A 144,179-nucleotide genomic window follows, 5' to 3' on the forward strand; every position below is an offset into this window, starting at 1 on the left:
ATCTTCAATAAAAGTTATCTTATGTAAAAATGATGTTTCATTCGACCTCATACCCGAGCCAAGGAAGAACCCACCCTGCCCTCATGTTGTTAAGAGGGAAAAGTTAATTTATTTAATATTTTCACCCTGACAGAATGCTTTAGAATGCTCATCCTGACAATTGACTTGCATCAAAAGAGAAAACCCAGTTACATTTAGTGACAGAAGTGTCACATTTAGTAACACAACTGTTACACAGTTTACGTTATTTGTAATTGTAATCCCTAAGTATTTAGTTGAATTTACCGCCCTCAGATTTGTGTGACTTATCGCGTAATCAAAATTTAGTTGATTTCTTTTAGTACTTTTTATTCAAGGTCAATTGCCACTTTTCACACCATACAGATATCTTATCTAAATCATTTTGCAAATCGTTTTGATCGTCTGATGACTTTACAAGACAGTAAATGACAGCATCATCTGCAAACAATCTAACATGGCTACTCAGATTGTCTCCTATGTCGTCAATATAGACCAGGAACAACAGAGGGCCTATAACACTTCCTTGGGGAACGCCGGATAATACTTCTGTTTTACTCGATGACTTTCCGTCCACTACTACGAACTGTGACCTATCTGACAGAAAATCACGAATCCAGTCGCACAACTGAGGCGATATTCCGTAGGCACGCAGTTTGGTTAGAAGACGCTTGTGTGGTATTCCATTATTTTTCTTTCCCACAAAACAGTCTTGGCCATGCATTCAGGATGACTTTGACCGTACTGAAAGGGGAAGGAAGGTTAATGTTAAACTTGCAGCTACGAGATCATTACAGATGGGGAACATCGGACTGCGGAAGAATGGAAAAGGACACTGACCGTTGTATTTCAAATCACAGTACCCTTGTTTAATACGTCGACTACGGTAGTTTAGTTGACACGTAAGTCATGTATAGATCACTGTATTTAGGGCTGAAATTCCCACAAAAATATTCAGCAACATTGTTTGATGTACACATTGTACCTGTCATTTCTACGTCTACGTCTACATCTACGTACATTCTCCGTAAGCCACAGATCGGTGGAGGGCACGACTACCACTACTAGCCATTTCTTTTTCCGGTCCACTTGCAACAAGAGAGAGGGAAAAATATATCTCCGTACGGGCCCTAATTTCTCTCATTTTATCCTTGTGGTCCGTGCGCGAAATGTACGTTAGTGGTAGTAGAATCGCTATGCAGTCGGCCTCAAATGCCGGTTCTCTAAATTTCCACAACAGTGCCTTGCGAAAAGAGCGCCGTCTGCCCTTCATGGAATCCCATTTGATTTTACGAAGAATCTCTGTAATATTTGCGTCCTGATGGACCTTACCGGTAAAATATCTAGCAGCGCGTCTGTGAATTGCTCCGATGTCTTCCTTGAAGAGGGTCTGGGAAGGTTGGTAGTCAACATCTTAAGTAGTGTAAAATTTACTCACATGAAAGGTACTTTTTATCAGAAATTGTTGGGAATAAAAATTTATAAAAGAAATGTGGCTTGTAGGTTACACATTTCTAACCACTTTAACAGCGGTATTTCTAAAAATAGTGATTAATTTTAAGATTTTAATTATTTTTGTGAAATGTATATTCATTTTTCTTTGTACGTGAGGCTCTAACTTATCTGAGATTAACAAAACAGTAATGCCCCTGTGTCAAAATATGCGCAATACTCAGATTGGTGTATCCTGTAATTCCGAACAAATTCTGGCGAGAAGAAGCTGAGAAACAGTAAACTTTATTATTAAAAAATAGAGGTTAAGGGAAAGAGTAAAGTTGTCAGTGCATTCCAGCTCCATAAGATGGGTTGTCATCATCCTCTTCCACGTAATTTATAATGTCCTTTTTCCTGCTCTCTGCGTTGTTTTGCCCTTGTTTCAAGGTCGCTAATAGCTCTCTCTGATGCAGTAACTTTATCTAAATTTAACATTTGTTTCACTGTAAAATGACCAACAGTTAGTAGCTGTCTTTCCAGGACTTCAAACCTTGCAACATTTCCTTCACTCGACGTTGTCATTGCATCAAACACACCAAAATGCAAAGTACTTATTGACATAAACACTGTCTTGGTGATTCTGACCCAGATTACGCTGTTGATGGACTCGTTGGGATTCTGGTTGCGGCTATGAACACATTTCTTCAATAGTGTTACATACGACAAAGCTCTGAAACGCTTTGGCGAAAGGTATAAAAGCTGGTCTGTGAATAAATTTCTCGCCATTTTGCTGTGCTCTGATGTATATCCATCATGAATACTTCCTGGTGGGGACAGGCAACTAGTGGGTTTGTCGTCTGTTGTAAGGAGATGGAACAAAACTACCCAAACAGCTTTTCTCGTATCTTCTACGCCACTAACGTTTGCCTGATGGCCATGCCATGATAATTTTGGATTTTATCTATGATAGATCCTGTGAGTCTCATCTTACCATATAATCCTCTGTCATCTTCCAATTTCTTTCCCTTGTTTGCACTTTTCAGTCGTTGCAGCCTCATACCCATTCGCTTTTGTATATGATCTACGCACTCCAGTTTAATGATAGTTATATCTTTTCTGTATGGCTTCTCTTCCTCAACTGCTTTTAAAGCTTTTGAATCCCCATATCCTAAATAACTGACGAATCTAACCTTCTTCAACTATTCAGGTTCTTGGAAAGTGGTCATATCCACACAGTGTTTGTTTTAATATACTGGGGGATCAAAAAGTCAGTATAAATTTGAAAACTGAATAAATCACGGAATAATGTAGATAGAGAGGTACAAATTGACACACATGCTTGGAATGACATGGGGTTTTATTAGAACCGAAAAAATACAAACGTTCGCCGGCCGGAGTGGCCGTGCGGTTCTAGGCGCTCCAGTCCGGAGCCGCGCTGCTGCTACGGTCGCAGGTTCGAATCCTGCCTCGGGCATGGGTGTATGTGATGTCCTTAGGTTAGTTAGGTTTAAGTAGTTCTAAGTTCTAGGGGACTGATGACCACAGCAGTTGAGTCCCATAGTGCTCAGAGCCATACAAACGTTCAAAAAATGTCCGACAGATGGCGTTTCATCTGATGGGAATAGCAGTAATTAGCATAACAAAGTAAGACAAAGCGAAGATGATGTTCTTTACAGGAAATGCTCAATACGTCCACCATCATTCCTCAACAATACCTGTTGTCGAGGAATAATGTTGTGAACAGCACTCTAAAGCATGTCCGCAATTATGGTGAGGCATTGGCGTCGAATGCTGTCTTTCAGCATCCCTAGAGATGTCGGTCGATCACGATACACTTGCGACTTCAGTAACCCCAAAGCCAATAATCGCACGGACTGAGGTCAGGGGACCTGGGAGGCCAAGCATGACGAATGTGGCGGCTGAGCACACGATCATCACCAAACGATGTGCGCAAGAGATCTTTCACGGGCCTAGCAATACTGTTTTTTTGTTTTTTGTTGTAATAAAACCCCATGTCATTCCAAGCATGTGTGTCAATTTTTACCTCTCTGTCTACATTATTCCGTCGTTTATTAAGTTTTAAAATTTATACTGACTTTTTGATCACCCGGTATATATTTTGATCACCCGGTATATACATACATACATATATATATATATATATATATATATATATATATATATATATATATATATATATATATATATATACCGGGTGGGGCCCATGAATGTACCTATTTGGAAACATTCTAAAACGAAAGCATATGTGTTTTTTAACACAAACTTATGTTTTTTTAAATGGACTTCCTATATTTTTTCTTCAGCAATCCGTAGCATGACAAAGCACATACACAATGGCGTTGATTGCATCGAAATATTCCCATTACATCCCGAGATATTGAGACGCGAAGTTGACGCTTGAAACACCCGACATGCGCTGCTAGCGCACGTCCTGAGGCTCAGGCGTGAACCCCATGCTGCAGGATGGCAGCAGACCGTATTATTCGTTTCCGACCTCTTGATAAGTATGGAAGTGTGATTACGCATGTCAATCACATCGCGATTACGGGCAGCATGGGGTTCACGCCTGAGCCTCAGGACGTGCGCTAGCAGCGCATGTCGGGTGTTTCAAGCGTCAACTTCGCGTCTTAATATCTCGGGATGTAATGGGAATATTGCGATGCAATCAACGCCATTGTGTATGTGCTTTGTCATGCTATGGATTGCTGAAGAAAAAATATAGGAGGTCCATTTAAAAAAACATAAGTTTGTGTTAAAAAACACATATGCTTTCGTTTTAGAATGTTTCCAAATATGTACATTCATGGGCCCCAGCCCTACATTGATACAGTTGAAAGTCGTTTTCCAATAGCTGTTATTGTTCCAGAGATATTTTGGGTGGACAAGATAGCTGGGACACCCTATATACTCGTCTATTTAATTCCAACTGGTACAGAGACCCTAAATCCAACCTAGCGCGGATCCCAAAAAATAGGGCAGTACTCAAGAATGGGTTGCACTAGAGTTCTGTACGCCGTCTCTTTTATACATGAGCTACACTTTCCCAAGATTCTCTCAATAAAACGAAGATAGCATTCGCCTTCCCAAACAGCAACCTGATGTGCTCATTGCATTTCATTTCGCTTTGCAACGTTATTCCCAGGTACTTAATCGATGTGATTCTGGCAGGCAGAACATTACTAGTGGTGTATTCGAATGTTACTGAATTGTTTTTCGTGCTCATCCGCGTTAACTTACGTTTTTCTACATTTAGAGCTAGCTGTCATACATTACACCAACTAGAAATTTTTTCTACATCATCTTGTACCCTCTTACAGTCACTCAGTGACGACACTTTCCCATACAAAACAGCGTCATCGGAAACAGCCGTGAATCGCTGTTCACCTTTCCCCCCCCCCCCAGATTATTTATGTATATTGAAAATAACAGCTGTTACGTTACACTTGCCTCGGGCCCTCCCGACCATACCTTTGTCTCCTATGCACACTCGCCGATGAGGACAACTTACTGGTTTCTGTTACTTAAATAGTCATCGAGCCTGTCACACTTCTGGGATCCTAACCCGTGCTCGGACCTTCGTCAACACTCTGCAATGGGGCACCGATTCAAACGCTTCCCGGGGATCCAAGAATATTTATTGGCTCTGCCTGTTGCGCTCTATCCATTTATTTGTAGGATATCATGCTGATTAGTAGAAATTAATTATACCTCATGGAAATTTATTATATTCAAACTCTGCACATCAAGAACTCTACAGAAAAACGATGTTAAGGATATTGGTCTCTAATTTTGCGGGTCTTTTGTTTTGACTTTCTTACATACAGAAGTCACCTACGCTCTTTCTCCGGTCGCTTGGGACTTTTGTGTTTGAAATGGCATAGTCTACCCTGAAGCATAAGAACACATGTAAAATACCAAGGATTATAAAATCAGCTGTACTGTTCTGATTACATTTGCATGTATTTTATTACGGTCTTTTATTTATTCGTTTACAATACATGAAGTACAAGTAAACGATTGAGAAAAGCTTGCAGCAGTCTTCAAGAACTTAAAATTAACTACGAAACTAAATGAAACAATAGTGACCAAATGTGATGGTTAAAGTCACACGTTATCTCTACTTGCCTGTTTAACTCATCTTCAGAGAACTAAAAAACGTACATGGAATGAATCACGCAAAACTTGCATCGCAAATACCGCGGAAAAGGAAAGTGGTATTGATGTGTGAATTTCCCTGAATGGGTTGGTAATCAGGGGCTCGTATTGTTAGCCAGTCGCTGGCTGCTGTGACCGAGCGGTTCTAAGCCCTTCAGTCCGGAACCGCGCTGCTGCTACGGTCGTAGGTTCGAATCCTGCCTCGGGCATGGATGTGTGTTGTCCTTAGGTTAGTTAGTTTTAAGTATTTCTAAGTCTGGGGGATTCATGACCTCAGATGTTAAGTCCCAAAGTGCTTAGAGCCATTTGAACCATTTTTGTTAGCCAGTCAACAGATTGTAATAACACTTAGAAAGTGTATTTTTTGCGCAAACATACAACTCTTTTAAATGGAACAATTCCGTGACATTAGTAAGCCAGAAGTATGGTCAATTAGAAATTCAGCGGTGTTCGTTGCAGGATTTTAGTGTGTGTCGCTCACGAGATATCGCGTTTTAAAAAAATGCCACACCAACACTGTGGTAGCTAACAGTAAAGAACAACACAAATGCATACACAACTTATGTGGAGTCTGTCCAGTAAAAAGACAACTGATCGTCACAGGTTGTGTTCGAAATGACTACCGGCAGCGCCAGTACACGCTTCCAGGCTGGTATGGAACGACTGCTGCACACGTGTAGCGTTTCGCCGGAGATGTCTGAGCATGCTGCGGTAATACCTCGTTGCATATCATCAGGTGAAGTTGGGGTGTCCATGTAGATAGTGTCTTTCAGCTTTCCCCACAGAAGAATATCTACAGGCGTCAAATCTGGGGAACAGGCCGTCCAAGGTGCAGGTCCTCTGCGTCCAGTCTAACGATTTGGAGACAATTCGTGAAGACTTGCTGTAGTACTTCGTGCACTTTGGGCTGGACAGCCATCAAGTTGGTACCACGGGTTCCTCCTAGTCTGCAGAGGAACATCTTCTAACATCCGTGGAAGATGGTCTGTTTGGAGGCTGCGATACTTGTGTGCATTCAATGTTTCGTGTCACTTTTCTTTTTTATTTATTCCCGAGCTAGTTTCAGCGACAATATCGTCATCATCAATGGGTTCTTTAATTCCAAGACCTACAAAATATAATATACTTACAAATATTGTAAAACATTATTACATGTGCACCGTTTGGCTCCAAAGTATTATGTTCTGTGAATCGTTTCATAATACCTTAATTACTTTACGTCACACCATGGTTTTTACGTTTGTTGCTGCCCTTTGCGGCATGTTTTCTGCGTTTTCATTGCAGTTTCTTCGGCATACACAATGTCACCTGCAACTGTATGAATGGCTGTTAGCCTCAGAATGTGTCCTGTCAGCCGATTTCTTCTTCTGGTCAGGCTATGCCACAAAATTCTTGTCTCGCTAATTCTATTCAGTTCTTCCTCATTAGTTACGTGATCTACACTTCCATACGTGGCTACGCTCCAGACAAATACTTCAGAGAACACTTCCTAACACTTAAATCTATATTCGATGTTAACAGATTTCTCTTCTTCAGAAATGCTTTTCTTGCCATTGCCAGTCTACATTTTATATCCCCTCTACTTCGGCCATTACACTGTTCGATATGGGTTCTATTTCTGATATTAAAGTTTGTGCTTCTAGACCATTTTACCATGGGAAATTCAAATATGTAAACAAAATATCGTTGTCAGGGATACTTTTTATGTAATATGTATATATATGTATATTCACAATTTAAGGCATACACAGAGACGTTGTAGAGAAATACGGGTATGTTGCCGTATCCAATAGTGATAGAACGTGATAATTTCTTGTGCAACAGCAGGTGGGAAGAATCAGACATCATTAGGTTATCCCCCGCCACACCTATGTCATTAAGATCACCTGAAACTTCTCTTTAACTCGAACGGCGACAGCCGGTCGCTGCCTCGGCAGTAAAGCTTCACGCCTCCTAGGGGCAGGTGCATCGAGTTTACAACAGTGGTGTTAGCCGCAATTTGTGTCAGTCTTAACGAGTGGGTGTTTTGGCTGACAAGTAACTGTGTGTCATATTTCCAAGCACTGTTGAATCTTTTAGTTCCTGTGTGTAAACTGATTGAGCCAGGTGCTGAAGGTAAAACGACTGCTTGTTTTTACACATCAGCGTTCCTCTAGTTCCCTACTATTAATTTAATACAGGTGTATTACCAGAGTGGTATTTTTAAATTTGCACAAATGCCACGTCGTCGTGGATGTTGATATAAGCCGGACAACTTCTGCTACATCTGTGGGAAGTTCACTTTTGCCAGAAATAGGAAGAAAATTTCTTCAGTCATACAAACATTACTTGGGAGTAGAGGTAGGAGACCAAGATAAAGAATGGGCACCACATTTCTGTTGTGCTACATGTTACTGCAAACTAATTCAGTGGTGGAAAGGTAAAGAGAATGTGGCGTTGTTTGCTGTTCCCAAGGTGTGGAGGGAGCCTAAGGACCATGTTACTGATTGTTATTTCTGTCTAACAAAAATTCAGGGTTTTACAAACAAAAAGTCGAAGAGGCACATTGTTTACCCAGATCTGCCTTCAGCGAGAATACCAGTGCTGCATTCCGACAACCTTCCAGTACCTTCAAGAGCCCGAGGTCAAATTCCGAGTGACAGTGAAATAAGTAGTACTGAAGAAATCACAGATGATGATTCTTTATATCACTGCACAAGTGAGTCATCGCCACATTTGTTAACACAGTCAGATTTAAATGATTTAGTACGTGATCTAGGACTAAGTAAACAAAAGGCGCAGCTGCTTGGTTCAAGATTACAAGAGTATAATCTACTGCACCAAAGTACCAAAATCAGTGTGTTCAGGCACAGAGAACATGTCTTTATTTCTTATTTTTCAACTGACGAAGCACTGACATTTTGCAAAGACGTTGCTGGCCTGATGAAAGTGCTGAACTTCACTTATATTTCACAGGAGTGGAGACTTTTCATAGATGCACCGAAAACAAGTCTGAAGGGTGTTTTGCTCCACAACGGAAATAAAATACCCTCTGTTCCAGTAGCTTACGCTAGTTTGACAAAAGATAATTACGAATTCGTACAAAGGAGCTAAATTCATTAAAATACAATGAACACAAATGGAAAATATGTGCAGATTTCAAGGTAATTGCTATGGTACTGGGAATGCAACAAGGCTACACAAAGTATGCCTGTTTTCTTTGCGAGTGAGATAGTCGAGACCGACATTCTGACTACGTGAAAACGAAATGGCCTAGGCGAAGATGGAAAGTTGGCGAAAAGAATGTACAACGTGAAAGTCTGGTAGCTCCTGAATATATACTACTTCCACCACTTCACATCAAACTTCGCCTGATGAAACAATTCGTGAAGGCCATGGATCCAACAGGCTGTGGGTTTGCATATCTAGCTACCAAATTCCTCCATCTTTCAGCTGCAAAAATAAAGGAAGATGAATGTGTGGGCCCGCAAATCAGGGAGCTGCAGAAAGACGCAAATTTTGAAGCATGTTTAACTGATAAAGAAAAAACCGTATGGGACTGTTTCAAGATGGTGTCGGAAAACTTCCTTGGAAGAAGAAGAGCTACTAACTACAAAGCAATGGTGAAGAATATGATCAAAGCATATCAGGATTTGGGGTGCAATATGTCTTTGAAGGTGCATATGATGGACTCTCATCTGGACTACTTCACAGAGAGTTGTAGTGACGTATCGGATGAACATGGGGAAAAGATTCCATAAAGACATTTCTACCATAGAAAGGCGCTATGAAGGGAGGTGGGTACCTTCTACGTTAGCAGATTATTTCTGGAATATCATTCGAGAGAAGAAAGATTCACAATACAAGAGAAAAAAGTGATGTGCATTACAATGCAGTGGCTCATTTTTTGTCAATTTTCTGTAATTTCTCATGTCAAATAAATGCTTTAATGTGTATACACAAAATAGCAAAACTTATCTACTAGTTTAAGTGTCTCGTTGCTGATATGATTCCAGCGAAGGTGAATACATGACAAGCTGCGTAACAACCTGGTACACGCAAAACTGTATCGACAACACTGCCACAATCCTAATAGTACAACGCTGACATACATAAGTTCACTTTTTCATATTTGTTCACTAACAGCCATTCATACAGTTGCAGGTGACATGCTGTATGCCGAAGAAATGGCAACAAAAAACACAAAAACTACGCCGGAAACATCGACAACAAACGTAAACAGCATGCTGTGGCGTAATGTAAACAAGGTATTATGAGACGATTCACAGAACACAGTACTTTGGAACCAAACAGTGCACATGTAATAATGTTTTACAATATTTATAAGTTTGCTACTTCTTGCATGTTTTAGAATTAAAGAATTCACTGATGATGGCGATATTGTTGATATAACTAGTTTGGGAATAAATAAAAAACAAAAGTGTTTTGCATCAAGGCAGACCCGCAATCCCATATTGTTGTTTTTAAGCAAACACGGAAAAATGGATAACTTCCAGTATAAAATGATTGCCCCCACACCATACATTTACATTCCATGACGATGTGAACGGGGATTGTCAACAGACCAATAGTGCATGTTTCGGCGAATTATCTGACAATGAATGGTAAATGTGGCTGTATCACTAAACACGACAGATGATACATCTGGAATACCCATCTTAATGCTCATGTGCGGAAGTTAACAGGACTCTCATAATCGTTTCCATCCAGCTCTTGATGGAGAGAGATGTGACAGGGTTGTAACCTGGAGATAGAGAGTGCGTAGGACACTTGCCTCACTCATGCCACTTCCTCGTGCGATCGCCCAGGAGCTAACGTGTGGATCAACTGTCACAATTACAAGAACATTAATAAATCCCGTCGTCCACCCACGACCTACTGCTTGGACTGCCACACGTTAACTGACTTATCAAGTGTTAGTGCAATCAAGGAACACGCAAGTACACAGTAAGCAAGCATAACATCGTGCCTAGAAACTACGCACGTTAATAGTACAAACGAGTGTCGATGTGGAAACTTTTCTAAATACGATATCTCGTAAGGAACTCGTGCTAGAATCCTGCTACAAACATTTCTGACATTCTAATTTACCACAGTTTTAGTTTGTTAATGTCAATAGTCACTGTTCCGTTTAAAAAAGTGTATGTTTGTACAAAACTATGTTTTCTGAGTATAGTTAGAACCTGTTTATTGGCCAACAATACGACCCTCTGACTACCAACCCATTCTGTGAAAACCGCATATCAAAAGAGCTTTCCATTTCTGCAATACCTGCGGTGCAAGTTTTAAGTTGGGGTTGGGTTGTTTGTGGTAGGAGACCAGAGAGGGAGGTCATCGGTCTCATCGGATTAGGGAAGGACAGGAAGGAAGTCGGCCGGGCCCTTTCAAAGGAACCATCCCGGCATTTGCCTAGAGCGAAATGCGGGATTGAACCGTCGTCCTCCCGAATGCGAGTCCAGTGTGCTAGCCACTGCGCCACCTCGCTCGGTCAAGTTTTAGGTGAGTCACCCTTTATACGTCAAGAATTTAAACTCATATCGTTAAGCAGCAGAACTCATCCTTAATTCGTTCAAATTAAAACAATGCAGCTCATTGTTACTTGATATATTCGACAGGGAATATGAGATATTAATGTGATTTACGCTACTTAATACATCAAAATTCTTGCTGCTGCATTTATCAATCCGGCGCGAATTTTATAAAATTTCGCTCCCTCCTGACTTAGAAAACAACAGCCAAAAGCAGAACACTATGCCATCACTTCACTGCCAACTTCAGAATGTACATAAGACGTGATACATATTTCTTGGACACATAGCAGGAGGGGCCAATATGGCTTGGTGTCAAGTCACGCGACTACAACCAATCACGAACTATGGAATGCGGAAAGCGGAAGGGGAAGAGGATGACCATACTTTCTCTGTGCACAGCTTAAGCGCTTCAGTGGAACTGTTAGCTGCCCTACTGCACATTTACTTAATTTTTTTTTATTTTCTGGCTCGATTGTGACTGAGGAAAGACTTTCATTCATTCATAGTGTTGTACAGGTCCCGTGAGCAACGAGAAACGTGAGGAACATGGAAGGTCCTTCTTGTTGTTCCTCTTGTTGTGATCTTCAGTCCGAAGTTTGGTTTGATGCAACTGTCCATGCTCTCTATCCTGTGCAAGCCACTTCATCTCAAAACAACAACTGCAACCTCATTCTGCTTACTGAATTCATCTATTAGTCTCTACAATATTTACCCCCCAAACATCCCTCAAATCCTAAATTGGTGATCCCTTGATGTCTCAGAATGTGTCCTGTCAGCCGATTTCTTCTTCTGGTCAGGTTGTGCCACAAAATTCTTGTCTCGCCAATTCTATTCAGTACTTCCTCATTAGTTACGTGATCGACACTTCCATACGTGGCTACGCTCCAGACAAATACTTCAGAGAACACTTCCTAACACTTAAATTTATATTCGATGTTAACAGATTTCTCTTCTTCAGAAATGCTTTTCTTGCCATTGCCAGTCTACATTTTATATCCTCTCTACTTCGGCCATTATCAGTTATTTTGCTGGATAAATAGCAAAACTTATCTACTAGTTTAAGTGTCTCGTTGCTGATCTGATTCACTTAGCACCACTTGATTTAATTCGACTACGTTCCATTATCCTTGTTTTGCTATTGTTGATGTTCACCTTATATCCTTCTTCCAAAACATTGTTCATTCCGTTCAACTGCTCTTCTAAGTCCTTTTTGTCTCTCACAGAATTGCAACATCGTCGGCAAACATCAATGTTTTAATTTCTTTCCCTGAACTTTAATTTCTGCTCTAAATTGTTCTTTGGTTTCCCTTACTGCCTGTTCAATGTACAGATTGATAACATCAGGAATAGGCTACAGCCCTGTCTCACTCCCTTTTATACATTAACAAAAGACAAGCAAATTATAGAAACTTATCTGCACATTATAATAACCATGAAAGACCACTAACAGTGTAGCCTACTAAACTAGAAGGAAGACCGCTACTTTAAAAAAAACTGTTCTTTTACTATACATCTGCAGTTTATCTTCTATTGGTACGGTCCAGTCACGTTAATGTGAACAACTGTCAAAAGCCTGAATAACTGCTTTTTGCAGCAAGAGAGTGAATGAGGTTCTGGAAGGTACCGACACGGACGTAGAGCCATGCCGACTTCATCCCGTAGTCAGCTGCGATAGGTTTCTCGTTTAAGGATTCATGGTTTGAACTGCCAGGTCGAGGTCGTTCCGAAAATTCTCTATTGGATCTGAATCCGGTGAGTTTGTTGGCCAGGGGAGTGCTGTAAACTCACCCTGGTGGTGTTCGAACCACGCACGTACACTGCCAGCTGTATGACACGTTGCATTGCCCTGCTGGTAGATGCCATCTTTCTGAGGGAAAAGCAAACTGCGTGTAGGGGTGGATATGGTCCGCAAGGATAGATGCATACTTGCGATGATCCATTGTGGCTACGAGAATGACAGATTCCCCCGGGGAATTCCATTAAAATATTTCCCAATCAATATCACTCCTTCCTCCGACCTGTATCCTCCTGACGACTGTTGCAGGGCCGTACACGCCGACGGCCGTCTGTCCGATTGAGCATAAGACGTGATTCATATGAAAAGGCTACCTGCCTCCGAATAGTGGAGGTCCAGTAGCGGTACTGACGTGCAAATTCTAGTAATAATCGTCGACGAACAGCAGTCAGCATGGATGCATGAATCATGCGCCTCTTGCGGAGCCCCAACGCGGCAGCCATCGCTGAACGGTCGTCGAGGGGACAGTGTTGGTAGCCCCTTGGTTGCTCAGTTGCTCAACAGTTGCGCGTCTATTCGCTCATATAAATCTCCGCAGCCGTCGTTCACCCCTGTCATCTATGGCCGCGGTGCATCACAGTTGGCTAGGCGCCGGTTTCGCACTGCACTATTTTGCCGTGCTCGGTATACTTTAACCAAGGCGGCACCCAAAAAGTTCAGAAAATTAACCGTCTCGGAACGTTTCCATTCTTGTCTCCAAAGCCAATGGCCATGCCCTTTTGGATATAAGAGAAATTACTACGTTTTCGCATTACGACAACGTCTGCACTGTTTTCCGCGCCCCCAATTCCTCCCCCCTCCCCCGACACTATTTATATACCCTCCGCTACTAGTGCTGCTATCTACTGTTTGCGAGTGGTTATTACACGTTGACGTCGAACACAGGCGGTGATCACATTAATGTTGCTGGACCGTGTATTTACTTCACCAAAATGACATTTTTCATAGACAGTATATATCGATATCTCGAGCAAGAGATGCCTGTTTACCATACACTTGACCGGGGCGATGATTCGTTGTTAATCGAAAGCGCGATATAGCCTTTACCTTTAACCAAGCAACGACCTGCTCCGGGTTTCACCTGGGTGCATCTCCGCGCTCTGCTGCGCTGACTTAACGACGGCCCACATCAGCTCGCCCCAGTCGCAGGCCAACGATATCGGGAGCACGGCCGTCCAACGAAAGTGCTGGAAGTTACGTGGGACCCGGTCGCCATAAGTAACTGCCGGAGTTACATATCACTTTGAGAGAGTGTGTGTTGCCAATCTGTTAATTAATACGGTTGTAAATCTACCGCAGGCTACCATAAGTAAGTGTAGCCTGTGGTAGTTTCCCTCGTAGCTTTGGTAAGTTGAGAGCATATCCGCGTTACCTACACGATAGGCGTGTTGCATACCTATCGGCCTTTACCTCACCTGGATCGCTTTATTTGCGTTGCTCAGTGCTTTACTACGAGGGCTATTCCGAAAGTAAGGTCCGATCGGTCACGAAATGGAAACGACTATGAAAATCCGATAAAGCTTTGCACAGATGTGTTGGGTAGTGTCTCTAGTATAACCCCAGTTAGCATCACGTCGCTCTTCTCATTTCTGAGCTCGCAGTGAGTGCGTAAATATGTCTAGAAAATAGTGTCTGCCGCCAAGTACGGGGGCCTGGTGAGAAATTTCCCCTGAAGCTATGCAGCTAACATTACATAACTGTCGTGCTGTTTCGTCTTCAAGACAATTCTCAGCCGCATTCTGCAGGGGCAATGAAGATGCTCCTGCATCGTTTTCAAATGGAAATGTGAGATTACCCACAATACAGCCCGTAATTGTCTCCCTCTGAGTTTCAGCTCAGGTCACATGATCCGCTGGTTATGAAGACAACATTTCGGCACAAGACAACGAGCCGTAGGCCAGCGTAGAGAATTAGCGGAGAGCACTGGCGGCTGCCTTCTATAGCGAGGGTATGGGAAAGTTGGTACAACGCTACGATACACGTCTAAGTCGGGTCGGCGACTATGGAGATAAGTAGCTGCAAGGTGTATCTAACTGTTGCAAACAAAACATTTTTGATTTTTACCGTGGTTTCCATTTCGCGACCTATCGGACCTTACTTTCGGAATAGCCCTCGTAGATTCTACTAGAAGCCAGAAGTGGAGAACCGCCTAGAAACTGAGGAAATATAAAGAGCTGTACAACCTACGGATCATTTTTATTCTTCATAGTTATCCTAGTGTCTGTTACTTAAAAGCAAACAATACTTATAGCGAAAATGAAACTGCCAACGATTAATTCACTGTTTATTCGAAAAATTTTGTTGATTTCTAACGTGAAAAAGGTAGATGTTGCAGTAAAAATAAAAACAAACAATACACATGTGTCATACAGCGCTAGAAGATACAATTTTCTCCAAAAATAAATAAATAAGAAAATAAAATTAACGAAAAACTGGAAAGAAAAACGAATCAAACATAACTTCAACTCTTTGTCGAGCTTATATAAGACATAAAAAACTTTCACACTTCAGTAATAACGGGAAACTCTTGCCTTTGATCATGACGAAGAATGTCGCATTGAGTACAGAAGAACAACAATAATTCTGTCGATTTTTTATGTTTGCGCATGTAAACTGTACTTTCATTTACAGTATTTGCTTTGGGTACATAAAAGTGCAGAAGTTACGCGACCAACTAAATTTTTTACTTATAAAATGCAATTTTTATGTTGTAAGGATGCAAAATGCACAACGGACAAACGCATCATCATCATCAGTGTTCTGCCTAAAGGCAGCTTTTCACATGGTAGTTCTCCAGGCTGTCCGGTCTTCTGCTATCCTCTTCAGGTCTGCATAATTTCCTCTTCCCTTTATGTCGTCTATCACCTTGTATCTCCTTCTTCCTCTCAGTCTTCTCCCACAAACCGATCCTTCCAAAGCATCTACTAGCAAGCACTCCCTTCTCAGTGAATGTCCCAACCAGTGCTTTTTCCTTTCTCTTACAACCCTCAGTAGACATCTTCTCTCACCAACCCTTTCCAATACTCTTTCATTACCCACTCTTTCCATCCAGCTTATTCTCTCCATTCTCCTCCACATCCACATCTCAAATGCTTCTAACCTTTTTTCATCCTCTCGTCTCAGTGCCCCATATAGTGCCACACTCCAGACAAAACATTTGCCAAGCCTTTTCCTTAGTCCTTTATCTAATTTGCCACATTAGAGTCTCAAGTCTTCAGTTATTGTGCTTCCGAGATATTTAAATTCACTTCCTTGGCTAATGGTAGATTGTCCTATTTTAATATTGGACAGTCTGCGTCTTGTACTGATGACCATACTCTTTGGTTTTGTTGTGTTTATTTGCATCCCATATTCCACACAAGCTTCATTCAGATCTTTGAGCATGTTATTCACTGCCCGCTCACTTTCTGCCACTAATACTATGTCATCAGCAAATCTTATACATTCTATTCTCTTTCCACCAATACATATTCCACTTTTCGCAGCTAAACTTTTCGCAATAATCTCTTCAAGGTATACATTAAACAACAGTGGGGAAAGGCAACAACCTTGTCTAACACCTCGTCCAGTGCTGCTTCCTTCTGAAATTTCATTTCCAATCCTCATCCTTACTTTCTGGTGTAAATATAGATTCTGTATCAGTCGTCTCTCTTTCCAATCTACTCCTTTCCTCTTCAAGATATCCATCAGCTTGTTCCACTGAACTCTGTCAAAAGCCTTTTCTAAATCTATAAAAACAGCAAAGATTTTATACAGGCACATTTCCATGCCGTGTGTGAGTTTCCTCGGAAACGCGAAATCTTAATTAAATAATTAATCTCTTACAAATAAATAAAGCCTATGGCACAGAACTGCAGCGCTATGCCGCTGATAAAACAAAATACAATTACGACACTCTTATGTTTCATTAAGAAGAGGTAGGTCATGTACAATAAGTGGTGCGGGAAGCACGTATATTTTATTAACTGGCACACCGCCACATTTGATGTTATATAAGACCACTGCGAGTTGCAATATCATTAGGCACTCGACCCTGTAAAGATTCTATATTTATGAAAGTAAGTTGAATTATTTAACTGTAGGCTTATCGTTGAATATAAGGGTTTTACTAACTGTGTAAACTTTTTTATGTTTAGTAGACGGTCACCTCTGTACGACGTATTGACATGGCTGGCAAATTATTCTAATATTGAGATTTTGAGTCCGTAACTACCGCAGCAGTCTTTGGAAACGATTTAAATACGAAGTCCGATTATTTGAGTCTTATTTCACGGTCAACTACGAATAACATTGCATTTACGAAAAAGCCATTGTCAAGCGTCTGATACCAAATAATTAAACGTCCACGTTCCAGATAAGCAAATATTAATTACAACCAATCACTATCATACATATACTATAACCAATACGTTATTTTATTTATTTATTTATTTTATAATTTCTCTACCCTTTTCCACAACAAACAAATGCAGAACGGTTTTAATTATGTCTAAAACTTTTTTATGTTTAGTAGACGGTCACCTCTGTACGACGTATTGACATGGCTGGAACGTCCACGTTCCAGATAAGCAAATATTAATTACAACCAATCACTATCATACATATACTATAACCAATACGTTATTTTATTTATTTATTTATTTTATAATTTCTCTACCCTTTTCCACAACAAACAAATGCAGAACGGTTTTAATTATGTCTAAAACAAACAAATACACAAAAATAAAGAACAATCGTCGGCTCCCATTTTGTCTCTTACATATTCATTTATGTCTCCTTCCCTACAAACGCTACTAATACTACCGGTAAGCCTAGCATTTACTACGTCATAGAATCGTAGTTTTTGTGGAGCGCAACTGTCAGTTTATACGCTTCAGAAACAAGTGGCTTGGTTTTTGAGTAATACGGTGTAGTTCTACTGTTTGGTATCTACAGAAATTATGCGCAAAGTGGAATGATTGAGCCATATGGACTTGTCTGGTGAGGCTTTAATGTGTAGAATTTACCAGCTGCTCCTCGGAGCTGTCCACTATATCGTAGGGCCTTTTTATACCGAGTTAAACCCGGTGTTATATAAAAGAGAGGGTACAGGTGGCACTAACTTACGTTGGTAAGTATTTTTATTATGTAAATTGAAGGAGGAAGGGCCCGCATCTCGTGGTCGTGCGGTAGCGTTCTCGCTTCCCACGCCCGGGTTCCCGGGTTCGATTCCCGGCGGGGTCAGGGATTTTCTCTGCCTCGTGATGGCTGGGTGTTGTGTGATGTCCTTAGGTTAGTTAGGTTTAAGTAGTTCTAAGTTCTAGGGGACTGATGACCATAGATGTTTAGTCCCATAGTGCTCAGAGCCATTTTTGAAGGAGGAAGGGCGAGAAAGAAAAGGGACTATTGATATGAGCGGCATCAGCGGCGACGAGTGAAAATGTGTGCCAGGCTGGGATTCGATCCCAGGATCTCCAGCTTATTAGGTAGTTCCGTTAACCACTGCGTCACCCGGACATGCCCTCCATGCTCGCTATTTTGAGAATCCAGCAGGAGGTCGTACTTAAATGTGCATCCGCATTGAATGTGGTGGATCTAGAAGAATCAGTTATATGAATGTATGGTGTCTTCTCTCTTTGACATGTCCGAAAGAACAGACACCACGCCTTGAAATCAACATTTGTACGTCATTGTTATTTCTGTCTATTGGGTTTTACCACCGCTAATAATAAATGAGCATCGTTTGAGTTGTTTCTGTAACCTATTGTGCAGTCAGCATAAAGGCAAATTCAGTTTTCTTGTCTTGTTTGAAGCAATGTGGACTTTCTTGTCAAAAATTGAATTAGCCTCTTAATCTAAACTTAATGTCAATCTATTTACATTGCTTAAGCTTTAATGTTTGTAAATGTAAAAATATTACTGTTTATCAGGTGTGAGTCAGGTTGGTAATTTGAGGATTGTTTGTATTGGCTTTGGTTTTCAGGGTTAAACTTACTACTTGTTGTTGAAGCTAGCCGGGCATTGTTCTTTAAAATTCATTTATGCATTTTTATCGTTGCCGATTTTGTTTCGAAGTGTTTTTTATAATAGTTCATTGTATTCTCTGCTCTAATAACCTAATATATAATCGTCGTGATTTATTATTGTGTAACACTCATTAACTGAAATGTGTTTCTCTTTGTTTTACTTCATACTGTGCTTCTTCCAATGTATGTTGAAACAAAACCATAGGAGTGTTTGATATCTCAGCATAAATTATTCGATGTATAATTCTAAAATTGTATTGTTCATTTCCATTCATTTGAGACTTAACGTGTTACAGAAATATGTAACAATTATATGGAGCACTCTTTAAAAAATAAAATCGTTTTTCTGGTTCAGATGTCATGTTTTTGTGACGTGTCACCTCACAACTCCTGGATTGCTATATTTTTTCAACACCACAATTGCCATTCAGTTTTAATATACGCACTGCTACTTGCCATGTAGCTAACTGGAATTTTCGATCAATTTCTTATAGTCTTTGTCAGTTCACTTTTATAAAATTGCTGCGTACGCAGTCGTGTGGTACACAGTGACAGCCTCTGAAAGCGCCACTATCCAAGCAATTTCCACGCCTGACGCTACACATTTCCAATCTGTCGCCACGCAGATGACATTCAGAAAATGGAACAAATTTATGCTCACGTCACGTGACCTTCAAATAGTTCTCTCCATCCGCCTGTAGTTATGCCAGCTGCCACAGAGGTTACTGATACGTGGAACGATTTTGCTCTTTCGCAAAATAGAGCGCACACTGACGTCATTTTACCTGTCACGGATAACTGGAGAAGCATTGCCACACTCAACTGGAACCTAACGGTTCCAGTTCCCATAGTTCGCCAACAACCAGATGCCTTCAGTTCCACCCGACGCATATCAGCAGATGCTCCCGTTATATCCAGCTGCTATAAATCAGTGATCGTCGGGCTGTGAACGCAGAGTGTCTAAGTGGTTTTGAATACTCAGAGCCAGAACTCTGAACTTCTAGATATAGCAGTCCAGGCTGAACTTCTATAGAGTCTACAGCTCTCTTTCAAGGCCTTTGGTTAGATTTGCGTGTAGGATTTTGACTACAAAGCCATGCATCATTCATCACTCGAAGATGAATGTGTCATTTACTTTTGTTAATAAATGTTATTTCCTTGTTTCAGTTTGTGTTACGATATTAGTTTACATACCCGGTGATCAAAAAGTCAGTACAAATTTGAAAACTTAATAAAACACGGAATAATGTAGATAGATAGGTAAAAATTGACACATATGCTTGGAATGACATGGAGTTTTATTAGAACAAAAAAAAAAGTGTTGCTAGACGCGTGAAAGATCTCTTGCGCGCGTCCTTTGGTGATGATAGTGTGCTCAGCCGCCACTTTCGTAATGCTTGGCCTCCCAGGTCCCCAGACTTCAGTCCGTGCGATTATTGGCTTTGGGGTTACCTGAAGTCGCAAGTGTATCGTGATCGACCGCATCTCTAGGGATGCTGAAAGACAGCATCCGACGCCAATGCCTCACCATAACTCCGGACATGCTTTACAGCGCTGTTCACAACATCATTCCTCGACTACAGCTATTGTTGAGGAATGATGGTGGACATATTGAGCATTTCCTGTAAAGAACGTCATCTTTGCTTTGTCTTACTTTGTTATCGTAATTATTGCTATTCTGATCAGATGAAGCGCCTTCTGTCGGACATTTTTAGAACGTTTGTATTTTTATGGTTCTAATAAAACCTCATGTCATTCCAAGCATGTGTGTCAATTTGTACCTCTCTATCGACATTATTCCGTGATTTATTCAGTTTTTACATTTATACTGACGTTTTGATCACCCATTACATCACCCAGTGATCATGCCTCTTGCTAGAGTGAAATCCAAATACCTTATACAGCGACTAGTTTTCTGTAGAAGGGCGTTCGTTTCCTGTTAACTTGGAATGTGGACGTGAGATTTTTTGTCAGATACAAAAAATCTAAACATACACTGATGAACCAAAACGTTATGACCACTGTCCAGTGCAAGGCTGAATGCCTGCTGATGGTGTTGCGAGCACGTGTTACAGTAAGGAAAGATTGTAAGCGGAGGAGAGACGAATGAGCAGTCATTATAGCGAAGATACAGGCAGAAAATGCGGAAATCCACTCATACAAGCGGTTTTGACGAAGGGCACATTGTTGTGGCGTTTCGTCTGGAAACGAGAATCTCTGAAACAGCGTAGCTGATCGCCTGTTGGCGTACTACTGTCGTGAGCACTTACGGAAAGTGGTTAAAGATGGTGAAATAACAAGTAGGCCACACTGGACGTCCAAATCTCATCAACGTAGAGGTCGGAGGACTCCCCACTGAGATCTGTGGCAGCTCTGACGACAGAGTACAATGCTGGAGCAGGCACAAGTGTCTCGGAGCACATGGTTCAATGGCCATTGTTGAACACATAGCTCCACATCTCCCGACTCCTACGTGTCACCTGCATGTTGACCCAACGACATCGTCAGTTATGATTGCAGTGGGCACAGCATCTCGAAATTTTCACAGTGGACCAATAGAAACGTGTCACCTGTCGAATGAATCGCATTTCTTGTCATACCAGGTCGATGGTTGGATCCTTACACGCCGTCATCCAGGAGAATGGCGTGGAACATGCACCGCGTTACGGATTCAGGCTGGTGGGGACAGAATTATGCTATGGGGTACACAAGGGTCGGGATTATACGGGATCTGTGGTGGCAACTGACAGCATCATGACAGTAGTGAACTACGTTAACATTATTGTGGACCATCTATATGCTTCATGCTTGAAGTCTCTCCCTACGAGGATGACATTTTCCAGCAGGATAACAGTCCGTGTTGCAGGGTCAGAATCGTGCTACAGTGGTTTGAGAGGCACTGTAGTGAACTCACGTTGACGTCTTGGCCAACCTGATCTGTACCCACTGACACACATATCGGGACCAAGCTGCAAGCTCGTAGAACACCATCCTGTAATTGCCGGGAACTGCTTGACCTGTGGGTAGACATCTGGTGCCATGTGCTTCGGGAATCCTGTCAAGGACTTGCAGAATCCATGCCAAGCAGAATCTCTGCTGTACTGTGTTTGAAAAGTGGGACAACATGCTTTAAACAATTGGTCATAATGTTTTGGCCCCTCGGTGCACGTGTTTATATTGATGTACACCAATATAAAGCAAAATTTTAGGTAATGAAATGATTTGATACGTTACAACATGCCATTTTTAAATAAATACAGGTAAGTATATATAATTACTTTGTTGTATTCAGGACTTCACACTTCTTCGGAAAAAAACATCAAAACAGACATTGTTCGAAATCTTTCTTTCAGTGCCGAAGGGGTAAGAACATACGGCAAATGACATATGAGTTAGGAATACATGGATATATTTTGATTATGTTTGCAATTTACGTCGACAGTGTCGTATACTGAAGAGGCTACCACAGTTAGGCAGCGTGTCTGCTACAGTTCACTCAGGTGCTTCTGTTTGACCGGCATCACCATCATCTCCTGCACCTGAAACGTAATGGTTGTCTTTCACAGATGAACAAACAATTTCAGGACATCAATCACAGTATGATATTTCATAATCTTGAACCAGACAGAAACTTATATTCTCAGTCAAAGCAAAATATTAAATAATCTGAGGCTCCCTGGGGTCGGGGAGGGGTGGTGAGGGAGATGGGAAATCACTTTTTGGAGCGCCAAGTGGCAAAGTGTTGGTCGAAGTAGTGATAAAAGTACTCTATGTTCAGATAGTTGTAAAGTTGCGTCTGCAATATAATTAGCAGTTTCATAGCAGTAGCGCAAGAGATGTTAGTATCTAGCTAATGGGTGGTAATTGCGTCATTAAATGAATGACTATCACGAAGCTGCTCAATTTACCAGCAAGATAATGTTTGTTAGAATAATTCTTTTTTTTATGTCAGTACAGTTAATTACATGTCAAACTGATGCGTCATTTACCCTTTCGTGTTGTGGAACGTGTGGTTTGTAACATCTGATAGGAAGCGTTTTATTTGCAGGGCTGAGAACCAGAGTAGGCAAAATGCCACTTCCTTGAAACTGAGAAAAACTGACCTAAAGTTTAGTACATCACACAATTTATTGAATGCATATTACTTGAAACTATTAAATTATTTCAAAGTAGACATTGATTAAATCTTACTTGCAACATGAAACCGAAAAACAAATATCTTATCCTAAAAATAGTAGTACGTATTTCAGACTCTTGGAGATGGCCCATTACGGCTCTAAGGTTTTTATAGTCAAACTAGTAAAAGCTTTTGTGGGCCATCTCCAAACACCCTCTTGCTGCTTAGTTTTCCATATTTAAATTCTCGAAAAACTGATGTGAAACTGGTGGAATATAAAGTAACAAACACACCAGGTCTTCATATTAAGTTTCAGTTGTTTTAATGGCTCCTTTATAAGATCGTGGCAGATACCATGTGGAAGGAACGGCAGGTGTAACATTCACAGTGTTTCTGCTCCTTTCTACTGGCGTATTTTCAATTATTTTCCAGGTTTATTTCATTTAATGAACAGTGGAATTTAATTTTCACACTTCCATCCATTTCACAGTTCATCCATCAACTCGTAATTTTTAACCATTGCCCTATAGTTTCCTAGCGCCTTGAAAATTTGCTTTTTGTATTATCTTTGATATCCAAAGAGTGTGACATTTATATCTTCCACTGTGAAAGGGTTCTTTCTCCTGCAGTGTTTTATGAGTTCCACATAATCATCTTCTGAAAATAGAGATGTGGCTTTGCATGTATAAGATGCAATACTTCTGAGGTTCCTGTCATTTTGGAGGAAAGAATGACCTGCTTCTAGAAATTTTTGATCTATAATCTTTAATTGAGTGTGGTGGACAAAACAGGTCCACAGCGAAGCTATGGACTGCTTCCTGTTTTATCCTCCACACATGTGAGGATATGTTCGTAAATGGTTAGCTTATGTATTTACTGATTTGAGGTAAGACAATAGACATGTTCCCACTTCATTAGCACCCTTTTGAGCAGTGTGTTCCCCGCAAAAATACATGTGTCCTGAATCATGTTCACAATCATGAATTCCTACATTGTACATTCAGATTTTTTTGTATAAAAATAAACATTTATACTGAGAAGGAGTAGAGATATTGTTTGCTCCATGGCAAAAGTTATACTATGCACAACATCACTGTTTTTATAGTTCGTAATGTCTGCTCTCATCTCATTTTGTGCTTTCTCGGCACGCCGCTTATGCAACTCCAATTTAAACTTTTGAGAAGTTTCTCCCTCCTGACTTGCACTCACTCTCATTCGAGAACCAACAGAGCATGTAACATTTTCTGGATTTTTTAAAAAATAAATTGAACTTGTTACCGAACGAACTTCTGTAACAGCATTCTTTAACAATTATTTATTTCCTTGTACAAATTATAATAAAGTTCTTAGATTCGCTCAGTTATAGTTTTTGCGATAAATACTGACATTTAACGTAATATACACTGCTGTAATGACTTGTCTCGGTAGGAAGACTTTTAATTCGTGATAACCTCCCATAACTAATGCCATGCAAATTGAGAAATGTGATTTTGCTTGGTCTGACTGTACTGTCACCGTAGAAGAAACAAAACGCCATTGTAACTAAATAATATACTATTAACACTGTGTAATATAATCACGAATGAATTATGTCTATGAACCAGTGCCTGTCTTCTTAAATTCAATGAGATGTTACATACTCGCAATTTGATGTAATAAACATGTGAACGTTCATGACTGTCTTCTGATTTAGTATCCTCACGACGTCCCTTGATATTATTACATGAACCATCCGTGAAAGATATACCTTTTGCTATTCGGAATCACCAAATGGACCAGAACGTATCATGCACATGTGTCCGGTTATTTGTATCGCCCAAACGTTCGAAACAGTGCAAACAGCATTTACAATCTTTGTCTGTGTATGTTTTCGCAAATACACATTCTCCATTTGAATTAACGTACTCTTCACCCATATTTCTTTTTCAAGTATTTTTCATTCACAGAGCACAATTTCACATACGTTTCCTTGCTTTTCTAACTACTTCATTACTTTCTTGAATTATGTCGGCCATCTTGAATGTTTACTTCACATGATACGAATCGTTTGTTTCGGTTGGCTGCTTGGATATTGCCCAAAAAAATGTTCAAATGTGTGTGAATCCCATGGGACGTAACTGCTAAGGTCATCAGTCCCTAAGCTTACATACTAATTAACCTAAATTATCCTAAGGACAAACACACACACCCATGCCCGAGGGAGGACTCGAACCTCCGCCGGGACCAGCCGCACAGTCTATGACTGCAGCGCCCCAGACCGCTCGGCTAATCCCGCGCGGCGGATATTGTCCACTACGGCTCTTAAGGGAACTGAAATTTCATAGAGGCTTTTCTTTACTCCGTCATTAACTCGCATTATGAGGGGTTTGAAACAAACCAACCGTTTCGCGAAGCGTTTAAAGCAGTTTTCTGGTCTAGAGGTTCGATTTTTACCTCGTTTTCCACATTTTGTGAGGTGAAATCAAAAGATAAGGCAAAGAATGCTTACATCTTTTTATTCATCTGTCTGCATTAAATAAATTTTGTCAAAAAATATTGAGGGGTTATTAATCAAAATGGCGCCGAAGATCGTAATTCCGTCGTGCACCGGTGGGCGGCTTGACCTGTTTCAGGTAACTAGGTGGTCTGAAACAGACCAGACCAGGAAACTATTAAAACTTACGAGTGTAGTTATAGTTAGAACCTCCGAAAACTAAAATAGTCTTTTTTCACTAAATGGCTGCTATTTGAAAAAAAGTAAGAAAATTCGACTTTTTTTGGACATTGAAACTTTCATAAAAATATATATATTTTGAAAATTGTTTAAAGTTTAGGGGCCCGACCATAGGCATTTCAATTCTCTACAAAAGTAACCAAGCGGTATCAATATCGGCAGAGTATTTTTCCGGCAATCCAGACACCCAGCAAAAAAATGTGACTTTTAGGAAATCGCGTTTGAAGTTTTGGGAAGAGATAGCACCAGTCTGCGATGCCTGGAGCATACAGTAACTCTTCCTCGATGTCTTAAATCTCGTTCGCGTGCACCGCTTCCTCGCGGGCCGCAGATCTGGCTTCTATACTGGCCGCAGACGCCCGGTGCTCTGAGCGTACAAGGAGGTCCGCGTCACGCCTTCTGCAAAATTCCAACGCCGAGTTGCCAAGATGAGTGCCCACGAGATTCATTGTCTGTGTGAGTCCCATGAAGCTGTCGCTGAAGATAGCTGCAGCCAAATTTCTTGCAATTTCTAGTACTTCTTTACTGGAATATATGTGTTTTGGGGAAAGCGTCCAAATCAGCGAATTTATCGACTCGTCAGAGTTTTGAGTGCTCGCGCCAACACATTTTGACAGTAATTTATCATTCGATAGGTCTTCGTATACAGGTCTGATTGCCTCCGAGCGCCGTCCGTAGGCGCTCGACGACGCCGGACTGCCGGTTCGATTATCATGAATTTCGACTATATCCAATAGTTTGCAGTTAAAACGGTTTCGTCCACATGTTCTCCGTAAAATAAGTTACCAAAAATTGGAATGAAAAATTAATTTTTTGAAGCTTCTAGACCATAAAACCCCGATATCTCAGCAAATAATCCAGAGATTCCGTGAGCTCCAAAACCTGCGGTTCTCAGCCCTTCATTTATTCTTGCTGTCGGCGAATACTTTGATTCCCCCAAGAGTCCTGGAATGACAGCAACATTAAAAACATTGTACCTTCTGAACTGAGTACAGCCACATAGACAAAATACTTCATAATGTGGTGTCATCATTTCTCTTACGTGGTCACTATCAGAGGTTACCTATCAGTCAGTAATCCATCCGGTGACTGATAGAGCGTTCACCGGCCAGTTCATCAGCGCTCACATTCCAGGTTTGTACGGCTGAAGGAGATGACTCGATCCTTAATTGTTAGTGATTAAAAATTCCAAACAAACGTTTTCTTATTTAAAACGAAATCTGACACGTAATAATGACTTGGAGCGTACAAAACATAATCTAAATCTAAATTTTTATTCACGCAGTCGACCGAGTACCTGACTGTGGAAAGCCACCATCCGTGCGATTTAGTCTGATCGTCTATAATATCGAATCCCGCCGAGCCATTCTGCCAGCGATATCGCCAATGGGTCCCGAGTCGAAGGGCTCGAAAATACGTGACCACTAGGCGTGTTCGACCCACATGGCGACGCCCCGTACAGGCCCAACCTGTTTGCGTGACGAGGCACTCGGGCAGCGCCGTGAAGCATCTGTTCCCCGTGCCACCCTGCCTCTACGGGTCGGCCAAGGATGTCAGGAGTTGGAATCGTACAGGGTGTTTCAAAAATGACCGGTATATTTGAAACGGCAATAAAAACTAAACGAGCAGCGATAGAAATACACCGTTTGTTGCAATATGCTTGGGACAACAGTACATTTTCAGGCGGACAAACTTTCGAAATTACAGTAGTTACAATTTTCAACAACAGATGGCGCTGCAAGTGATGTGAAAGATATACAAGACAACGCAGTCTGTGGGTGCGCCATTATTGTACGTCGTCTTTCTGCTGTAAGCGTGCGCTGTTCACAACGTGCAAGTGTGCTGTAGACAACATGGTTTATTCCTTAGAACAGAGGATTTTTCTGGTGTTGGAATTCCACCGCCTAGAACACAGTGTTGTTGCAACAAGACGAAGTTTTCAACGGAGGTTTAATGTAACCAAAGGACCGAAAAGCGATACAATAAAGGATCTGTTTGAAAAATTTCAACGGACTGGGAACGTGACGGATGAACGTGCTGGAAAGGTAGGGCGACCGCGTACGGCAACCACAGAGGGCAACGCGCAGCTAGTGCAGCAGGTGATCCGACAGCGGCCTCGGGTTTCCGTTCGCCGTGTTGCAGCTGCGGTCCAAATGACGCCGACGTCCACGTATCGTCTCGTGCGCCAGAGTTTACAGCTCTATCCGTACAAAATTCAAACGCGGCAACCCCTCAGCGCCGCTACCATTGCTGCACGAGAGACATTCGCTAACGATATAGTGCACAGGATTGATGACGGCGATATGCATGTGCGCAGCATTTGGTTTACTGACGAAGCTTATTTTTACCTGGACGGCTTCGTCAATAAACAAAAATGGCTCTGAGCACTATGGGACTCAACTGCTGTGGTTATCAGTCCCCTAGAACTTAGAACTACTTAAACCTAACTAACCTAAGGACATCACACACATCCATGCCCGAGGCAGGATTCGAACCTGCGACCGTAGCAGTCGCACGGCTCCGGACTGCGCGCCTAGAACCGCGAGACCACCGCGGCCGGCGTCAATAAACAGAACTGGCGCATATGGGGAACCGAAAAGCCCCATGTTGCAGTCCCATTGTCCCTGCATCCTCAAAAAGTACTGGTCTGGGCCGCCACTTCTTCCAAAGGAATCATTGGCCCATTTTTCAGATCCGAAACGATTATTGCATCACGCTATCTGGACATTCTTCGTGAATTTGTGGCGGTACAAACTGCCTTAGACGACACTGCGAACACCTCGTGGTTTATGCAAGATGGTGCCCGGCCACATCGCACGGCCGACGTCTTTAATTTCCTGAATGAATATTTCGATGATCGTGTGATTGCTTTGGGCTATCCGAAACATACAGGAGGCGGCGTGGATTGGCCTCCCTATTCGCCAGACATGAACCCCTGTGACTTCTTTCTGTGGGGACACTTGAAAGACCAGGTGTACCGCCAGAATCCAGAAACAATTGAACAGCTGAGGCAGTACATCTCATCTGCATGTGAAGCCATTCCGCCAGACACGTTGTCAAAGGTTTCGGGTAATTTCATTCAGAGACTACGCCATATTATTGCTACGCATGGTGGATATGTGGAAAATATCGTACTATAGAGTTTCCCAGACCGCAGCGCCATCTGTTGTTGAAAATTGTAACTACTGTAATTTCGAAAGTTTGTCTGCCTGAAAATGTACTGTTGTCCCAAACATATTGCAACAAACGGTGTATTTCTATCGCTGCTCGTTTAGTTTTTATTGCCGTTTCAAATATACCGGTCATTTTTGAAACACCCTGTATGTAGATTCACAAATGAAAAACAACAACTTACAGGCACTAAAGCCCACAAGAAGCTATAGAGGTAATGTCAAAGGAAGGATGTGTGGGAAAAGTGTAGAAGGCAAAATCGAGTACTGGAGGTGACAGCTAGGGGTCAATAGTTACAAAACACGTCGCGGTCCTGCTATGAAGTGCCAGTAAGTAAGTGGTTGACGTAAAGAAGGAGCTGTCGCAAAGTAATCACCGCTAACTGTAGGTTTAAGGATGTAAGACGCTGAGCAGTACGCAAGCCTACCACTCATTTACAAATAATTTCCATCCCCGTTATCGGCATTGAGTATTAATTACTGCCGTTTATCAGCAGCAAAAACGACAAAGCTGCGCTTGCTAGAGGCAACGTCAGCAACATGGACCTATTCGAATTTCCCCCTCTCCCCTTTGATTAACACAGCACCGTCATTGCCAGAACCACATCCACAGTGCCTCCGTGGTGTTATCACAGATACAAATATTTATCTATCATAGAAACAGAACTGTCATGTTCGCACGTCTTTTCATGACATTGATAGCGATACTGGAGCACTGGAAGGACAAGACATACATGTGAGAGATGCCATATTGTGACTGCCCAGCGGACGGGACGCTCCGTCTCTGACGTGCTCCCCCACGGCTGTACCGTGGGTGATTTTTGACGAGAGAAAACCAGCGGTCTGGCTAAAATAGTCTAAAAATGGATTAAAAACAGTATTGACCGTAATAAAATTACACAGGCCAACGAAAAATGTTTTTGAATTTTTTTTACTTTTAATATTTGATGTTTATAGAATTTTATGAGTTGAATCCAAATCTAGACTTAGTTTTTTTTGTATCACCCGTAGTTTTCGAGCAATATGCTTTTTATTACATAACATAAGAAATCCTATGCTGTACGGTAAATTAAATACACGCTTTGTTACAACATAAGCATGGTTTGTATTTACGGTAAGCTACTTAAATAATGATATGTGTTAATAGAGGTTTCACTTATCAGTTGAAATTATTTTGTCTTTTCTTTCTCTTTTTTCAAATGGCTCTGAGCACTATGCGACTTAACTTCTGAGGTCATCAGTCGCCTAGAACTTAGAACTAATTAAACCTAACTAACCTAAGGACATCACACACATCCATGCCCGAGGCAGGATTCGAATCTGCGACCGTAGCGGTCGCTCGGTGCCAGACTGTAGTGCCTAGAACCGCACGGACAATCCGGCCGGCTCTCTTTTTTCATTGAAGCTTCTTGTGCAGCTTTTTCTACTATGAGTCGCTTGCTGAACTTCTCAGTGAAGTGACCAACAGTAGTCTCCCATCAGGTTGGTGTTCCAGCGTCCTTGTTAGCGTTTTTCATCACTTTAATGTCCTGGTAAAAACGCTCTCCTTGCTCCTCACTAACATCTCATATATTGTCTGGGAAGTAATCAAGGTGACTGTTCAAAAAGTGAACTTTCAGGCTCATTAAACATCCTAAAATTTTAAACTTCTTCAACACAGTAACTATAATAGAAACATATTCTGTGTCTTTTTCTTGTCCTAAGGACTTTTAACGACTTGCTTGAATGATACCCATGCTTCTTTCTCATTTAAGGTCATTGTGGATTCAAAGTTAACATCAAACATCAATTTTCTAATGTCATGTTCGACAAAGACGCCTTCTTTTAGTTTAGCTTCTGAAAGGTGTGCAAACGTTTGGCAGAGGCACTTAAAACATGGTACGTATTTAGGCAAAGCCTTGACAAATTGTTTCATTAGGCCTAACTTTATGCGTAGAGGTGGTAGGAGTACGTTTTTTGAATCTACAGCGTTTTTGCGTAGAATGTTTTTCTCACCAGGTTTAAAAGACTTCCTCAGAGGCCAGTTCTTTCTGCACCAGTGTTAATCCCTAGCTCTGCTGTCCCATTCACACAAGAAACATGGAAATTTGGTAAAGCCACCTAGCTGACCAAGGAGCATGCATGTTACTTTTAGATCGTCACATATCGTCCAACCATGTGCAGAATAGCCTATTTTTAGCACTATTTCTAGGTTTTCACAGCTTTCTTTCATATGTGCAGAATGTCCAATAGGTATAGATGCAAACATGTTACCATCGTGTAATAAAACAGCCTTTAAACTAGTTTTGGATGAATCAATAAACAGCCTCCAGTCTTCCTTTTTGTATTCAATACCAAACTCATTCATCAAACAGGAATGTCTGAGCGGTACTTCTTGTTGAAAAAACTTGTAAAATTGCTGCTCTATCTTTCTACACATGTGTATTCTGGTTACAACTGCCAATAAGTTCTTTTCTTTTAATCTAGAGCCAAACAATTCAGCTTTTTCTTTCGTTAAGCTCAGATCCCAAACCAGATCGTTAAGCCCGGTTTGAGTAAACAATTTTGGCTGTAGACTTTCTGTATTACGATGGAATTCATCATCATCTGGTTCATCTAAATCAGACCGTACATCAGAAAATACTTCCGTTGGAATAGAATTTAAGTCATCTGATGGTGCAGGAAGCGTAAAATCTACACCATGCCCTGCTGGATGGATGGCGGATGGAAGGTTAGGGTAGCTTATTACCTTCTTGTTTTTCGAATGATGACGAGTAATATCAACACTGCAAAAGTAGCAATCACCGGAATGATTTCTTGGCCCCCTCCATATCATAGGAACAGCAAATCTAGAGGCTTTTTTCTCCTTTTTGGACCATTTTCTCAGCTCTTCAACACACACATATAACAAACCTTATGTGGCACCCACGATTTATTGTTATTACCAAGTTTAGATACAAAGTATGATAGCTAAACATTTTTAACAAAGTCTGTAATGTTTCTTTGGTGTTGCTTAATCACAGATTCACCACAAATATAACAAAAACTGTCAGCAGAGTTTTTACAACCACGATTGGACATTGTACTGAGCACATGTACAGGAAACGGGAAAGTGAGGATAGGTTGACAGTAAACAAAACACCATATGTTAGTACAAAAATAGATTCAACCTTTTTTGCCAGCAAATGTTTTTCAGCAGTGCTACCAACTTCATCTACATTCATTACAACTCATTTTAAAATTATTTTAACCCTGTAAAAGCTGTTAAATTCTTTAAAAAATCGCTTAGTTTAATAAATTTAACTGTAAAATGCGAACAAATGGTGAGTGATACATTTTTATTAAGTATCATACTTAGATTTCCCATCCTAAAAAACATAAGAATAAGGTATTTTCAGCAAAAAAAGTTTTTCCATCGTTGGCCTGTGTTATTTGTTCGCAATGATTACCGGTTTCGTTCAGGATGTGACCATCTTCAGACTATTTATACCATGTTGGCAGGCGGTGGCAGTGAACGGATCAAGTCTCGTGCCTCCACGAACGTCTACTCAACACATGACGTTCATGGAGTCACAACAGCTGCTCCATTCACCGCCAAAGCCTACCAGCATTGTATAAATAGTCTGAAGACGGTAACATGCAGCCGAAACCAGTAACCATTGCAAATAAACATTTTTTTAGGTTACCTTCCATTAGGAACGTGGATGCCCTCGACGACTGTCATATGATTTACAAATGATAGAGCACAGGAGTCAGTCATCCTTTATTTGCGGATTTTATTTGGCAAATCTACACTACTGGCCATTAAAATTGCTACACCATGAAGATGACGTGCTACAGACGCGAAATTTAACCGACGGGAAGAAGATGCTGTAATTTGCAATTGATTAGCTTTTCAGAGCATTTACAAAAGGTTGGCGCCGGTGGCGACACGTACAACGTGCTGACATGAGGAAAGTTTCCAACCGATTTCTCATACACAAACAGCAGTTGACCGGCATGCCTGGTGAAACGTTGTTGTGATGCCTCGTGTAAGAAGGAGAAATGCGTACCATCACGTTTCCGACTTTGATAAAGGTCGGATTGTAGCCTATCGCGATTGCGGGTTATCGTATTGCGACATTGCTGCTCGCGTTGGTCGAGATCCAATGACTGTTAGCAGAATATGGAATCGGTGGGTTCAGGAGGGTCATACGGAACGCCGTGCTGGATCCCAACGGCCTCGTATCACTAGCAGTCGAGATGACAGGCATCTTATCTGCATGGCTGTAACGGATCGTGCAGCCACGTCTCGATCCGTGAGTCAACAGAAGGGGACGTTTGCAAGACAACAACCATCTGCACGAACAGTTCGCAGCAGTTTGCAGCACCATGGACTATCAGCTAGGAGACCATGGCTGCGGTTACCCTTGACGCTGCATCACAGACAGGAGCGCCTGCGATGGTGTACTCAACGAGTTACCTGGGTGCACGAATGGCAAAACGTCGTTTTTTCGGATGAATCCAGGATCTGTTTACAGCATCATGATGGTCGCATCCATGTTTGGCGACATCGAGAGGAATGCACATTGGAAACGGGTATTCGTCATCGCCATACTGGCATATCACCCGGCGTGATGGTATGGGGTGCCATTGGTTACACGTCAGGGTCACCTCTTGTTCGCATTGACGGCAGTTTGAACAGTGGACGTTACATTTCAGATGTTTTACGACCCGTGGCTCTACCCTTCATTCGGTTCCTGCGAAGCCCTACATTTCACGAGGATACTGCACGACCACATGTTGCAGGTCCTGTACGGGCCTTTCTGGATACAGAAAATGTTCGACTGCTGCCCTGGCCAGCACATTCTCCAGATCTCTCACCAATTGAAAACGTCTGGTCAATGGTGGCCGAGCAACTGGCTCGTCACAATGCGACAGTCACTACTCTTGATGATCTGTGGTATCGTGTTGAAGCTGCATGCGCAGCTGTACCTGTACACGCCATCCAAGCTCTGTTTCACTCAATGCCCAGGGGTATCAAGGCCGTTATTATGGCCAGAAGTGGTTGTTCTGGGTACTGATTTCTCAGTATCTATGCACCCAAATTGCGTGAAAATGTAATCATATGTCAGTTCTAGTATAATATATTTGTCCAATGAATACCCGTTTATCATCTGCATTTCTTCTTGGTGTATCAGTTTTAATGGCCAGTAGTGTAGATTTGGCTAGTACCAGCCATTATCAATGCACTGTTTCGTAGTGTCAGTGCATGTCAGTTCGCTGTTGTTCAGTGTCACAGTTCTTTCAAGACTACAGAACCGTGACAGACGGGAGCTGACATGCATTGATACTATGAAATAGTGTATTGATAATGGCTAGGTACTAGCCGAAATCTAGATTTGGTAAATAAAATCTGCAAACGAAGGATGACTGATTGCTGTGCTCTATAATTTGTAAATACACTCCTGGAAATTGAATTAAGAACACCGTGAATTCATTGTCCCAGGAAGGGGAGACTTTATTGACACATTCCTGGGGTCAGATACATCACATGATCACACTGACAGAACCACAGCCACATAGACACAGGCAACAGAGCATGCACAATCTCGGCACTAGTACAGTGTATATCCACCTTTCGCAGCAATGCAGGCTGCTATTCTCCCATGGAGACGATCGTAGAGATGCTGGATGTAGTCCTGTGGAACGGCTTGCCATGCCATTTCCACCTGGCGCCTCAGTTGGACCAGCGTTCGTGCTGGACGTGCAGACCGCGTGAGACGACGCTTCATCCAGTCCCAAACATGCTCAATGGGGGACAGATCTGGAGATCTTGCTGGTCAGGGTAGTTGACTTACACCTTCTAGAGCACGTTGGGTGGTACGGGATACATGCGGACGTGCATTGTCCTGTTGGAAAAGCAAGTTCCCTTGCCGGTCTAGGAATGGTAGAGGTTAGGTTAGGTTAGTGTTGTTTAACGTCCCGTCGACAACGAGGTCATTAGAGACGGAGCGCAAGCTCGGGTTAGGGAAGGATGGGGAAGGAAATCGGCCGTGCCCTTTCAAAGGAACCATCCCGGCATTCGCCTGAAACGATTTAGGGAAATCACGGAAAACCTAAATCAGGATGGCTGGAGACGGGATTGAACCGCCGTCCTCCCGAATGCGAGTCCAGTGTGCTAACCACTGCGCCACCTCGCTCGGTAGGAATGGTAGAACGATGGGTTCGATGACGGTTTGGATGTACCGTACACTATTCAGTGTCCCCTCGACGATCACCAGTGGTGTACGGCCAGTGTAGGAGATCGCTCCCCACACCATGATGCCGGGTGTTGGCCCTGTGTGCCTCGGTCGCATGCAGTCCTGATTGTGGCGCTCACCTGCACGGCGCCAAACACGCATACGACCATCATTGGCACCAAGGCAGAAGCGACTCTCATCGCTGAAGACGACACGTCTCCATTCGTCCCTCCATTCACGCCTGTCGCGACACCACTGGAGGCGGGCTGCACGATGTTGGGGCGTGAGCGGAAGACGGCCTAACGGTGTGCGGGACCGTAGCCCAGCTTCATGGAGACGGTTGCGAATGGTCCTCGCCGATACCCCAGGAGCAACAGTGTCCCTAATTTGCTGGGAAGTGGCGGTGCGGTCCCCTACGGCACTGCGTAGGATCCTACGGTCTTGGCGTGCATCCGTGCGTCGCTGCGGTCCGGTCCCAGGTCGACGGGCACGTGCACCTTCCGCCGACCACTGGCGACAACATCGATGTACTGTGGAGACCTCACGCCCCACGTGTTGAGCAATTCGGCGGTACGTCCACCCGGCCTCCCGCATGCCCACTATACGCCCTCGCTCAAAGTCCGTCAACTGCACATACGGTTCACGTCCACGCTGTCGCGGCATGCTACCAGTGTTAAAGACTGCGATGGAGCTCCGTATGCCACGGCAAACTGGCTGACACTGACGGCGGCGGTGCACAAATGCTGCGCAGCTAGCGCCATTCGACGGCCAACACCGCGGTTCCTGGTGTGTCCGCTGTGCCGTGCGTGTGATCATTGCTTGTACAGCCCTCTCGCAGTGTCCGGAGCAAGTATGGTGGGTCTGACACACCGGTGTCAATGTGTTCTTTTTTCCATTTCCAGGAGTGCTTTTTATTGCGGTCAAGACTGTTTTTAATTCATTTGTAATTTTACCGTGGGTACCTGGATTTGCGCAAAACTGTCGCTGCCTTTCCGTTGTAGCCAACAACATGCTGATGACAGGTGTGGCAGCGACTGTTCCGGACTGTAACACTTGGTAGACAGATGGCAGTACAGCAACTAACTCTACAATGAAATTCCGGCCAACAGCTACCTCTGTTTTGATATGGAAGTCACCTGCTCTTACATGTGCACTACCTGTGGTATCTGGACACCATTATGCAATGCGGAATTGATCAGATGTCACGAGAGGTATACCCCCCAATACAAAAGGCGTCGGGGAGTTTCTCTTGTTAACAGAGAAGCAATAACAGCAGACTGGATAGGTCAGGGGAGCTCAGTAACTTCTGGTGCGAACCAGACACTGGATTCACCAGAGTAACAAATCCATCAGAGACGTATCTGTCCTCCTAAAGGTGTCCAAGACGACTGCTTGTAACGTGACTGTGAAGAGGAAATGGAAAGTAGCAACCAAAGCTAATTAAAGATCGGCAAGACCTCATGTCTGGAGGACAGGGGCCGTTGAGCATTGAGGAGAAGGGTTGGACAAATCAAATGAAATCTGCTAGAGGAAGTACTCCTGAGTTCCCAAGTGCACTGGCAGTCTAGCGAGCACAGTGACCGTGCGCAGGAAGTTACAAAAAACAGGGCACAGTCCTCGAGCAGCTCTTCATGAGCCATACATTTCCGCATTCAATGCTGAGTGACACTTTTGCAGTTGTAGAGAGCGACGCCACTGGTCAGTGGATGACTGAAAACAACCTATTTGAAGGATGAATCACGCTATACCTTGTGGCAAACCCGATGGAAGATTCTGAATTTGGTGAATTCCTGGAGAACGGTAACTGTTACCGAGTCTAATTCCAATGTCAAGTACTAAGAAGTTACGGTTAAGTAAGGCGTGGGAGTGCTTTTCGTGGTTAGGATGTGGTCTCCTTCCTGCGCCTAACGCGGCAGGACCAGAACACATTTTATAGCATTTTGTTGTGCGTATAGTAGACAAAAATTTGGGAACGATGATTTTTGGTATCAGCTTGAAAACGCACCAAGTCAGAGAGCAGCATCTGTGAGGCTATGGTCTGTGGACGGAAACAGTCCTGAAATGGATTCTCGTGCACAGAGTTCCGATCTCAAACCAATGGAGCACGCTCGGGATGAGTTACAACATTTACATCGCTCCAGATCCCACAGCCCAACATCGCTGGTTTCTTTTGTCTCGGCTCTTGAGGAAGAACGGGATAGCTACACCACAGGAGCCAAAGAAAGCAGTCAGCATCACTTTGAGGTTGCTGCGCACTTGGCAGGCCTTCTTTGGTCTCCATGAGGAATGCTTTCACTGTGATGACTGGGATTTGGTTTCCGCGTCGTACCCGTACACCCAACACTCGATACGAGTGACTGTGGTGCTAACGAAGTCGGGGTCACTCTTTTTGGAGTCACTGTTTATGGAGTCCAGCATGTCGTGTGAGCACCGAAGCCAGTGTGAGCACCGAAGGCTGTCTGAATCTTCCGAACAGTCTCCATCTGGCTGTCGCCCAGTTTCTGACAAAATATGATGCAGTATCGCTGCTCCAGTAGTTTCTCGTTTCCCTTGCAATGAAAAATCGACGGGAGCACTACACACTAACTCACTCAATGCTGCTTACCAGCAACTGACTCTTTCGACAAGTGGGACGATTTCGCACGAAGGCTGAAGCTAGGCACATGCGAGCATGCTAAATTCAAATCCATTTGGTCAGGTCAAAATAAAAAGGTCGGATACATTTCTAACAGACCTTCCACTCCCTCGCGAATAAAACCTCTTCTGGTTTTGATGGTGTTCCCTTGAAATAAGCCTGGTCTTATCTGAAATATGTAATGCATCATTATCTCAAGGCATTTTTCCAGGGAGGCTGAAATACATCGTGTTCAAAATCTAATTTAAGAAAGATGACAGGAGAGATGACAATAACTAACGACCTGTTTCACTAATGATATTTTCCATAAATTTTGAGGTGATGTATCCTAGAACAGTATCACACCGAGCAAAAATAATATCCTCAGAAAATCACAGCTTGTATTTCAGAAGAGATACTCTACTGAAAATGATATTTACACGTTTACTCGTCAAATTTTACAAGCATTAAATAATAAAACAGCGTGGTAGGTGTTTCCTGCGACTGTCTCAATCACAGTATTCGCCTTGATAAATTGAATTCTTATGAGATTGATGGTATGACCAGTCAATGGATAATGTCGTAGCTAGCCAAAAGAATGCATAAAGTTGTATTTAGTAATTCAACCAAAATAGTCTGCGGGTGTTATTTTGACTCAAGAGAAGTCATCTATGGGGTTCCCCAAGGCTCAGTCTTAGATCTACCTGTGTTTCTCATATATGTAAACTATCGTCCGTCGTATAATATACAACAAGCAAAATTATCTTCTTTTTTTTTTTTTTAGATGGCACCAGAATTACGGCTAGTAAAAGATTTTCCCTGAAATTTAGCGACTTCGCTATTATGAAGCCATCGAAAAGCTGTACGAGGTTAAAGAAAAAGACGATTTCCATTTATTTTGTTGTTATGGATCTGGTGAATCTAATAAAACATGTCCCAGACGTGTATCTGCAGTAGTTTTCCAGAACATCCAGAGAATCATAGATTGTTATACAAGTAAATTTGTTTACTTTCCATTAAGAACGTAGAAACGTTTGTCATTCTTGGCTACTTTAGTGAGTTTCCTAACCTTGAAACTAGTTAGTTTTCTGCATTTTTCAGTGAAAGTACATAATAACAACAATGTATTTAAGTGAAACCACATAGTAACTGTCTTAGTTTGCAGATTATTTGTGCAATAGTGATGCCTTTTTAATTTACGACAGAGGAATATGCCTAAATGGTGTTACTGGGCCAAGTACTTAATAAATTAAAAATTTTACGAAATTACTTCTTTTCTTCTCTGGATGTTTGGTTTGGAAAGCTACTGCAAACACACGTCTGGAACATGCTTTATCACATTCACCAGATCAATAACAACAAAAATAAATGTGTTGGTAATTCTACGGCTGCAGTTAACGAATGTCGTGTACGTTATCCATCTCGGAGGATTCCGAATGCACGAACCATTAGTGGAGTATTTAGAATTTTACGGAAAACAGATTCTCTACCTAGCGTTCATAAACAGTACGAGAGCTCGATACTTGAAGACGATGATGAGGATATTATGGATGCTGTTCAACGTAGCCCGGGAACCACTACTCGACGCATCCTTCAACAGTTAGGCATTTCACGATGTCAGTTATCGCGTACACTTAAGTACAATAACATGTACTCTTGGAGATCCTGTCGTTCGCTTGGAGTTGTGCAACGGGTTGAATACTAACAGGTAGTTACACAGATACATTTTTATTTACCGATGAGAGACAGTTTACTCGATATGGTATGAACAATTTACATAACGAGCACGTATGCTCTGAAGCAAACCTACATGCGACAGTGCAACGCAATTTCCAGCAGCTATTTAGCCTAAATGTGGCGTGTGGTACAAACACACACTTTGTTTGACCATACATTTTCCCAGGACGTCTATCTGGCGAGACGTACTTACAATTCCTTCAAGAAGAAATGCCCCGCTTGCTCGAATATGTTCCACTTGCTACGCGATTGCAAATGTATTTTCAACATGGCGGTGCGCCTCCATATTTCACCAACTACATTTTCCACAGAAATGGATTGGTCGTTATGCTACACGTCTGTGGCCACCCAAATCGTTCGATTTAACACCAATGGATTTTTGTGTATGGGGATGGATGAAAGACAGTTTCAGGACAAAGTCAATACACGTGAGGCGTTACTTGCTCGCATTAGGAATGCAGTAGACGAAATTAAGAACAATCCTATGAAACTGAAACGAGCAACAAAATCTGTTAATACATGAAGCTAAATGCATTGAACTCGATGGAGATATTTTTGAACATTTATTGTGAATGTACTGTGAAATTATATGTACACAGTACAGCTTCCTTAACACAGCTTTGTTTGTTCCGGTTTAACATGAATTCACGCCCGCTATTGTATTAATAAAAGCAGATTATCTGACACATTCAGATAATTTCAGTTAACGTTATTATCATCATGATTCCAAAATTAAATTCTCTACAACTTATATTGAAAACTTTGTGTAGTTGTCTGGAATTTAAAAAACAAACTGGGCCAAGTAGTTAATAAATTAAAAATTTTACGAAATTACTTCTTTGCTTCTCTGGATGTTTGGTTTGGAAAGCTACTGCAAACACACGTCTGGAACATACTTTATCACATTCACCAGATCAATAACAACAAAAATAAATGGAAATTGTGTTTTACTTTAATGTCGTACAGTTTCTCGATGGATTCATATTAGCGAAGTTGCTAAATTTCGGGCAAAATATTTTATTAGCCATAACTCCGTAACTAAACATTCGGGGACGTATGTTTATATGAACTTTTTTCTTTAGTTTTACTTGTGGAATAACATATTAAAATATTGGCATATCTTCGTGAATCACCTTTATATATATATATATATATATATATATATATATATATATATATATATTGTTAATGTTCTTAACAGTATCACTGATTTTCTGCGAATGCCCTCACTCTTAATTTTAAAAAGACTAATTTATTCAGTTCTGCACATTTAGGGGTGTTATATCAGTGGTTAGTGTAATACATGGTTAGGAATTAATAATTATGGCGGAAACTTCAAAATTTTGAGATGTATGCATTGATGATATTGTAAACTTTGCTTCTTCAGTTTACATTATCATCGACGGGGACACCTACAAGTTTTGAAGTTTCCACCCCATTTATTATTTCGTCACCAGCTACATTTGCAGTTAGCATCACTGCAAATTTTGAGGAGAGACATAACAGTCAGTTGACATATTTTGCTAATTTCATTATAATATCGCATGGATTAATGTACTGGGATAACTCATCTTTAAGAAAGAAAGTATTCAAAGCTCAAAAACGCAATGAAACAATAATATATGGTGCTCACCCACGATCAATTTGTAGACATCTATTGAAAAAGTTGGGCCTTGCGACTATTGCTTCAATTGTATTTATTCCCTCATTAAGTTTGTTGTAAATAATCCAGTGCAAAAGCAAAAGGAATAATAACATTCATTATTCCACGTTAAGATTGTGTTTAGCACCAAAAGTGGTACATAACACTGCAACAAAAATTTTTGATACCAGATGCAGGGATGTAACAGTTCTGACAGAGAGAAAAGAAAAATTTGAAAAAGAAACTGAAATAGTTTCTCCTTTACAACTCCTTCTATTCCACAGAAGAATTTCTATTATTGTAATGCGTGATAGGTGGTGTGCAGGAATTACTAAGTCACATCTGTATGTTGAAAAAAATAAAATAAAACATTTAAAAAATGAAAAGTCGTTCAGCATGTAGCCACATGTACTTCATTTGTGATGTGAATGTGAAATGATTCATTCCGTATAGTTATGATTTACCAGACAACATGATCCTTGAAATATGAAACTAACTAAAGCATGCAAAGACTCTAGAAAACAATTTTGGTATCTACGTGTGCTTTTGTTAAATTTTTTATTGCCATTGTAGCCTGAACATGATGTTTATACCTCGAAACACGTTGCTTCATTAAATAATTTATCAACAAATTTCACGAACGGTTTCGGTCCATGAAGAACCAGTCTTAGGATTGAAGATCAGAAAATAAGAGCTTCAGAGTTTCAAAGAATGTATTCCAGTTAACTTTGCCAACTACTTTCTCTGAATCTACAAAGGCTAAAAATGTAGGTACGACTTCATTCAATCTATCTTCTAAGGTAACTAGTAGGGTCATTATTGCGTCACATGTTTCATTTCTCCAGAACCCAAATTTATCTTTCCCAAAGATAGCAACTGCCGATCTGTCCATTGTTCTGTTAATAATTAATGGTTTTTTTAATCATGACTTATTAATTACTATACAATAGACAGTGGTGGGAAAATGAGGAAAATGCCATAGCTTATCAATACACAACGTAGTTCAGTCCCTGAACTTGGTGCTGTCGGCTCATAGGTGGAAAGTTTCCAGAGATGGCACATACGTACTAGCACAGAACCCGGAGTTCCCAGGACATAGATGACGGCATCGGCGATGTCCTCCGGCATGATGTGCGGATGCTTCAGGACAACGTCCCGCGAGAGGAGCTGCTGCTTGTCGAAGATGTCGGTGGCCACCACACCAGGGCTGATCTCCTGGAAGGCAAGTGAAAGTCAACACAACCACGCACCAGGGCTACCCGCACTTTAGGTACAATTTATATGTACTTAAACACGATTTGATTTCAAAATATAATGTGAACATCGTCATAAAGTTTTAATTCTTCTTTTCCTACTGTTATTTTCTCGTTTTCTATTGGGCCACCATGCTAACTTGGCAGTGTTGGGCGTCATTTCTGGCGCCACCACTCTCTCCAGGGAGGAATTTTTATACCACCCCATCTCACGGCGTGTGGTGCAGATCTCGTGTTCAAGTGCAGCAACGTTTTCTGTGTATGCCTAAAGTATAACTGAGATGGAATGTGGGTACCATCCCAGTATGTACAAAGGGAGTTCAAAAAGTTTTGCACAGTCGTCTCTGATTTTCTTATTCTTTAGCAGGAGGAGAATGAAATTTTTTGTGAACATACTTAGAACATTTAGCTATAAGTTGGTGTACAAAAGTATATTCATTCATTTACAGGTGAGCCATAATGGACCGTGAAGTAGATGTCAGGTTGCGACAACGGTCGGTGATGGAGTTCCACTTCATGAACGGCCATGACTCTGCCAGTATGAAACATGGTTGTTTTTGTCAGAAACTGAGAGCAAAACCCAATCCATGGAGTGGCGTCATCCAGATTCCCCTCGGAAGAAGAAACCAAGACTTTCACGAACAGCAGGCCGAAGGTGATGGCCTCCTTCTTCTGGGATCAGTGTGGTGTCACTTTCATTGATGTTTTGGAACCTGGTTCCGCAATTAACCAGGACCGTTACTGTTTGTCATTGAACAAGCTGAGACGTGCCATCAAGACCAACAGACCACAGTTCAGGGTCAGCTCATCAGACTACACCATCACAATGCCAAACACCATACAGCCCTTATGAAGCAGGAGAAAATCAGAAAAATGGTTTTGAAAATTGTTCCTCATCCTCCCTACAGTCCCGGCTTGGCTCCTTCTGATTTTTACCTCTTTGGTCGTCAGGAGACCTACCTGCGCGGTAAAACATTTGATAGTGAGAAAGACCTTATTTCCTGTGTCAAGCGATGGTGTAAAAGACAGACCCCAGAATTTTAACAAAGTGCACTTACATCATGGAAAGAACGTTGGGCCAGATGCGTTACAGCTGATGGAGGCTACATTGAGTAGGCTCAATGTATAGTTAAATGTTCCAAAAATGTTAACAAAAAATTACATTCTGCTCCTGCAAAAAAAAAGTTTTGCACAGACGACTGTGCAAAACTTTTTGAACGCCCTTTGTACCTATGTGGATGTCAAAAATAACTTCGAAACTACATCCAGGCTGGCCAATATACCAGCACCCGTCATTAATCTGCAAGGAGAATTCGACATGAGGCTCGCCTCCCCGTGTCCCGGAAGGGGTGCGTTAGCGCGCTTGCTACCCTGCCTCCATAAGTAAAGTTATTTAATTACGTTTTCGTTTCCCTGCATTTACTGGTCTCCATAGCTGGTACACTTGGAAATTCCTATGACACAGTACCTGAGCATGTCGCTAGAGCGGCGCAGCATTAGATATCCGCTGAACAGTGGGACAGTGAGATTGAAAGAAGAGTTAGGCGAAGAGAGCCTATATCATCAAAACTATTCTCAGAAGTCCTTGAGGATAATTTCAGATCCGTAAACTGGGAAAAGAAGCGATCGCTGTTACTAGAACATAACTGGAAAATTTTCTTTTTGCTTATAACATATTGAGTTTTCACCTGGGGCAGTAGTATTTCAACGACGAATGTTGAGACGCATTTTGACAGTTACTAGGAGGAACAACAAAAGAAGCAAACAGATCAGGGAACATACTAGAGAGAAAGGATAACTGTGTGATGGGCATGAAAGATAGTTGGACGTAGCATGTAACCAGGTAACTTGATGGTGGGTGATGCAAGAGGGTCCTTAACAAGGAGATAAGAAATTAAAACGACGACCTCACGAACATAGTCGAGAAAAGCTCAAGACCATAACACACGACAAGTTAGGAAGACACCTTTACACAACAATGGATGCCAGATTGGAGGGGGGAGGAATGAATATTATGAAGAGACTGCTGGAGATACCTCGCAATGAAAACGTGCCAACGCCACGAATATTGGAAACGATGATGTCTCAACCCCCTGCACTAACAAACGCATCTTTTCCTTTCTCGTTTCGGCAGCAGAGATTACCTATCAAATTTCATCGATGTGCAAGTGGCCTCCGGTCCGAGTGAAAGTTGGAGCTATCGAACATGGTGAACATTGGAGAAAAATAATTATTACGCAGACGTGCGCTTTGTAAAGACCATGAAAATTTTATACCATGAATAACAATGTGTAAAATTCTGGGTCCTGTGCACACATGCCGTTAATTATAATAGCGACAGAGACGGTAATTACAGGCTTTTTTCTGCCAAAGGCAGTACGGAAGTAGAACTATATGCTTCAGATAATGATCCGCATTGAAAACTACACTCCTGCCCCCTACCCTTTCCACAAAGCATTTACCTTGCCGAGGTGAGGTAGCTTGTGTGCTTTAATCATGTAGATAGCTGTACCGCAGGTGTAACCACAATGGAAGAGTGTTTGCAGACAATCTAGACAAACGTGTCATTGCTGAAGAGGGGCGGCAGTCTCTTTAGACGTTACAGGGGCAACAGCCAGGATGACTGACTGATCTGAGCTTGTTACATTAGCCAACATGGTCATGCTTGTAAGTAGGCTGTTTATGTTTTCTTATTGGCAACGTTACGTAGCGCTCTGTATGAAAATCACTGGCTGTGCTGTGTGGGGTCTGTGGCTAGTTTGCATTGTTGTCTGCCATTGTAGTGTTGGGCAGTTGGCTGTTAACAGCGCGTAGCGTTGCGCAGTTGGAGGTGAGCCGCCAGCAGTGGTGGATGTGGGGAGAGAGATGGCGGAGTTTTGAAATTTGTAAGACTGGATGTCATGAACTGCTATATATATTATGACTATTAAGGTAAATACATTGCTTGTTCTCCATCAAAATCTTTCATTTGCTAACTATGCATATCAGTAGTTAGTGCCTTCAGTAGTTTGAATCTTTTATTTAGCTGGCAGTAGTGGCGCTCGCTGTATTGCAGTAGTTCGAGTAACGAAGATTTATGGTGAGGTAAGTGATTTGTGAAAGGTATAGGTTAATGTTAGTCAGGGCCATTCTTTTGTAGAGATTTTTGGAAGTCAGATTGCGTTGAGCTAAAAAATATTGTATGTCAGTTTAAGCACAGTCATGTATAATTTTTCAAAGGGGACGTTTCATATGTCGACCCTTAGCCGAGGATACCTCACTGGAATCTTCTGATTTGTCTTGTAGTTTGTGTAATTAGTGTAGCTTTAGTTTATTGCTAGCGCGTAATTGTAGAGAGAATCTCCTTTGTAGTTGCAGTCTTTCATTGTTGTACAGTAAAACAGTTGTGGCATGCATGTAAATTTGCACCAAGTATTTCGCAGCTGCGCTTGCAATTAACTAGATTTTTTTTCAGTGCTATGTTAATGTGTTCTCTTATTTTTGCTTTTCAAATTGTGCTTTTCTGTGTTATCGTGTGAAATGTTGTGACAATAATGGCGTGTGAAAAACGTAACACTAGGCTCCAAAGTAAACTGAGAAATAATAGTGACGACGAGCGTAGCTTGTCAGCACCACTGTGTAATGAATTAACAGACATTCAAAGTAGTAATTTGGTAATTGTGCATAGGGAAATGGAGCGGGCGGCAAATAATGGTGTAGACAGTGAAACAATTAGTGAACAGGGAAGCATTATCGATCGATCGGTCGGCAACAGCTCGCCTCAGGATTCCGAAATGACAGGACACAATCTTGCAAATACTGTAGATTCAGGTTTTGCGTCCTCGCCGTTTTCTCAAATAAGTCAAGACACATTTTCTGCTTTTCAAAATTCGAATATTGCCGGTTCAAATGCACTGCCGAATAGCACTGAGGAGCATGTTTCAGACACCAGTGCATTGTTATTACAGTTAATGCAACAAATGGGACAAAGGCTACAAAAGTTAGACACAATGGAACAAAATCTTCAAAAGTTAGACACAATGGAACAACACCAGAGACAAACACAGCAACAGTTAGACGCAATGGAACAAAATCTTCACACCACACTTGAACAAACACGTGAAGATTTAACTACTGAGTTACATAAAATCGAATCGAAATGTCAAAAAGTCTGTAACGACGTAAAAACACAAATTTGTGAGCATTTCCAACCTATTTTTTCGCGTCATGAAAATGCATTACAGAATCACGAAGCAGCCATAAAAGAACTGCAAACTATTGTTCATGAAAATCACGACACCTTGCAAGCTAAAATTGACTCAGTTGCATCTACCGATTCGGTTACGCAACTTGCAAAAACTCAGGAAAACTTAAAAGACACAGTAGATACGATTTCAACACAAATGGACACTCTGAAACTTTGTTCAGAAAAACACACAGAGGAAATAATTTCACTAACGGATAAAGTAGCCGAACCTCAGATCAGTTCACTAACTTATCTACAAAGGTAGATGATGATCTGAATGACACAAGACCTGTAGCCTTCACGGACACTGAAGAGTATGAACACATTAGAAAATTCAAACAAAATCAAAATCAAATCAATACACAGTACAAAAGAGAAATCCGGGAAGTACAAGATCAGTTGGCACAAGTAATACAAGAATTACACATTTCAGAGGACACTCGCGCTCCAGTAGGGGAAGAGGGACATAGAAATACGGAACAACCACAAAATAATAACACAGGACACTTCGGAAATTATGAAAGAAATTGGCAAGGCGCATTGGATTTTGAGATGGAACCGCCGACACGACGTAACAATGAGCGATGTGCGACTCGCCGACACGATGATTTTGACTATAAGCTGTTCATTACTACACGTAAATTCAAAACATTTAAGAATTCTGACAACGACATTCATCCACAAGCATGGCTTCATCAATTCTCTCGTTGTTTTCCTCCCAACTAGTCATTGGAGCACAGGTTAGAATTTATGTGTGGCTATTTAGAGTATGAACCAGCTGTAAGAATGCGATCGGTCATTCACGATTGCCACAGTAAAGGAGAATTTTATCATGCCTTCCTCTGAGCGTATTGGTCTCAAGCTACACAAGACCGAGTAAAACATAGCATCATAATGATGAAACGTTTCGAACAATCTGAATTTTCCAGTGTTATGAAATATTTTGAAGACATGTTGCATAAGAAACAGTATCTTTCAAACCCATACAGCCCCTCAGAACTCATCCGCATTTGCTTAATCAAATTGCCTGAACATTTACGACACATTATTTTAGCACGACGTTGCAAAGACGACATTGAAGCTTTTCAGGGACTGTTACAAGAACTGGAAATTGACACTGACAATCGCGGAACGCGAAAACAGGAGCACAACAATTACAGGTCACATCTGTCACAATTCCGCGATGACAGAAATAATACACGACAAGGCTATTCTTACAAAGTAAATCGTGACCAAAACAGACACCACCTGTATGACAAACGTTGGCAGAGTAGTAATAATTACAAAGAAAGATCGCATTTCCGTAGTAATGAATATGACATAGATAACCACAGAAACAGACAATATGGTAACCAAAACAATTATTATCATGGGAGACAGAATAACTTCAGATGCAACAGTTCAGAGCGCAGTTACGATTCAGGGAGACATTCTAGACCATGTGACCAACAAGAAAGAAATTACGGAATCTACCGTTATGACGACAGACGATATAATCGTAACAACAGACCAGAATTTAATCAGAACTGGCGGGTTTCAAACAGGGCAGGGCCCTCTCGACAAGGTGAATTTGTAGAAGTTAGACCTCCAAATCCCAGTAACGACGCGCGGCAACAAAGAGACAGACAATGACTCGCACCGCAGGCAGACACGTGCGCCGGCTGGCTCCGCGAAAAATAACGTAGACGCTGACCTTGAGAAAAATTTGAGCATTCTTTACCGATGTACCATATACCACATGATAATTCCGTTGAAGCTGGAGCTCTGCATAGTAGGAAGAGTAAAGGCTTGCACCACATTTCACATGTTAAAAAGTTTATTGAAAGATAATCTGCTTTTTAACTTAGTCTTCACCATAAAATTTTTCACTTCACGCTACTAGCACGCGTTGTCACACTTAGAAACTGTTAACATGCAACAATGTTTGAAGTTAAATATCTAATCAAGAACCAAGAGAACTTATTTAAACAGAAATTACGAATGCATTGTTATAGTGAGCAGGCGGCACAGTGTTTAGTTTATTTGACAGCTACACGACTATATCACGAAGCTACTAATGAGTGACACAATTTATATTATTGCTTTTGCGCTGTATCTGTTTTATATCTGCACAGTTTTTCTGTATTATTCTGGGAAGTAAAACATGTTTTAGTAGTAACTCTCGTGGTATAGCTACAATGAGACCGCCTTTTTCGTAGCACAACAATACGTTACATTATAGTACTTTCTTGATCACGGTAAGGTACGTAATAACTACGATATCTATACGCAAAGCATTTCACTTTCGTTTAAGATGAGGTAAGTACATTGATTTCAGCAGAACTTTGCTTACAGAGGACGATAACTACGACACTTACACAGAGATTATCTTACAACAAGACGCACAGTTTAGCGCTACAGTACATGTATTTGAGTGATTAATTTTGTACTTAAAACATTTATTTTTTAAAGATTTTTGAATTATAAAGGAAGTTTTCCGTGATACATTTCATTCCATTGCTGTAACCTGTAACACCTGAGGGTATAATTACATTAATCCTCAGGGGGGTACACGCTTACTTTGTGTACCATGTGTTTGGCAAGCACAAGGAGCCCTAGCTAATATGGTTTTTGCTTATACAACTTAACACTTCGGTACCATATTTCTCTAACACATAAATTACACAGCTATCTGATCATTTAACTGAGAGACAAACATTTTTTTACTACATCAGTGACACATGTTTACGCAATTACACAGTTGGATAATTTCATACTAATGAAATTGTATTTTGTCTGTACTTTGTGAACTGTTCATATTTTTTCGGAACCATTGTGATACTATGAGAGCTTTGAATGATATATTTGATATGGGATCATGATGTTTATAGTACGTTTGAGGTAGATGACACTATTTAAATGAGCAGAGAATTTTCTTTCAGTTTTGAAGTTATTGCAGAAAGCTACGACGTTTTCAAGATTTGACTGAGGTGTTATGATGTTATTATTACGACGACGATATGTATTATGCTGTTGCGGTATGTTTATGATCAATAAGATGATGCTACCGTATATGAGGAATTTGATTTTGCTACATATTTCTTATGATGAAATATTGAAGAAGTGTCGACGAATATGTATATGTGTAATAATGTAAGGAGTAATGAACAGTGGTTAGGGTCTCTGATATGTGAAAAAGGATGTTGGAAACCAAGAATCGTACTTTAAGAATTATGAAATGTGTGTACATGCGTAAATGTATTACAATGCTGTCGAAAATTTTTTGGACACTGTTATATTTATAGGATTTTGTTTCTACACTTTTCTACTGTAATTTCTCGACTTGTGAAATTTTATTTGTATATGAGACTGTCACTGTAGTGCAAACTGGTGTCGCAAATATTTCGGTAAGAAAGTTAAGTGACCACCTGCATGTAATGCGTCGTGGGCACCCTGCTGCGTGACAATCGCCTGGAAAAAAGTAATTTGTGTGTGCCTTTCAGAGGCACAGGTAAGAAAAAAAAGAGGCCATTATCCTCGCTATTGACATTTCTTTCTAGAAAGCATCGCAAATACGACACGCTCAAACTTGAAAACATATGATTACACTGTGGAGCTCGTAATTTATGATATTTACTAAAATGCCTAATGAAATGATGAGAAACATTTTACATCTATTGTCTTTCTAGTTGAGAGATTTTTTTTACTACCTTATGAAATGCCATATGGCTAATGAATGATGTTTCATGCCTTCCTTTGTACATATTTGCTCATTTTCTTTAATATCTAGTTTTTAGCTGCACTGCAGCATTGGTTATTATAAAATTTAATAGATGTACTAATATCACTATTTTCTGTCTACAGACTCAGTAAAGAATACGTTTCTCATATACTTTCTTAGAAAAGAGAGCACAAATAGACATTTCCCTTCACAGGAATTGCATAAATAATTTTTTTAATGACTTGGTAACTTTCTTGCAGAGTAAGTTTCTGTGATGCATCACCCTAGTGTTAAGATGTGACATAGGTATTAAACATGGCCATTTTTAGTGTAATGTTTTTTCTGCTTGAGCTATGTCATGTTTAGATATAAGTTATTGCATTTGCTGCTGCTGTTTGCCAGGCACAATGTTACTGAATTTGACTTTGTATTACTCTGTTAAGCCAGTTTTACTACGGATTTATTTTTCTTGTTTGCTGCGCATTGCCTTATATTAGTTTTAATATTGCATTTGCTTTGCTAATTTATGCTGCTTGCTTTGCCATTTGTATTTTTTATCATTGCTGTTTGTGTTAATTGTTTTGTGCTGCTGCATTTCCTCGTTCCTTAGTTTAGCATCTGAGCTCAGTAGATTTAAATTAGCTTAAGATGGGGTAGGCTATATGAGAGAACGAGTTGTGATGAATTGGAAGAAATGTATTGAGAAGCTATAAGAAAATGGTTTGGCCAAAAAAAGTATTTTGGAAGAGGATATGAGCAAAAAAGTAGGGTTTAGGGACAACAGATTTAGATAGGATTTTCTTGGAAATAAATAATAGGTAAGATAATGGAAAATAAATAATGAGGTAAGAAATATGTGAACATGTAAATACAGAAAGCCTGCTTGGATAGGATTTTTTTGGTGGAAACAAATGTTGAAATAAGACGAAAGATCTATGGAATGAAGTTTTAGGTCGGACTGCAGTACCAAATGTTACACTGAAAACAAACCCTGCCCTTTCCTCTTGTGTTATTCTGCTATGTGTTTGTGTACTCTTGTATATTTGTGTTTTTCCTGTCTTTATGTATTTAGCTGATATGAGCTACGTTGTAGAATTTTTCTAATACTATGTTATTTACTTTGCAAAGATGTTTAGACATTATTTTTTCTGTTTTGTTGCTCATATGTGAAGGCGATGTTTCAAAAGTTATTCTGATATTTATGTATGTACTTATGTCATTATTTTTGTAACACTGATGTATATGTTTATTTCTATTCTTTTGTAAAGCCTGTGTTACTACAAATGTTATCTGTATTGTTATGTTCTTTAATGATGTATTTTGTACCTTTGTTATTTTATTTTTATGTTATCAAATTGTAATTGTTACCAGTTCTTCAAATTAAGTATCATTTCACTGCACACGTTTCTGTTGGTCATAATATATGCACAGTATGTGAGAAGTTGGGCTGTTAGTGCTTGCACGTGTGTTAATAATTCAGCAAGGGACTGGATAACAGCATTGCTCGTTCTAAAGACATTTCAAAAAAATTTTTTGTGAGTGCGCAAGTGGTGGTTTATGGACTTGCTATATTGTCCGAAAGACTCTTCGATGGTGATTGTGCACCTGCACAGTCGCAACAGATGGTTGCTGGCCATCTCTACAAGGACTACAGTGGGTCTACACCTTTGATGACTCACCAACACCATTATTTTTACAAGGACTGCAGTGGGTCTGCACCTCTGGTGGCCCACCAATACCGTAATCTCTAACAAGACTACAGTGGTCTGCTCTGTGATGACCTACCTACCAATATTCTTCAAAACTTCGACTGACTCTGCTGTGGGTTTGCTCTGTTGTGGACCATTACCTGTCTGCATGTCAAGAGTCAGCACTGTCTTTCTGTTGGAAGGACAACACTACTTCTTCAAGACTGGATTGAAATCAACTACTTCTGTGTGCATTGTCTTTTACTGCTCAGACTTTGAGAAAAAAAATAAAACTGCAATTTTACTGTGATGAATGATCAGGACTGTCTTTATGGACTGTGAGAAAATTTTAGCTTTTGACCAACATTGTATCAATAAGTGTGTGCATTTGATTTCTTTGTTATTGTAATTATGAAAAATTTTATCAAATCATTATTGGCCACTGCCCAAAACAGTTTGTAAAATTTTTTTGTTGGGAGCATGGTGGCTATGTAAGTAGGCTGTTTATGTTTTCTTATTGGCAACATTACGTAGCGCTCTGTATGAAAATCACTGGCTGTGCTGTGTGGGGTCTGTGGCTAGTTTGCATTGTTGTCTGCCATTGTAGTGTTGGGCAGTTGGCTGTTAACAGCGCGTAGCGTTGCGCAGTTGGAGGTGAGCCGCCAGCAGTGGTGGATGTGGGGAGAGAGATGGCGGAGTTTTGAAATTTGTAAGACTGGATGTCATGAACTGCTATATATATTATGACTATTAAGGTAAATACATTGCTTGTTCTCCATCAAAATCTTTCATTTGCTAACTATGCATATCAGTAGTTAGTGCCTTCAGTAGTTTGAATCTTTTATTTAGCTGGCAGTAGTGGCGCTCGCTGTATTGCAGTAGTTCGAGTAACGAAGATTTTTGGTGAGGTAAGTGATTTGTGAAAGGTATAGGTTGATGTTAGTCAGGGCCATTCTTTTGTAGAGATTTTTGAAAGTCAGATTGCGTTGCGCTAAAAAATATTGTGTCAGTTTAAGCACAGTCATGTATAATTTTTCAAAGGGGACGTTTCATGCTGTGTTGGTACTACGAAAAACTGAAAACAAGCTGAAACTACAGCCTGATGTCAAGCAGCCCACTTTCTGGCTTAATGATGACGATATCACCTTGGATAAAATAATCCTGAGGTAAAATATTGCATTAATCTAGCTTCTGGGCGTGACTTCTCAGGACGACGTTGTCATCAGGTGAAACAAAACTCATTCTACGCATTGGAGCATGGAATGTTAGAGAAGATGGATTAGAGAGCTTAAAAACAGAAATGGGTATGTTGGAGTTAGAGATAATGAGAATGACTGAATTACAGTTCCAGGAAGAATGGTACTTCTGGTCAGGTGAGTATGCGGTGATCAATACAAAATCAAATAGAGGTAGCACAACAGAAGATCTAATAATGAATTAGAAAACAGGAACGCGGTAAGCTATTACGAACAACGTATTGAATGCTTTACACTAGCCAAAATGGACACGAAACCAACACCCACCACAGTAGCACTTATTATCCTAACCAAAATAGACGCGGAGGCAACACTCACTACAGTGGTGTAAACTAGCTCCAAACATCACTAAAACGTTGAAACAATATGTAATGGGGATAGAAGAAGTTATTCATATTGATAATCAAAATGAAAATATAATTGTGATTGGAAGTCTATAGTAGCAAAAGGAAGAGAACGCAAAAATGGTAGGAGAACTGGAATGGAAGTGGAAGTTGCCTGGTCGAATTTTGCTCGGATCACAATTCAATCATTGCTAATACTTGAATAAAACGTTCTCCAGTTTTCAGCGGCGTCAAGAGATTAAAATAACACGAGCTTTCGGCCAAGCGCTCCTTGGCCACTGTCAATTATTATGACTGCCAGTGGGCTGATGGTACGTCCTTATATACCCTAGCTGCCGGCTGCGACGTCACTGGTGCCTGCGGCATCGCCATATATGGCCATTCGTTGACTCGGCACTCGGTGTACCCGCTTCAACCGCGCGATCGCCTGGATCACACACTGCGCTGAGCTGCAGGCTTTCGTCTGTATCAAGGATGTTATAGGTGACTTATTTCAATGGCTTCTTCTGTTACACAGTCCCAGGACTTGTTGGTGAAAGCGACGAGAGAGGTTCCGTGAAATTTGATCCGGTGACCGTTTTCTAAATCATGCTTATTAAATCGACTTCCTCGGCTTTCTCGGAGTATCGCAGGCGATAAAAGCTCGCATGCTCCTTCCTGCGTTGTTCCATAGTGCGTACTGTTTGTACGATCTAATACTGGCCACTCTAGCAAGGTTTCTTGTAGACCCCAGGTGTTTTGAGACGTGCTGCGTCTTTAACTAGTCTCCGTAATTGCCAGATTTTTATCGGAGTTCTGAAATCTATTTGATCTTATGTCTTTTTAGCAGGCGGCTTATCTTGCGCGACACGAGGCGAGGAAGAGTGTGTGTGTGTGTGAAATCTTATGGGACTTAACTGCTAAGGTCATCAGTCCCCAAGCTTACACGCTACTTAACCTAAATTATCCTAAGGACAAACACACACACCCATGCCAGAGGGAGGACTCGAACCTCCGCCGGGACCACGAGGAAGAGTAATGCATTGTCTTTTCCTACCTCCGTAGTTACCTGCATGTTAATGTTAGCACCGGTGAAATTATCTAAGAACTCGTGGAGGTTGTCACATCCATGGGGACAAGTGACGAAAAAGTTGTCATTGTATCGAAAGAAACAACTAGGCTTTAATAGCACTGTGTCTAAGGCAATATCCTCAAAATTCTCCATGAAGAGGTTTGCAACAGCTGGAGTTTACAGGCTTCCCATGGCAACATCATCGGAGTGATCGTAATACTGATTGTTGTACAGAAAATAAGAAAAAGAGACAGTTCATTGTCGTTCATCGATGTCCTAGTCGTTCATAACAGATGATATGGAAGTTTATAGAGATTTTTTTTTTCTCTCGTTCTATTTACGAGTGGGTCAGAAAGGTGTTTAATGATCTGCAGTAGTATAACTGTTTGTGAAACATATATGTAGATTACCAGGTGAAGCAGCAGGGACCTGGAGTCTGCTCTACTGCTTCATCAGAGGTGTATAATGATCTGCAATAGCATAACTGCTTATGAAAAATACCGGGTAATCAAAAAGTCAGTATAAATTTGAAAACTTAATAAACCACGGAATAATGTAGATAGAGAGGTAAAAAATGACACACATGCTTGGAATGACATGGAGTTTTATTGGAACCAAAAAAAGTATTGCTAGACGCGTGAAAGATCTATTGTGCGCGTCGTTTGGTGATGATCGTGTGCTCAGCCGCCACTTTCGTCATGCTTCGCCTCCCAGGTCCCCAGACTTCAGTCCGTGCGATTATTGGCTTTGGGGTTACACGAAGTCGCAAGTGTATCGTGATCGACCGACATCTCTAGGGATGCTGAAAGACAACACCCGACACCAATGCCTCACCATAACTCCGGACATGCTTTACAGTGCTGTTCACGACATTATTCCTCGACTACAGCTATTGTTGAGATATGATGGTGGACATATTCAGAATTTCCTGTAAAGAACATCTTCTTCGCTTTGTCTTACTTTGTTATGCTAATTATTGCTATGCTGATCAGATGAAGCGCCATCCGTCAGACATTTTTTGAACTTTTGTATTTTTTTTGTTCTAATAAAACCCCATGCCATTCCAAGCACGTGTGTCAATTTGTACCTCTCTATCTACATTATTCCGTGATTTATTCATTTTTCAAATTTATACTGACTTTTTGATCACCCAGTACATGTAGATACCAGGCGGAGCGGCAGGGAACTGGAGTCTGCTCTACTTCTTCAGCAGAAATGCTAGTCTGGTAGCAGTACTCACGGTGACCCTCATGTTGGAGTCGCGCTGGAGGAACTCGCGACGCAGGCCCTCGGACAGCACCCTGACGGCGTGCTTGGTGCCGTAGTAGAAAGCGCCCTCCGACATGAGGGGTAGCCAGTGGCCCGCCACGCTGCAAGCACACAGCAGACAATAAGTAATGAGGCACTGATTAGGGTGAGAAGCAGCAGGCGGGCGGGAGAAGGGAGCGAGCGTCACCTGCCGATGTTGACGATGTGGCCGTCGTCGACGCCCTTGGCGCGCATCAGGTGAACGGCCTCCTTGGTGCACAGCGCCAGGCCCAGCACGTTCACCTGCAGCATGCGGCGGAACTCCTCTGTGCTGCCCTCTGCACACACACACAAGCACACATACAAGCTTTACCCAATGTAGGCCTGGTCTGACACAAAAGTCTCCCCACAGCGCACTGATGAGCCGAAACATCATGACTACCGTGCTTAATAACCTACTGGCCTACGTTTCGAACGACATATATATCCGATTCTGCGTCGAATGAGTTCATCAAGTCCTTGATAGGTGTCTGGAAATGTGTGACACCAGATCTCTACCCAGGTCACGCCAATTACGAGCCAATGGTTTTTGTGCCAAAAGTGGCACGTAATAGATTCCCATATGTGCTTCATAGCGTACAGGTCAAGCGAATTTGGTAGCCGAGACACCACTGTGAGTCGACTATCGTGCTCCTTGAACCACCGTATCACAGTTCTGGCCCTTTCACAAGGAACTCTATCTTACTGGAATATGCCACCTCCATCGGTAGCAAATTAAGCTTGAAGGGATAGACGGGGTCCACATCAACGATCATGCAGTGGACTGTGGTTACTACCACAGGTCCCATGTAAGACCCATCGAGTGTCCCCCATAGCATAATGCTGTCCCCCACTTGCATCCGTCCATGGCAAGGTTCATGTTTCCAGTAGCCGTTTACCTGGATCACGGCCTAACCAGACACGACTGACGACGTGCTGTAACGACAAAAGTGATTGATCATACCATGTGGCACGTTTCCATTGATCCACGGTCAAATCCCGTTTATTCCGGTTTCGCTGCATTTACCATCGACGATACCGGAAACACTTGTGCCTGCACCAGCATTGCACCCTGTCGGCAGACCTGCCACAAATCGCTGCCTATCCTGCTTTATACGCCTGGCGAACCCGACCTCCATGTTCCGTGGTGAGACGCCGACGTCCAACACCTTGCCACCGTCTCGCCGTGTCACCATCCTTCAACCATTCACCATAGCTGCTCACGGCAGTAGTAGTAGCTTTTTCCTAGACGCACGTTCCCAGTTGCCTGGCCATAATAATTTCGACTTTGTCACAGTCGCTTGAGTCAGTGAATTACATATGCGGCTTGCAGCGTTGCTAGTGTGATTCCCCATTCGTCTCTGCTCCTTTACCGCTAAAATCTGGTTTCGTAGGACAGAGCGGGTCAGGTTGTGGAAAGGGGCCAAGGTCAATTATTGTTTGTTATACAAGAACGCACAACTTTATTTCTCAAACCAAGGCACAGTTTTGTCTTTAAAACAAGAAAGATCAATTCACGGCTGAGGGCCCAAGTAACTTCTCCAGAATAAGTTTAAATGATTGCTTTTAGAACACCAGGATTTAGAGTAACGGCTGAAGGCCTCACTTAAGTAAAATTGCAATATCTTCTCGGCTAAATGCCAAAATAAAATTTCAGATCAGCCAAGGAAATTCTTCAAATGTCAAGCATTTACAAATTTCGGCCAAAGGCCATATTAAGGAAAATTCAAACTACTTTTTCGGCTGAAATCCAATAAAAGAATTTTTTACATAATAAAAGAGAGGCGTTAAAGATAATCTTGTACACAGTGCAACAAAAAACATCTTAAGAAACTTGAACTATCTTGTCGGCTGAAGGGGCAAACAATTATTCAAAATAATTAATGACAACCTTAAGCTAAACATTTACACAACACTGCTGAAGCCCGTTTCAATAATTCAAGATAATTAAAGAAAAAATTTTACAGACAAGGATCTACATATTAAAGCCACAGATTCTGAAACAAACGCGGCTGAAGGCCTAAATACAGAGCAACAAGAATTTTAAATAAAACACGGCTGAAGGCCTAATCTTAAAATTGTTGTCATGAAGTTCGGCTGAAGGCCATATACTTAACATAAAACATACAATATTAATACAGGGCTGAAGGCCTGGCACAGTACCTGCGACCAAATAAAAATGACAATCACAAGCAACAGACAGTGGTGCTCAGAAGTGTTCCTAGGATCGGCCTGGGGGAAGCTCTAAGCACAGTTTGGTGAGACAGGCAGCCAAGCGTAACACTAAACAATCGGGTGGCAACACGACCTAGGGACGGCTGAAGAGCCAACCAACAGCCTAATCGATTCCCTTCCATTCCCTTCCACACGATACACTCGCTGCTCCATTTCAACCGACCGACGGACTACTCCAGAACGCACACAGTATTCATCTGCACAGTGGAAATCACAGAAGCTACACACGGTTACACGTAAACACACTTGCACAAGAACTTGAACAATCGCAAAAGCAGTCACTGTGGAACATCAAGGATGAATCAATTCGACATATAGAGTGTTTCCACAAGCGGTCGACGACCAAATACACGTCGTCCGATGAGACGACCGACCGAACGACCAACCCAGGTCGTTCCCACTCAAGTTACATGTGTCGGCGACGGTCTTGGCTGTCCGAAGCTGGTTGCAGCTCCAACCCGACTCAACCCCATGTCCGTTCGGAACTCGGAGACACGGCGACCGGGGCACCCTGGCTCGGACCCATCCGTGCAGAGGTAACTCTTGCCCATTGGCGACCTGACATCCCTGCCCAAGGAAGGAACCGATCCACGTCCGGCAAGATGACCAAGTGACGAGGCTCAGGAACGGTCAAAAGACTAAATACACGTCGCCCGATGAGACGACCAACGGAACAACCGACCAACGGTCGTCCCGCTCCAATCTCCTTCCGTCGGGCAGTTCATGTGTCGCCAGCGGTCGGCGAGCACTGGCTGTCCGCACCTCACTGGTGCTCCTCGCCGACTTCACTGTTGCTGCGTCCCCGGACTGAGCTCCCAACTGCCTTCAGACACACGACGACAGAAATACTCGCGGTCGCTCCTAAGCTAGTACGACGGTGCACTTATCGATAAGCGCTGCTGCTGTCACTCACGGACAAGCAAACCAGCAACTTAGTGACGCCAGTAAATCGAGTTAAAAGAAACGAGGCGACAGAAACTATAAAAACAAGATGACGAGCAATAAACAGCATGACCACGAGCCGCGCACGGTTCAACCGCGTCGGGTGTCTACAATGCGCGGAAGCGGAATTCAGTTTCGCGCTGGCTGTGGTCCCTACGTTTCGGCTCACCAGTTTCTATCTACAGAGACCCGATTTTGGGTCATTCAGTGTCTTGATGCAGTCCGGTCGTCCCCCAGTTATTTCCTACAGTATTTTCGACAAAGAAAATCGAGGATGGGGTAGACACTGAGCCAGGAAAGAGATAACTGTAGACTGTACCGGAAACGCAAACAGCTACGGTTACTATCTAGACGGTGTGTATCGCGTAACAAAGTTCTCTAAATTATTCTACATTGTCTGAAAGACAATCTTTTTGAAAGCAGCAGCAAGAGCAATGTTTGCTACGATTTCAGCAGAAACCCGACTGCATTTATACACTGTACATTCACATTAATATGACAACCTGTCAAAAGCATCAATAGCCACCTTTTCCAGCGCAGATCGCTCCGAGATGTGCAGAAAGAGCGTCACTGAGGTTCTGGAAGGTACAAATGGTGATGTGGAGCCATGCCGACTTCAATGCCGTTGCCAGCTACGTCAGGTTGCTCGGCTTAGAATCCACAGCGCGAATATACGATCGAGGTGATCCTACAGATTCTCGATTGGGATTTAACCCAGAGAGTCTGGTGGCCAGGGGAATACGATAAATTCATCCCGCTGCTCTTAGAACCACGCACGTACACTGCGAGCTTTGTGACACATTGCGTTGTCCTGCTTGTAAATGTCATCGTGCCGAGGAAAAACAAACTGCATGCGGCGTAGACATGGTCCCCAAAGACAAATGGAAATTTGTGTTGATCCATTGTATTTTCTAGAATGACGAGATCACCCAGCGAATGCCAGAAAAATTTTCTCTAGATCTGAACGTTCCGCTTTGGTTGCTTCCAGACTATTCACGCCGTACTCAAGAATGGCCATCTGTCCGATGGGGCATGAAACGTGATTCATCTGAAAAGGCCACCTGTTGCCACTGAATGGGCGTCCAATTGCGGTGTTGGCGCCTTCGTCGCCGATGAGCAGCAGTCAGTACGGATCCAAGAACCAGCCACCTGCTGCGGAAGCTCATACGCAGCAACGTTCGCTGAACTGTCGTTGGTAACCCTTGGCTCATGTAGGCGGTCAGCTGCTCAATTCGCCCGTACACTTCTCCATTGCCCTTGTTCCCCCCTGTCATCTATGCCCCGTGGTGCACCTTAGTTGCCTCGGCGCCAGTTTTGGACCGCGCCCTTTTGCCATGGACGGTGTACTTTCATCACGGCGGTTCGCTAACAGTTAACAAACTTAGCCGTTTCGGAAATGTTTCTACCCTTGGCCTGAAAGCCAGTGTTCATGCCCTTTTGGATGTCAGATGAATCCCTCCATTTCCGCATTACGACAACGACTGCATTGTTTTCCGCGTCCCCCTCCCCCTCACCCCCACCACACGCTTTCCATTCTCCACTGTTAGTGCTGCCACGTGTCATCTGCGGGGATGGCTGCGTCGAACATAGGCCGGAGTCACATCAATGAAACCGTGTAACCGTCTAAAGTTATGAAAGGGAAGTCGTAATAGAAAATGGAGTGAGACCTGTTGTACCCTCAACTTGTGTCATTTAACCTCTACACTAAGGAAGCAGTAAAGAATACCAAGGAGATATTTGGAAAGGGGGTTCAGTTTAAGGGAGAATTCTGTAAGATACGGTAAGGATCTGGATGATTCGTTCAACGGAATGGATGGTATCGTGAAAAATGCTTACAAAACGTACATCAACAAAACTAAATCAAGAGTAATGGAGCATAGTCGAGTTAAAACAGGCGATGCTGAGACAATTAAATTAGGAAATGAGACAGTAAAAGAAATAGATGATGTTCACTATTTGGGTATCAAAATAACTTAAGAACGTTTTTGGAATATTGTCCGTGGAAAAAACAGCGATCGATGAAACTATAATAAAATTATTTCAATGAAAGCAGTCTAGATGGTATGTAAGTCACTTACTTCATTCTTTGACCGATTTTGAGCTCTTATAGGATCATCATCAGACCATTTCACTCCGTGGTGAGAGCAAGAGACAGTTGCATGGAGAAGAGATCGAAACCGGTCACAGAATGAAATAAATAACTTACATTCGATCAAGACTGCTTTAATTGAAATAATTTCATTCTAGCAAAAGGTAGAGAGGATATAATGCAGACGGGCAATATTATGAAAAGCGTTTCTAAACAACAGAAATTTGTTGAGATCTAATGTACTTTTAAATGATAGGACATCTTTTCCAAAGATATTTATCTGCAGTTTAGCCTTTTACGAAAATAAATCGTGGAGTAGAAACAGTTCAAAGAAGTAGAGAATAACAGCTTTTAAAATGTTGTGCTACAGGAGAACGTTGAGGGTTAAACAGGAGACGTTGAGTAACTAATGAGGAGATAGTGAATCGAATAATAGAAATAAATATTTGTGGCTGAGTTTGACTAAGTTTAAATTAGACTGTAAATACACTCTCATTCAAAAAAAAAAAAAAAAAAAAAAAAAAGAAGAGAAGAAACACCTTGAACGACTAGAGACAGAACGTTAATAATCACAGGACATGTACATTAGTATGCTCTGCAGAAATGATTAGCTATTGAACCATGTCAGTGCGCAGATTCAATGTCAAAATCGATAACATGGCGCAACACTACCTAATGGTAAAATGTACCTGCGGCGCTCGTTGTCGCTACAAACCGAGGGAAATGGATCAGTCTGACGTGAGCAGACATGCAAGTTGAATCGAAGACGTATGCTCGAACCGTACCGTCAAATCGCTGAGTCTGAAAGAGGGTACATAATTGGCATGAAAGAATATGATGCATCCATCCGGGAAATTTCTGCTCGTGTGGGACAAAGCGTTTCGACAGCGCAACGGGTGTATGCAGAATGGCTCACGGTAGGCCGTAGAACTTTATGAGTTGGGGCAGGTCGCAGTACCCAGATCATTCCCCAAGAAGGCTGACAACTCACCCAAATAGCTTTAAAGGACAGATCTGCATCCTTCTTGTCTCTGGCGCAACAATGGAACACACCGCACACGACCAGGGGTGACAGACTGTCGCCGTTTATTACGGCATGGGTTATGTGCGCGTCGTCCACTTCCTACTTTACGTTTGACGAATATGCAGAAACATGGTGGTGTATGGATCGACTTCACTGGGACAGGCATGGACTCAGATAGTGTTTTCGGACGAACCCAAGTTCTGTTTGTTAGAAAATAATGGCCGCATTTTTATTCGCCGCAGACAGGGGGGCGCGACATCACAGTGAGTGCATTTACACAAGACACACAGCACCAGCTCAAGGCCTTATGGTGTTGGTTGCTATTGGGTACAGCCACAAATAACAGTCGACGCGAGTCCAGGTACTGTCACTAGTGGACCTACATGAATGACATCCTGCGAACAGTAGCCATACCCATTCTGCAGCAGCCATTTTTCAGCAAGAGAATGCACGACCACATGTTGCTACATGAACATGTGCCTTCTTGTTGCCACAGGATGTCAGCCTTTTGTCCTGGCTCGCCAGATCACCAAACTTGTCGTCAATCTAAAATATGTGGTATATGGTGAAACGACTGGGGCAGTGCATGACTCAACGCCAACCACCATAGATGAACTTTGGAACTATACGAAATGCAGCATGGATGGCTATACCACAGGACGCCATTCGCCCCTTCATACGTGTGGATGCTTTCACGCATGGAACAAGTTTTCAAGACACATGGAGAATCCTGTGTCACCTAGCCCACCCGAACCAAGGTGATTGGAAAGCTAATCATTTCTACAGAACATACTGATGGACATGTCCTATGAATATGAGCGTCCTGTCTCTATTCGTTTAAGGTGCTCTGTTTTCTTCTGAAGATGAGTGCATAAGGGGGAAATTTATGACCAGTGTGACGGGGTTGCTATGGTTTCATTTTTGTCGCCGATAGCAGCTGACATTTTTGTGGGCCATGTCGAACAACAGGCATTAAGTAATGTGGAATTAAAAATATCTTGCTGGCTACGCTGTGTGGATAACTCGTTCGTTCTTGGTTACACACTGGGGAAGATCTACATAGCTTCCACTGTTTCCTGAATATTAATCCTAAAATCAGCTTCATCATGGATGTGGAGACCGAGGTCGACCTTCCATTTTCAGATGTTTTGATCTACAGAAGATCTGACAATAGGCAGCCGAAATGCCGCTTCGCACCACTTCTCAGCCCATAAGCAATCTGCTCTGAACACTCTGTACTCTCTAGCATTGCTCGTCACTGACGGTAAGAGCTTTTGATCAAAGCTAGATTTTCTTATGGAAACACATATGACTAACTGCTATGGTGAACTTTCCATAAACAGGGCCTTTAAAAGGAGTTTTAATAATAATAATTATAGTAATAATAATAATAATGTAAACAAGGAGTACGAGTAACGTACTAAAAAAATGTAAAGAAAGAGTACGAGGAACTTCCTGCTTATTGTCTAAGATTTGTCTCTAAAACAACCGATCGCATAGGTGGAATCCAATGAAAGAATTGTTTGTGGACTATGTTTTCAGTCAACACCAGATAAAAGACTTCTTCGGCCCCTCAACGGACGTGGCTGACCGCCCCACACAAGGCATATTCATCTACGTCTACATCTATTCTCTGCAAACCACTGCGAAGTGCATGGCAGAGACTACATCCCACTTAATACCAGTTAGCTGCGTTTCTTTCTGTTCCATTCACGTATTGAGCGAGAGAAGAATGATTGTTTAAATGCCTCTTTGTGTGCTGCAATTAATTTAATCTTGTCCTCACGATCCCCGCGGGATCGATGTGTAGTGTATTATGCTATATTCTAAGAGTCATAATTTAAAGCTGGTTCTTGAAACTATGTTAGTTTTCCGTCTATCCTCAGGAGTCGGCCAATTCACCTCTTTCAACATATCTGTGGCTCTTTCCCGTGGGCCAAACAAACATAACAAACCTATGACCATTTTTGCTGCCCTTCTCTATACACACTCGATGTTTCATATAATCCCATTTGATACGGATCCCACACACTCGAGGAATATTCCAGGATGGGCCACATGAGTGATTTGTAAGCAATCTCCTCTGTAGATTGATCGAGATTCACTAGTTATTTACTAGTAGAACGAAATCTGCTACCTACTTTACTAAGACGGAGCCCATGTGATCATTTCTTTCCATGTCCTTACGAAGTGTTACACCTAGGTATTTCTATGAGTTTACCGATTCCAGCTGCGACTCAGTGATATTATGTTCATATGACACTACGTTATTTTTTCGTTTTCTGAAGTGCGCAGTTTTACATTTCTGAATATTTACATCAGGCTGTCAATCTTTGCACTACTTTTAAATCTTATGAAGATGTTACCGAACGTTTTGCAGCTTCGTTCGGACTGTGCTTCACTGAAGACAACTGCCGTGCGGAGTGGCCGCGCGGTTTGAGACGCCGTATCACTGACTGCGCGGCCCCTTCCGCCGGAGGTTCGCGTCCTCCCTCGAGGATGGGTGTGTGTGTGTTGTCCTTAGCATCAATTACTTTAAGTAGTGTGTAAGTCTAGGGACCTATGACGTCAGCAGCGTGGTCCCTTAGAAATTCACATACATTTGAACATTTTTTAAAGACAACATCGCCATCTGCGAGAAGTTAGCATTGTCCTCAAGGTCATTAACATGCATCATCAAAAGCAAACGACCCAACGCAGTTCCCTGGAATACGCCCAAAGTTTCTTCTACTTATGTCGATGACTATCCTCCTAACACTCTGCGTCCTTCTTACAAAGAAATCCTCACTTCTGTTCCAAATTTTTCTGATATCCCATACGATCGTACTTCTCATAAATGGAGGTGTGCTACTGACAAGGACCAGCGGTGGGATCGACTGCTTGAAGCCATCTATACAGGTATGTAGGTTAAGATCCCAGGCATCACACACTACAGCAATTCACCCTGATATGGCCTCGTTTGCGAGTAACTGATGAAACCTTTCTTTGGAATTTTGTCTGTCACTCAATAGCGTTAAAAAAGGTGCACTGCACAGTGTTGTAGTGTCGTGTAATGGACAGGATAATAGCTTCACATAAGGAAGTTATGAGTACGAATCTCGTGAGGAGCAGTGAACTTTTTTTTTACTTCCATGTCTTTATCGAAACGACTTTGACCATCATTTTATCCAATTAATTGATTTAATTGCAATTTTTTATTCCCATTCCTTAATCAGATAATTTTAATCATAATATCAACTTCTTCATTTGCTCTCATTTTTCTTCCAATCATTCATTTTCCACCTGAAATCTTTGTTCACGTGTCTTCGATTAGTTTTATGTATTAATTTCAAATTAATTTCTTTCGTTTTATGATCCTGTTCTTTCGTCCACTTATTACGTCACTATATCCACTTCCCATTTTGCTTCAATTTCGTTTTACTTATAAAACCGACTTTCGTTTAAACCTTCATCTGCTTTAGTTTGTCCATAGGGCTATAGATTTTTAGGTTATGTTATAAATGCTAATATGATAATTACCGTGCAGAACGAATTGCACATCTGGTAACGAAAAATACATTTTTCACACCATTGCACAGTCAATATAAACAGATTACTTCGTGTTTTATTTTTTAACTGGCAGATCGTACTTTTCAAATAATTGATGATAGATAAATATAATCAAATTCACAAAAATTCCGATTTGAAAAAGAATGACGTTAAGAAAAAATGAAACAAATGAAACAGTTCATTCGGTGATTAAAATGATGTGACAAAGGAATAGAAAGAAATTGCATTTGAATCAATTAATAGAATAAAATAATGATCAAAGTCATATCGTTAAACATTTATAATAAAAAATTACTGCTCCTGGCGAGATTCGAACCCACAACCTCCTGTATAAAAAAAAGGTATTATTCTATCCACTATACCATAATACCACTGTTGGAATTCTGTCGTTTTCAGTGTCATTAACCATAGCACAAAATTAAGATTTTTTTAATTAGTCGCAAACGAGAGCCCACTAGGTTGAATGGCTGCAGGATGTGATACCTGGGATCTTAACCTACATCACCATATAGATGGTTTCAAAAAGCCGATCCCATCGCTGGGGAGATCTCGTTTTGAGTCACATGATTTTCGAAAATCGACTAATACTGCATGCACTTCACTGCCTTGAGCCATGGATTTCGGAATGTCATGTGAGAAAACTGCAAGTTATGTTTCACGTGATCGGTGTTTTCGAAATCCAAGCTGGTTAGCATGGAGGAGGTCGTTCCACTCGAAAAGTGTACTAAGTGACGTGTGTCTCGGACAAAGCATACATCGGCGAAACTGGAAAGATAATAAAAGAACGCGTTAAAGAAGACGTAAACCATTTTACTTTCAGCGGTAGCGCAGCCCCAAGAAAAATGTGAGAGGTTGTGGATTTTAAGAACTTACGCCCGCAGGTAGCATAAAGTAGTATTTACAGAACGAAAGTCCTTGAAACAGTCCAAATATCGAAGAATGAGTGTAACAGTACCGTCTTCGTGGCAACGCGCTGTCAGTATGTAAAAACCCAGCCACGGCGAGTGAGGAACGTAAACAGCTACCAGGAAGCAACGGAGGCTGCAGAACAACAATAGTGTTTTGGTTTCCCCCCCCCCCCCCCCCCCCCCCGTTAGTCAGTGAGTGATTTCAGCATTTACCCAGTAACGACCGTCCAGGATAGCAATTGGAAGATATTTACCCAGTAACTGCACTTCTCCGAAAAGGCGCGGAAAATAGCCTTTTGTAATTAAACGCGATGCTGTCTTTCGACAGTGTTCAGCCATTCTGGGACATCACTGGAATCCTGAAAATAGGTTTCAGCGGAGGGGTCGAGACGTCAGCTAGTGCAGAAATCTGAAATGGTACGTGCTGCGGTCAAACGACTCAGAAGGTTTTATCATAAATAACAACTGTGACCAGAACCTCGAGACTTAGGTAAATAACTTCTCGTTCTAAACTGATGAATCAGGAGTTGTTCCCTTAGTTGATGATACAAGCATCGTAATGAAGTTACGTAGTGTTGCACAGAAATAAAGAGTGAATAAAAGAAATTATCTAAAAAAATATTGTTTAGTTTTCTGGTAAAGTTATATAAAAAATGGTTCAAATGGCTCTGAGCACTATGGGACTTAACATCTGACGCTTCCCACGCCCGGGTTACCGGGTTCGATTCCCGGTGGGGTCAGGGATTTTCTCTGCCTCGTGATGACTGGGTGTTGTGTGATGTCCTTAGGTTAGTTAGGTTTAAGTAGTTCTAAGTTCTAGGTGACTGATGACCACAGATGTTATGTCCCATAGTGCTCAGAGCCATTTGAACCATTTTGAACTTAACATCTGAGGTCATCAGTCCCCTAGAACTTAGAACTACTTAAACCTAACTAACCTAAGGACATCACACACATCCATGCCCGAGGCAGGATTCGAACCTCCGACCGTAGCGGTCGTGCGGTTCCAGACTAAAGCGCCTAGAACCGCTCGACCACATCGGCCGGCTCAAAGTTATATCACTTTCTTTGAAAAGAATCATTCCATTTAACTTTATACTATACTGGAAACAGAGCATAGCAAAAAGGAACGTGTAAATCTCATTGTTCAATATTTTGCTTGTGCATGTCAATAATAACTATTGCCTATTATATAGCCCTCAAATATTTTTGATGTGGAAAACTTCCTCTGTGTGACCTGATTTTTGTGACGAAATCACTTTGGGTACTTACTTTAACTTAGATTGTCTTAAAATATCGCAGTATTAACCACACAGTCCGTCACAGTAGCCGAGTGCCCAGCTTGGTTATCTGTCAGTCAGAGAATATATATAAATGACCTAGTAGATAGTGTCGGAAGTTCCATGCGGCTTTTCGCGGATGATGCTGTAGTATACAGAGAAGTTGCAGAATTAGAAAATTGTAGCGAAATGCAGGAAGATATGCAGCGGATAGGCACTTGGTGCAGGGAGTGGCAACTGTCCCTTAACATAGACAAATGTAATGTATTGCGAATACATAGAAAGAAGGATCCTTTATTGTATGATAATATGATAGCGGAACAAACACTGGTAGCAGTTACTTCTGTAAAATATCTGGGAGTATGCGTGCGGAACGATTTGAAGTGGAATGATCATATAAAATTAATTGTTGGTAAGGCGGGTACCAGGTTGAGATTCATTGGGAGAGTGCTTAGAAAATGTAGTCCAGCAACAAAGGAGGTGGCTTACAAAACACTCGTTCGACCTATACTTGAGTATTGCTCATCAGTGTGGGATCCGTACCAGATCGGGTTGACGGAGGAGATAGAGAAGATCCAAAGAAGAGCGGCGCGTTTCGTCACAGGGTTATTTGGTAACCGTGATAGCGTTACGGAGATGTTTAATAAACTCAAGTGGCAGACTCTGCAAGAGAGGCGCTCTGCATCGCGGTGTAGCTTGCTCGCCAGGTTTCGAGAGGATGCGTTTCTGGATGAGGTATCGAGTATATTGCTTCCCCCTACTTATACCTCCCGAGGAGATCACGAATGTAAAATTAGAGAGATTAGAGCGCGCACGGAGGCTTTCAGACAGTCGTTCTTCCCGCGAACCATACGCGACTGGAACAGGAAAGGGAGGTAATGACAGTGGCACGTAAAGTGCCCTCCGCCACACACCGTTGGGTGGCTTGCGGAGTATGAATGTAGATGTAGATGTAGAATCTTGGTTCAAAAAATGGTTCAAATGGCTCTGAGCACTATGGGACTTAACTGCTGAGGTCATCAGTCCCCTATAACTTAGAACTACTTAAACCTAACTAACCTAAGGACGTCACACACATCCATGCCCGAGGCAGGATTCGAACATGCGACCGTAGCGGTCGCGGGGTTCCAGACTGTAGCGCCTAGAACCGCTCGTCTACCCCGACTGGCAATTTTGGTTCGATTCCCGGTATTTTTCTTTGGTAGGAGTAATGGTACGGGGTACACTCAGGAACTATTCGACCGATTTGTAGTGGTTCCAAGGTCAAGAAATCCAACAGTCAGGGGGAGGACGGTGTGCTGATGAGATGCCCCTCCGTACTGAATCCGATGACGCCATTGGCAGAGAATGACATGGCGATCAGGCGGTCCAGTTTGACCTGTCTAGGACCAGAACGTGGAAGTTTACTTTTAGTTTATTACAAACTACTCTATAGATGGGGCAACCACACCTAACATAAAACATAATTGATGGCTTTGGCCACAATATTATGGAAGGTGTTATTAGGAAATTAGAATTAAAATGAATGAAAGTTCACATGACAGCACTAGACGTAATTGTAGTCCTTTCAGGGACCCACTATCGGTTTTGCACCTTGAAGGTCCATCTTCATGTGCATTTCTCTATAAAAGAATTACTTTCTTTGTATAGTAAAAATCGTAGACATTTTTTTTAAAAGTCTTAAACAACTTTCATCATAAAAGCTATTCTGTATAGCTACTGCTAAACGTCGTTGTCATAAACACACTGTGCGGCGGCGGGTAAAAATTCAGATTGTTCGATTCGTTATGTCATTATGAAAGACACTTAATTTGTCTGTGTGTGCTTCACACTTACCTTCGGCGTTTACAAGAGTCTGAAAACTATTTTTGCTGTCAGCCAGAAAGTGATGGTGAACATACTGACCATAATTTCCAGTCTGAAGGCCACATCACCCTTTGTGCTCACGGAATGAAAATGTTCCTACTTGTTATTTATTCAGCAGGATCAGAAACCATTACTATAAATAGAAGTTTTTGAGTTTTAACTGTTTAATACACACATCAAAAAAGGTTTGCATCACTTCGGCTCCGAGAGTTTCGGAACTTGTACAGAAAATAGGAACAGAGTTTAACATAAACATAATTTCCGCCATTTTTATTGCGTATGAAAACCACATATTGCTTGTTGTACCACCATACAGCGTGACCTTCAGGGGTGATGGTCCAGATTGCTGAGCATGCCGGTACCTCTAAAACCCAGTAGCACGTCCTCTTGCATTGATGTATACCTGTATTCGTCATGGCATACTATCCACGAGTTCATCAAGGCACTGTTGGTCCAGATTGTCCCACTCCCCAACGGCGATTCGGCGTAGATCCCTCAGAAATGGTTGGTGGGTTACGTCGTCCATAAACAGCATTTTTCAATCTATCCTAGGCATGTTCGGTAAGGTTCATGCCTGGAGAACATGCTGGCCACCCTAGTCGAGCGCTGCATTCACGTATCGTACAGCCGTTACGGTGCCCTCCGTGACCATCAGCGGCGAACGCAGGCCCCACATAACGCCACCCCAAAACAGCAGGGAACATCCACCTTGCTGCACTCGCTAGACAGTGTGTCTAAGACGTTCAGCCTAACCGGGTTGTCTCCAAACATGTCTCCGACGATTGTTTGGTTTAAGGCATATACGACACTCATCGGTGAAGAGAACGTGACGCCAATCCTGAGCTGTCCATTCGGCATGTTGTTGGGCCAATCTATACCACGCTGCACGGTGTCGAGGTTGCAAACATGGACCAAGCCATGGACGTCGGGAGTGAAGTTGGGCATCATGCAGCACAGTTTGAGTCGTCCTGTGACTACACGAAAAACGATATTCAACATTGTGGCGTTGGTGTCAGGGTTCCTTCCAATGGCTCTGAGCTCTATGGGACTTAACATCTGTGGTCATTAGTCCCCTAGAACTTATAACTACTTAAACCTAACTAACCTAAGGACATCACAAACATCCATGACCCTGGCAGGATTCGAACCTGCGACTGTAGCGGTCACGGGGTTCCAGACTGAAGCGCCTAGAACCGCACGGCCACAGCGGCCGGCTCAGGGTTCCTCCGAGCCATAATCCGTAGGTAGCGGTCATCCACTGCAGTAGTAGCCCTTGGGTGGCCTGAACGAGGCTTTTCATCTACAGTTCCTGTCTCTCTGTACCTCCTTCATGTTCGAACAACATCGCTTTAGTTCACTCCGAGATGCCTGGATACTTCCCTTGTTGCGATCCCTTCCTGTCATAAAGTAACAATTCGGACGCGATCCAACCGCGGTATTGATCGTGTAGCGTGGTTGAACTACAGACAACGCGAGCCGACTACCTCCTTACTGGTTTAATTACTGGAACTGATCGGCTGTCGGACCCCCTCCGTCTAATGGGCGCTGCTCATGCATGGTTGTTTACACCTTCGGGCGGGTTTAGTGACATCTCTGAACTGTCAAAGGGACTGTGCCAGTGATATAATACTCACAGTCAACGTCTATCTTCAGGAGTTCTGGGGACTGAGGCAATCCAAAACTTTTTTTGATATGTGTATATCGTGTAAAACTTCAAAAGTAAAAAAATATAATAATATTCCTAATGATAATAATAATACACCTATCGGAATCAGCACTGTTAACAGTTGGGAGGGAGCCTCTACGGTAAGTTCCAGGTCAAATGGTCTATCACCCTGATTTCTAATCAATAAAAGGTAATTGCTCACCTTAAAAGTGGAAAATACTTGCGACGCGGTTTCGCCAACATTATGGGCGGCACACAAACATATACTGCTATGAAATCTAAGCGATCGAGGACAGTCTAGAGTCCTCGCAAGTTCGTTTCCTATTTGTAGTGAAAATGCCCTCAAGTCTGCCCAATCTGATGTCCTTTGAGGCACTACGCACGCAGGAGTAGAACTGACGCGACAAGATTGATATCTTCCTACTGCCCCAGTGGCTGTATTTGTATAGTGGCACAGCGAACCGCTAAACGGAATGTCTAATATCAGCCGCCCCCAGGCACAGGTAGCAGCATCTAATATTAATTGACAGCTCTGTCGTATAATAACTTACAATCTTAATTTTTTTTATAAACAGAGTTAAGTTCGCTTAAGCTACTGAGAAAGTTTTAGCTCACTGCATTTAAACTTTGCCGACTGGGGTTTTTAGAAAGGAACCGACAGTAAAACATGATTCTGAACAACCTCTTTAAGTTTCCTTGTGATCATTTTTATTTACAATATAGTACGAGTATTTAATCTTGGTAAAGCTGTACTATTGCATGAATGTAATTGAGTGCTGTAATTAGGACTTCCAATTACAAATACAGTGAATAATCTATCATGAGTCCGCAGCTCGTGGTCACGCGGTCGCGTTCTCGCTTCCCGAGCATAGGGTCCTGGGTTCGATTCCCGGCGAAGTGGCTCTGAGCACTATGGGACTGAACACCTGAGGTCATCAGTCCCCTAGAACTTAGAACTACTTAAACCTAACTAACCTAAGGACCTCACGCACATCCATGCCCGAGGCAGGATTCGAACCTGCGATCGTAGCGGTCGCGCGGTTCCAAACTGAAGCGCCTAGAACCGCTCGGCCACACCGGCCGGCCCCGGCGAAGTCAGGGATTTTCATCTGCCTCGAGATGACTGGGTGTTTGTGTCGTCCTCATTATTTCATCATCATTCATGAAACTGGCGACATTGGACTGAGCAAACGTTGGGAATGTTGTGTCTAGACCATACAGCCTAGACACAATGCTGTAGCCGATAGGGCACGCAAGGCTAACGCAGACGGGCGTGAAGTCTGGAACATGAGAACTTATAAATGAATAAGAAGAAAAGTACGTAGATGCTTGTTACTTAACTTTTAATTAGTCCTTGGAATACATCTCTCTTGAATATTAGTAAGCTATAGGCACTGATACAAATGGCGCCTTGCTAGGTGGTCGCCATTTAACTTAGCAGAGGGCTATTCTACTGTCTATCTCTCGGCAATTGAGAGCAAGGCTTAGCACGTCCAATCGCTAGCTATGTTGTCCGTACAACTGGGGGCGAGGTCTCCTCAGTCTCTCGAGACCTGCCTTGTGGTGGCGCTAGGTTTGCGATCCCACAGTGGCGACACGCGGTTCCGACATGTACTACAGGACCGCGGCCGATTTAAGTTACCACCTAGTAAGTGTGGTGTCTAGCGGTGACACCACAGGGAATTTGTACGGGCGCTGATAACCGCGCAGTTGAGCTCCCCAAAACCCAAACATCATCATCATCATATGGACATTTTCGTTCCAAATTTGGTTTTCAGGAGCTGACTCGAAAATTAATAGAGGTAGCTTATGGGTGTCACATAGTTAACGTTTTTATATGAAACTGAGGCTACACACAAATTTTCATCATTCTGAGCCTAATGATCAGCGCGTTCTATTTTTCGTAAAAAATGCCGATTTCGACCAAAACATTGCTTAGATCAAGTAGAGACTTGTAACTTTTTATTCTGACATACACTTGCATATTCTGATCAATTTTTAGCTCTCTATTCTTGTTATGCATGGCCATTTATTTTTTCTTAAGATAGTATATCTCGCCTAACACATTCATTTCAACGTTCTGAGACTTAAAAATGTTAACATTAATATACGTAAGTATACGAAGTTTGGGAAAGTTATTTTAAATTTAATTTCACTCTTAGATAATGTTGCAATCCTTTGTATGTTAAATACAGGAGCGTTATGATGACGTGGTACTGGTGGTAGTGAACTGGGGTAAATTTCGGCACACTCGCTCGCCTCTGTACCTTTTACAGGGACTACAACGCTTGAAGAAACTTTTGCTAGAAATGCTATGTTATAGGTGCTGTTGATCATCGATTCTCATACTCATTACTTACAAGTGAGCACTTCATGCTTGATGAGAATTACCATGTTCCAAGTTGTTGCAGCTATAAACAATACTGAGTGATCCCTCAACGGCCATCATCAAACTAAAAGACTGTTAAACAGCGATGGTCGGCGTACTAAATAAAATCCATACACCGAGAAAATATTGGTGTGGAAGTTCCTTTAAAGAAATAATGCGGTCCATCAAGAGCCAGGAACCATTCATTAAAGTAATTCAAACGGTTAATCAAACGTACCGCAGTGTAGGGGTCGGTAGCTACAGGCTTAGAGTGAAAATGTAAGCAGAAGTAGACCTTGGTAAGAGTGAATATGGATCCAGGAGTGCCCCTAACGTAGTGACAAAGTGTCGTAGCAAGAACATTTGACTAATTATTTTACAATAAACAGCTAATGAGCTCATATGTATTGTCATTCATTTTAATTCTAACTTGCCAATAACACCTAGCGTAATATTATGGTATGAAAGTTCCAGTTCCATGAATCACTTGCTTTACTAATCACACAGGGATTTTCTGTAGGTGTAAATAATATCGTATGGTCATTCGACAAAAGAAAACTCTTAGCACGCCCTAATAAGAGCTGGTACTTTCGGTTCTGAGCAGCTCACACCAGTGGTAAAGCAACACACGATGACAACGGAGGCAGCACAGTATGTCACAATTTTAATTTACTTCCTTCCTATTGTAGCATTTTAATTATAGACATTTCTGATTTTCTGTGATTGCGTATAATTACAGCATGTTGTTTCATATACAACATATGCCTTTTTGAACATTGAAATGCTTCTGACTCGAATAAACCAATATACCCGGGGGTTTCCGTAAGAGAGTGCAAAAACATAACAGGACATAAAGGTTGCTCCACTGCACAATTTGGGGTAGGGAACCTGAGGTCGGAGAAGCCAGCGAAAGGAGATAATAAGAATACAATCACATACTGCGTACTTTTTTTATTTACATTAGTTAGAGTTAGCAGCAAATCCCATCACTGACACAATGAACGTACCATTTGTACTGCATCTTACAAAATGTGCTAAAGCTGACGGCCATCAACCTCACTGCAAGCGTGACATTGGCGAACAAGATTCTGACGCACCCTGACCAATATCCCTGGTGCGTTTCGAATCACATCACAGTCAGATACAATTCTGGCAAGTAATTCCATCTCCGTATCTACTGGGGTCTCATACACGAGAAGCTTTAAATATCCCATGGGAAATAATCCAGGTGATTCAGGTCAGGTGAGCTCGCAGGCTATGGAATAGGACCTCCCCTTCCAATCTAGCGAACACGAAATACCGGTACTGCTCCATCGTATTGCACTGTACGTCTCTGAATAGCACTGAGTAACGAATGGGTCTGTCGTTTATTCATAGCACGTTCTGTCATATGGATAATATAAATACGATACAACAGAGCCGCCTTATGGACAAGTTAAGTAAACAAATCTGTTACTATCGGTTATCCGTCTTGAGCTGACTGCAATCTAATTGAAGGAATTACACATGCGCGTTTCGCTTTTATTTATAAAGAATCTCCCGTGGTCGTTGCTGTTTCTTACATATTCTGCTCCTTATTAGCAGCAGTTGGTGTCGAAAAACATGAGAAACAGTTTAAGAAAGTGATGTGTAAATAATGCAGCGCAGTGCAAGAAATACTGCATACCGGCAAAAAGTGCCAAGTGCAAATATGGAATGAAGTTCTTCGACACCAACCGCTGCTTGCAAGGAGGGAAAGAGCAGAATATGTAAGAAACACCAGAAACCACGGAAGATGCTTTATAAATAAAAGTGAAACTCGTCTGGTGTAATTCTTTTTAATCAGACTGCAGTCAGCTCAAGATGGATAACTTGTAGTAACAGACTTTAACAGCTGGCTGCCGAAGATGACCATGCAAACAAAGGTAAACAAAACTTGCATCATGACTTCCTTGTAATCAGGTTCGTCCTCCTCTTTTCCTTGCAGAAAATAAAGAATGTACGTGTAAATATATAACACGGTACGTGTAAACTTGTACTGATGTTAGTTGTAAATAAGCTGATAAACAGTAATGTTAGACAAAGCGGTAGACATATTTCATAAAATTTCGGGCGTGCAGCCGCATAAATTTGACGTCTTCTTCTAATATTTCGGCTGAATACCGTCCCGCGTGCAGCCGAATAAGCTTGACTTCTTCAATGCGGCTGCGGCTGCACGCCCGAAGTTTTATGGATCAGTATCTGCGCCGCGAAAATATGAAGAAAGCGGTAGACATGTTTACTTCCACATCTCCTTAAGGTGGCCCCTCTGGCCCCAGATTCCCTACCTCAAATTGTTCAGTGGAGCATTCTGTATGTCCTGATAATTTCTACGGAAATCCTGTATAAGTGTAAAACTGTACAGGTACTTGATATCAGCATCTGAGGCTCTGGCATTTCGCTGAAGTAATTAAGAGTTCGCATCTCTTCGATACTATTTACTTTTTACAGTGTGTTCGTTGTTGCGTTGCAAGCGTAACTCGAATACTGCTGGGATACGCTGAACGTAACACACTGCGCCACAGACGGGTACATGACAAACAGTCATTTACCGGCAGGGTGTCTCAGCATACGCAGGCGTAGATTGGTTGGTTGGTTGGTTTGGGGAAGGAGACCAGACAGCGAGGTCATCGGTCTCATCGGATTAGGGAAGGATGGGGAAGGAAGTCGGCCTTGCCCTTTGAAAGGAACCATCCCGGCATTTGCCTGGAGCGATTTAGGGAAATCACGGAAAACCTAAATCAGGATGGCCGGACGCGGGATTGAACCGTCGTCCTCCCGAATGCGAGTCCAGTGTCTAACCACTGCGCCACCTCGCTCGGTGCAGGCGTAGAGACGCGGCGTCCTCGCACTTGTCCAGCATGTTAGTTTAAGAGTTCGTGAAGCGGCTGCAGGTGCGGCGTTCAACATCACCGTGCAGAGAAGTGGAAACAGCGATGACGCGGGACAGGGGTAACTAGCCGGCTTCAAGAGTAAGGAGAGGAGGATAGTGTTTAACGTCCCGTCGACAACGAGGTCAAATTGGTTCAAATGGCTCTGAGCACTATGGGACTCAACTGCTGTGGTCATCAGTCCCCTAGAACTTAGAACTACTTAAACCTAACTAACCTAAGGACATCACACACAGCCATGCCCGAGGCAGGATTCGAACCTGCGACCGTAGCAGTCGCACGGTTCCGGACTGCGCGCCTAGAACCGCGAGACCACCGCGGCCGGCCCCAACGAGGTCATTAGTGACGGAGCACAAGCTCGGATTAGGGAAGGATGGAGAAAGAAAGCGACCGTGCCCTATCGAAGAAACCGTCCCGTTATTTCCCTTAAGCGATTCAGGGAAATCACGGAAAACCTAAATCGGGAAGGTCGGACTCGGGTTAGAACTGTCGCCCTCCCGAATGCGAGTTCGCACTCTCGCTGGGCAACTTCTTATTTGATATTTGTATGGAAAGTACGTTTTTAATGGCAGTCCAACTCAAGAATAAGTCAATTTCTCTGGATGCTCACAAACTGTTTCCCACTGCTTGCAGGTTGGTGGCCTTAGAGCCTTAAAACAAACATCGTCCGAACAGGCCTTGAAGGCCCAACGTTACCGACCAGCCGCCGCATCATCCTTAGCCCTAATGCGTCGCCAAATGCGGGTACGGAGGGCATGGGGTCAGCACACCGCTCTTCCAGTTGTTGTCAGTTCTCGTGACCGGTGGCACTAATTCTCAATCAAGTAGCTTCTCATCTGGACTCACAACGGCTGGGTGCACCCCACTTGACAACAGGACTTGGTAAACCCGGACTGTGATCCGTCCAAGTGCTAGTCAAGCCCGACAGCACTTAATTTTGGTGCTACCACTGCAGCAAGACTGTTGCCCTCAGAGCCCATAGCGCTGCTAATAAACAGACCTTCTCTGATGATCACAAATTTTATAGTCTTGCCTTCGTTGAATTGGATGTAGACCATTGCTGGCATTACGTCATTTCACATGATTCAAATGGCTCTAAGCACTATGGGACTTAACATCTGGGGTCGGATCACTCTTCTAGACTTAGAACTACTTAAACCTAACTAACCTAAGGACATCACACACATCCATGCCCGAGGCAGGATTCGAACCTGCGATCGTAGCAGCAGCGCGGTTCCGGACTGAAGTGCCTGGAACCGCTCGGCCACAGCGGCCGGCCATTTCAGATGAGTAAACCCTAAAATAATAATATTCTTTTCCTTACTGCCTCCCCAACATTTTCTGCGTATATAGTGCAATCCGAAACGCAGTCAGGGCATAAGAAACAAGTTAAAATTCGTCTGAAACCCAAACCTAACATTCCATGCATTCTGCCCATTTGCCTCTGTTAGTCTTCAGATGAGCGACCACTGTAGAGTATTCTTTTTCTTTAGATAGTACACTTGAAGTTTTGTCCTCAATAAAATTTGTATCCGACTTCGAATGACTGAAATATTATGTTTCTTATGATTTTCTTCATTATCAACAACAAAATTTTCGCTTCTGTTTCGTTTGAGTTCGCTACAGCTTTCTTCTCGTTGATTGTTTCGAACGTTCCCTGTATGAAGGCGATGTTAGCTACCTAACAGATTCATAACATGCTGATTTTACTAGAGATGGTGGCTCCTGATGTGGCTTCTTGATTCTGGGAGCTGGTTAGATACCATTTGGGCTAACATTTATTCCGTTGTTTGCATCTTGTGCGTCAGACTAGTGCTGTGCTGCAGTCATTTTTTCTAGCTATATGCCTGCTACATGAGAAGAATCCCGTTTTGTAGAGGCCGTTTATAGCATTTTAGACTGTTGTTCCTCTCAAGCAGACCGCTCCAAATAACTTTGTAATCAAAAAACTGAACTTACTACATGAGCTGTGTTATTTTCCCACCTGGTTTCTGTTTCGTGCGATAACGTGTTTTCAACGGTCCCATGAATTCCACGCAAGAAGATGCATTTTATGGGTGAAATGAGATGATAAACAGATCATTGGATAGGGGTTTCTCTTGCTTAGACTGCCACACAAGTATCAGCACCTTAGGATCAGTATCAGACGGCTTCACATAGTTCACAAAATTGTTCAAATGGTTCAAATGGCTCTGAGCACTGTGGGACTTAAAATCTGAGGTCATCAGTCTCCTAGAACTTAGAAATACTTAAACCTAACTAACCTAAGGACATCACACACATCCATGCCCGAAGCAGGATTCGAACCTGCGACCGTAGCAGCAGCGCGGTTCCAGACTGAACCGCCTAGAACCGCTCGGCCACACCGGCCGGCCACAAAATTGTCATACCACATAGTAAAAATATGAGTCTCAATCCAGCTTATTGGGTGGAAAGCTGAAGTTGTACTAATATGGGACAACGTGTCGTAATATGCGGTACTGTCGCGTACTAGGATACCTGCGGTATCGCCTATTTGGGATAAGTCACCTTGCGATAAAAATCTAGCCTCCAAGTTTCGTTGCTTGGTTCGAAGGAAGATTTATTATAGTGAACTAAAGAGTTTCTTGTGAAGAATAGAATCATATGAATATTGTTGCAACATCTACTCAACTTGAGACATTAAAGCACTAAAAGCACATACACTCATGAAATCCAACAGTTTTAAAATCAAGGATTCTCAACATTATCCTTCTCTGTAATGGTCCTATTGTCATTAATGTGCGCCTCAGGCACTGTGAGAATTAAGTTCTGATACTTTCCAACAGAGCTGAGCACTTAGTTTAGTTATAATCCAGCTGTCTCACATTAGCGAACTCTCCCATGCAAGGCCCTTTCCTCTTCATTTAAAATCATTTTAGTAATGGTTGTATCTTGTGCGTATTTTAAAAACAATGACACATCAGAATATTAGCAGTCTTTTTTGCAATTAAATTCTAACTGCCGTAATGCAAAACGAGTGTATTCTCTGTTAGTCGGTGGCGGTACTTTTATACCCGCAGTGGCCAAAATCACTGAATATCAAAGAGAAAGGAAACTTAATTTCCATCGGAAAACCATATTCTATTTTTGTTCTGTTAATTGGCAGGTCTTGCAGTTTCGTACCTGCTTATCTCATTCGGATCATTAGAGACGTCCTAGCCGATTTTAAGAAATATTGTCAGAATGTAAATTCATTAATTCAGCCCTTTATGCTAAATGCCAACGGCCTTGCTGCAGTGGTAACACCGATTCTCGTCAGATTACCGAAGTTAAGCGCTGTCGGGCTGGCTAGCACTTGGATGGGTGACCATCCGGTCTGCCGAGCGCTGTCTGGCAAGCGCGGTGCACTCAGCCCTTGTGAGGCAAACTGATGAGCTATTTGAATGAGAAGTAGCGGCTCCGGTCACGAAAACTGACAACGGCCGAGAGAGCGGTGTGCTGAACACATGCCACTCCTTGTCCGCATCCAGTGGCGCCTACCGATGAGGATGACACGGCGGCCGGTAGGTACTGTTGGACCTTCATGACCTGTTCGGGAGCAGTTATGCTAAATAGTGGAACTTATTTTTTCGAGTACATTTGTAATCTTACTTCGAGATCAAAGTTTCTGAGCTCGCCGGTAACCATTTATTCAGTTTCATCTTAATGGTTCTTTATGCTGCATTTGCTTTCCCATTATCGCTGCTACTTCTGTGCAGTAGACAAGACGTCCGTTTTATCTAAAGTCACTTACTCCTCAGAACAATATGCTCTCAATTCTGTAAGATTAATGACCCTGAAATATCTTGTATGAATTTTGTTTGAAATTTCACGGGTTTGGTTCAAATGGTTCAAATGGCTCTGAGCACTATGCGACTTAACTTCTGAGGCCATCAGTCGCCTAGAACTTAGAACTAATTAAACCTAACTAACCTAAGGACATCACACACATCCATGCCCGAAGCAGGATTCGAACCTGCGACCGTAGCGGTCGCTCGGCTCCAGACTGTAGCGCCTAGTACCGCACGGCCACTGCGGCCTGCTTCACGGGTTTTGTGATACAGTTATTTTTATCTCATATTATGACATTTGTCTTAAAGACTGCAAATAATATGCACCAGTGGTGTACTCATCAAGACAAGAGAAGCTACTACAGAAAGGCCGTTGGCAATAACCACGATGGCGACATAAGAATATTGGATTGATACGATATAGCACTGTCTGTGTTATTCCGAATTACGATGCAATGTCCCTGTGGAGATGCAAGGAACATTGCACCGTAATTCGGAATAACACAGGCAGTGCTATATCGCATTTATACGCCGGCAACGGGCAAGCGACTTTCAAGTACAATGTCTCCCCTGTATGGGAATACACATAATGGATGTACGAGTATAGGTTGTAGGCACATGGTTGACGACATGTGGAAGTTTGGGACTGACTGTGAGTCATGCTCGGATAGCCTAATGGTAACCGGCACAAATTTTCATTGTCGTCTTCCCATTACACAGCTGATGGTTCTCCATACTCGCAACTGCGAATAAATTTCATGTATGTTGGTCAGATGCCAGAACCGAAGTGTGATAAACGAGTGACGAACAGACACTTTGACCGCGAGCTACTTGCACAGCGACACTTAAAGTCTCCCGCGGACCATATATAGCGCTGCCTGCCGATTCATTATATTTTTCACGATCGCTATCCATAGCCTATACTCTCGTATATAATGTTTAATTGGTATTAATTTGCAGTGTTGTGCACAGTACGGCCCGCTTGAACGGTAGTATGTTGCCGCTATAATCGAATGTGTGAACAAAAGGAGGGAAAGTGTTTCCACAGTCGTTAACTTGACTATCTATACACACCGAGTTTTATTTTATGGACTGTAAATAAGTGAATTTGTTGTTGAAGACAAGAAGAAGAAAAGACAAGAAAATAGCCGTTTAATGTACTTAGTCTCTTAAGAAGATTTTGCTGCAGAACTAGTTACAATATGGAAATAATAGCAACAGTCATAAATATAAGTCTACGAACAAAAATCCTATACACAAACGATCGAGGTAAGCACCTATAAACAATATTTAACCATCCTCCCTGTGTATTAAATGTATTTTTTGGCAAATAAATCAGGTACTAAATTTAAATAGAGGTTAATATTAACGTAAACCCCATTTATTTGAATAGTCGGTTTGTAGCGCTGCTATCCCTGAGGAACGGTATCAGAATTGTATATCAACTGGCTTGTTCAGCACCATAGCGAGTTATCGTACGACATAGACAACATACAAATACCTGGGCTATTTAAATAAACTAAGCTAAACTTGCTAGCTATGACACTCATTTGATCAAGGTATGCTGACTAACCTGTAAGCTGAGAGTCAGAGAAGACGCCAGCGTTGTTGACCAGGATGTCGACGCGGCCAAGGTTATCCTTGAGCCAGCGGAAGGCCGCCTCTACGTCTCCCTCCTTGCTCAGGTCCGCTTCGACTGCGTGCAGCTTGCCAGGGTACGAGTGGGTCTTGGCAATAGCCTGAAAGCAAGAAGTGTCCCACAAAACGTCTGAAATGTGTGAATTCTGTAAACAATAGGGCTCCACAGATATAGTATTTCACTCGATTCAAAACGCAACAGATACTGAAATAAAAGCTTGCGAAAGAGACAAAAGTGAATGAAAAATCATGGCATTCCTGAGCGTGTCAGCTCTCGATGTGAACGTGCAGAAAGGTATCTTCACTTCCAAGGACAACTGTTCACCGTCCGTGCAATAACTGGCAAAGGATGTTGTGGAATCTAGAATACTGCTGGGCAATTATTTTAAAAATATCAACATTAAAAAATTCAAACATCAGCCTACGGATAAATTTACATAAAATGCAACTTCGTCAATGGCAGAAGGAAGGGTTTCTAGAAACACTGCAAAAATTAGGCCTGGAAATGGTCCAGTTCCTCTGTAAATGTCTGTGATAACATGACGGATATATGGCGCATAGTCAAGAGGTTTAAAAACAAAACGTATGTTGACAACCTCTGAGAGACTGTCACAGGCTGGACGGAAGACTTTGCAACTACATCGCGATCTGTTAACCTTGAAACAATTTAATTTGATCTCATAATCAGGGATCAGTTTCTATACATTCCCATTACAGTGGGAAGCAAGAAACAACACAACGACGTCTTTAGTAGGGCCCGGTCATATTTTTCTCCTGAACTATAAGCCGAAATTTACAAGAATTCATGCACTAATCCAATTATAAGAGTAGAAAAACGATTTTCAGTGAGCATATGATGTCATATTTACAACTTTTTTACTATTACGTCATACTTTTGCCAAAAATACATATACTTGTTGTATCTTTAAGAGCACAAAAATAAAAAAATGAGAAAGCTGCTCACACAATATTCCTTCAAGGGATATTGTCAGAAATAAACACAAAAACTGGTACAAAGATTTCTTTATCACGGCTGTAGTAGACAACGACTCGAAGCCAACAATGGCGGCTTCCGACGTAATAAACATAGCATTCGTGGTCACACTATTCCGACTGAACACAAATGGTTCAAATGGCTCTGAGCATTATGCGACTTAACTTATTAGGTCATCAGTCGCCTAGAACTTAGAACTAATTAAACCTAACAAGGAAATCACACACATCTATGCCCGAGGCAGGATTAGAATCTGCGACCGTAGCGGTCGCTCGATTCTAGACGACTGAACACAAACTCAGTCTTGTTCAACATGCCGAAAGCAAAGTATTAGAATAGCATGAAGTGGCGAGGTTTTGTTAGTGATTTTAGAGACAAGTTCTTAGGCACTGACGGAGAAATATTATTTTGTAAATAGTGTGAAGCTAAATTTAGAGCAGAAAAGCGCCCTAACGTCCACCAATACTATAATAACTCCAAATGCAGTAGCTGTCTGAAGAAAAGTGCTGAAAATGGCAGCCGACAAACGCTGTTATTTCAGCAGACGGGTCTGTCTTCAACTCTGCAGTTGTTCTTCAAGGACTTGTGTTGTTTGCAACATAAGATTGGAGAAGCCGAGGAATCCACGCAACACATCGAGTCACAGATCAATCTTCATTGAGAAACAAATATTTATCCGTGCGCTGCTTAGAGTTTCTCAACAAAATACTAATCGGCGTTGCAGACCAGAAGGTCTGGGCACTCGTAGATGAAACCATTGACGTTGGTGGGCGTTACGTTGCAAATGTTGTTGTTAGTGTTCTGTAAGTTGACGGACCTGGGGAAATGTTCCTCCTGATGCCCTCCCTAAGGCCCTCCCTCGAGGGTAAACAACTAGACAGATGCCATTTGACTTGGTAACTTCGTAAAGTTAGTGTGGCCGGATGGTGTGAATACAGACAACGTTTTGCTGCTTCGTACATGGCTAAAGTAGCCAAAGGGTTTCAGATTCTCTGCCCCGGTATGGCGTACGTCACGTGCCTGGCACATGAGATCAAATTACACTGACATGGGCAAATTAATTTCCTGTGCTAAGAAAACCTATGTGAAAGCTATGCTAAGGGCGCATAAATTCAAAGCACAAGCACCTCTCGAAATCTGACAGGAAATCCAAAGAGATTCTCTTCGTATGAAAAGTATACCAACGGCAAGACGCAATCAGTACTCTCACTGCACGATAACAATGGTGATGTTATGACGACAGAACTACTGAAGCAGAGTCACTAAACAGGGTTTTCCTAAATTCCTTCACAAAAGGAAACGGAGTAAATTTTCGAGAATTATAATGAATAACAACTGCCAACACGAGTAACATAGAAGTAGACATCCAAGATATATCGAAGCAGCTTAAAACTCTGAAGAAAGGCAAAGCCTCCTGTACAGATTGTATACGAGTCAGTCATTTCAGAGTATGCTGATACAATAGCTCCATTTTAGGAATCATATACAACTGCTCGCTCGTAGAAAGATCCGTACCCAAAGACTGGAAAGTGGTACGAGTCAATACTCACGTGTGTATGGAGTATCGTCTCAGTTGTGTAACTGGATTCGAGATCTTCTGCCAGAAAGAACACAATTCGTAATAACTGGCAGAATGTTGTCGATTGAAACAGAAATAATATCTGGCGTTCACCAAGGAAGTGTTACAGACCCTCTGTTGCTCCAGATCTACATAAATGGTTCTGGAGACATTCTGAGCAGCCCTCTTAGATTGTTTGCAGATTATGCTGTCATTTACCGTCTTGAGAAGTCATCAGATGATCAAAACAATTTACTAAAGATATCTGTACGGTGTAAAAAGTGGCAATTGACTCTAAATAATGAAAAGTGTGAAGTCAGGCACAAAGTACTAAAAGGAACCCGCTAAATTTCAGTTACACGATACGTCACACAAATCTAAAGGCTGTAAACTCAACTAAATACTTAGGGGTTACAATTACGAACAAAATTAAAGCAATAACAGCCCTCGGTCGCAAGAATTAAGTCTCTTGACCTGGTTTCGGCACTACTATGAGTGCCTTCATCAGAACTAAAACATTCAAACTGACTTGTCACGTATAAAATAAATATCTAGCGATAAATCTTTAGTCACAAAATTTTTAAAATAGAATACGTGGAAGGCAAGCCGCTACGGGCTGCTGACATATGTCGAGCAACAGGTAACATTAGACCCGCGTTTTACTTATGATGAAGGCACTCGTAGTTGTGCCGAATCCAGGTCAAGAGACTTAATTTTTGCGACCGAGGGCTATTATTGCTTTTTATTTTACTCTGTAAGCGATCGCTGACTACGCAGCAATGTTTAAAACGTTAATTACGAGTAACTCAAACCGGAACGATCAAATAAATAACGTTGTGAGGGAAGCAAACCAAATACTACTAGTTATTGGCAGAACACTTGGAAAATGTAACATGTCTACTAAAGAGACTGTCTACACTACGTTTGTGCGTCCTCTTTTGGAGTATTGCTGTGCGGTGAAGGATTTCCACTCAGAGTGTGAAAATATTTTGTTGACGCCCTCCTGGAAAGGGAGAAATGATCATCATAAAGAAATAATTGAAAGCGCAGCTCGCACGGAAAGATTTAAGTGTTCGCTCTACCCGCGCGCTATTCGAGACTGGAACGGTAGAGAAGTAGCTCAAATGCAGAGATACCTTGGATGTGTACTTGGTGTGCATTAACGCCAACTTTTCAGTGGCATCAAAAGCCATCCAACGACTGGAAGCTGCTCGTAGTGAACTGTGTGGCGCCCTGTTTATTGTGCAACAGGTGCAGATTTAGTCGGGTCGAGCCGCTGGTTATGTGTCTGAGAAAGTGAACTATAAATTGCAACTTGTTCTCCAGCGGAAACCTGAAATTTCACAATGTACAAAATTAGTGACAGTCTTTCTGGGACAGTCACAACATTTAAAGATAATGTACCAAAGCTAGAAACTGAAGACTGACAGGATGTATAAAGTAATTTGGAATATTTTAAACAAGTAGTATGCAGTAGTAAAAACGTGGTGTTATTATTTGGATAGGTTTTATGACTAACCTGGTGCTTTTTTCTTTTTTTAGACACATGGTGACATATAAAAAATAATAGCTAGTTAGTTTCGAAGGCCCGCCCGGTTGGCCGTGCGGTCTGACGCACGGCTTTCCGGGCGGGAAGGAGCGCCTGGTCCCCGGCACGAATCCGCCCGGCGGATTTGTGTCGAGGTCCGGTGAACCGGCCAGTCTGTGGATGGTTTTTAGGAGGTTTTCCATCTGCCTCGGCGAATGCGGGCTGGTTCCCCTTATTCCGCCTCAGTTACACAATGTCGGCGATTGCTGCGCAATCGTACGCGTAAACCACCATTACTCTACCACGCAAACATAGGGGTTACACTCGTCTGGAGCGAGACGTTTCCTGGGGGGTCCACTGGGGGCCGAACCGCACAATAACCCTGGGTTCGGTGTGGGGCGGCGGAGGGGTGAAGTCGACTGCGGTAGTCGTCGTGGGGTTATGGACCACTGCGGCTGCGGCGGGAACGGAGCCTCTCCGTCGTTTCTAGGTCCCCGGTTAACATACAATACAATACAATACAATAAAATACAATAGTTTCTAAGACTGGAAAAAGTATGTACTATACTCACAATTTGTTCAGAAATGAGTTTCTTGTTACTTGGTACATAAAAAATCAACAAATGTTTTTAAATAAACTTATAAAAGGGCATATTTTATGTTTAAAGCCATATTTATATAATTTGTAGGTTATGAATGCTTGCATATTCCGTTGACTTCTAGGCATTTAAAATCCGGAATTTAGTCGTCAGAGACTGAGAACAAGCTCGGATTAGGGAATGTGTGGAACCAAGTAGCATCGCTTCATTTTTTAAGTAGCCATTGGGGCGTTTGCCTTAACCGATTTAAGGAAATAACGTAAAATCTAAATCACGACCGTCGGAGGAAGATTCGAACCGATGTTCAGTGTGCTCGCTATAGTGCATCCTCGCTTGGCTTTTCCTTTGAGCGAAATTGCAGTCAAAGAATCTCTGAAACCGATCCAGGGGTTGAAAACATTTGCATTACACACTGACCGCAAATTTACCACCAGATGTTTTAAAATTTCAAAACAGGAGATATTCTTTACAAAGAATCCACAATCCCTACTTATACAAAATAGACTTATTTTATGCCTTTGGATCATTGTTCATTTATATAGAAATTAACAGTTTCTGGCAATGTCGCACAACTTCCGATAGGGTTCTAGTCTTTATATTTACAAAGCTTAAAAAGTTTTATGACTTAATTACAATAAAAAAAGTTCTATAACACACTATATGAGGTGCGACAATAAATGAGACTGATTTTCTTTGCAAGATGTGGCAACCCTGCAGGCTTGCGTAGACACAATATCTTTGACCTTGGTCTATAAGCTGCTTCTAGTCCAAGTGGCATATCGATGCAACTGCTCAGTCGTGAGTTGTGCTGTAACGAGTTAACATGGGCTTGTGTCTCTCGTCACGGAAATGGAACTCCATAATATTGCGCAACGTTATGCCATTTCTTTTTGCGTTAAATTGGGTGAAAACGCGACGACAACTTACGGTAAGCTTCAGAAGGCTTTTGGAGAGGAGGTTATGTCAAGAGCTCAAGTTTTTCGTTCGCATAAAATGTTTAGTGAAGGCAGAACGAATGTTGATGATGAAGACCGCAGTGGACGACCATCAATCTCACGGACCGTTGTCAAATTGGCCAGGGTGCGTGAACTCGAATGATCTGATCGAAGATTATCCTTGAAAATGATTGCAGAAGAACTGAACATCAATCGAGAAACGGTTCGTCTAATAATAACTAAAGATCTTGGTATGAGAAAGATTTGTGCACAAATGGTCCCCAAAAATCTCACATAACAACAGCTAAAAACACGGAAAAATGTGGCATCCCATCTGTTAGAGCAAACAGAAATCAATCTAGAATTGTTGAACCGTGTTATCACTGGTGATGAAAGTAGGTCTTTTCAGTACGATCCAGAGACAAAACGCGAAAGTTCGCAATGGTGCTCAAAGGGATCACCCAGACCAACAAAAGCTCGCATGTCAAAGTCAAAAGTGAAATGCATGCTTGTGTGCTTCTTTGATTTCAAGGGAATTGTTCATAAAGAGTGGGTGCCTCCTGGACAAACAGTTAACCAATACTACAACAAAGAAATTTTCGAAAGACTTTGTAAAAGATTTCTTCGTGTCCGTGCCATCATTGCTGATAATTGAATTTTGCATCACGACAATGCGCCATCCCATACTGCTTTGTTAGTACAGCAATTTTTAACCTCAAAATAAATTTCAGTACGACCACAGCCACCTTGTTCACCAGATATCGCTCCGTGCCGCTTTTTTCTATTTCCAAGAGTCTGAACGGTGGTCAAAGGACACCATTTTCAAACGACACAAGATGTCCAAAAAGCTGTGACGAGGGTCTTGGAGGATATTACAGAAGATGAGTTACAGAAATGTTGCCATCAATGGCAGAAGCGCTGGAAAAAGTGTGTGTAATCAGAAGGGAACTACTTTGAAGGAGACAACACTAGACTAAAACGGTAAGCAACATTTTTTTTCACATCAGTTTCATTACTTTATTGTCGCACCTCGTATGTCGTAGGTACATCTACATCTACACATTCTCCGTAAGCTACGGTACGGTGCGTGGCGGAGGATGCCTTATCACCGCTAGTCGTGTCCTTTCCTGTTCCATTCGCAAATAGAGCGGGAAAGCGGTTATCTATGAGCATTCGTATGAGTCCTAATTTCTTTCATATATTCGTGGTCATTACTCCAAACATACGCTGGTGACAACAGAATCGTTCTTAAGTCAGCTTCAAATGATATTTCTTTAATTTTTCTCATCAGCTTTCCTAAAAAGAACGTCGCCTTCCCTCCAAGGATTCCCATTTCGGTTCCGGAAGTATTTCCTAACACTGTGTTGTTCGAATCTACCGGTAACAAATCTAGTAACCTGCCTCGGACTTAGTTAATTCCCTTAACCCAGCCTGGTGTGCAACCGAAACACTCGAGCAGTACTCAGGAATACGTCACACTAGCGTCTCCTTTACAGATGAACCACACTTCCCGAAAATTCTTTCAATAAACCCAAGCCGGTTATTCGCCTTCCAAAGCAATTTAATATTATTGTTGTTTATCGACTGGTGTACAGTAGTTCAGCGAGGTTAAAGAAAATTATGGGTTTTACAAGTCAGATGATTTTAATTTTCGTTCCTGATTAGTTGATCTAAACATAGATTTTTAAAGGTAAGTGTTAGTGTGCTGAAACGTCCATGTATTGTCGGGTTCAAGGTTATTGTGATGCTACAGTAATTGCAGCAAGTTTTATAGCGTTAAGAATATTCTGTCAGAATTATTGACATACTGATTTCGATACCATAAGTTCAGTAATCGCAGCAACATCTGTATCTGCAGGCATGATTCAAAAACGGTTTTGAAGTTCGTCCTCGTGGACGGGGAACGGTATTACTTAAAAATTATCATAGTTCATTTCAAGCAATTACATTACGAGGTGTGGCTAGAAAAAAATCGGACTAGTACTGGTGAAACAATAAAACGAATGCAATAAGGCTGAAAGTCGCGTGGCCTGTCACGTGAATCTCGCTTCGCCTACTGCTCGAGTTTCATCTGCCTCCTGCACTCAGTCTGCCCGTGGCGTCTGTTTTAAGTAGTTGACGTTTTGTCTGTGCGTCGGAAAATGTTGAGTGTACAGAAAGAACAGCGTGTTAACATCAAATTTTGTTTCAAACTAGGAAAATCTGCAAGTGAAACGTTTGTAATGTTACAACAAGTGTACGGCGATGATTGTTTATCGCGAACACAAGTGTTTGAGTGGTTTAAACGATTTAAAGATGGCCGCGAAGACACCAGTGATGACACTCGCACTGGCAGACCATTGTCAGCAAAAACTGATGCAAACATTGAAAAAATCGGTAAACTTGTTCGACAAGATCGCCGTTTAACAATCAGAGCAGTGTCTGAGTTAACAGGAGTTGACAAGGAAAGTGTTAGGCAGATTCTTCATGAAAGTTTCAACATGAACAAAGTGTGTTCAAAAATGGTTCCAAAGTGTCTCACAATTGAACAGAAGGAACGCCGAAGAATGATTTGTTCTGACATCCTGGAAAACATTGAAAGTGATCCCACCTTCTTACAAAATGTTATTACTTGCGATGAATCGTGGTTTTCTACTTACGATCCCGAAACTAAACGCCAATCGATGCATTGGAAAACTCCTGGTTCTCCACGACAAAAAAAAAGCACGAATGTCAAAATCGAAATTCAAGGCAATGATGATTGTTTTTTTTTTTTTTTTTTTTTTTTGACATCAAAGGGATTGTGCACATTGATTGGATACCAGAGGGGCAAACAGTGAATCAGCATTACTACATTAGCGTCCTGGCTACCCTACGTGAGCGAGTACGGAGAAAACGGAACGATTTGTGGAGAAAAAAGTCATGGATCCTTCACCAAGACAATGCCCCAGCTCACAGTGCGTTGTCAGTGAAGACGTTTTTGGCAAAACACAACATTCCCATCTTAGATCATCCACCCTACTCACCTGATTTGGCCCCCTGTGACTTTTTTCTTTTCCCTAAAGTCAAGTCAGCTTTGAAAGGAACTAGATTTGAGACTGTTGAAGCAGTAAAAGAAAAAGCGACGGAAGTAATGTATGGACTTACCGAAAATGATCTGCAGCATTGCTACGAACAGTGGCAAATTCGTATGGAGCGGTGTAGAGACAGAGGAGGAGAGTACATTGAAGGAGATAACATGAAATTGTAAATAAATGTTTTTTCCAGCATCAGTCTGGTTTTTTTCTAGCCGCACATCGTATTTAGTTAGTGTATTTCCGTGAAAGATCAGTACCAACTTTAATCATTTTATCCATAAATAATTCCATATCAAAAATGTTGTGTATGTGTTAGTTGTCGTTGCCATTCTCGACAGTGGCTTGCACAGAACAGAGGATAGTGTAAATGTGACAAACAATGTTTTTTGGTCGGCACTTCAGTCTACTCACTGACTGTAGAATCACATGAAAGAATGCACATTAGACCACAGTAAACAATTTCCACTATTTTCTACTGTTTTTGTTGTTGCTAGGCATGAGCTTGTGTTTTGTGAGATGTTTGTAAATGTTTCGAACTGTACATGTTTACGTGCTATTTTGAATATGCTGTTAATTCTTCAGTTATAGAATTTTATAGTAAGTGCAGTTCTATACATTTTAACATTATTTATATAATGTGTGAACGGCTGAGCCATACTCTGTCGGTAGTGCACCACTTAGGCCTTTTACCATGCAACATTTGAAATTTGCAGATCAATTTTGTATAATTAGTGCCTTAAAAACTTACCTGTCATGAAAATGGAAATTAGTGTTAGTTTCTTATAGCTACAGTTTCAAAGTTTGTTGAACGTAAAACCGTTTTTGCTGATGTTTCTGCTTAGTTCGATTTCACTTATTATTGGTGTGTAATAATTTAACACATAGACGACTAAATACAGTATTGAAAATATTTTCTCGCTTGCAACACTTTAAAATTTATTCCTAGGTACACGATCGTATTAGTAATTTTGATATTTTCAGAAAAAGACTGAACACAGGATTGTGAAGGCCATTGTTTAAAAATGCATTGTTGTTGTTGTTGTGGTCTTCAGTCCCGAGACTGGTTTGATGCAGCTCTCCATGCTACTCTATCCTGTGCAAGCTTCTTCATCTCCCAGTACTTACTGCAACCTACATCCTTCTGAATCTGTTTAGAGTATTCATCTCTTGGTCTCCCTCTACGATTTGTACCCTCTACGCTGCCCTCCAATACTATATTGGTGATCCCTTGATGCCTCAGAACATGTCCTACCAACCGATCCATTCTTCTAGTAAAGTTGTGCCACAAGCTCCTCTTCTCCCCAACTCTATTCAATTCCTCCTCATTAGTTATGTGATCTACCCATCTAATCTTCAGCATTCTTCTGTAGCACCACATTTCGAAAGCTTCTATTCTCTTCTTGTCTAAACTATTTATCGTCCATGTTTCACTTCCATACATGGCTACACTCCATACAAATACTTTCAGAAACGACTTCCTGACACTTAAATCTGTACTCGATGTTAACAAATTTCTCTTCTTCAGAAACGCTTTCCTTGCCATTGCCAGTCTACATTTTATATCCTCTCTACTTCGACCATCATCAGTTATTTTTCTCCCCAAATAGCAAAACTCCTTTACTACTTTAAGTGTCTCATTTCCTAATCTAATTCCCGCAGCATCACCCGACGTAATTTGACTACATTCCATTATCCTCGTTTTGCTTTTGTTGATGTTCATCTTATATCCTCCTTTCAAGACACTGTCCGTTCCGTTCAACTGCTCTTCCAGGTCCTTTGCTGTCTCTGACAGAATTACAATGTCATCGGTGAACCTCAAGGTTTTTATTTCTTCTCCATGGATTTTAATACCTACTCCGAATTTTTCTTTTGTTTCCTTCGCTGCTTGCTCAATATACAGATTGAATAACATCGGGGAGAGGCTACAACCCTGTCTCACTCCCTTCCCAACCACTGCTTCCCTTTCACGCCCCTCAACTCTTATAACTGCCATTTGGTTTCTATACAAATTGTAAATAGCCTTTCGCTCCCTGTATTTTACCCCTGCCACCTTCAGAATTCGAAAGAGAGTATTCCAGTCAACATTGTCAAAAGCTTTCTCTAAGTCTACAAATGCTAGAAACGTAGGTTTGCCTTTCCGTAATCTAGCTTTGTAATATTAGTAATTTTCGCCTCACAGACATTAATAAACGCTCAATAGTAAACGCCCTATGGCCTAAAGTTATCGAACAATTGTAAAGTAAAAGAAATGAACCATCGCATAGCAGCGACAGAGTCTATTACTTTTTATCTTTGCCGTTCTTGCACGCTGCCTGTAAATCTCTATGTACATGTATCGATTAATGGTATAAAAAAGAATTCTGTTGTTTCAAGACAAATAAGGCTTTTGGCGCCTCACCTTTTACTGTTTGTATTCTATGAAAGGCGGACGCGGACTCGCTGCGTTCCGCAACTGTATTTTTGCTGTATGTGAAAATATTGAGTGAATATGCAAAATGTTATTTTTTTTTTAATCAGAAAACATGTAGTTCTTGTAACTGATTACGAACAGACAGTATAAAGAGAACATTTTGACTGTTTTGTTAAAGTATATAACCACAATGGTCATCTATTGTAATTTAATATGAAAAGGTACGTAGCATTAAAAAAAAGGTGTGTTAGAGATAAGTGTGCTTATTTTAGTAAATTAACCTTGATGATTTCCATCTCCTAATTTACTTGAATTATAATTATTTTGTGTTACTTCATCACCAGAAATTACGATCACGCTGATGGGCCGAACGCAGCACGAGGCAGAAGGAACATTGTTTTCCTATTATTTCTGAACCAACTTTTTTGTGTAGTGTTGCATTTCTATTAAAGTCTATAAATCTTCTGGTCCCTTAGTGTTGATCCGGGTATGACTACATCGCGACTATAAAAATGCATAGAAATGATAATGTTTCTTCCAAACGATCTCAAATATATATATCAATATGCTGCTCTTATTCAGGTATTTAATGCTCAACGTATGTTATTATAATAGTGTAATCAATCCCTGATTCTGTTGCCAAGTTGCCCACCAAAATATTCACTTTTTTGACATTTTTCAAAAAAAATATAAAATAACAATTATTTTTCTTTTCGTCCCCCAAGAGCAACGCTACAGCTTCTAAGATAAGTCGTAGGGTCAGTATTGCCTCACGTGTTCCAATATTTCTACGGAATCCAAACTGATCTTCTCCTAGGTCGGCTTCTACTAGTTTTTCCATTCGTCTGTAAAGAATTCGCGTTATTATTTTGCAGCCGTGACTTATTAAACTGATAGTTCGGTAATTTTCACATCTGTCAACACCTGCTTTCTTCGAGATTGGAATTATTATATTCTTCTTGAAGTCTGAGGGTATTTCGCGTGTCTCATACATCTTGCTCACCAAATGGTAGAGTTTTGTCAGGACTGGCTCTCCCAAGGCCGTCAGTAGTTCTAATGGAATGTTGTCTACTCCCGGGGCCTTGTTTCGACTTAGGTCTTTCAGTGTTCTGTCAAACTCTTCACACAGTATCATATCTCCCATTTCATCTTCATCTACATCCTCTTCCATTTCCATAATATTGTCCTCAAGTACATCGCCCTTGTATAGACCCTCTATATACTCCTTCCACCGTTCTGCTTTCCCTTCTTTGCTTAGAACTGGGTTTCCATCTGTGCTCTTAATATTGATACAAGTGGTTCTCTTTTCTCCAAAGGTCTCTTTAATTTTCCTGTAGGCAGTATCTATCTTACCCCTAGTGAGATAAGCCTCTACATCCTTACATTTATCCTCTAGCCATCCCTGATAGCAATTTTGCACTTCCTGTCGATCTCATTTTTGAAACGTTTGTATTCCTTTTTGCCTGCTTCATTTACTGCATTTTTATATTTTCTTCTTTCATCAATTAAATTCAATATTTCTTCTGTTACCCAAGGATTTCTACTAGCCCTCGTCTTTTTACCTACTTGATCCTCTGCTGCGTTCACTAATTCATCCCTGAAAGCTACCCGTTCTTCTTCTACTGTATTTCTTTCCCCCATTCCTGCCATTTGTTCCCTTACGCTCTCCCTGAAACTTTGTACAACCTCTGGTTTAGTCAGTTTATCCAGGTCCCATCTCCTTAAATTCCCACCTTTTTGCAGTTTCTTCAGTTTTAATCTACAGTTCATAACCAATAGATTGTGGTCAGAGTCCACATCTGCCCCTGGAAATGTCTTACAATTTAAAACCTGGTTCCTAAATTCTGTCTTACCATTATATAATCTATCTGAAATCTGTCAGTATCTCCAGGCTTCTTCCATGTATACAACCTTCTTTTATGGTTCTTGAACCAAGTGTTAGCTATGATTAAGTTGTGCTCTGGGCAAAATTCTACCAGGCGGCTTCCTCTTTCATTTCTTAGCCCCAATTCATATTCACCTACTACGTTTCCTTCTCTCCCTTTTCCTACTACTGAATTCCAGTCACCCATGACTATTAAATTTTCGGCTCCCATCACCATCTGAATAATTTCTTTTATTTAATCATACATTTCTTCAATTTCTTCGTCATCTGCAGAGCTAGTTGGCATATAAACTTGTACTACTGTAGTAGGCGTGGGCTTCATGTCTATCTTGGCCACAATAATGCGTTCCCTATGCTGTTGGTAGTAGCTTACCCGCATTCCTATTTTTTTATTCATTATTAAACCTACTCCTGCATTACCCCTATTTGACTTTGTATTTATAAACCTGTATTCGCCTGACCAAATGTCTTGTTCCTCCTACCACCGAACTTCACTAATTCCCACCATACCTAACTTTAACCTATACATTTCCCTTTTTAAATTTTCTAACCTACCTGCCCCATTAAGGGATCTGACATTCCACGCTCCGATCCGTAGAACGCCATTTTTCTTTCTCCTGATAACGACGTCCTCCTGAGTAGTCCCCGCCCGGAGATCAGAATGGGGGACTATTTTACCTCCTGAATATTTTACCCAAGAGGACGCCATCATCATTAACCATACAGTAAAGCTGCATGCCCTCGGGAAAAATAACGGCTGTAGTTTGCCCTTGCTTTCAACCGTTCGCAGTACCAGCACAGCGAGGCTGTTTTGGTTTGTGTTACAAGGCCAGATCAGTCAATCATCCAGACTGTTGCCCCTACAACTACTGAAAAGGCTGCTGCCCCTCTTCAGGAACCACACGTTTGTCTGACCTCTCAACAGATACCCCTCCGTTGTGGTTGCACCTACGGTACGGCTATCTGTATCGCTGAGGCACGCAAGCCTCCCCACCAACGGCAATGTCCATGGTTCATGGGGGGAGGGGGGGGGGGGGGAAATGCATTAAGAAAATATATTACATTTAAATATTTAAATCAGGGACGAAAGTCTGAAATCTGTTCCATGGTTCAAAACTCTCCCCTATATGTTTCCCCATTTTGATTCGGTGCTATTAGGATAGAATAATCCTGTTCCCGGAAACCGACTATGCGATCAGACGGTCAAATGGTTTAACAGATCGGAAATTGCGGGACGTTACAAATTTCATGGCAATCGGACGAGTAATATGTGTTCATTGCAACAGGTACCACTGCAGTTATTCAGTTGAATCGTGCGCTTAAATCACCTTACGCACAGCTCCCTGCACGCATAGGGAACTACACTCCTGGAAATGGAAAAAAGAACACATTGACACCGGTGTGTCAGACCCACCATACTTGCTCCGGACACTGCGAGAGGGCTGTACAAGCAATGATCACACGCACGGCACAGCGGACACACCAGGAACCGCGGTGTTGGCCGTCGAATGGCGCTAGCTGCGCAGCATTTGTGCACCGCCGCCGTCGGTGTCAGCCAGTTTGCCGTGGCATACGGAGCTCCATCGCAGTCTTTAACACTGGTAGCATGCCGCGACAGCGTGGACGTGAACCGTATGTGCAGTTGACGGACTTTGAGCGAGGGCGTATAGTGGACATGCGGGAGGCCGGGTGGACGTACCGCCGAATTGCTCAACACGTGGGGCGTGAGGTCTCCACAGTACATCGATGTTGTCGCCAGTGGTCGGCGGAAGGTGCACATGCCCGTCGACCTGGGACCGGACCGCAGCGACGCACGGATGCACGCCAAGACCGTAGGACCCTACGCAGTGCCGTAGGGGACCGCACCGCCACTTCCCAGCAAATTAGGGACACTGTTGCTCCTGGGGTATCGGCGAGGACCATTCGCAACCGTCTCCATGAAGCAGGGCTACGGTCCCGCACACCGTTAGGCCGTCTTCCGCTCACGCCCCAACATCGTGCAGCCCGCCTCCAGTGGTGTCGCGACAGGCGTGAATGGAGGGACGAATGGAGACGTGTCGTCTTCAGCGATGAGAGTCGCTTCTGCCTTGGTGCCAATGATGGTCGTATGCGTGTTTGGCGCCGTGCAGGTGAGCGCCACAATCAGGACTGCATACGACCGAGGCACACAGGGCCAACACCCGGCATCATGGTGTGGGGAGCGATCTCCTACACTGGCCGTACACCACTGGTGATCGTCGAGGGGACACTGAATAGTGCACGGTACATCCAAACCGTCATCGAACCCATCGTTCTACCATTCCTAGACCGGCAAGGGAACTTGCTGTTCCAACAGGACAATGCACGTCCGCATGTATCCCGTGCCACCCAACGTGCTCTAGAAGGTGTAAGTCAACTACCCTGGCCAGCAAGATCTCCGGATCTGTCCCCCATTGAGCATGTTTGGGACTGGATGAAGCGTCGTCTCACGCGGTCTGCACGTCCAGCACGAACGCTGGTCCAACTGAGGCGCCAGGTGGAAATGGCATGGCAAGCCGTTCCACAGGACTACATCCAGCATCTCTACGATCGTCTCCATGGGAGAACAGCAGCCTGCATTGCTGCGAAAGGTGGATATACACTGTACTAGTGCCGACATTGTGCATGCTCTGTTGCCTGTGTCTATGTGCCTGTGGTTCTGTCAGTGTGATCATGTGATGTATCTGACCCCAGGAATGTGTCAATAAAGTTTCCCCTTCCTGGGACAATGAATTCACGGTGTTCTTATTTCAATTTCCAGGAGTGTATATTTAACAGTTCTTTTGAAATGGTAAAAGCCACTCTAAATAAACGAAGAATATTATATCATGTACAGAAAGCTTATGGTCCCTGCTTTGTCTCTCTGACTCTAACATAGCTCATCCCACAAAGCCCGTAAGTCAGTTTCTTTCATCTACTTCGCATTACGTATTTTTAAATTACCTACATATTTAAAATAAATAAGTTTGCTACTAATAACTACCACTCATGTATCACACTTTGATCCTCAGACTGCTCAAAATTTATGATCCTTCATACTTAGATTGACTAATTACCCTGAATATTCCATTACTGTCGCAACTCTTTTCTGTTATCACTTTCAAACTATTTATTCTTCTTGTCGGCATTTTTGGACCGCGTCCCAACCGCCACTATCGACCACTGGCCAGCGAATGACTCACTCCAACGTCTCACAAGCACGCACTCTCTGCCTGGGATTTCCCAGCTGTTGGTACACAACTGCAACAACCGGAACCTTCAACAATACAGAGCGTTGATATCGCAGCCACAGGAAATGACCCGCTAATAGCTATCTTTAGTAAGCGTATCGACAACGGCATCCTTGGACATCGCACGACTATGTACATAAGACGTCGAATAAAGTCACTCTCCGTAGAACAAAGGCTTGCTTCTCTGCCAGTCGTACCCCACCTTCTCTGCTGGAAAAAAAACCTGCACAGTAATGGAATGTATAATATACGTAGTGACTTCTACTGTTGCTGACGTGAACTGCAATGAGAGAACAGGAAAATTCTAGTACTTGAGGTAGCCATTCAAGACGTTTTAAATCAACTTATCAAGTTGGCCTAATTCGTTTAAGTAGGAAAATGCATGGCGAGAAGAATAAATGTAAAGAACGTGTAAATGTAATTTCATGTAACTGATCTCAGAAAAGTGAACAAGTAACAGCGTCAGTGAGAATACATAGCGAAACGGTAAGGAAACTTATCAAAATATTATCCAATATAAATCGCAAGACACTAACAAAGAATCAGTAATAGGGAGTTTGTCTAAACTGACTATATCACTATTCGCATGAATTAATGGCAAGTGGAATCTGTTCCGAGCCTCGAAACATACTCGCCTCACAAAAACACAAATAGCTGATAGCTACAAGTCAGACGCTAGTCCAACACGTGAAAGTTATAGCAGTTTCGTAGCGCGAATAAACAAAAAATCAAGTATGAATCACAGGTGTGTTGTGAATCATTGCATTTATGCATTTACTTGACACAGTCAAGCTACATGTCACCTTCTTTACATTCATTCTCCTCGCCATACATTTTCCTACTTGAACGAATTAGGGCAACTTGAAAAGTTGATCTAAAACTTCTGGAATGGCTACCTCAATCTCTCATTGCAGTTCACGTCAGCAACACTAGAAGTCACTACGTATATTATACATTCCATTACTGTGCAGGTTTTTTTTTTTTTTTCAGCAGAGAAGGTGGGGTACGACTGGCAGAGAAGCAAGCCTTTGTTCTACGGAGAGCGCTTTTATTCGACGTCTTATGTTTCGTGTAAGACAGAAACAAACTGGGCGCACATTCCCATTGGATTGCAAACGGCTAGAATCCACGTTGATTGAACACTGTCATGCCTGGTGGTTTGATACGATTGCTCATATTCACATGAACTCAGTTTTGGATTACTAGGACAAATGTAAAGATTTAGAAACATTTTTCACTACGGGAAAAGTAGATACCACCCACATGAAAACTAAACAGGCTTTCGGAGAAGCAGCTGCAAACCAGTCCTAAAGGAAGAAGGGAAATCTGAAAGGAGGGACATGAAGTGGAAGGTAATGTTATAGAAATCGAGGCGGATATAATACTGGGGGAAGAATTTAACAGAGCTCTGAAAGACCTAAGTCGAAATAAGGCCCCCGGGTGTAGACAACATTCCATCAGAACTACTGACAGACTTGGGAGAGCCAGTCACGTCAAAACTCTTCCATCTTGTGTGCCAGATATATGAGACAAGTGAAATGCCCACAAAGTTCAAGAAGAATGTAGTAATTCCAAGTCCAAAGAAAGCAGGTGCTGATAGGTGTGAATATTACCGAGCTATCACTTTTATAATTCAATCTGTACGTGCATCAAGCAGCAAAGGAAGCAAAAGAACAATTTGGAGTATTAATTAAAGTCCAGGGAGAAGAAATAAAAACTTTGAGGTTTGCCAATTACATTGTAATTCTGTCAGAGACAGCAAAGAACTTGGAAGAGCTGTTGAATGGAATGGACAGGATCTTAAAAGGAGGATATACGAGTAAAATGAACATCAATAAAAGCAAAACAAGGATAATGAAATGTAGTCGAATCAAATCAGGTGATGTTGAGCGAATTAGATTAGGAAATGAGACACTCAATGTAGTATACGATTTATGCCATTTGGTTAGTAAAATAACGGATAATCTCTGAAGTAGAAAGGACATAAACCTTGGGTTGGCAATGGCAAGAAAAGCGTTTCTGGAGAAGAAGAGAAAATAGTAACATCGAATACAGATTTAAGTAAGGAAGCGAAACATGCGCGATAAACAGTTCAGACAAAAAGAGAATACAAGCTTTTGAAATGAAGTGCTAGAGAATAATGCTGAAGATTATATGGGTAGATCACATAACTAATGAGGAGGTACTGGATAGAATTGGGGAGAAAGGAAATTTATGGCATAACCTGCCTAGAAGACGGGCTCGGTTCATAGGACACATTCAGGTACATCATGGTATCGCCACTTTAGCATTGGAGGGAAGAGGGTGTGTATGTGGGAGGAGGGGACGAAATCGTAGAGGGAGACAAAGATATAAGTCCAGGCTTGGTGCCTATAATCTGCACTAGAGAAGCTGCCGGAGTGGCATGACCATCTTTAGGGCCCACCCCCTTCTTTCTCTACAGCTGGAACTGGGTAGCCCACACCCACTTGGACCCTGTCGGCGCGCCGGGCGACGCCCACAACAGTGACGCCGTGTCGGAGCAGGGCGCGCACCACGGCGGCGCCGATGCCAGCACTGGCGCCAGTAACCACCGCCACCCGGCCCTGCCAGCGATCCATCAGTCAGGTCTCTGGTCACTGCTCGTCGTCTGGCATCGAGGCGCAGCGCGCCGCTCTTATATACGGCGCTGCGCCATCTGTGGAGGTTAGGTGGGAGGTTCTGTTATAGCCTGCGGGACATACAGCTTGCGACAACTGGCACGTAGAGCGCGTGACGTCACGAAGATGGTCCGCGAGAAGGCGAGTTCTACGTGAATTCCCGCTATAATTTCGGCAATTCCGCCGCTTGCGGTCGAGTCCTGATCCCATAGGCTATGGTGGTGGGCGCCACGTTGATGACGGTGAAGCCAGTATTCATAACTTGAGATGCACTAGAAAGGTTTACTGCAACCTGGTTCCTTCTAAGCACAGTTGAATTCTTGCACTCAATATTTTTTTTTCCTTTGCTACATACGAGAAACAACATAGATACTCCGCCCACGGTGCGTGGCGGAGGGTATCCTTACCAGTACTTTTCATTTCGCCGGCCGGTGTGGCCGAGCGGTTCTAGGCGCATCAGTCTGGAACCGCGCGACCGCTACGGTCGCAGGTTCGAATTCTGCCTCGGGCATTGATGTGTGTGTTGTCCTTAGGTTAGTTAGGTTTAAGTAGTTCTACGTTCTAGGGGACTGATGACCTCAGATGTCAAGTTCCATAGTGCTCAGAGCCATTTGAACTATTTTTGAACTTATCATTTCGTTTCCTGTTCGAACTGAAAATATAGCGAGGGAAAACGACTGCCTATACGCCTCCGTATGAGCCCTTATTTCTCGTATCTTATCTTCGTGGACCTTACGCTCAATGTATGCTCGCGGCAGTAGCAGCGTTCGACAGCCGATCGCGGTTCTCTGGTTTGGAGCCGAGTGAAAGGCTTAAAAAAGAGGCTCAGACGATTCTGCGGAGATCTGGAGGGAAAATTTCTGTACCTCCGCTATCGGGTGCAGAAATGTAGGGTCCCCCTGAATAGGTCAGGCGTGCACTACACGCAAGAAGCGGCTACAAGGGTAGCGGAGTACGTGTGGAGTGCACATGTGGGTTTTTAGGTTAGCGAATTCCCTCCCTAGGCCCGACAAGACGCCTTCTGAGACGCGGCAAGATAGGAGTAGGCAAAATGAAACAGGGAATAACAATATTAATGTGCTAATAGTAAACTGCAGGAGCGTCTATAGAAACGCCCCAGAACTGCTCTCATTAATAAACGGTCACAATGCCCACATAGTACCAGCGACAGAAAGTTGGCTGAAACCAGATGTAAACAGTAATGAAAGCCTAAACTCAGATTGGAATGTATACCGCAGAGACAGGCTGAACAGTGAAGGGGGAGGCGTGTTTATAGCGATAAGAAGTGCAATAGTATCGAAGAAAATTGACGGAGATCCGAAATGTGAAAAAATTTGGGTGAAGGTCACGGTTAAAGCAGGCTCAGACATGGTAATTGGATGTCTGTATAGGCCCCATGGCTCAGCAGCTGTTGTGGCTGAGCACCTGAAGGATAATTTGGAAAATATTTCGAGTAGATTTCCCCACCATGTTATAGTTCTGGGTGGAGATTTTAATTTGCCGGATATAAACTGGGAGACTCAAACGTTCATAACGGGTGGCAGGGACAAAGAATCCAGTGAAATTGTTTTAAGTGCGTTATCTGAAAACTACCTTGAGCAGTTAAACAGAGAACCGATTCGTGGCGATAACATATTAGACCTTCTGGTGACAAACAGACCCGAACTATTTGAAACAGTTAACGCAGAACAGGGAATCAGCGATCATAAAGCGGTTACTGCATCGATGATTTCAGCCGTAAACAGAAATATTAAAAAAGGTAGGAAGATTTTTCTGTTTAGCAAAAGTGACAAAAAGTAGATTTCAGAATACCTGACGGCTCAACACAATAGTTTTGTCTCAAGTACAGATAGTGTTGAGGATCAGTGAACAAAGTTCAAAACCATCGCACAATATGCGTTAGATGAGTATGTGCCAGGCAAGATCGTAAGAGATGGAAAAGAGCCACCGTGGTACAACAACCGAGTTAGAAAACTGTTGCGAAAGCCAAGGGAACTTCACAGCAAACATAAACATAGCCAAAGCCTTGCAGACAAACAAAAATTACGCGAAGCGAAATGTAATGTGAGGAGGGCTATGCGAGAGGCGTTCAATGAATTCAAAGTAAAGTTCTATGTACTGACTTGGTAGAAAATCTTAAGAAATTTTGGTCTTATGTCAAAGCGGTAGGTGGATCAAAACAAAATGTCCAGACACTCTGTGACCAAAATGGTACTGAAACAGAGGATGACAGACTAAAGGCCGAAATACTAAATGTCTTTTTCCAAAGCTGTTTCACAGATGAAGACTGCACTGTAGTTCCTTCTCTAGATTGTCGCACAGATAACAAAGTGGTAGATATCGAAACATAGGGATAGAGAAACAATTAAAATCGCTCAAAAGAGGAATGGCCGCTGGACCTGATGGGATACCAGCAGTGTGCGAATCCCCCCCCCCCCTTCTCCCCTCTGCATCAGACCATCCCCTCCTCTGGTTTTAGTTTGTGCATCCCAACCTTGGATGTTTATTTCCCACGCACTGGAGTAAAACTTAACATATAATTTAAATTTGTGGAGCTGAACACTGAAGGTTTTTAATACAGTCTTACTATTAATACTATTAATATCTTTGCTTATTAATTTTGAAAAAGTGTTATGTAGTAGTTAAGCATTTCAAAACATTTACAACTAAATCATCATTCTCATGTTGTCATTGTTGCTTTCGTCTAAGGTGCGTCATCCGTTTACTTGCGAGCTTGCGAGGGAAGTAGTGTGGCAGTCATGCCGCAGCAGTCGTACCGCAGAGTTGGGTGAGCTGGGGGCTGAAATTCCCACCCCGGGCCCTGACAAAGGGCGGTGACCGGCCCGTTTTTCACATGTTTGGACCCTTAACTAAAGCACTACAGGGAAGAAGATTTGAAAGTGATGAAGACGTCATTGCTGCGGTGCAAACTTGGTTACAGATGTAACCGAAAACCGTATTTTCTGAGGAAATAAAAAAAAAACTCGTAAAACGTCGGGAAAACTGCATTGAAGTCCAGGGGGGTTACGTAGAAAAATAACGCATGTTTCAGTTTTCTATCATCAGCATAAGTACAGTTTTTCACAAATGTGCCTTTACTTTTTGAATTCCCTCGTACACCTGTATGTAGATAATTTTGTAAATAAGCTTTACCTATAATATACTTTTAAAGATAATAACAAGAGATGGCTTTTTTGATAGTGTATACGCGTGAATAGTGAGTTTCGGCATTGACATCTATTTATAAATAACTGTTTAACCATGGGTAACACCACGGCCCAAGCTAGTAACATATATAATTATACTAACCCCCTAAGACATCCCCCCCCCCCCCCCCACACTGGTAAAAGCACAAATCGCACACTGGATACCAGTTAGATTTTACACAGAGTACGCGAAGGAACTTGTCCCCCTTATTGCAGCGGTGTACCGTAGGTCTCTAGAAGAGCGTAGCGTTCCAAAGGATTGGAAAAGGGCACAGGTCACCCCGGTTTTCAAGAAGGGACGTCGAACAGATGTGCAGAACTATAGACCTATATCTCTAACGTCGATCAGTAGTGGAATTTTGGAACACGTATTATGTTCGAGTATAATGGCTTTTCTGGAGACTAGAAATCTACTCTGTAGGAATCAGCATGGGTTTCGAAAAAGACGATCGTATGAAACCCAGCTCGCGCTATTCGTCCACGAGACTCAGAGGGCCATAGACACGGGTTCCCAGGTAGATGCCGTGTTTCTTGAATTCCGCAAGGCGTTCGATACAGTTCCCCACAGTCGTTTAATGAACAGTGTAAGAGCATATCGACTATCAGACCAATTGTGTGATTGGATTGAAGAGTTCCTACATAACAGAACGCAGCATGTCATTCTCTATGGAGAGAAGTCTTCCGAAGTAAGAGTGATTTCAGGTGTGCCGCAGGGGAGTGTCGTAGGACCGTTGCTATTGACGATATACATTAGTGACCTTGTGGATGACATCGGAAGTTCACTGAGGCTTTTTGCAGAAGATGCTGTGTACTGAAATGCAGGAGGATCTGCTGCGAAATGACGCATGGTGCAGGGAATGGCAATTGAATCTCAATGTAGACAAGTGTAATGTGCTGCGAAAACATAGAAAGAAAGATCCCTTATCATTTAGCTACAATATAGCAGGTCAGCAACTGGAAGCAGTTAATTCCATAAACTATGTGGGGTATGTATTAGGAGTGATTTAAAATGGAATGATCATATAAAGTTGATCGTCGGTAAAGCAGATGCCAGACTGAGATTCATTGCAAGAATCCTAAGGAAATGCAATCTGAAAACAAAGGAAGTAGGATACAATACGCTTGTTCGCCCACTGCTTGAATACTGCTCAGCAGTGTGGGATCCGTACCAGATAGGGTTGATAGAAGAAATAGAGAAGATCCAGTGGAGAGCAGCGCGCTTCGTTACAGGATCATTTAGTAATCGCGAAAGCGTTACGGAGATGATAGATAAACTTCAGTGGAAGAGTCTGCAGGAGAGTAGCTCGGTACTGGCTTTTGTTGAAGTTTCGAGAACATACCTTCACCGAGGAGTCAAGCAGTATATTCCTCCCTCCTACGTATATCTCGCGAAGAGACCATGAGGATAAAATCAGAGAGATTAGAGCCCACACAGAGGCATACCGACAGTCCTTCTTTCCACGATCAATACGAGACTGGAATACAAGGGTGAACTGATAGAGGTACCCACGGTACCCTCCGCCACACACCGTCAGGTGGCTTGCGGAGTATGGATGTAGATGTAGATGTAGAAATGCCGGTTCTCTAAATTTTCTCGAAAAGAATGTCGCCTTCCCTCTAGGGATTCAATTTGAGTTTCCAAAGCATCTTCGTAACACTTACGTGTTGTTCTAACCTACCGGTAACAATTCTAGCAGTCCGTCTCTGAATTGCTTCAGTGTCTTCTTTCAGTCCGACCTGGTACGCATCCCAAGCACTGGAGCAGTAGTCAGGAATAGGTCACACCAGCGTCCTATATGCTGTCTCCTTTATAGATGAACTAATCTTTTCTAAAATTCTCCCTATAAACCGAAGTCGACCATTCGCCTTAGATACCACAGTTCTCGCATGTTCGTTCCATCTCATATCGCTCTGCAACGTCACGCCCAGATATTTAAAGGACTTGGCTTTGTCAAGCACGATACTAGTAATACTGAAACCAAAAATAACAGATTTATCTTCCTACTCATCTGCATTAACTTACAGTTTTACATTTAGGGCTATCTGCCATTCGTCATACCAACTAGAAATTTTGTCTAATTCGTCTTGTATCGCCAGCATCTCGTGGTAGTGCGGTAGCGTTCTCGCTTCCCACGCCCGGGTTCCCGGGTTCGATTCCCGGCGGGGTCAGGGATTTTCTCTGCCTCGTGATGGCTGGGTGTTGTGTGATGTCCTTAGGTTAGTTAGGTTTAAGTAGTTCTAAGTTCTAAGGGACTGATGACCATAGCTGTTAAGTTCCATAGTGCTCAGAGGCATTTGAGCCGTCTTGTATCTTCCTACAGTCACTCAGGTTTGACACCCTGTCGTACACCACGGCATCGTAACCAACAATCGCTGACTGATTCCCACCGTGTCCGCCAAATCATATATGTATACAGAGAACAACAGCGGTCCTATCACACTTTCCTGGGGCAATCCTGACGATACTCCTCTCTCTGATGAACACTCGCCGTCGAGGACAACATACTGGGTTCTATTACAATTGAGACAGGCCCTCTACAAAACAGAATTGGTCATGTAAGAGGTCCGAGCAGATGTAATTTCGATGTAGTGCTCGTGCGCTGCCTGCGATATGCAAGGTATAAGAGAATCGCTGACCAGAGAGCAGTGTTGACTGAGTAGGAACTGTGTAGCTGTAGCAATAAGTTGTTGCTTGTGGCTTGTCTGCGCTTGTCTGGTCTGCAGTCTGCTCTGGTCTGGAACAGTGTATCGTGTTGGCTGGGCCGGTCGCGGTGCAGCGTTGCCGGAGCCTGAGTATTATTGTATAAGGTAAAAAGCAGCCTCGCGCATATGTAGTAATGTTATCTGAACTCCCATGCAAATGTTTTAAAAATGTCCTAATAATAATCTTTGTCATATAAAGTAATTTTTTTACAAGCATTCATTTCAACTTAAAGAATTTACTAATTTCTCCAATCCATGATCATTCCGATTGTTGCAAAAGAAAAATCAGTTGCTTCCTTTCATAAATGACAAATCTATCAGCCAGCATTGCACAGAACTGTGCCGTAAAAATTTATTGTAAGAGCAGATATTTGGCGACTTTATTGAGGTAAGAATTTTTCCTTTTTTTATTCAGAATGATCTTACAGAGCCATGACGCAGCACTGCTGTCGTCCAAAATTTACCAGGTTATTGAATTTATTTTTTATTACGAGGTTTAGGAATTTTTCTGTTTCGAGCTTACATTAAATGAGAAAAGAATTTTGTGGGTACATTAAATGTGAATGAATTCTTGTAGGGAGGTTATAAATGGGAACCAATTTTGTTCTGAGCTTACACTAAAATTAGAATCATATTCATATTATTATTATTTATACAATTTCGTGTGGGGAGGTTACAGTCACTATCGATAAATGTGTGGTATCAGACTCTGTAAAGAAACTGAAAGTAATTTGTGAATTTAATTGTATTTAAAGTGTATCTGTGTTGGTTAAAAACAGTCTTGGTTGCAATTTTAGTTTTTTGTTTTTCAACGACGCGTTTCGCCTTATTTACGCATTTTCAGGTTATCTTTTCAGGTGGACGCGAGTGACACCAAGATCTGCATAACGCATAAAATTCTGTTACTCGCTCCTGTGAACGGGAATGCGTTGTGCAGATCTTGGTGTCACTCGCGTCCACCTGAAAAGATAATCTGAAGATGCTTACATAAGGCGAAACGCGTCGTTGAAAAATAAAAAACTAAAATTGCAAAAATGCTTCAAATGGCTCTGAGCATTATGGGACTTAACATCTGAGGTCATCAGTCCCCTAGACTTAGAACTACATAAACCTAGCTAACCTAAGGACATCACACACATCCATGCCCGAGGCAGGATTCGAACCTGCGACCGTAGCTGTTGCGCGGTTCCAGACTGTAGCGCCTATAACCGCTCGGCCACCTCGGACGGCTAAAATTGCAACCAAGACTGTTTTTAACCAATACTGTTAAGCACTGGTTTGCTGTATGACACATATGGATTGGAAATTTCTGTATCTGTGTTGTTCCGTGACTTTTGTGAAAGATCTGACATTCATTTCTGTAGAACAAACGTGTTCTAGGAATTTAATTTCGTGAACGTACAAGTCAAATAGAAACCTCTCAAAATGACTTTTTCTTAAAATCTCTAAGTGGGTGTTGTAAATGTAAAAGCCCGCTTTTGTAACTGGGTAGTCAGCGCGGCTGACTGCCATGCGGAAGACCCGGGTTCGATTCCTGGTGCTGCTAGGTATTTTTCATTGGTGAGAGGACTAGTCTGGGGTGCATTCAGCCTCTTAGAGGTCAACTCGAGCGAATAGTAACGGTTTCAGGTAGCAGAAACTGACTACGGCAGTGGGATCGCTATGGTGACCACAAGCCATCCAGTGACGCCACTGGCGGAGGATGACATTGTGCTTGATCGGGTCCGACTGGCCCGTCTAGAACCAGAGCGCGGAACGATATAAACGTAAAATATTTGTTGCCAGTGCGGCTGAGCTCACCGCAAACGGGATAAACAATGACATATTTACTCAATCTCTTGGGACGAGCATTAGTATTTCAAAGAGTCGTCGGAGGGTACCCATTGCTTCAATGTTATATCTGGTGACTTTGAAAGCTCATTCATAATCCGCAGAAATTACAGGGAATGAAACTTTTATCCATTGTTGATGAGGATTACCGCGATTGTCATTAAGAAAGGTTTCGCGGAATTACTGCAACCAGTCGCCTTTTGTTTTGTTCTTCGATTTTTATTACCCCTTTACCGGTTTCGAACCGCCTAGCGATTCATCATCAGATGGCACATAGTTATTGATTGTCCACAGGAGTGTGGGAGTCGTGTAGTTGTCATAATATCTATAAACGATGCATATAAGTACTGAGTGCGGCGAGAATTAATCACATTATGAGCACGATTTTGTTGCGTTACTTACAGTTGTTAGTATCCGTTGGTTGGCTGTTGCTGCACACAGTCTTCTGCAAAATATAATGAGTGTTTTCCAGTTAATTTTACTGCACTTCACATACTTAGCCACAGGCAACACGTTCCACATGCTTTAACGAAACGTAAATAAACCAAGGACTACGGGCAAAATTATGTCAAAGTGTTCGTGTTAGGACAAAGAGTCTCTTTGTTCTGCTCTTGTAATACACACTGACGACAGTATGTATGTATCTATTTCTCTACTGCAAATGTAACATGTAGTTACATGGCAAAGCTGAGATGCGATATTTATAAAATGTATTAAACAATGAGTTTGGAAGGTAATGCATTCACAATTTTAGCACCGAAATTTACTTTGACATTTCATTTGTGTTTTGTTCAACTAACATTGATCCTCACCATCACTTTTATTTATTTATTTATGATGATGAAATGTTGAGCAGGATATGCCGGAGGAGAAACTTGTGTGTGTGTGTGGGTGTGTGGGTGTGTGTTTGAGACCTGATGATGAACAACTAGGCGGTTCGAAATGGGAGCGGTTCGAAATGGGATAATAAAAATTGAAGAACAAATCAAAAGGCGACTGGTTGCAGTAATTTCAGGAAACCTTCATAGAGGATGGTTTTGAGCAACTTTCAAACTGACAGTTGACTATTCTCGCTTCACTGATATGTGTACTTGTCGTAAAATGTGAAAGAAATTACTTTACAATATGTCACACTTTGTGATTCCTGAAGTTTCCGCTGAGTTAAGAGTATTCCACGAAATTTTGGTTTGCAATCGTATGACGTCCACGATATTTCGGTTGTCAACCATTGAGCCATCTTCAGGCGAGTGTTTTAGATAACTGTTTCAAATCGACAACTTTATACCAAAGATTGGCGCGGAGACTCCCACGCATAGGCAGCCTCTACATGAGCGCCCTCTTCGAATACTGTTCCACGTAAAACGCGCAGGCACATGTGTAACGGCGATGCTACATGCACTGCACCTGTCGGGTTCAAGTGGTTCAAATGGCTCTGAGCACTATGGGACTTAACTTCTAAGGTCATCAGTCCCCTAGAACTTAGAACTACTTTAACCTAACTATCCTAAGGACATCACACACATATCCATGCCCGAGGCAGGATTCGAACTTCCGACCGTAGCGGTCGCGCGGTTCCAGAGTGTAGCGCCTAGAACCGCTCGGCCACCCCGCCGGCACACCTGTCGGGATCCGGGCAAGCGGATTTAAGTAAAATTAGTAAAATTAACTGTCGTTAAACATATCATTAGGAGTAAAATAATTTCTTTCTGAAGAACGGCAGCTACCATGCGTTATCGGTTTGAAAGCCGCCGTCACGATTAAGAAGATCTTCCGCCAAACGTATGTACACAGATTCCTTAAAAGTTGAATCCCATAAGTATCTCGCCGAGGCCAGGAGTGGCAGAATAATTCGTCGAATGTCCTGTGACGATACAATGCTCAGTATCACTAGTCTGTGAAATGCGAGTGTGGCGATCATGTTCAACACACCTTTCACGTACTGTATGTGTGGTCTGAACAATGTAGTGTGTTTTTTTTTTGTGCTCTGTTCCGTACGTCAAGTGGTGCGCTTTAATTGTGTATACATGTGCAGTTCCTTAAACTGTATCATTTGTAGGCTCATATACGCATAGCTACACATCATATGACGCCAGACAAACTAAAGTGACAACACAACTCATCACTTGCAAATTCCGCCATGTTTTTTATGGTAATATTATTTGAAGGTTTTGCCCGCAATATGACACAGACAAAGAGCGGTGTGAAGCATCGTACTAACTCATATGTTAGTAAGAGATCTCAGGTTCTTTATGCGTTGCTCTTTCATTGAACTTAGTACTGGTTTAATGTCATGGGTTCGCGTAGAGAAATATTATTGTGTGGCATGTTTCACTGATCATTTCGGAGTAAGTTAATTTCTGTGAATTTACATAGCTGAGATAAAAGATAGCCGTTAAGCGGCAACCACAAAATTTAATAAAAACTTTTATTAATTTTTGCAAATAAATTAAAATGACATGGAAGTTAAATAACATAATCAAAAAGAGAACTTTGTAAGTTATTGACGCAGCTCTGTCCCGTTTAATATTGGCACTATTCAGATATGATGTTGCGACCGTGCAAATGATCGACAACAATCTTTCATAGGCACGCGCTATATTGCGCCTCCTGACATTCTGAAAAACTAAGTGATTAGTTTCCTAACATGTAGGGATCCTACAAATACATAAAGGTTTTAAGAGCAAATAAACACATACATTTAAGCAAAATGCAACGGAAGTACACTTACAATACTTTTCACGTCTATCCTCACCCAAGATCCAGACCAGACAAAGCAATTACATTGAATCATTCAACTATTTCACAGTTGTTAATATTTTTGACATATAACAAAGAACAATACATATGATAAATCTATATTGTTTTTAAATACAATTGCGTTGAAAGAAAAATGTTTTTCCTGTTCATTTGACGTACGTCTTTCAAGAGTCATTAAAGTCTTAATTCATTGCACTATTCGTAATTCCATACGAATAAATATTGCTCTCCCCAGGGCAATCAGTACAGTAGGCTTTGCCACACTGGCACTGTATTCCGCAGATTCCAGACTTTCGCACACCCAGTTCGTTCTTTACCAGAGAAGAATGAAAATATTTGTAGGTGGCCGAAAGATTAACAGAATGTTTCCTTAGAATTCTGTCTAATTTCAACGAAATATTGCTGACATCTCGGAGGAATACCCTAGACTTGAACGATTCCTTCTCCTCTTGATCTTATGGATTGTCTTGCTTCTTCTTCCTAAAGGTTTGCTGTGAACACAGACCGTAGGTAGAGCACTTGCCTGCGAAAGGCAAGGGTCCTGAGTTCGAGTCTCAGTCCAGCACAAAGTATTAATCTGCCAGGCTGTTACAGATTGTGGTTTTGCAGCTCCTTTGCAATGCTGTGTCTGTCAGACACAACATGTTCCCGGTGCTCAAACGTTCGAAGGACGCCTTTAGTTTGTGAAGGATGCTCGTAACTAGACGCTCGCAAATACAGGTCTGTATGTGTGGTCTTACAGTAAACGGAGTGCTCCAGTGAACCATATACTTTCCGACTGAGTCAGACACCCTGAAACGGCAGATAGCCGCTCTTTTTCATTTCCATCGTAAACTGGATATTTTCATGGATTGAATTCAGATGCTGAAGAAATCGTAACAGTTCTTCTTCAGCCATGCGGCTACACTAGAAAAGTACCATTAACATATCGGCAGAAGACTTTTGATTTAAGTTCTGGCCAATCAAGTACCCTCTCCACAGAGTCACCTGTAAAGAAGTTTGCTACTAGAGGGGAGAGAAGACCATACATGGCAACACCTTCAGCTTGTTCAAAATATTCATTGTTGAATTAAACAGCATTGTTTCATCATGCCGTTTCCAGAACCTACTTTTTATTGATCATCCAGTTTTTTGAGCAAATTGACGCTGTTGCCATTGATGATCCTCTTTCCCTTCTGGTAGCAAACTTCTTTTTTATGGAATATTTTGAGGAGAGAGCATTTGGTTCGGCAGAACTTAAACAAGAAGTACCTGTAATGTATTCGCTGTTGTGAATATGGACAACAATTGGCTGTATAATTGAATGGCGTCAATGAAAATATGTGCCGGATTGGGACTAGAAACCGGATTCCCGGATATCGCGAACGGTTGCAATGCACGCATGTCCGAAGGAATATGGCCTCACACTTCTGAACAGCATAGGCATTGCAAAATCGTAAGCCAGAACTATTCTGGCGATATGTTGATTATACTTTTGTAGCGCGGACCAACGGTTAAAGAAGAACTGTCATGATTTTTGCAACATCCGAATTGAGTTCACGAGAATATCCAATTTTATGATGGAAATGGAGAAGGGCGGATGTCTGTCGTTTTTGGACGTCTTGGTCGGTGGGAAGGTGGGTGGGCTATTGGAATACCACGTTTATCGCAACCCTACACATACGGACTTGTATTTCCAGCCGTCTGCCTGACATCATACTGCAGTCCGCCCCGACAGCTGAGTGGTCAGAATGACAGATTGCCGTCCTACGGGCCCGGGTTCGATTCCCGGCTGGGTCGGGGATTTTCTCCGCTCAGGGACTGGGTGTTGTATTGTCTTCATCATCATTTCATCCCCATCCGGCGCGAAGATCGCCCAGTGTGACGTCGAATGTAATAAGACCTGCACCAATGCGGTCGGACCTGCCCCGTAAGGGGTCTCCCGACCAATGACGCCAAACGCTCATTTCCATACCATACTGCACGAACTATGGCCGTCCTTCGAACTTCTTCGCTACACTAAACACATTTTGTGTCTGATAGAGACAGCCTTGTAAAGAAGCTAGAACACAGAATACGTGTTGTTCAAATAGTGTATCCTTAAAAGTGGTTGACATCAGTAATAATTTCAGTAACAAATAGTAGAATTGGTAATTCTAAACGATCCTGCTCTTAATCGAACCCGTCATCATCCACTTCGTCTGCCTTCATAACTGAATGAACTTAGCTTACTTCAATTGCTGTCCTCTTTCTAAAATTACCAGTAAGTGAACCAAATATATCGTTAACTCCTTGAAGTGTAGAGAACAGAACTACATCGTCGTAATATACAGGGTGTCCCAGCTATCTTGTCCACCCAAAATATCTCTGGAACAATAACAGTTATTGGAAAACGACTTTCACCGGTATCAATGTAGGGCTGGGGCCCATGAATGTACATATTTGGAAACATTCTAAAACTAAAGCATATGTGTTTTTTAACACAAACTTATGTTTTTTTAAATGGACATCCTATATTTTTTCTTCAGCAATCCATAGCATGACAAAGCACATACAATGGCGTTGATTGCATCGCAATATTCCCATTACATCCCGAGATATTAAGACGCGAAGTTGACGCTTGAAACACCCGACATGCGCTGCTAGCGCACGTCCTGAGGCTCAGGCGTGAACCCCATGCTGCCCGTAATCGCGATGTGATTGACATGCGTAATCACACTTCCATACTTATCAAGAGGTCCGAAACGAATAATACGGTCTGCTGCTATCCTGCAGCGTGGGGTCACGCCTGAGCCTCAGGACGTGCGCTAGCAGCGCATGTCGGGTGTTTCAAGCGTCAACTTCGCGTCTTAATATCTCGGGATGTAATGGGAATATTGCGATGCAATCAACGCCATTGTGTATGTGCTTTGTTATGCTATGGATTGCTGAAGAAAAAATATAGGAGGTCCATTTAAAAAAAACATAAGTTTGTGTTAAAAAACACATATGCTTTAGTTTTAGAATGTTTCCAAATATGTACATTCATGGGCCCCAGCCCTACATTGATACCGGTGAAAGTCGTTTTCCAATAACTGTTATTGTTCCAGAGATATTTTGGGTGGACAATATAGCTGGGACACCCTGTATATAGCACACCTAGCCCTCGTATTACAATATGCGCCTGCAAGAAAAATTTAATGAATTTTATTCTTTAGGTGTGATAATTAAGAATTTATGACAATCCTTCGTACTTACCTTACCTGGGCAGTGCACTTACCAGTTGAGCTATCGTTGTGCAGATCACGATCCAGTCTTTCAGTTTCACTTCTGGCAAACAATCCCCCAGGCAGTGGCTTCCTCCGCAACACCTTTTCTCGCTGGAGCGCTAGTCGAGCTAGGTATTCCAGAGAATATCTGTGAACTGTGGAGTTCAGAGAACAGGATCGAAGGACTGGCAGAACTGAAGCCATTACAGCGTTTCGTTAAATAGCTCAGTAGACAAGAGAATTTTCCGCCAAGGACGTGGCTTTACAATCGCGTCTCTTCCCTGAAATAAGCTTTAAGCTGGTACGTAGATGAACGTTATCTAGTGTTTTCGCGACGCTCAGGTATCGTGTTCTAATACCACGACGTTTACAGTAGTTTTACAGTGATCTGTACACTTGATTCAGTAACGTACGGGAGGATAGAGCACTTAAACTCCATTCAAACAGTCAGGATTCAACTGACAACTGATGTTTCACGTTCGTCTGTGCTGGAGATGTAGCAAGCAAGTTAAGTGTCTCCGTCTCAGAATTCTCGACACTTAACATTCAGAGGTTCTTCGTTCAGCCCTTCACCTCAGAAGCAAAAGAAGTGTTGTCACCATCTGAGACAGGTAAGGTGCCCTGCGGAAGACGGCTCGGGTGAAATACGTCCGGCAACCACAAACTACAGCCGTGCGCTCGCTATGACACGGAAACAAGGAAGGACACGCTTCATCACCCTGTGACGTCAACGCCGATGGAGGAGAGGCACTACCTCAGTTGGAAAAATCATTGTCATCATCATCAGTTAACGCTAACAGCAAATTAACGAAGCTAGTACTCGCACTAATAAGACTCTGTCTCGCATTCACAGGGACTACAGTTCAGAACCGCATTCGTCCACAAAGATTTTGTTTTTTCCTTAACCGCTTAAGCTTCCTTTCAAGAGAGCACTACCATTGCCCTTCCCCATCTACATCTACATAAATATTCGGCAGGAAGCTACGCAGTGCATGGCGGAGGGCATATCTGACCAGTGTTACTGATTTTCTTTCATATTCCATTAGCATATTGAGGAGGTTTAGCGAAAAAGGACATCCCCGACAAATTAATCTTCCCACTAGTAATGACCTCGTTTACGCAAAGTGTAACAAAATTTAATCTGTCTGTTGAATAAAAGGGAAATCTGGCTAATAACTTTAAAGAAGGAGATGAAAACTAACTCCTCCACAACGATTTAAGTACAAAATCTGTCTTACGTACTTTTGGAATAACTAATTAATAATAATAATAATAAGATTTGACTGTTCCGAGAATTTACCGGATACTACTGTCACGCTTACTAGATTAATCATTAACACTCATCATCACAATTAGGCAACTTCCGACAGTGGCTCTGGAACATTGTAATATGACAAGTTTCTATATGAAGCCAACTAAATTCGGAACGCCACTCACCAAATCAATGCTTTCCCGCTGTCGAAACGCTCTACGAACGAAAAACTACATACTCTGCTCTGACTGGTATAAGCTAACTGGTGTAATGGTGGACACTTTATGACGCGAATAGCTTAGTGACACTTCGAATAAAGCATGACACAATCAGTATAAGACATAATGAAAATGAATGCTCCAAAACTGGTTGCAATAACGTAATAAATTTTTTTTAATATTTTACACGACAGGTCTGTTTTGGCTTGTTGCTATTATAAAGTGACTTGCAAAAACAATACTGGTAAGATTATCTACATGTAAATCGTGGCTATTTTATGTTTACATTTGCAATGGTACTTTCGTCTAGTTGGAATTGACGACCATATTGCTCACATTCTCGCAGGTCACTTGCTAGGCAATGAGCCGAAACAGGCCTGTCGTGTAAAATATTAAAAAATATACTACCTTGAGGCAGCTAGTCTTGGAAGATTGATTTTCATTATGTCTTATACTGAGGTATACTTTGCTGCGGGCCCAGCGAAACATAAAGTATTACATAATCCACTAAAAAATCTTCCCCGACTTACAAAAGAAACAGTAATACAAACGAACACAGAAACTGAACTGAATGGTTCTACTACTGCAGAAAGTTACGAATGTGTACTTATGTAAAGTGCATGACAACAGTGAAAAGAAGCATGCATTTAAATTAGCAATATTTGGTTTTATTCGACAATTCATTAAAAAAATTTTCCCCATCAACTGTAATTTTCTGGGAAAGGGACTTCGCTGTGAGAAACTTCAGACTAAAAGAAGAAGCTGAAGACAGAGAATATTGGCGTCAAAAATTCTCTGTACGAAGACACGGCCCTGCCACATGCACTTAGAGGTACTTACCAGCCTAAAGACATTCTACTTGTAATTACTATAATTATTAGTCTGTAAATGACATAAAACTGATGTAATCTTGTGCACTACACCGTCCTCAATCAACAACAGAAAGATCTGCGCTATACCCGTTACACCATGTATGGTGCAGAGATTGGAACATGGTCTTACTACTGAAATCAACTCGCTCCGTACACCTATCCTTTTACAGACACAGCCTTAATATTCTTCCACGATATGACTTCATGATAATAGGCACATCGACACATAGGAATTTTATCATTGCAGTCCTCGTTGTGTTTCAAAAGACTCCCGTTAACAGACGTATCTCTGTACATCTCCGTTGTCGCAGCCTGTATGATATTACTTGTAAATATACTTTATCCATTATTTTAACATTCGACAGTACACCGGAAATTCGCCATCGATGCGCGTCCAAAGGCCAAGGGCCAACCTCCTGTAACCGGCGTCCTCTACTGTTATATCAAAAGTAACTGCTTATCAACACACATCAACTCGCTCTCTCACAAAATATTTTCTCAGTTAAATTTTGTCAAATTTCTTAATTTAAAACAAACACACACACACACACACACACACACACACACACACACACACACAGGCGCGCGCACGTGAGCGCTTATTTCATTTAGTTATGCAAAAAATATTAATTGTTTGAAAGTAATTATATCTTAAAGGCTTACTATTCTGTCCACAAAAAGTTCCGCTGAATTTTATACCAATTACAGTAGAGCATCATCATCTGCCCTTGTTTATGTCGTGCTGTACTGCCCAATCAGTAATTTTCAGGTCTGCATTTGTAATATTCTACAGAAGGAGCGGGAAGGAAAGCCCTAACACAAAAAATATTCTAGATATAACATTTACAAAAAAAGACAGAAAATTATATGCACGCTTGGTTGATTGCACACATTTACATGCACCCTAGCTATAACAAGGAATTACAGATTTCCAGTTACAATTTCCAAGTGGAATTTTTTTTCTTAATACTGTTACATTTTTCCAAATACAAATATTCTGCAGATATAAAAAAGATTAAATTTAAATAAATCACATTTTCACACATATAAAATCACAGTGATCTTTGGCTTGCAAAACAAATCATTTGACATTTTACATTAACACACAATGGAAACGCACGGATTTAATATCCACTCTACTTCGTCTTCAACAGTTTTTAAAATATTATCTTTTGTTAGCAGTAGGTCCGTTACTTTAATGTTTCATGGATAATTTTTCGTGTAAATCATTATGATGTGGGATGGGTCATTTCACATTCATATCGTAGAATAATTTGTAAATATGACTACATGCTAAATATTTCTGACGGTTTTTTAATATAATTTTAGATGACTGGGTATATGATGAAAAATTTTTGTTGCAGCATTGTGAACTCCCTTTTGTGCTGAAGACAACCTTAATGTGGAGTAATGAACGTCGTTCTTCCTTCTGGAATTAAAATTATGCATATCATTGTGTCATTTTGAACCTTAATGGATTATTTACAGTAAACTAAATCAGTGCATTAATTGAAGCAGTAGTCAGAATATCCCAGTCCTTAAAGAGATATCTACAAGACGATCATGGGAGAGCACCACATATTATTCTTACAGCGCGTTTTTGTGCAATCAAGACTTTTTCTTAAAGATGAGTTACCCCAGAACAATATTGCATGTGATATTATTGGATAAAAAAGGAATCAACTGATCTGTCTCTCCCCAGGGTGTGCAATGATTCTAAGAGCAAATGTGGGCAAACTAAGTTGTTTTAGCGGTTCCAAAATTAGCTTTTTCCGTTTTAAACTCTCATCAATATGGACACTAAAATTTTGAAGTTTCCACCATAATTGTTATTTTCCCATCATGTGTTACACTCATCATTAGTGTTGTACCCCTAGGGTTGCAGAAATAAATATGTTGTCTTCTTTTGAGAGTAAGAACAGTCACATAATATCAGTCAATGATACTTTTAAGGACATTGTTTACCATTTCTTGTGTTTCTTTATATATGCTTGGAGTGATTACAATACTAGTGTCATATGCAGAAAGAACTAGTTTTGCTTGTTGTATGTTAGACTATAGGTCATTTAAATACATGAGGAACAATAGTGGACCTAAGACTGAACCTTGGGAAACTTCTTACATGATTTCTCCCCAGTGAGAATAATGTCCCTGGACTGTATTGGCTGAATTACTAAATATTCTCCTTTTGGTTATATATGACATTACATATTGGTTGGCTATGCCATCATTTCCATAAACTTCTATTTATCTAGGAGAATACTGTGATTCACACAGTGAAATGCGTTAGATAGATTGCAAAAAATATCAACCGGCGGTATTTTATTATTTAATGTTTGTAACATTTAGTGAGTGAACATTTAAATGACATTCTCAGTAGACAAACTCCTCTGAAACCCAAACTGTGATTTTCTGAGGATGTTATTGTTCCTAAGGTGAGATACTACTCTAAAATACATCACCTTCTCAAAAATTTTAGAACACTATGTCAGCCGTGGAACAGATCTGCAGTAATGACATCTCTTCCATCACCTTTCGAGGTACTGGCAGAAGTACAGCTGTGAGCACCGGGTGTGAGTCGTGCTTCGGTAGCTCAGTTGGTAGAGCACTTGCCCGCGGAAGGCAAATGTCCCGAGTTCGAGTCTCGGTCGGGCACACAGTTTTAATCTGCTAGGAAGTTTCATATCAGCGCACACGCCGCTGCAGAGTGAAAATCTCATTCTGGAAACATCCCCCAGGCTGTGGCTAAGCCATGTCTCCGCAATATCCTTTCTTTCAGGATTGCTAGTTCTGCAAGGTTCGCAGGAGAGCTTCAGTAAAGTTTGTAGGGTAGGAGACGAGGTACTGGCAGAAGTAAAGCTGTGAGTACCGGGTGTGAGTCGTGCTTCGGTAGCTCAGTTGGTAGAGCACTTGCCCGCGAAAGGCATAGGTCCCGAGTTCGAGTCTCGGTCGGGCACACAGTTTTAATCTGCCAGGAAGTTTCAGTTACTTGCTTCCTTTGAACTTCATTTAAAAAAACGTCAGTTAGGGTCCTGCTGTCTTTATCCACCCATTCCGGAAAAGTAACTACTGAAGTCAAATTGTAGGATCAAAATAAGGTTACTATATTATTTTTCCTATCAGAATCCTTTAGAGAATCTGTATTTAAGTCACCACAGACTGCTTGGTGCTGTTTGATACATAGCACAGCAAGGAATCCATATTCCTCATAAACAGGTAAAAGTTTCCCAATGGGGATCCGTATACAGTTACAGCTAAATGTAAACTATTTTTCAGTATAAATTCAGAAGCACACATTTCCATGTGCTGATCACTAGATAATCTGCTTCTCTCGCTGTTACAGTTTGAGTAAATATTTAACATGACCACGTTTTCACACCTTCATCTGCCTCAGTAATGTAAATACGACACTGAGTTTAATTTTGTGGGAAAACTGGAATACGAAAAATACACCGAAGCGCCAAAGAAACAGTTATAGGGATGGATGTTCAAATACAGAGATGTGTGAACAGGCAGAATGCGGCGCTGCAGTCGGCAACGCCTATATGAGACAACAAGTGCCTGGCGCAGTTGTGAGATCGGTTACTGCTCTATAAAGGCAGGGTATCAAGATTTAAATGAGTTTCAGTGTGGTGTTATAGTCGGTGTACGAGCGATGGGACAGAGCATCTACGACGTAGCGATGAACTGGAGATTTTCCCGTGCGACCATTTCACGAGTGTACCGTAAATATCAGTAATCCGATAAAATATAAAACCTCCGACACCGCTGCGATCGGAAAAAGTCTTGCAAGAAAGAGACCAATGACGACTGAAGAGAATCGTTCAACGTGACAGAAGTGCAACCCTTCCATAAATTGCTGCATATTTTAATGCTGGGCCAACAAGTGTCAGCGTGCGAACCATTCAACGAAACATCATCGATATGGGCTTTCGGAGCTGAAGGCCCACTCGAGTACCCTTGATGACTGCGCGACACAAAGCTTAATGCCTCGCCTGGACCCGTCAAATCGACACTGGCTGTTGATGACTGGAAACATGATGCCTGGTCGGACGAGTTTCGTTTCCAATTGAATCGAGCCAACGGATGTGTACGGGTATGGAGACAATCTCATGAATCCATTAACCCTGCATGTCAGCAGGGGACTGTTCTAGCTGGTAGAGGCTCTCTAATGATGTTCGGCGTGTGCAGCTGGACCGATATGGGGCACCTACTACGTCTAGATACGACTCTGACAGGTACGTTAGCATCCTGTCTGTTTACCTGCATCCATTCGTATCCATTGTGCCTTCCGACGGAGGTGGGCAATTCCATCAGGACAATGCGACAACCCACACATTCAGAATTACTACAGAGTGGCTACAGGAACACTCTTCTGAGTTTAAACACTTCCGTTGGCCACCCAGCTCCCCAGACATGACCTTTATTAAGCATATCTTGGATGCCTTGAAACGTGCTGTTCAGAAGATATCTCCACCTCCTCGTACTCTTACGGATTTATTGACAGTTCTGCCTGATTCATGGTGTCAGTTCCCTGTAGCACTACTTCAGATATTGATCGAGTCGATGCCACGTCGTGTTGCTGCACTTCTGCGTGCTCGCGGGGGCCCTGCACGATATTAGACTGGTGTACCAGTTTCTTTGGCTCTTCAGTGTATGATCCTAATGTAGCAAATAACCTGTAAGTTGTACTGAAACAAAATCACTACGATGTGATAAATACATTCGTAGTTGTCATATTCTTCAAAAGAAGAGAAGAATGTACCAAGTAATTTTTTTGAGCGTCTATATTATCTTCGCATTCACTTCTGTAAAAGTTTCATATCAGAACCTAAACCTATGAATTCATATGTGTGAACTAAACACTCATGTGAATGAGACAAAGAGTAACAGTAATCTTCTTTTAGATGGTGAACACTAATACAAAATTAATTTTTTTGTCGTAAATCGCTTCGCACTAGCGCATTGTAATATTTGTCAAGTTTCGTTGCCATACGACAAGTATAGCCCACACTGGATCTCTGTAAGTGGCTGCACTACAATTATAACCACCCAGTATCTCTTACAGTTCCGCTGCATGGTACCTTGTTAATAGTAACTGACACGTTTGTACATACACAGCTTTCTCCCATAGAGTAAATATCTCTGGAGTGAGCATTGCGTTCTGCGCATGTTGTCAACATTAAACCAGGATTGTCACGTGATGTCGGGACTTCGCTGTGCCCCTGTGCTTTCTGCAGCATTTGAAGTTTATAATACCAAGAGTTTTTGTTGTGTTTCACCGTTTGTTGATAGTGTAATAGCGATGGTGAATTACGTTGTTGCTACGGATGGAAAGAAAAATATGTGAAAGGAGGGATAGTAACTTTTCATGGGTACATTCCATATAGCTCTAATTATAGTTTTCATTTTAGTAAGAGACACTGTATACGTTTAAAAATTTCGAGACGCATTATAATTAAGACTTGATTCTGTAGATCTATTTTTCTACAATTTTATGACTATATAATAGATATTACGGCTCGTACAAAAGCTTACAAACAATCGCTTCCTCTCGTAAATTTGCTAGTGGAACAGGAAAGGGAAAGGTTAATTGTTTCAGTAAATACTATCCTCCATGCATTTATTTATTTATTTATTTATTTATGCATTTATTTTACCTGGCAAGATTAGGGCCTTCAGGCCCTCTCTTACACCTAACCAGGCATACTCAGATTCAACAAATTTCAGTTTCTACAGAACATTAAGGACATATTACATGTTATACAGTATTAATGTTAAGAAAAAAAATAGAGATTATAAACGTAGTACAATGATAATTATAACAATCAAAAATTAATTATAACAATCAAGAATAATAATAATAGTAATAATAATAATAATAATGACTATGTATATGAAAGTTAGCATATTTTTCTTTTATGAATGTCAGTCCTATTGCTAGTTGGGAATTTTCTCGTTATGTTCTTGCAGCTTGTGAGTTATTCTCATCAAGCAGAGACATAAGACGATAGAATGGGGTGAAAGAGATATAGAAGAGGTAGATAGGTTAGAGGAAGAGAAATAGAATGGTAAAATTCGAAGCTATGATGGAGAGGAGAAAGAAAGAGATGAGAGGGGCCCAACAATGGTGGCTATACCGTCCCTAATATGTAAGTCTTGAGTTCACTCTTGAATGTTGAGTGGTTCCGGATAAGACGCAGATCACAGGGGAGCGCGTTCCATAGTCGTATGGCTGAGATGGAGAATGACATGGAGAAAGATTTTGTGTTATGTAAAGGTACAGCCAAGATGCTAGACGTATCCGATCTGGTATTGCGGTTGTGGAATGATGATAGGTGTTTAATGTGAGAAGATAAGTATTGGGGGCACCAGTGGCTAAGAAATCGATGAAGTAAGCACATCGTGTGGAGATCGCGTGCCTTATGTGGGCGTATCCAACCTATCTGGGAGTATGAAGGACTGATATGATCATACAACCGTATATTGCATACGTATCTAACGCAAGCGTTCATCACTAGCTCGAGGCGTCTCGAATTTTCACTATTTGTGCCGTGTTGAACTACATCACAGTAGTAAAGATTAGGCAAGACTAGTGTTTGGACTAATTTTTGTTTAACATGGGTTGGAAATATTTTTCTAAATTTCTGAATTGCATGTAGGGAGGAGAGCGATTTCCGGCAAGCTGTAACTGTTTGTTCTTCCCAGTTTAGGTGTTCATCCAAGATTATTCCAAGGTCTTTTACTGTTTTTTGGTATGGTAGTTGGGTACCATTGAGGTGTATTTGAGGGACTGTTTCGTGAAAGTGCCGACTGATTAACTTTGGATGAGATATAAGTATGACCTGGGATTTCTTGGGGTTTAGTTTCAGACCTAGGTTCTGTGCCCATCGAGAAACAGAGCAAAGATCTGCGTTCATACTCGCTACTGCGTCAGCAATGTTCTTGGGGCTTGCACTTATGTACAGTTGGATGTCGTCGGTATATAGATGGTAGTTGCAGGAGTGAATCACTGAAGAAATATCATTAATGTACAGTGAGAAGAGTAATGGACCAAGGACGGAGCCTTGGGGAACTCCAGAGCGCACGTTTTTCCATGATGACTTTTCCGACCCACAAATGACTTGTTGACTTCTGTTTTTGAGGTAGCTGTCGAACCAGTGTATTGCGCTGTTTGAGAAATTCAGCTGCTTCATTTTAATTAGTAATATATCAAAGTCAACTGTATCAAAAGCCTTGCTAAAGTCAAGCAGTGTTAGGATGGTAGCTTCACGTCTGTCCATAGCATGTTTAATGTCATCAGTTACTTTGATTAATGCGGTTGCTGTACTATGGTGCTTTCGAAAGCCTGACTGATATTTGTCATGGATGTTATGAGTTTTGAGGTAATCCGTCAGCTGTTCATGGACGATGTATTCTAGGGCTTTAGATATTGCAGGTAGTATGCTGATCGGCCTGTAGTCACCTGGCGACTTAGGGTTGTCAGTCTTGGGTATAGGTTGAATTAAACTTTGCTTCCACTCAGTAGGATATGTACTACTGACAAGAGACAGGTTGAAGATGTCTGTGATAACTGGAGTAATAGTGTCTACGACGTTCTTGATCATGCCAATGCTCACTCCATCATTTCCTACTGCCTCGGAAGAGATTCTCGTAATTGCCTTGTGTACTGTGCCGGTAGTGACATGTTTTAGGAAAAACTTGTCTCTCGAGAGATTGATATCTTGGGGCTGGTAATTTGTCGCTGCGTGGCAGTTTACAGCTGTTGAGAAGAAATCAGCGTCAGATCTTCGCTTCCCTATACTATATATATTTATCAGTGACTTGTCAATTATGTATATAGATTACTCCGTCTACTATTTATTTAATGAACTGGTAGCAAGTACTTAAAATGCGTTAAATATATACCTCAAAGTGCCACCAGTAAGAAAAATTGTGCTTTAGGTCGCAAAAACGAGAAAATAAATACGCAGAAATACAAGAAAAAGGGACGAATTAGCAAGGATATAGTCGCTAATGTGTGGTAAATTCGGTGTTTTTCGGGCACTTGCGAAAGTATTAACGTACTGTCAAGTCGTTTTGCAGGACTATCACTGCAAAAATGTACTTCAGGCTCTGTAATACTATAAAGTGCGGTATCATACCAAAAACTACCAAAAATCGAGTGCATCTGAACTATGACACCTATCGCAAAGAAGCTGAATGTAATATCACTTGCCCTTAAAAGTTACGTAGCTGGTTTATTCCCGGTATCAAATGGATACTGTTAAAATGTATTCGCAACATATATAAATTATCCACGACACGTACGAAAAGAATCCGTCTGTACTAGGGATGTAGTGACATTCTAAATATACAGGACGCTATACGAACAAACACACGACGTCCCGAGATCACGTGACCAGGCCGGCAATGTATGTTGACAACACAAAATCTGTTCTGCGCATGTGAGTGCTCACTCCAGAGATATTTACTCTATGCTTTCTCCTTGTGACATTTGAGGCAAAGGCCTTAGTTTGTATCATCTGTGGCCATGTTGTTCTCTTTCCCGCAATAAATCAAGTTCACGGTGCCGCTGTTAAGAAACTCAATCATCACTGATCTTCAATCATATAAACCAGCACTGGTGCTTCAGATTTGATGCTGACATGTCTTGCGCTCAAGATTTGGCCCCGCTTCCCCTTCTCTTATGCCAAACTCTTCCAGTGCCTATTGCTGTTTCACCATTGCCCAGATGCTTTACGTGGAAGCAGAAGCATTCCTGTTTTCTTGACCCGAACACACCGTGCTCGTTTCCGTACGTATACCCACAGCATGGCGTAAAGTGGTTAAATGGGATAAGATAGACGTCGTACAGAAAAAATTCATATAATACAAATATGTATTGCAACATGTGAACTTCTTATTGCATTATAGTAAGTTATTGATTACTGTTTAATCAACTTTTGCACTCACAGCAATGACTCCACATAGCAGTGCTCACTTTATGGTCTAGTATGATACACATTTCCTCTTCAGCGAAATGAAAGAGCTTTTTCTTTCGAATTTTTAAATGACGTATGTTTGGTAAAACAGTACAAACTATACGAAAGATAAAAGACTAAAAACTAATGATATCCAGGTAAGGTAGGAACCGAGAAGCTGGATTTTTAAATAAGTGTGATTTTTAACGAAAATTTAGTTGATTTTCTTTAAAGAGACTTGATGTTCTGTTTGATAACTCAATAACAGTAGGAATGGCTATCTTACATTTCTGAAAGACTCACCTTAAGCACATTTATTTCGAACATATACTAAAGAAGTTTCCAGCAAACATTGTAAAACTGTGCTATGAGGATATCAGGTGGTTATGATACTTTAGGTTTGAGTGGTAAATATGTTACTGAATTTGTTCGTCTGTGAGGTATGAGGTGAAATTATGGACTCGAGACAGAATCACGTTGTGTAATGTGCAGAGTGAAGTGTGTAACACAGCTTTGTGTTAAAGAGTTAACCATTGATTATTGCTACCAATGTGCTTTGAATTCTGATGTTGAAACAACTGTACTCGAACCCATCATGACTGGCTGTTATGACAGCATATATTCAGTTTCTGAAAGCTGAATGCACGCAAACCCGTGCTAGATTAACATCATTAATGTTAACACGCTTCATAGCTGGCTCACCCACTGTTATAATGTAGACTACTGAAATGTCTGTAGTTGTCCTCTTCTTCACCAAGAGATTTCAAAATGGAGACGTTACAGTACGCTGATGTGCAAAAATCTCTCAAAGACACATGCAGCTTCAAACGACAAATTTCTTACGGAGTCTAGCCGGCTTTATTACCTACATTTTCGTTTAGTCAGCGAATCAATTATTTCGTAATCTCCAAGCATGCCATACTTCCCTGACACGACAAGAACGCATGTTTGCTTTCCTCACACAAGTCAGGATAAGTTATGGCTCGATCCAACAACTAAAACCGTTTTGTCACTGAATTCATATCGACTGCTGCTTGCTTCGATATCCAAAGGAATCAGTATGCGTGTCATATTGCGCCAAGCTGAAAGCAAAATGTACTGACGAGAAATGTGAGTTGCGTGACTAATGAAATGGTTTGTAGCAACATCAAGCATTATTTTGTGAAACATCGACTATAACATTAACCTGTATCCATAACGTAAATGGTTTCATTGTGGATTACGATAAATAATGTAAAGTTATGAAGTCATCAAACAAATCGTTTGGACACTTCTGAACACACTGTCAATTTATGCTGAGTTCGTTCAGATACCCTTCAAAATGACGCTAATGTTTGCGAAACTGAAATACTTTTGAACGTGACAGGCGATATTACTGTTTACCAGCTCTCTACAGCGGTGCAGTCGCGTCAGCACATTTTCGCAGTATGTCGCCATGTCTAACCTGAGCTGTGCCTGTCTGTCGAACTTCCAACTGAAACAAGCCACCTCTCGCACACGCTTAGTGAGGTCTCAAGTCAATGTTGACTCTTATCCACTTACTTTCACAGTCATCTCCCCAATAGTTATCATGTTACAAACTTTTTTCTTGTTAAATGGGATACTCCTTGCATGTATATAAGATGTAATCCCTATTTAAATATGTGGTGTCTGCAAATAACGAAAATAACCAACACTTCTTTGAAGTTCTGTAACTATTTCTATTGGTAAGTAGCTACGCCAGGAGACTGTAGCGAAATATTGTTGATCCTTAAGATAAAAAAGGTCCCTGTAGTCTATTATGTTATACACTGAAGAGCCAAAGAAACTGGTATTCCTGATTAATATCGTGTAGGACCCCCGCGAACATGCAGAAGTGCCGCAGCACGACATAGAATGGACACGACTCTGAAGTAGTGCTGGAGAGAATTGACACCATGAATCCTGCAATGCTGTCCATAAATCCGTAAGAGTACAAGGAGGTGGAGATCTCTTTTGAACAGCACGTCGCAAATCGTCCCAGATATGCTCAGTAACGTTCGTTTCTGGGGAGTCTGGTGGCCAGCGTAAGTGTTAAAACTCAGAAGAGTGTTCCTGGAGCCACTCTTTAGCAATTTTGGGCGTGTGGGGTGTCGCATAGTGCTGTTGGAATTGTCCAAGTCCGTCGGAATGCACAATGGACATGAACGGATGCAGGTGATCGACACGATGCTTTCGTACGAGTCAGCTGTCAGAGTCGTATCTAGACGTATGACGGGTCCCATATCACTCCAACTGCACACACCCCACACCATTACAGAGTCCCGATCAGCTTGAACAGTCCCCTGCCGGCACGCAGTGTTCATGGGATTCGTGAGTTTGACTCCATACCCGTACACGTCCGTCCGCTCGATTCAATTTGAAACGAGACTCGTCCGACCAGGCAACATGTTTCCAGTCATCAACAGTCCGATGTCGGTTTGACGGGCCTAGACGAGGCGTAAAGCTTTGTGTCGTGCAGTCGTCAAGGGTACACGAGTAGTCCATCGGCTCCCAAAGCCCATATCGATACTGTTTTGTTTAATGGTTCGCACGCTGACCCTTGTTGATCGCGCAGATTTGAAATCTGCAGCAGTTTACGGAATGGTTGCACTTCTATCATGTTCAACGATTCTCTTCAGTCATAGTTGGTCCCGTTTTTGCTGTATCTTTTACCGGTTGCAGCGATGTCGGAGATTTGATGTTTTACTGAATTTCTGATAATCACGGTACACTCGTGAAATGATCATTTGGGAAACTCCCCACTTCATCGCTACCTCGGGGATGTTGCGTCCCATCGCTCGTGCGCCGACTATAACACCATGTTGAAACTCTCTTAAATCTTGATAACCTGCCATTGCAGCAGCAGTAACCTATCTCACAACTGCGCCAGGTATCTGTTGTCTTATATAGGCGTTGCCGATCGCAGCCTGCCCGTTTACATATCCCTGTATTTTAATATAGATGCGTATACGAGTTACTTCGGCACTTCATTGTAGTATAAGAAAAGAGAGACACTGTTTTTTTCGGGTGTTGCACTGCACTTTATAGTTTTTTGGAGTCTCCATGTCAATAAAATATAATGTTCCGATACAGTAGAATGGTTCCCTAGTATGTCATAGCGAAAGCCCGTCCGGTTAGCCGTTCGGTCTAACGCACGGCTTTCCGGATTGGGAAGGAGCACCTGGTCTCCGGCACGAATCCGCCCGGCGGACCTGTGTCGAGATCCGGTGAGCCGGCCAGTCTGTGGATGGCTTTTAGGCGGTTTTCCATCTGTCTCGGCTGGTTCCCCTTATTCCGCCTCAGCTACACTATTTCGGCGATTGCTGCGCATACAAGTTCTCCACGTACGCGTTCACCACCATTACTCTACCACGCAAACATAGAGGTTATATGGTGTGAGACGTTCCGTGGTGGAGAGGGGGGGGGGGGGTCCACCGGGGGCCGAACCGCACAAGAACCCTGAAACAGTGGTTCGGTTTGGGGCGGCGGAGGGGTAAAGTGGACTGCGGTAGTCGTCGTGGGGTTGTGTACCACTGCGGCTGTGGCGGGGTCTGCCCGACTGTTAAAAACCCTTTTTCCAGGTTACGAGTTTAAGTATCAGTTTGAAATTTACGTCACATTCTTAAGTCTACGATTCCCTGGCGATGTGAAAAGTTCGAACATCTACGTCAATGCAGTCAAAAGATACGGCCATTTATGTCACATATTTTGATATTAGCAAATTTACTCACCAAAATCTATAGATGATCTCACTATATACGTGTCGGGATTGGTGGTCTAGCACTGTCGGCACGGTAGCTCAGTGTGTTAGGTCACAGCGTGACTGCGCGATAATAAAATATTTGAGTGAGGTACTCAACGATGAAGTTGAAAGGGTGTCATGCGACATCTGCCCATACCAAATGCTGAGATCACTGCCGAATAAAATGGAAAAAAGGAAAAAAATAGACTATAGTAAAGTACATTCCTGGAGACAGTGAGGTGACGAGATTGAATCACCGTCAGACCAGGGATTTTTCACTCTTCGTTTTAAGTTATCCTTTACCATTCAACCAAGTGATGAGTCACCAAAAAAAAAAAAAAAAGCACGTGGTTCGGATTGCACGCTACACTTTAGGTTCCCCTTCTCCAGTTGGATATCTGGGACATGTTAGAGACATGCGAGTCGCCGAAGCGGCGTCAAATAGGACGACTTGCACGACGCTATGGAGCCACACGAGGTGATTATTACCTACATATATATATATATTGGAAGTTGGTGCGCAACCCTCAGAGTGCAAGTCGTACTCGCACGTGTCCGGTTTTTCTGTGTACAATATTTTTAATCTTCGTTTATAGGTCAAATTAAATATGAGGGTTTGCTGAAATGTAATATCTCCGAATTTTTTATGTGATAAAACAATGGTCTTTACCATTCTGCATCTTTATTCTTCGTCCCTACATACTTGCCATCCTCTCTATCCCTAGAGGGCTCCTAATTGTACCGTGTAACATGGCGGTGTGTAACGTAACTACATTGGTGGGTGAGAAACGGCATACTGTAGTCAAGTCTCGAATTCTAAGACTTCGTCAACAAATGTAGCACCCTCTGCTTCAGCATGACAATGCCAGACCACACACGAGTCATAACACCTGCAACAATCCGACGCCTGTAGTCGATTATCCTCCATACAGCGCCCACTTGGCCCTGTCCGATTGTAATGTTTCGAAAACTTGAAAAAAAAACCTTCTAGAACTGCTCTTTGATGGTGATGAAGTAGTGCAAACAGTGATGGTATCAACAAACTGGTCTCTCGTTGGAAGAAAAGTATTCGTCGCCAGGGTGACTATGATGAGAAATAAATATACAGACCTGAAGAACAAAGATGTAGAATGTTAAATAAGCTTTGTTTTATTTACAAAACCTTAAAACTTCTCACATATTAAATTTGGAGGCATTAATTTTCAGCACGCCCTCATATTATTTGCTCATAATCATTCTCCATTTTGTGGCCGGGCGTACATTCACAAGATATGTCAGGCTTTACGGCACAAAATTCACCACAAAAAAGCTACATCAAAATACTGATGGACGATTAACTGCGCTCACGTGGTAAGCCCAAAGGACTCCACTCTGATCATTTGTTACCGGAAATGCGCCTTCCTCTCGACCTTGCACAATAAGGTTGTATTTCTTATTCATGCATCCTCTCCACCCACCCCATACTGCACAAATTCCTTGACCCTCAAGATTTTTTACTTTAGATCCTATCCGGCAGCTACGTCCTTCCTGTGGTTTCGGATGCACACCTGGTCCAAGCATTGTAACACTAACATTATTACCTCATTATTGTCACGACCGCCATTGTCACCACCATCTTCCCTCGCGAATCTCAACTCAACTTCGACAATTTTTTTGTGTTTACCCTGATAATATGCGGTTTCGACATTGTGTTCCTGTATTGTCACTACCGTGTCTGAGAGTTTTTCGGAATGACAGAACACAAGTGGTCAGTGTATAGACGAGTCTTTTGATTTAGAACTTGTATTTCCAGTTCTATAGTGAAGTACCGTGCCTACATGTCTAGAAGTTTCTCGCTGCATGTGGCTCCATGTGCAATCTCCAGGTTTTATTCTCCGTTGCGAGCAGGCTCCGAGCCGTCGTGTTGTCGCATCTATGAAGAGTTGGCGAGGCGCCAAGAAGTGAGGATGTGCTAGACATATGTTGTCATGAAATGCAATCCTCATTCTGCCAACGGCCTTGTCAAAGAGGGCGGAGGAGCGGATAGAGGTTCAGGGCACTCTCTTGTCCTAGGGGTGGGAAATTGCCCCTAAAGGCGGAAGAATCAGCAATGATCAACGACATGAGGATGCAGAAGGCAATGGAAACCACTGCATTAAACACACGTAACGTGTATCCACAGGACATGTGGCCTGTAATTGAAGAAGTGTCATGATGATCTCTCCATTGGCAAAAGATTCCGGAATAGTCCCCCATTCGGATTTCCGGGAGGGGACTGCCAAGGGGGACGTTACCATGAGAAAAAGATTGAATAATCAACGAAAGGATAACGTTCTACTAGTCGGGGCGTGGAATGTCAGAAGCTTGAACGTGGTAGGGAAACTAGAAAATCTGAAAAGGGAAATGCAAAGGCTCAATCTAGATATAGTAGGGGTCAGTGAAGTGAAGTGGAAGCAAGACAAGGATTTCTGGTCAGATGAGTATCGGGTAATATCAACAGCAGCAGAAAATGGTATAACAGGTGTAGGATTCGTTATGAATAGGAAGGTAGGGCAGAGGGTGTGTTACTGTGAACAGTTCAGTGACCGGGTTGTTCTAATCAGAATCGACAGCAGACCAACACCGACAACGATAGTTCAGGTATACATGCCGACGTCGCAAGCTGAAGATGAACAGATAGAGAAAGTGTATAAGCATATTGAAAGGGTAATGCAGTATGTAAAGGGGGACGAAAATCTAATAGTCATGGGCGACTGGAATGCAGTTATAGGGGAAGGAGTAGAAGAAAAGGTTACAGGAGAATATGGGCTTGCCGGCCGGAGTGGCCGAGCGGTTCTAGGCGCTACAGTCTGGAACCGTGCGACCGCTACGGTCGCAGGTTCGCATCCTGCCTCGGGCATGGATGTGTGTGATGTCCTTAGGTTAGTTAGGTTTTAGTAGTTCTAAGTTCTAGGGGACTGATGACCACAGCAGATAAGTCCCATAGTGCTCAGAGCCATTTCTGAATATGGGCTTGGGACAAGGAATGAAAGAGGAGAAAGACTAATTGAGTTCTGTAACAAGTTTCAGCTAGTAATAGCGAATACCCTGTTCAAGAATCACAAGAGGAGGAGGTATACTTGGAAAAGGCCGAGAGATACGGGAAGATTTCAATTAGATTACATCATGGTCAGACAGAGATTCCGAAATCAGATACTGGATTGTAAGGCGTACCCAGGAGCAGATATAGACTCAGATCACAATATAGTAGTGATGAAGAGTAGGCTGAAGTTCAAGACATTAGTCAGGAAGAATCAATACGCAAAGAAGTGGGATACGGAAGTACTAAGGAATGACGAGATACGTTTGAAGTTCTCTAACGCTATAGATACAGCAATAAGGAATAGCGCAGTAGGCAGTACAGTTGAAGAGGAATGTACATCTCTAAAAAGGGTCATCACAGAAGTTGGGAAGGAAAACATAGGTACAAAGAAGGTAGCTGCGAAGAAACCATGGGTAACAGAAGAAATACTTCAGTTGATAGATGAAAGGAGGAAGTACAAACATGTTCCGGGAAAATCAGGAATACAGAAATACAAGTCGCTGAGGAATGAAATAAATAGGAAGTGCAGGGAAGCTAAAAAGAAATGGCTGCAGGAAAAATGTGAAGATATCAAAAAAGATATGATTGTCGGAAGGACAGACTCAGCATACAGGAAAGTCAAAACAACCTTTGGTGACATTAAAAGCAACGGTGGTAACATTAAGAGTGCAACGGGAATTCCACTGTTAAATGCAGAGAAGAGAGCAGATAGGTGGAAAGAATACATTGAAAGCCTCTATGAGGGTGAAGATTTGTCTGATGTGATAGAAGAAGAAACAGGAGTCGATTTAGAAGAGATAGGGGATCCAGTATTAGAATCGGAATTTAAAAGAGCTTTGGAGGACTTACGGTCAAATAAGGCAGAAGGGATAGATAACATTCCATCAGAATATCTAAAATCATTGGGGGAAGTGGCAACAAAACGACTATTCACGTTGGTGTGTAGAATATATGAGTCTGGCGACATACCATCTGACTTTCGGAAAAGCATCATCCACACAATTCCGAAGACGGCAAGAGCTGACAAGTGCGAGAATTATCCCACAACCAGCTTAACAGCTCATGCATCGAAGCTGCTTACAGGAATAATATACGGTTCGGAGAGCGATTTGGGGGTGCTGCGCCAGGTCTTCTCGAGAAATCGCAGTTTACTAGAAGTTAAGTGATTGGTGATACGTTGTGTGATTTACTCTGGTTAAATTCTACTTGTTTTCTTGGTGAGTTCGCCAGCAGTTTTTCTTTGGGGTCGTCCCACCATTCTTCTCCGTTTTCCCACCCGCGGGAAGGTGGTTGTTTATAAATTGAGTGGTCCGCTTTTCGCTTGTGGAGTAGGGGCGGGTTAGAGCAACCTGCGGTTCGGGTTGTTCGCTAATCTCCCTATCAATCTACCGTACGTTAGTAGCTGCCTCTGTCATGTTTGTCGTATTTGGTGTGTTAACGAATTTATTGCTTGGACTGTAACGGCCTAATACCTGAAATATGTTTTAACATTTGGAAACTTTGATATTGTTGCCCATGATCTTGAGAGGCGGTATCTGTGTACTGTAGAGCATCTTAACTATTGTTTGGCCAACCTTGTAGAATTTTATATAAGATTGCGTTTCATGGGCTTTTATTTAAACGATCATTTTAGTATATAAAGTTGCCACCCTTTCACCGTAAGACTTTTCTTAGAAGTTAAATCAAGTTGCACCTTCGGTGGCAAGGTTAATATTTTAATTTTTAGTCTTTTGTACCATTTCCATCCCTCCTACGCGGGGTGCGTTGCTTGTGTGCTTGTGTAAATTGTTTCTTACTTTAAAGTTATCTAGTGTGTTGCAGATTTCCACCAGTGTAGTCTTTCAGAGGCTGTTTTGAGCGGTCGTAACTACGGCCGTGTCAAAAGGGAGACAAGGTTCTCTGCCCGAAAGCTCATACAGTCAAAACTTGTTTCTTTCTGCCTCTGAATAAATTGTAACTTCGATATTTAGAGGATGCTTTCTGATTCTAATTTTAAATCTCTTTCTTTTAAAAAATGCTTTTAGGCGCTATTAAAGTGAATAAAATTCCCATTTGTACTCTCTGTACTGCCTGGCAACTACTTCCATGCTTACATAGTGTGATTAAATTTTTTAATGTTCTTGATGAATCGCTAGCAAATAAAATAAATTCTTAAGAATATTCTTTGAATATAAATCACGGTTCACCAGTAATTATTTTTGCTCTCCCACTCTTCTCAATGCCATGTTTCGCTCTGTCCGTTTATCTTATTCTTTCCATCCTCCGCCATGTCCACATATCAGAAGCCTCTATGCCTACTACATCTTCCTTCCACAATGTCCACCTTTCAGCACCACGCAGGAAGACACTTCATACAAAACAAACGTTTCATTAGTCTTTCCCTCATATCTCTGGCCATATTGCTGCAGAAAATTCGCCCTTTCTTACGAAATGGCTCTTTCGCCACTGCTATCCTGGTTTTAATTTCTTTGTTGCCTTTCCAGTCGATTTATATCCATCGTCCGAGGTATTTAAATCTTCACACATGTCTTAATATTTCCCATCCAGAATTATATTTAAACTTTTATTTCCTCTTAGTGACATTACTTTTGTTTTCTTTATATTGATTTTCATTCCAAAAATCTTTCCTTTAACTTCTCTGGCACCCACTACGTCCTCTCTTTTCCATCTGCTGCTAGAATCACCACGCCGTCTGCAAACCTGAAACACCAATTTTTACTTCTTGTCTCGTAGTGGACAGTGATCAGTCACATTTTCTAAATAGAGATTGAGATGCGTAGGAGACGTACGGCAGCGATCTCTTATTCACTTTGCTATTTCTTTCCAGTGGGTACTTCTTTCTCTCACATTCATTGAAGCTTTTTGATTTAAATACCATGCGTTTATAAGTCATCTGGTTTACCAGTCCACTCCATTTTCTGTTATTATAGTTGCAAACTTATACGAAGCCACATTATGAAATGCCTTTTTCCAGGTTTATAAAACACATTCCACTTCAAAAACCTCTCTCCCTAAATTTGCAAGAGCCATTTTGTAGTTCTTGGGCCTTTATTCCGTCTAAAACATATTTTCCTCAGCCAAATTTTCCTTCAGTAGCTTCTTCAGTGTTTTAATTATTATTCTTAAGATAATTTTGGCTGCAAGTGAAATGAGGCTATCTGTCCCGTGTTCTCTGCATTCATAGTTCCTTGCCGTTTCATATAGTTCTCTGGTCACCATCACTGCTATATCATTTGTTACATAATCTCAATATTTCTCTTACCCCTTCTTGGTTCAAGTATTTCTCTTGGTACCATATTTACTGATTTCCCATTTTTCATTGCAGCTATTTCAAGTTCTTCCGTTATGATTGCTGATCTTTTATCCTCACCATTCAAACTCTTTAAGGATTCACGTTCCAGAGTTGTTGTTCTGTGATATGTCATATAGCTTTTTAAATGGTCTTCCCATATCTGTAGGACGTCATCTCGATGTTTGTACACTACAGTTTAGACTTTAATGAGAATTTCCGTAATGCCACTTCCTGGTCTTTGACTCCATGTTGCAGTCTTTACTCTGCTGTACAGTAAATCAAGTGCTCCCTTCCCCTCTAGTTTCTCAATTGTGTTGCAGTCCTCTTTCAGCCATTTTCCTAGTGTGCCCTGTTTCTCTAAGCGGTTAGTTGTTCAGCGTATAGAGCCGCCTTCTGCGATTTTTGAACCACGTCTTTGCGACTACCAGCACTATTTCCCTCCAGAAGTCAATAAGCCGTTAACCTCTGTTATTCCTCCTTCCAAGACCATGATTGCGTACTACAGTCCTCTTCTTTCCTTCTCCCACTATGGCATTTCAGTCACTCACTACTGTTTTGCAGCATCCTTTATTTTCTCTATTATGTCCTATGTTCCCTCTACGCATTGGTCATGCCTACGTTTCCTCTACGCATTGGCCAACATTTTCTGCAGTTGGCATATACTGCTGAACAATCAATACGTCTTTTTGTACCCGTTTCACACTTACACAGTTAATCCTGTCATTAGGCTATCTATATAAGTAATGCTTCTTTAAGGACACAAAATAACATTGCATATCAGAACCGCTATGTTAGCAAACACTTCATAAACAGGTTTAAGATTGTGTTCTCGCCCGCTGGTGGTTAGGCAGCAACAGATTGGTTTCAACTGACGATTGATCTTTCAAAATTATCTGTTACCCTGAACCCCCAGGTACGTTGCAATCAGGTGACGCAATGTCCAAAAAATCTTCTGTAACCAAATTATGCAATAAACTACAGAGAACCGTCGAAGTTGCAATATTAATTTCCTTTCTTACTTGATGAGCAGTTTCGAACCTAAACTTGTTACCAAATTATCCAATAATCTACGCTATAATTTATGATTTTATGGTCAGTTTAGTCTCAAAACTAGTCTTCAAGTAATAAAGGAACCTTGACAGTTCTCTGCAATTTATTGCATACTTTGGTTAACCATAATAGTTGCTGACGTCATGCTTTCAAGAATTCTGGATGTAAGTAAAATCCTCTTTAAATCAGGCTCTACAGCTTCGATATGATGTGTGAAAAACCTTGTTGAAAAGACATTTTATTAAATAATGTGGGTGTTTTTACACAGGCGACTTGCCAATGTGTGCCAGTATGTGTGTGTATGTGTGTTTGTGCTTGTGTTTATGAGTGTGCTTGTGTGTATCCGATAACAGGAATGAATTAGGAGAACAGCAAGTGATTTATGGTGTTTGTTTCCGCTACAAGGCACTTACAGCAGAAGCATAGACGCAGTGGCAGGTGGATTGTAAGGGATCTCGGGTCTGCTTTCTCATGCAAATCCCGCCGTCACTCGGAACTCGGTCGCCGTTGAGGTGTAAAGCCGCAGTCCGCCACGAAATGAGGCGGGCGGAACCTCTACAGACAGCTAGGTGTGGACTCGACAAATGACGTCACGTCGGCTGTCTGCGAAAACGCCTGCGAAAGGAACAGCTCGGTATTTACATCCTTGCTTTTCATTTAACGACAATAGCATAGCTCTACTATTGTGGGCATAGCGTCGCTCTTTCAGCATCATTTGACCACAGTGGATCACTGTTGCCTCATTTGCAACTTTACCAGGGTGCACCTCCAGCCTGGTCTGGAGTTATATGGCATATATTTATTTATTTATTTGTTTATTTTCCATGCATGTATTTCATCTCACAAAGTTAGGTCCTTCAGATTCTTCGCTACATTTAACCAGACGATCTTAGCGGGTTATATCCCAATATGCATAGTACACGAAGAGTGTATAGTGACAATCTACGCACACACAGTTTGAGTCACCTGCCCCTATCGATGGATTTTATGCAACGCCAAGTTCCTTTAAAAACCATGTGCAAGAATTTCATATTTCCTCGGTTGCTACATGCAAACTATTAATAATAAAAAAAGGAACAGGACCTTTTTGTAAAAAACTTAATGTATTTAAGTTTCGTACTGGAATACGTTTTCGATGGAGGACATGGTTTTCGAGTTATTCAAGAAAAATGCGTCACTTTTGTAGATTTTTCTTGAAAATTCGAATACTGCGGCCTCTAGTGGAAATGTATCCCCGTTAAACTCTGTTATTCCTCCTTCCAAGACCATGATTGCGTACTACAGTCCTCTTCTTTCCTTCTCCCACTATGACATTTCAGTCACTCACTACTGTTTTGCAGCATCCTTGATTATCATCCTTTATTTTCTCAAAATTAAATTTCCTGCAAAAACGTCCTGCCGATTTTTATGTATAACTAATAGTTTGCATGTCGTGAGCATAAGAATATGGAAGTCTCGCACATGGTTTTTCAAGGCATTGCGTGTTGCATAAATCCGATCGGTAGGGGTAGCTGCATTATCCAGGATATATAAAGTCATGTGCTGCAGTTTTATGTCTGTATGTGGAACTAGTATAGCGATTTCCGTACAGTGTTTATTAATGGACAGACTGCTACACGAGGAAGGTTTGAGTAAGTATGTTGCTACTACACTAATGAAGCCACTAAACCAAGAAGCCGGGTCGAAAAACTAGTACTCTATACTACTGACCAAACTCCAGTTGCAGGTTTGCCTACCTGACGATTTCGAGAGGCAAAAACATTTAATGTACAACATTTCATATAATTAGTGAAGCCTCTAGGTGACATGCAGATGACATTGCAGCTATTTGCTCGCTACAAATACGTTGACCTGAGAGTTCTTCAACATACACAGCTTTTTGCCAGTGGACGACATTGTCTATATCGAAAATCATATGTATACCACCCGCACACAACCTTACAGTATTTGATGGAGAGTACTAAAGAATCTGCCGCAACTGGAACTAAAGTCACTAGTTTTCGCAAATATAGTTATTGGGAAAGATAGTATGCTAGTCTGCTGCGACGAACCAAACACACAAATTAACATCCAGAAATGACTGACAGGGAAGGCCTTAGTCCGACAACTCTAAGTCTCGCAGTTGGTCGAGTTTCCACGAACGAATATTTACGAAGTTCTACTACTGCATACGGTAACCAAGATCTACAAGAGTTTACTTTTAGTACGTGCACACTGATATACACTCCTGGAAATTGAAATAAGAACACCGTGAATTCATTGTCCCAGGAAGAGGAAACTTTATTGACACATTCCTGGGGTCAGATACATCACATGATCACACTGACAGAACCACAGGCACATAGACACAGGCAACAGAGCATGCACAATGTCGGCACTAGTACAGTGTATATCCACCTTTCGCAGCAATGCAGGCTGCTATTCTCCCATGGAGACGATCGTAGAGATGCTGGATGTAGTCCTGTGGAACGGCTTGCCATGCCATTTCCACCTGGCGCCTCAGTTGGACCAGCGTTCGTGCTGGACGTGCAGACCGCGTGAGACGACGCTTCATCCAGTCCCAAACATGCTCAATTGGGGACAGATCCGGAGATCTTGCTGGCCAGGGTAGTTGACTTACACCTTCTAGAGCACGTTGGGTGGCACGGGATACATGCGGACGTGCATTGTCCTGTTGGAACAGCAAGTTCCCTTGCCGGTCTAGGAATGGTAGAACGATGGGTTCGATGACGGTTTGGATGTACCGTGCACTATTCAGTGTCCCCTCGACGATCACCAGTGGTGTACGGCCAGTGTAGGAGATCGCTCCCCACACCATGATGCCGGGTGTTGGCCCTGTGTGCCTCGGTCGTATGCAGTCCTGATTGTGGCGCTCACCTGCACGGCGCCAAACACGCATACGACCATCATTGGCACCAAGGCAGAAGCGACTCTCATCGCTGAAGACGACACGTCTCCATTCGTCCCTCCATTCACGCCTGTCGCGACACCACTGGAGGCGGGCTGCACGATGTTGGGGCGTGAGCGGAAGACGGCCTAACGGTGTGCGGGACCGTAGCCCAGCTTCATGGAGACGGTTGCGAATGGTCCTCGCCGATACCCCAGGAGCAACAGTGTCCCTAATTTGCTGGGAAGTGGCGGTGCGGTCCCCTACGGCACTGCGTACGATCCTACGGTCTTGGCGTGCATCCGTGCGTCGCTGCGGTCCGGTCCCAGGTCGACGGGCACGTGCACCTTCCGCCGACCACTGGCGACAACATCGATGTACTGTGGAGACCTCACGCCCCACGTGTTGAGCAATTCGGCGGTACGTCCACCCGGCCTCCCGCATGCCCACTATACGCCCTCGCTCAAAGTCCGTCAACTGCACATACGGTTCACGTCCACGCTGTCGCGGCATGCTACCAGTGTTAAAGACTGCGATGGAGCTCCGTATGCCACGGCAAACTGGCTGACACTGACGGCGGCGGTGCACAAATGCTGCGCAGCTAGCGCCATTCGACGGCCAACACCGCGGTTCCTGGTGTGTCCGCTGTGCCGTGCGTGTGATCATTGCTTGTACAGCCCTCTCGCAGTGTCCGGAGCAAGTATGGTGGGTCTGACACACCGGTGTCAATGTGTTCTTTTTTCCATTTCCAGGAGTGTAGATCCTTGGAAAAACAGAATACAGTCAATGTTGTAACAGAGTTCGTGATCCAGGTTACGACATCAAACAACGAAGTCTGGACTGGCGATGGAGCTGCAGAGGCCAGGCAGTCAGTGTCTGTCGAAGAGGTAGCTGGTCGGTAGCAGGCAACCTAGTGGAACGGATGAGCGTCTGGAGCTCTGGCTCGACGTGAACTGCCTCTGCACGGCGGTATGCGGGCCTTAATACCGCCGCGCGGCAAGATATCGCAGGAACTATTCTATGTCATTTGGGTCGCGGATGCAAATAGGTTCCTCCCTGTCCGCTACACCTGGCGGAGCTGCTAGGGCTGCCTAGTAGAACGGCTGCAAGATTGTCTCCTGGTGCAGAGCGGGTGCATGGCATGTACGCAACCCGCGAAGTTGTCGTGCCAAATGGGTTGCCGGACACACAGGCGGAACGCAGCAATGTGCCTACATCTACCTATATACTCCGCTAGCCACCAAGCGGTGTGTGGCGGAGGATAAAATTGACGCCAAAGTCATATTTGCCCCCCTCTGTTCCACTCGCGGATCGCGCGAGGGAAAAACGACTGTCTGGACGCCTCAGTACGAGCTCTTACTTCCCTTATCTTTGAATGGTGATCATTGCCCGATCTGAAAGTTGGTGGTAATATTATATGCTCTACATCCTCGGTGAAGATCGGATTTCGGAATTTAGTGAGCAGCCCTTTCTGTTTAACTCGCCGTCTGTCTGCAAGTGTGTCCCACTTCAAACTTTCTATGAGATTTGTAACGCTCTCGCGATGGCTAAATGTACCAGTCACGAATCTTACCGCTCTTCTTTGGACCTCCTCAGACTCTTGAATCAGACCCAAAAACTGGTAAGTGTCCCATACAGACGAATAATACTCTAAGACTGGACGAACTAACGTATTGTAAGCTATTTCCTTTGTTGAAGGACTACATCGCTTCAGGATTCTACCAATAAACCGCAATCTAGAGTTCGCCTTACCCGTTACTTGTTTAATCTGATCATTCCATTTGAGATCATTTCGAATAGTCACACCCAGATACTTGGCGGACGTTACCGCTTCCAAAGACTGGGCATTTATTTTGTACTCGTACATTAATGGGGATTTTCGACTTGTTATACGCAGTAGGTTACACTTACTAATATTGAGAGATAACTGCCAGTCATTACACTACGCATTTATTTTCTGCAAATCCTCACTGATTTGTTCACAACTTTAGTGTGATACTACTTTCCTGTAGACTACAGCACCATCGGCAAACAGCCTAAGGCCGCTATCAACAACATCAACCAGATCGTTTATGTAAATCGCAAAAAGCAGAGGACCTTTGACGGTGCCCTGGGGCACCCTGAAGTTACGCTTGTTTCTGTTGAAGTCACCCCGTTCAGGACGACATACTGCTCCCTGTCTGTTAGAAAACTTTCTATCCAAACGCATCTGTCATCGGATAGGCCATAAGCACGCACTTTTTGTAGAAAGAGACAGTGCGGAACTGAGTCGACGCCTTTCGAAAGTCGAGAAATATGGCATCAACCTGGGAGCCGGTATCTAGAGCCTGTTGTGTATCATGCACGAAGAGGGCCAGCAGTGTCTTGCATGACCGCCGCTTCCTAAAACCGTACTGGTTTCTGCAGATGAGCTTCTCAGAGTCTAGAAGGGTCATTATGTCTGAAGACAAAATATATTCCATGATTCTACAACAAATCGATGTCAGTGAAATTGGCCGGTAATTATGTGCATCCGATTTTCTACCCTTTTTATAGATTGCTATGACCTGGGCCTTCTTCCAGTCCCGTCAAACTTTACGCCGTTCCAATGATCTCTGATAGATGACGGATAAGAATGGTGCTATATTTATAAAATAGTCAACATAAAATCTTACGGGGTTACCGTCTGGGCCAGATGGCTTCCTGGCGTCAAAGGATCTTAACTGTTTTACAATCCCAGATACACTAAACACTATGTCGGCCATCCTTTCGATTGTTCTATAATTGAAAGGGGGAATGATGCTGCAGTCCTCAATCGTAAACGAGTTTTTGAAACGTAGGTTTAGAATTTCGGCCTTCTATTTATCACCAGCAGTTACACTACCTGTACTGTCAGCAAGAGAAGGTATTGAATTATTTGTAGCATTCATAGATTTTAAGTACGACCAACATTTTTTGAGGTTATTTTTAAAATCTGTAGCTAAAATATTGCTTTCAAAATCGTTAAAAGGATCTCTCATTGTCCTTCTGACAGCTGCTTTCATTTGGCATAATTTCTGTTTGTCAGCGGGGCAGTGACTACGTTTAAAACGACTGTGCAAAATTCTCTGCTTTCACAGCAACTTCCTAATATGTTCGGTGTACCAAGGTGGAGCATTCCCCCCCCCCCCCTCACCCCTATATTTTTGCTAGGCACATACTTCTCTAGCACATAGTGGACAATACTTTTGAATTCCGACCAAAGATGCTCAATATCTCTGTGTCCCGCGGTGAATGCTTGGAGCTGACTATGAATTTATTCATTAATGACACTTTTATTTGCTTTCCCAAACAAGAAAAGTCTACGCTGTTTCTTTGGTTTTTTTTTTTTTTTTTTTTTTTTTTTTTTTTTTTTTTTTTTGCAGCTTCCACTGACATAGAAGCCACAACGACATTATGGACGCTAGTACTTTCTTCTAGATCAACTTTCTCAAAAAGATCAGGTCTGTTTGTCGCCAAGATATCTAATATGTTCCCATCTCGAGTTGATTTTCTAACCAGTTGCTCAGGGTTGTATGTTGAGAGCGTTCCTAGAATAACTTCACACGAATCTTTGCTTCTGCCCCTGTGATAAACATGTAGTTTTCCCAGTCAATGGATGCAAGATTAAAGTCTCCACCTATAACTAATGGATAATTAGGATATTTATTTCCTATGTAGTCAAGACTTTCCCTGAAACGTTCTGCGACGTTTGTTGCGGATGCTGGTGGTCTATAAAAAATATCCTAATACAATGGTCAATCCATGTCTGATTGACAGCTTTATCCAGACTATTTCACAGTCCGACCCAGTATCGCTCTCAACAGCGTTTAAACAGCTTTTGCCGGCCTCTGTGGCCGAGCGGTTCTAGGCGCTTCAGTCTGGAACCGCGCTGCTGCTGCGGTCGCAGGTTCGAGTCCTGCCTGACGAACCCAGTATCTCAAGTAGACGTGCTGAAAACTTTAAAGAGCCGTCTTCGTGCCCACATTGGGGAAAAACTCATTACCATCCCGGAACACGACACCAAATACTTTCTATCTACCATCCCG

General features: G+C 42.2%; 1 protein-coding gene across 2 annotated transcripts; it reads right to left on the reverse strand.

The window, feature by feature from the left end:
* Positions 1 to 22,339: 22,339 nt before the first annotated feature.
* Positions 22,340 to 101,036, reverse strand: LOC126234357 (dehydrogenase/reductase SDR family member 11-like). Of its 2 annotated transcripts, XM_049943043.1 has the most exons (6): positions 100,903 to 101,036; positions 82,157 to 82,322; positions 56,126 to 56,255; positions 55,910 to 56,039; positions 42,221 to 42,367; positions 22,340 to 22,498 (listed from the first exon to the last, which is right to left on the reverse strand). In XM_049943043.1, the coding sequence occupies exons 1-6, from the start codon at positions 101,032 to 101,034 to the stop codon at positions 22,445 to 22,447; spliced, it is 759 nt and encodes a 252-aa protein (XP_049799000.1). In that variant the 5' UTR covers positions 101,035 to 101,036; the 3' UTR covers positions 22,340 to 22,444. The 2 variants fall into 2 exon arrangements, with proteins under 2 accessions (XP_049799000.1, XP_049799001.1); XM_049943044.1 differs by lacking the exon at positions 42,221 to 42,367.
* Positions 101,037 to 144,179: the final 43,143 nt, after the last annotated feature.

Source organism: Schistocerca nitens, chromosome 2, assembly GCF_023898315.1.
Source record: "Schistocerca nitens isolate TAMUIC-IGC-003100 chromosome 2, iqSchNite1.1, whole genome shotgun sequence".
NCBI lineage: Eukaryota > Metazoa > Arthropoda > Insecta > Orthoptera > Acrididae > Schistocerca > Schistocerca nitens.

What these genes read in the sequence shown, in the direction of transcription:
- LOC126234357 (XM_049943043.1), bottom strand. Translation starts at nt 101,034, where the DNA reads ATGGATCGCTGGCAGGGCCGGGTGGCGGTGGTTACTGGCGCCAGTGCT. An exon ending in CACATCGTCAACATCGGCAG is followed by an intron (nt 56,040 to 56,125) that starts GTGACGCTCGCT and finishes GTGTGCTTGCAG; the next exon opens with CGTGGCGGGCCACTGGCTAC. An exon ending in GAACTCCGGGTTCTGTGCTA is followed by an intron (nt 22,499 to 42,220) that starts GTACGTATGTGC and finishes ATTACGTTTCAG; the next exon opens with GTGCAGGAGATGATGGTGAT.